The following is a 138234-nucleotide window of genomic DNA, read 5'->3' as shown; positions in this document are numbered from 1 at the left end:
ACAAGGGTTACAGGGCCTTGGTTTTTGTCACTGGGGGCATTCTCACTTCTAATGTCCCAGGCGGCCACAGAGATGGCCTTTGGTGTCAGAATCTTGGGAGACTGACCTGGCAACAGCATGCAAGGCCACAACCAAAGCCTCAGACTTCCTCTTTAGCTTCTCTTCCTCACTCTCCTCTTGGTCTCAACTGTAAAAGACCCACTGGCAGCTCGTTAGAGCCATTCTAGGGTCCCCTCGGGGCCAGCAGCCAACTTTTGCAGTTTTTTCTGAATATCTGGAGCTGACTGGGTCTTTAAGAATGATCTCAGCCTCGGGAGAACCAGGAGAGATAGCTGTGTATTTAATGAGAGCCTCTCACAATCTAAGAAAATTGTTGGATTTTCTTCCTGAGTTTGGGTTGACAGTTAATTTAATCAACAGACCCAGAAATCCTTCACCAGAGGCTTTGAAAGCCACCTCCTTAACAATTGCCCATGAAAACCTTGAGACAGACAAGATTAACCATTTTTTTTTAACCAACAGACCCAGATATCCTTTAAAAGCACAAACCTATATCCGGTAATCAATGTTTAGCACTTCATCCTATTTGGAAAAGACCTAGATGTAATCCCATTTATCATCCAAGCAAAACTTTCTTAACAATTACCCATGAAAACCTTGAGACAGACAAGATTAACCGCCATTTTAATGCGAGCTTTTTTGACCTTCAGCAAACCTGGATAGAATAATTTCTGGTGCTAAACCTCATCAGCTCTGACAGATGAGTAGACGCCATGTTTTTTTCCACCAAAGTGGAAATGTGCAGTCCATGTCAGGCCAGAGAAGACAGGGAATTTCTTTGAAATAAACAGAGTTTTGGCAACTGCTTGGGAATATTCCTTAAAGTCTCCATCCTGAGGTAGACTAACCACAGTTGGCTCTAATTACAGCCATTAACCTGGGAAATGAATGAGGGGGGAAACCCCCAGGGACTGCTCAATCCCTCTATGATGCAGGCTTGGAAGGGATGGCAATACCAATTTCCAAGGGGATCGTTAGGCTCCTAATTGGGGTCTTGAGAGGATCCCCAATTGGGGTCTTGAGGAGGTACAGCTGGGGCTCCAGTTGGAAACTGAAGCCACCCATGGGCTCACACATCTCTTCTTTTTTTTTTTTTTTTAAGATTTTATTTATTCATTTGACAGAGAGAGACACAGCGAGAGAGGGAACGCAAGCAGGGGGAGTGGGAGAGGGAGAAGCAGGCTTCCCGCCGAGCAGGGAGCCCGATGCGGGGCTCGATCCCAGGACCCCGGGACCATGACCTGAGCCGAAGGCAGACGCTTAACGACTGAGCCACCCAGGCGCCCGGGCTCACACATCTCTTGATCCCCGTATCTTTCAGTGGTGGCCAGAATCCCACATTTTTCTGCTTCAGAGAAGGTCTGATTTAACAGAAGCATTACATCCAAGTTTGGAAAACTTTGAGGTCCCCCTTCATCTCAGGTCTTGTAGAGGCACCTCCCCTTGGTCTCCGTTGGAGCACTACCTGTTCTTGCAGAGGGTAAAGCCCTTGAGCGCCAGCAGGGGTTCCAAGATAGGGTGGGACAGGTATGGGGACCTGATATTGTTATGGAACCTGTACTGGGTCTCCCGATGGAAGAACCAATCGGCACCCGGAGATCTTGGAGGATTGGAGGTTTATTTAATGCCGGTGGGCTCAGGGGAGAGTGGTCTTCAAAGGTCTGAGCCCCGAGCACAAACAAAGGGGGCAATTAAACACATCTACTTCCGCATACTTGGCACTTTTGGCGCGTGTGCGAAGCAGGGCAGGGAGAAGAACACGGAAGAGCCCCGGGGCAAGGACTGGGACTCTCTCGCTGGCTCAGTCAGCCATCTTAGGACACAGATTTTCCTTATCAATCTTAAGAAGGATGGAGCCAGGAGTGGAGATTCCCCTGCGGACTCCACTTGCCTATCAACTTTTGATGTGGATGTGATGTTTCTTTGTTCCTCCCTGTCCCCCACCCTGATGGGGGGGGAGGGTCCTGAAAGAGAGCACCCAGGAGGCTGGGATCGATCCTGCATTGCTGAGATCATAACAAAAGAAAATGAGCCACCTTTTTCCCAGTTAAAAACCAGGAAGGCAAAGTCCCTAGGTGGCCATGTCTCATCATCCAATTTGTATTGTAGCCATGCCCCAGAACAAAAGAAAATGGGTTGCCTTCGTCCAGTTAAAACCAGGAAGGCATCCAAGTAAACGATATTGAGCAATTTATGGGTCTGATACTCTTCCTATAGCCTACAATGCCAGGAAGGGACTCTAAAGGAGTAGGGTGTTGGTCAGGGAATTGCCCATCCACAAGAAGAGAGGAAAAGGCATCCCTTACCTCAATTTCTTAAAGTTGATCAGGGAGACTTGGGAAGAGAGGAAAAGGCATTCCCCACCTCAGTTCCTCCTCATCTTTTCCTGATGTGTGGCCCTAGCTACTCACATGACTGACAGCCAGAGCCCCTGTCCTCTCTGAGAGGGGCTGGGAAGGAGTTGCTCTTACCCAGGCTTGGCCTACCTCCAGAGATTGACCCCGGTTTCCCCACCCTTAAGACTTTCTTAGAAGTCAGTGGATACTCTAGACTTTTCTTAGTAGAACTATTCTGTCTGGCATAGCCACATGGAGGGACAAGATGGGGCACCCAGGGAGGAGAAATCCACCTGGCATAAGCCCTGATGGAACCGAAAAGTTGGGAGATCACTTAGATCTTGGTTCTTTTGCCCTGCTTGGCCATTCCTTCACATAAGTGGTGTAGCCAGTTCAAAGGGTGTCCCAGTAATGCCCAGAATCAGAGAAGTCAGAAAGAGAAGACTGTTCCTTACCGTAACAGGAAACTGTGAGTGAGGTCCCTCGGAGGCCACCCAAACGACTCACAAGAGAATGTCCAGGGGACCGTCCTGGGCTTTCCTACTCATTCTCCTAGGGGAGGAGTCAGACGAAAAAAAAGTAGTAGAGGGGTTCTCTCTGGATGCCCAGATGGGCAAGTAAGGAACCAGGTCCCTTCGAGAGCATTTTCGGGTGTCCAAAGGGTAGTCTTGGTCAGGCCCCTCAATTGCTGCTTGGTTTTCCCTAGGTCCCTCACATCCAGTGAGCTGCCCCAAAAGGAGTTCTGGGTCTTCACCAAACTGACACTCCCAACTTCTGTTGGGGGATCAGTCGGAAAGGAGCCCAGAGAGCCTGTCACCCAAGGCTTAAGAATGGCAGCCACGCTAATCACTCTTACATTGGTGAGAGGTGCCCATTGTTTCAACTAACGAAAGGGAGAGAGGGAGAGAGAGAGAGACTTGCTGCCCACTACTCATGGTTAGCTGTCCTTAAAGATGGTGGAGATTCCAGACAAGCCCCCATAAATGTTAACAGGATTTTTTTCTCCATTGTTGCCCGTGGTTCTTGGTCATGTCACTTTGAAGAATGAAGAGGTAGCCCAGACAGAGTGGTGGGCAGCAAAGCAAGGTTTACTGAGCGATAACAAGGTGATAGTACAAATTTCCTGAGGAGGGAGGGGACCCAAGAGGCTTGCCCTGCTGTTTGTTTTAAATAAATTTTAAGAAATGTAGATTACTTTTATTTTATTTATTCATTTGTTCATTTGTTTATTTATTTTGGAGAGGGACAGAGAAAGAGAGAGGCAGGGGGAGGGGCAGAGGGAAAGGGAGAGAGAGATCCATGCCCAGTGTAGAGCCTGATGACGCGGGGCTCCATCTCATGACCTGAGCTGAAATCAAGAGTCGGATGCCTAACTGACTGAGCCACCCAGACGCCCAAGAAATGTAGATGACTTTCATTTTTTAAAAGATTTTATTTATTTATTAGAGAGAGAGAGAGAAAGAAACAGCATGAGAGGGGAGAGGGTCAGAGGGAGAAGCAGGCTCCCCGCTGGGCCGGGAGCCCGATGCGGGACTCCATCCCAGGACTCTGGGATCATGACCTGAGCTGAAGGCAGTAGCTTAACCAACTGAGCCACCCGGTGCCCTGTAGATGACTTTTAAAAAGCATATTGCAATTTTGATTTTCTGAAGTTATGGAAGTCTAGTATCCCCTTAAAGAGGTTTACCAGAGTTAATTTTTATAGATGTTGCTTTTCCTACCATAATGAATAACTTCAATTAAAATCAGAAGTTCATCAGATTTCTAAGAGAAATAGTTTTTAAAAAGTTTAAATGAGGGGTGCCTGGGTGGCTCAGTCAGTTAAAGCAGCTGCCTCCAGCTCAGGTCATGATCTCAGGGTCCTAGGATCAAGCCCCATGTCAGGCTTTCTGCTCTCTGTGGGGAGTCTGCTTCTCCCTCTGCCTCTGCCTGCCACTCCCCTTGCTCGTGCTCTCTCTCTCTCTCTGTCAAATAAATAAATAAAATCTTTAAAAAAAAAGTTTAAATGACTAGGACACCTGGGTGGCTCAGTGGGTTAAGCGTTCAACTCTTGGTTTTGGTTCAGGTCATGATCTCATGGTTTGTGAGATGGAGCCCCAAGTTGGGCTCCACATGAGAATCTGCTTCAAGATTCTCTTTCTTTGCCCCCTCCCCATTTGCTGTCTCTCTCTCTCTCTCTCAAAATAAATAAATAAATAAATCTTTAAATAATAAAAATAAAAAAAATAAAATGTTTAAATGACTAATGAGGTGATATGAAGGGGATTCACCCCAAGTCGGGTTTGCACATCCTGCTAATTCTGCTCTTCCCCAGTCAGAATGTCTTAAATGCCTGGAAAAGTTATAGGATGAAGCAATAGGGCCAGCAAACCAGGTTGGCTCCTTGTCCCCAAACCCTCATTGCTATGAAGAAGTCTGATCAAATTCAAAATCCATTAATAGCCTAAGGAATCTCAACATTACAGTTATTAATGACAGAAGATGCAGAACTATTGGATTTAAAAGAGAATACCATGGAAGAAAACCATCTGAAGTGGTAGAATTATCCAAATTCTGATCAATGGCAAGAAAGGAAGATCCACCAAGAAAAAAAAAAAAAGCACTAGTCTTCTGTCATTGGCTACCAGTTACCTGTACGAATGAAATTTTGCATTGATGGAAATTGAAGGATTCTTGGATTCAAATGAACTATCATTAAAAACAAGAATTGGGCACAACCATTTCAAGCATAAAACCTGATGTGAAAAGGTTAGGTTATAAAGCAAACTCCACTCTCTCATTAAAATGTTTTAAAAGTTTATAGACAGAAAGGCACAAAATGAAAAAAAAAAAAAAAAAGATCTTCTCTGTCCATTTCTCTCCCCCAAAGTGAGTACTGTTAATAGTTCCTTATGATTTCTCAGTGGAGTTTTGAGTTAAGTGATGAGCACAGATTTGCATTTTAGGGAAGTTTGTCTGTCACTCCCCGGGAGGGTCAGATGTGTCAGTGTGCGAAGGGGATGAATCCATGGCTCACCCACCTCCGTCACCAACATTTACCATTGCTAATGTTTCTCACCCTGCAGGTCCCAGGTAAGCATCCCTGGTCCCAGGAAGCCCCCTCTACCATAGTCCCTCCAGACTAAGCTACATACTCTCAGAATGAAACCATGGCCCCTTGCACACTTTAGCATCATTGTCCCTCTTATTCAACACCTGCCTTTTCACCAGATTGTAAACTCCATTAGGGAAAAGAACATGGCTGTCTAGTTCTCCCCAGCACAAAGCTTGGTACCTTGCATAGAACAATCCCTCAATAAATATTTATTGAATGAACAGTTAATGATTGTTTTGGAAAACTCAGACAATGCAGAAAAGTCTAGAGAAGAAAACAGAAATCATCTGTGATCTCATTACTTACATATGTTGACAACATTTTGTATATATCCTTCCGGGTACCATTTCTATCCAGGTGTCCTTAGAAGGGCGCTGACGGCTGTGACAACAGAGTCAGGCAAAGACAGGAAAAACACTCAGAACCCCACTGGGGTCATTTCTATGTCTGTCAGTGTTGTGGTCCTCTCTTGTGGGAAGAATGAGAAGGGGAGTCAGAATTAACGCAAACAGTGACTGAATTAGAGGGACCAACCGGGTAGTAGACAGTATTCACACTTACAATAGAACTTAGGCTTTTCATGTCTATAAATTAAAAATGTTAGCTTTATAGAATTACTTAAGACCTTGTGAAGATCTTGTTTTTTATGGAAATAAAATTCTTAAATGTGTAAAGTACTTAAAACGAAAGAAATTTAATGGACAAGTCAAAACCATAATGACACTAAATTCTGCCTCTACAGATTTGCCTATTTGGGATATTTCATATGAATGAAATCATATAATATGTGGTCATTTGTGTCTGGTTTCCTTCACTTAGCATAATGCTTTCAAGGGTCAGCCACTCCATAGCATGTACCAGCGCTTCATTCCTTTTTATGCCCAAATAATATTCCATGGTATGATGGATCTACCAACCTGTTTATCCATTCATCAACCCTTGGTCATTTGAGTTGTTTCCACTGTGGGGCTATTGTGACTTGTGTTGCTATGAACGTCGGTGTACAAGTAGTTGTTTGAATACCTGTTTTCAATTCTTTGGTTTGCATATCTACACGAGGAATTATTGGGTCATATGGTAATTTTTGAGGGATGGCCAGACTGTTTTCCACAGAGGTGGCACCATTTTACATTCCCACCGGCAAGGCAATGTCTGAGGGCTCCAATTTCTCCACATCCTTGCCAATACTTGTTATTTTCCTTTTTTTTTTTGGTTAGAGTTATCCCAGTGGGTGTAAAGTGTCATCCCACTGTGGGTTTGTTTTTGTTTTTTAAGATTTTATTTATTTCTTTGACCGAGAGAGACACAGTGAGAGAGGAAACACAAGCAGGGGGAGTGGGAGAGGGAGAAGCAGGCTTTCTGCCGAGCAGGGAGCCCGATGTGAGGCTCGATCCCAGGACCCTGGGGTCATGACCTGAGCCGAAGGCAGACGCTTAACCAACTGAGCCACCCAGGCGCCCCGAGATTTTTTTTTTAAGATTTTATTTATTTTTGACAGAGAGAGAGCAGGGGAAGCAGGGGAAGCAGCAGGTGGAGGGAGAGGGAGCAGCAGGCTCTGCACTGAGCAGGGAGCCCGATGTGAGGCTCCGATCCCAGGATCCTGGGATCATGACCTGAGCTGAAGGCAGACGCTTAACGACTGAGCCACCCAGGCACCCCCCACTGTGGTTTTGATTGGCGTTTTGCTAATGACTAATCTGTTGAGCATCTGTTGCAAGCCTTTTGGTTACTTTTGATTCATTTGCAGAGTTCTGAAAAAGTTGATTTTTATATCTTTTCTAAGTGTTCACATTGTTTATGGGGGGCGGAGATTTGCGGAGGTCCTCACTCCACCAACACCCAGGGTGTGCAACCTGTCTCCACACTCGGGAGGATCCCACATTTGGTTTGATGCTCTGCTGTCACCATCTTAAGATCCTTAATCATTTTTTTTAAAGATTTTATTTATTTATTTGAGAGAGAGAGAATGAGAGAGAGAGAGAGAGCCCATGAGAGGGGGGAGGGTCAGAGGGAGAAGCAGACTCCCTGCCGAGCAGGGAGCCGGATGCAGGACTTGATCCTGGGACTCCAGGATCATGACCTGAGCTGAAGGCAGTCGCTTAACCAACTGAGCCACCCAGGCACCCAAGATCCTTAATCATTGTTGAACAAGGAGCCCTGCATTTTCATTTCGTGCTGGGTGCTTCAAATTATGTGGCTGATCCCATCCACATAACGCCAGGCCTTTTCCATGGAAGGTGTTATTCTGTGAGCAAGAGACAGAACAGGCAAGAGAAGGGACGCGGGGAGAAACTGAATGGGGTGCTGCCACGGTCCTGGCTGACTTCCCAATGGACGACACTCATCACATTACCATCATCATCCCGTTCTAGGGTCATTTCTACAAGAGACAGAGTCTAACAGCATCATCAGACAAGGACGAAATAAGCTTGAGATCTCATCAGCTCATAGATTCTCTAATTCTTATTGTTCCACAACCTGTCTCCACGCCGAGAAAAGTGTCTGGCAGCAGGAGCAGTGGGATGCTCCACGGCCCTCCCTCTGGTTCCGAGCACCGTGCTTTGCCTGCCCTAGAAGATTCAAAGTTGTTTGGAGTTACGGTGTCTGCATCCGGACTGGGGCTTTAGTCCGTGCTGTCCAATGTGGTTGCTATCAGCCACAGGTGGTTACTGAGATTGAAACCAAAACTAATTAAAATTAAGTAAAATTTAAAATTAATTTCCTCAGTTTCACTAGCCACAATTCAAGTGCTCAGTAACCATATGCGGATACTATAGGGGACAGCATAGATCTAGAACATTTCCACCATCGCGCTGCTCCAGATAATTCCTCTCCAGCTGTCTCTGAGTGTGTGACAGGTGTTGGGAGTCCAATGGCTGAAGAGGCCCTGAGCTTGAAGTCTCCTTCATTTGCAAACAGGCACCTTTCCTAATAGGTGCTGATTACTTAAAAAAAAAAAAAAAATTTATTTAGGGGCACCTGGGTGGCTCAGTCGGTTAAGTGTCTTCCTTCAGCTCAGGTCATGGCCCCAGGGTCCTGGGATTGAGCCCTGCATCGGGCTCCCCGCTCGGCAGGAAGTCTGCTTCTCCCTCTCCCACTCCCCCTGCTCGTGTTCCCTCTCTCGCTGTCTCTCTCTCTGTCAAATAAATACATAAAAGATTTTTTTAATTTAAAAAATTAAAAATAAGAAGATTTATTTATTTATTGGGGGGAGGGGCAGAGAAAAAGAATCTTCAAGCAGACTCCCTCCTGAGCACGGAGCCCATGGCGGGGTTCGATCTAATGACCCATGAGATCTAGATCTGAGCCAAAATCAAGAGTCAGACACGCTCAACCAACTGATCCACCCAGGCGCCCCAGGGTGCTGATTACTTTCTTTTTTTTTAATAATTTTTATTGTTATGTTAATCACCACACATCATTAGTTTTTGATGTAGTGTTCCATGATTCATTGTTTGTGCATAACACCCAGTGCTCCACGCAGAATGTGCCCTCTTTAATACCCATCACCAGGCTAACCCATCCCCCCACCCCTCTCCCCTCTAGAACCCTCAGTTTGTTTTTCAGAGTCCATCGTCTCTAATGGTTCATCTCCCCCTCCGATTTACTCCCCTTCATTCTTCCCCTCCTGCTATCTTCTTTTTTTATTTCTTAACATATATTGCATTATTTGTTTCAGAAGTACAGATCCGTGATTCATCAGTCTTGTAAGCTGATTACTTTCAATAGACAAGGTAATATATGAAGAATATGACTTTTCTGGGTCATTTCCTACTACTACTAAATAGAAATTTCCAGAGCACTTCTGTGCAAGAGAGGACGCCTAAAGAAAATACCCCCCAAAATATCTTAAATAATCCTACCATTGTTATTGGCTCCCAGGCCCTAGGGCCATTTCTTTTTTTAGCACTCACTCAAGGGCAACCCAAGGTCACTTGTCATATAATCCTCACTGGGTCTCCTGGTTCCTGAGCCAGGGCTTCGCTAGCATACCCTCCGCCTCTCATAGAGAAGCAGCTGGTCTCAGAAAGATTTAGTAAGGATTATAATATAGACCCACTGAGCAGAAATGGAGCAGCTGAGAAGCCCAAATCGAGAAAAGGGCAGCCAACCTCACAGTCCTGGCCCAGTGCGGGTTTCAAGCAAAGGGACCCTCGGGCATTAGCTGAGAATGACTGAACACCAACTTCAAGCCAATGTCCAGGGTGTGCAAACTGTCCCCACACTCAGGAGGGTCCCACATTTGGTTTAATGCTTTGCTGTCACCATCCTGAGATCCTTGATCATTTTTGAACAAGGAGCCCTGCATTTTCATTTCGTGGTGGGTGCTTCAAATTATGTAGCTGATCCCATCCACATAACGCCAGGCCTTTTCCATGGAAGGTGTTAATCTGTGAGCAAGAGACAGAACAGGCAAGAGAAGGGACACGGGGAGAAACTGAATGGGGCGCTGAGCAAGGAACGGGAGCAAGCATGGTGGGCAGGGAGTTGCAGAGCCGCTGGGGGGTGAGGGGGCTGGAGTTTAGGCATTAAAGGGGTAAATGCTTGCTTGCTGCAAAAATGTGACTCTTCAGAGAAAACTCTGAAGACATATGACAAGGGTTTCTGTGTCATAACCTTGCTTTACCATAATGTGGACAGTTTATTCTCTTCCCCAACTTTTGCCTAACTTCATGTAAAGGGGTAGAAACTAAGAATTGACAAGACTCCCTAACGTCCATTAGAAGCAAAATTTTCAATGTTTGAAAGTAAATTCAATCAGCAAACTTGCAATGATCATTTTTCGTTCAATATGCCAAACAAGATACTGTTACTTATCAGCAAGCCATTCAATATATTTTTGATGTTTAGGGGCACTCTGGGTGGCTCAGTCGGTTAAGCATCTGCCTTCAGCTCAGATCATGATCTCAGGGTCCTGGGATCACCTGCTTGACTCCCTGCTCAGTGGGGAGTCTGCTTCTCCCTCTGCCCCTCCCCCTGCTCATGCGTGCTCTCCTTCTCTCTCAAATAAATAAATAAAAATCTTAAATATATATATATATATAGAGAGAGAGAGAGAGAGATGTTTAAAAAAGCGACCAAGTGACATTAGAACATAAAGGGAGACTTAAATCTTACACACAGAAGTGGAAATAGCTAAATGTCATCTTTTATCTGAAAAGGGCTCAAAATTCTAGACTGTTTTTGGTCTGTTTAGGAAAGGAGATATAACTATTGAAATACATTAGTCAGAAGAAAAGAAGATAAAAAATCGTGAGAGAACAGATTGCCAGAGTTAGGGTGATAATTATAAAAAATAGGATGTCAGAGTAAGCTCATTGTAACCACGGGGACAAATTGAATATCTGCTGTTTAGCAAAATAGAATGATGTACAACAACTGCAGCTTTAATTCCACGTAAGTGGATCTGAAAATGCACTCCGGCTTTGTGGCCACCTGCTAGCCATCTGCATACATTCAGGGTATTTGCTTTGTTCAGTAATAAAAAAATCAGCTAATTCTAAAAAATAAAACAAAAAATGTGCATCCTTGATAGCTATGTCTTCCAGGCCAACCTGACACACCATCTCATTTTCCTGAAAATGTATGCTATTCCCAGGACAAGCCAGAAGAATATTTCGAATATTTGAATTTATTAAACTTGCTGGTCCGTTCAGGCTGAGAAAGCTAGAGTGTCTGAGCCAACAGCACCCCACTGACTGGATCTTAGGGTGAAGCACCTCAGATGGGGAACGGCACCCCACCTTGGCCACCATCCCCACCCACTCACCAGTCTTGAAGGAGACCAGCCGGGGAGAAGTAGCTCTTCTTTGAAGGGGGGCAGGGGAGAACATGGTGAAAACAGTCACCTCGGGTTGCCTGGGTGGCTCAGTGGGTTAAGCATCTGCCTTGGGCTCATGTCATGATCCCAGGGTCCTGGGATCGAGCCCCGCATCGGGCTCCTTGCTCAGCGGGGAGCCTGCTTCTCCCTCCGCCTACCACTCCCCCTGCTTGTGAGCTCTCTCTCTCTCTGACAAAAAAATAAAATCTTAAAAAAAAAAACAACAGTCCCCTCGAGTTGCCCTTCAAGTGAGCATTTGCTACAGAGAGAAGCAGAGTTCATCTTGCATGTTCACATGATCCTTGGAGGCCCAGGCCAGCTCCTACAACATCACCTGCAAGGAGAAGAGAAACAGTCCAAACTGGGGGTCCAGCTCAGTCTAGCCCTGGTTCTGAAAGGACAGTTAACATCGTGCCCGACAGAAGAATGTCTAGTGGGTGAGAGGGTCACCCACCCTGAAAGCCGGGCTGGGACAACCTGGGGCAGTTATCTGAGAAGAAGAGAACAGCTGATGTCATCCCCACCTTTTCATGTTCATACACAATACTCCCCAAATACCCAAGGCCCCTTTTCTTCTGAAATTGCTACAGCAGAGCATGCTTGATTCAATTAAAACGTGCAAGTGGGCTGACCATAAACCCAGGGCCACCTAGCCCATACACGACCCTTGAGTGAACTTGGAAAAGGTTCTCCCCTCCGGGCAGAGGCAGCTTCCTGAGCACCCAGCTTGGTGAGTGAAGGGTGCCCTTGCACGTGCTGGAAAGAGTCCCAACCCCCACCCCATCCTGGGGAGATACGGCTTCACAGCACAATGCACAGCTTGGCCAGCAAAACGCGGGCTCAGTTTCACCAGCCCATCCCCACGCATTTGGGAGCAAGGCACCCTTGCTCAGTAAACAGCCTGCACAGCTGCACTCACTGGCTCTGCTTGATCACTAAACATTAAGCTGCTCTACAATAGGAGGAAAGCAATTCACCTGGCCTGATTCTTATCATGTGCAATTTACTGACAATTCTGAAAACATCACAGCAATAACTACTTTTTTTTAAAGAGAAGGCCTGTTGATTCAAGAGAAACTCAGGAAATTTTCAGGTTATATAAAAGGAAGTGAAAAAACTTATATAAAACTCAGAAAGACATTTAGGTCTTTGCCCAACAGCAGAGGAATAGTCGGAAGTGAGTTCAGTTTTTGGCCACATGACCTTGGGCAAGTCATTTAGCCTCAGTCTCTGCATCTGGAAAATGGAAATAAAAATGTGTGCCTCCAAGCACCTGGTAGCTCAGTTGGTTAAGCATCCGACTCGATTTTGGCTCAGGTCATGATCTCAGGGTCGTGAGATCAAACCCTGTGTGGGGCTCTGCTTGAGATTCTCTCTCCCTCTCCCTCTGCCCCACCCCCTCCTCTCTAAATAAATAAATAAATAAATGAATAAATAAATAAATTATCTTTATTAAAAATAGTGTACCTCACAGGGATATTCTAAAGATTACAGAAAGTAATGTTCATTCAGCTAATACTAACACTCCTTATGTGCCAGGCACTGAAACACAACTATGAGTTTACAGACAGGGTCCCTACCATTTAGTATGGGGTCAAAAATAACATAAAATTTCCATTAGGATAAGAGTTATGAGAGGGTATGATGGGGCAGGAGGTGGGGGGGAAAATGACCTGGTCAGGTGGGTTGGGGATAGTTCCTAGTCTGTGATCTGAAAAAGAGTGGAGGCTACCAAGCAATGAGAGGGGTGAAGACAGACCCAATCAGAGGGGAAGGGCATGTGCAAGAGTCTTGTGGCGGGAAGAAGCTTGGTTCCATCAGGGAAGCAAGGCCACTGGGGCTAAAACACAGAAATCAGGGAGAACAGTAATATCAGAGGAGGCTGGAGAGAGGTAGCTAGGGCCAAACTGGGCAGAGTCTTGAGGCCGCGATAAGGATATGGCTCTTCATCCTGTGAGCAATGGGAAGTGAAGGTTGGATCCTACGCAAGATGGGGCAAGAGGGGAGAGGAGGCAAGTGTGACAGAACTGAATTGTTTTTTTGAAACAAATCACGCTGGCTATGGAGTAGAAAATGGATCGGAAGGGAGCCAGAGCGGTGTGGAAATCAACTGGTAGGTCATTGCAGTCATCCAGGTGAGACAGGGTGGCTCCTGGATTCAGATGGTGGTGATGGGGAGAGGAAAAGGGGTTTCACAGGGGAAGAAGAGGGAAACAGACTAGATAGGCAATGTGGTGGGAGGGGCTGAGAGCTTCATCCAGGCGACCCCCAGACTTGGGACATATGGTTCTAGATGGACATTGGTGTCATTCACTAGGACAGGCAATGCCAGAAGAGGACCACATTGTAGGGGGAGGTCCTAATTTAGTTTAGTGAATACTGAATTTAAGATGTTTCTTCTCCAGCAGAGGCCACAAGAAAGCAGTTGTGCCTGCACCTCTGACCTCAAAGGAAAAACCCACGACAATCCACTACAGGTAAAAATCCACGAATCATCTGTGTAGAGGGGGCACCTGAAGCCATAGTTGTGGATGCGGCCACCTAACACCACTTGGATCATTTGTAAACTTAAAAAAATTGTTTACCTGATTGTGTATTCTTGTTCTGTATCCAAGTCAACAAATAAATATTTAATTTTTGTTTTGTTTTATTTATTTATTTAAAGTAATCTCTACATCCAACGTGGGACTCACAATGCTGAGATCAAGAGCCGCATGCTCTTCTGACTGAGCCAGCCGGGTGCCTCCAACAGATAAATATTTTAAACTTTTTATGCTGTTCCTGAAGATTTTATGTCTCTGAAAGTATGGCAAGAAGTCATCTGGCCACAGAAGCCATGCGTTCAAGAGAAGCTTTCACTCAGAGAAATCTCTGGAAACCTGAATGTATTAGTTATACATAGATGTGTAACAAATTATTCCAAAATTTAGCAGCTCAGAACAACAAATGTCTTATCTCACAGTTTCTGCAGGTGAGGAATTCAGGAGCCACTGAGCCGGCTGCTCCTGGGTCCGGGTTCCACATGAGGTTGCAGTCAGGAGGTTGGCTGGGGCCACCATCACCTGAAGGCTGCACTGGGACTGAAGGAGCTGCTTCTATTCACAGGTGGCGGTAGGAAGCCTCAATCTTTGCCACAAAGACCTGTCCATAGAGCTGCTTGAGCGTCCCCACAACATGGCACCTGGCTTCCCCAGAGCAAGTGATCTGAGAGAGGTTGGAACCACAACTTTTTATGTGCTAATTTCAGCTGTCACACATGGGCTTTTCCACCACATTCTATTCACAAAAAAATGAGGCACTAAGTCCAGGCCATGCATGACAGGAGGGGAATTAGGCTTCACCTTTGGAAGGGAGGAGTATCAACGAATTTGTGGACATTTTTTTAAACCTCTTGTGGAAGTCACATAGTCTAGTTCTTTGACATGAAACAGCTCCTTCCTCTAGGCTTCTCCATGGCCTTCTCCATTCAGAGGGAGTGGCATTGGACCCACGTCTGCTGATTTCCCCAGCTTTTATACCCACCTGTTCCTAAGCCTAGAGCTTTCATTGCATCCTTCTGAGAACACAAAGGGTGAAGTTCAAGTTGAGAAGTAACACCGATGAGGACCTGGCTGTCTACACTGGTTCTCATGGCTTCCTTTATCTTCATCCTCCAGATTCTGGTCCTCAGCCTGCCCATCTGGGAACAATATGCCATCACATCCTCAGAGAGGACCAGGCTCTGGTGATGTAGTCCCCACTGAACTCATTTTTGAGAGACTAATTTATAAACACCTAGACTAGTTTTTTAAACCAGGATACTGATGTGCTTGTGGCTGCCCCCAGAATCCTCGGGCATGAGGAATGCAGGTCCATTCAGAGCTATACTGAACACTCTGGGCAGCTTGAAGGGGCGAGTTGCACACAAATACCCAAGGGCTCTTTCCTTGGGAAACAGGACAAAGGAGTAGAGGTGAAGGCCTTTGGAGAACCCATGGTGTCCGTGCCTGGCTTCCTCCAGCCACACTGAGGACCTCAACACACAAGCTCAGTCCTGCCTGGTTCTGGACCAATCTGGACCAAGGCAAGTAGAATATTTCTACCCCTTCAGGGTCTGGGACTCAGCTAGTTGTAGGAATCCTGGTATCTAAGATGCCAGCTTGGACAGTCTCTGGGTCCCAGGGCTGTATTAGTTAGAGTACACATCCAAAATAACAAGGGCTTTTATACTGGCTCCGAGCCCAGCATGGAGCCCAATGTGGGGCTTGAATTCATGACCCTGAGATTGGAGGCTTAACCGACTGAGCCACCCAGGTGCCCTAACGGTGGCTTTTAAAAAATCAATTTCTCTCTCCTGTCACAGGCCAGACATAAGCCATCCAGGCTGGGAGGAAGGTGTCTCCACAGCATCAGAGACCTAAGAGTATTCTTTTGCTAGCTCTGTCATCCTTTGGGCATTTCCTTTGTCCTCACAATCCAAGATTTCTGTCATCATGTCCCATTCCAGCCATTGGGAGGTGAGGGCCTGCTGCTTCTTTCCCTTAAGGACGCAACCCAGAGGGTACCCATTTCTCTGTGATTCACATCCTACTGGCCAGAACCTGGCAGATGGCCACACCTGGCTGCAAGGGAGGCTAGGGGATGTAGGCTTGATTCTGGGTAGCCACTGGCCCAGCTAAAAAGCTGGTGTGTCTTGGTATAAGAAAGGAAATACATGTATAGGGCAACCCAACCAGCAGTTTCCACCATCAGAATGTTGTCTACTCCTTGCCACGATCACAATAAGGATAATTTACGTTTATCAAGGGCATTCCAGGCACCAGGCACTGTGCAAGGGTCTGACCAGTATTATAGCCCAGTGTGTACTACAAGCCTGTTAGTATTCCTGCTTACACAGGAGTAAACCGAGATTCAGAAATATCAGCAACTCTTTCCAGTTCACTCAACAAGGCAGGTCAAAGCCTGCATTTAGACCACCCAGCTAATTCCACGTCGAAACCGTGATCTAGAGCAGCGCCGTCTGCTAGAAACAGAATGCAAGTCACATATGTAATTTTAAATATTCTAGTGGCCACATTTTTTAGAAGTTTCAAAAAATTAATTTATGGTATACATTATAATAAAAGATATTTTATTTAACCCAATTATTCCAAAAATTATCATTTCAACATGTAATCAATATAAAACATTATTAATGAGGGGCACCTGGGTGGCTCAGTTTGTTGAGTGTCTGCCTTTGGCTTGGGTCATGATCCCAGGGTCCTGGGATGGAGCCCTGCATCAGGCTCCCTGCTCAGTGGAGAGTCTGCTCCTCCCTCTGCCCCTCTCCCCTGCTCATGTGTGCCCTTGCTCTCTCTCTCTTTCAAATAAATAAATAAGATCTTTAAATAATAATAGGGCACCTGGGTGGCTCAGTTGGTTAAGTGACTGCCTTCGGCTCAGGTCATGATCCCGGAGTCCTGAGATCGAGTCCCACATCAGGCTCCCGGCTCAGTGGGGACCCTGCCTCTCCCTCTGACCCTCTCCCCTCTCATGCTGTTTCTCTCTCTCTCTCTCAAATAAATAAATAAATAAAATCTTTAAAAATAAATAATAATAATAATATTATTATTAATGAGATCATTTGTGTTCTTCTGTGGGTCTCTACCCAACACTCTAGTGCCTAGATGCTTCACATGTATCAACTCATTTCATTGTCACAGCTGACCTTGGGTCCAATAGTCCTTCTGCATGGTTTTCTTCCTTTTTTTTTTTTTAAAGATTATTTATTTGAGAGAGAGAGAAAGAGTGCGAGCAAGTTGGGGGAGAGGCTGAGGGAGAGAATCTCAAACAGACTCCCCGCTGAGCACGGAGCCCAACGCGGGGCTCGATCTCATCATCCTGAGATCACAACCTGAGCCGAAATCAAGAGTCAGACACTCAACAGACTGAGCCATCCAGGCACCCCCTGCAGGGTTTTATGCTCATTTGACAAACTAGCAAACTGAAGTGCAGAGGTCAGGTAACCTTCCCAAGGTCACAAAGGGCTCAAAGTCAACTTGAGTGGACAGAGTATAAATCTGCACCCAGTCTAGGTTGGGATCTCTACTGGCTGTGGGACCCTAAGCAAATCCCTGCAACCTCTCTCCTTGTTTCCTTTGTTCATTGAGTAAGCAGTGAGTTGAGAGCCTGCCATGTGTCAGGCACCAGGATCTAAAAACACACACGTCATCTCCCTATGGAGCCCACAGTAAAATGCGCTGGAGAGATACCGACTAACCCAAGACTGACAGAAATATATGTGAAATTAAAGTTGTAATGAGGGTCACAAAGGACAGATCCTGGAGGTCAGAGAAGACAGCCCCAAAATGAAACAGGAAAGAATTGGAGTTAGCTCTGTGAAGAGGGGACCAGTCCAGGTGGGGGCCCCAGTGGTGATGAAAAGCCGTGTGGCAAACCGACCCGGTGTGGCCACAGAAAGAACAAAAGGTGAGTAAAGGTGAGGATGGGAATGTCCGGTGAGCGTCTTGAGGAACCCACTGAAAGTGTTCTAAGCAGGAGGTGGGGCTGACAGGACCGTATTTGAGTTTCAAACAGATCACAGCTGCCCCACTGGGGTGGACAATGTGGGGAGTGGAGGCCGGTAGCAGTAATGCCACACAAGGTTGCTGTAAGGAGTGAGGATAAGACAGAAGAGGCCCCAGCGTGGTGCCCAGCCCCCTCGGTGCGCAGCAGACCCCAGCTGCTCTTCTTATGCTCTTATTATTGGGCGCTCCCAGGGTTTACTGTCTTTGTACACCCATCTCCCTTTCCACCACAGATCGAATCCAGTGCCTCAGACATTATGGTAACTCAATAAACAGTAGTTAATTGGTTCAAGGTTCATGGTTTTGTGTTTTTGTTTTTTAATTTTGCCTCCCCCCATCCAGAGAGCCCTAGTTTCACATAGCAACGGACGGGGAATCTGGGAAGGACAGTTTGAATAATGGTCCTGGACTGCGCCACTCTGCCGCCACCTGGTGGCAACATGACTACAGCGTAGAACAATGGTTCCGGGCGACATTAGTGTCAAAAATAAACGAAAAGACAACACTACTAACAGTACACTTAAAGATGGTAAATTTTACCTAATGTGTCTTTACCACGATAAAAAAAATAATTAAAGTGAGAGAAGCCTGGGTGGCTTAGCCGTTAAGCGTCTGCCTTTGGCTCAGGTCATGATCTCAGGGTCCTGGGATGGAGCCCCGCGTCAGGCTGCCTGCTCCATGGGAGGCCTGCTTCTCCCTCTCCCACTCCCCCTGCTTGTGTTCCTGCTCTCGCTGTGTCCCTCTCTGTCGAATACATAAATCTCAAAAAAAAAAAAAAATGGATGTGGGGTGGGCACCTGGGCTGGATTGAGATCTGCCTTTGCCATTTAGCTGAGAACTTTCCCTGGACTTCTCACCTCCCTCTCTGAGCTTCCGAATTCATGTTTGGGAAGAAATAGAAGCAACTATTCCATGAACTCAGGGATTGTGCTATCATTACAGACATAGCAAATGTAAAAGGGCTGTCCCAGAGCAAGGGTGCCGCCCACAGGATACAAGAGCTCGCTCAGAACACCGGCTGTTCTGGAACCTTCCTGGGGAGTAGCCCATCCCTGACCACATAGACCAGGAGGTGCCCTTCCCTGCACCATAGGCAGCCCAGGTTTTCACCCACAGATTTTAGCATGTTGCTGCTTGGGACATTGCTTATATTTTATTCCCTGACTATACAGTTCCTTTGAGATGACAAGCCACTCGAAAAAGTAGTGACAGGCACTCCCACCCTCCCCCACGCCCTTCAGGATAATAAGGTTTATTCACAGATTAACAGGAATTATATTAATTATATAGTACCTCAAATTGAAGATTGTGGACATTTATATTAGACTATATTGCTTATAACACACATAACCTTGTTTAAAATAAAAGTTTTATTGGGATAATTCACCCTATAAAATGGTACCATTCAGTGGTTTTTACTATTTTCACAATGGTATATATTCACACTGTTGGGCAACCATCACCACTATAAAATTTTAGAACATTTTCATCACCCCAAAAAGAAACCCTATACCCATTAACAGTCACTCCCCATTCTTCCCTCCCCCAACTCCTGGCAACCAGTAATCTATTCTCGGTCTCTATGGATTTGCCTCTCCTGGACATTTTATTTAAGTGGAATCATACACTATGTGGCCTTCTGTTTCTGTGTTCTTTCTTTCTTTCTTTTTCTAAAGATTTTATTTATTTATTTGTCAGAGAGAGAGAGAGAGGGAGAGAGCACAAGCAGGGGGAGCGGCAGGCAGAGGAGAAGCAGCCTCCTCACTGAGTGAGGAGCCCGATGCAGGACTCAATCCCAGGACCTTGGGATCATGACCAGAGCTAAAGGCAGACACTTAACTGACTGAGCCACCCAGGCATCCCTTTCTTTCTTCTTTGAGAGGGAGAGGACACGCGGGAGAATGCGGGGGTGGGGTCAGAGAAAGAATCCCAAGCAGAGAATCCGAAGAACCCTATGCAGGGCTTGGGCTCAATCTCACAACTCTGAGATCATGACCTGAGCCAAAATCAAGAGTCAGACACTCAACTGATTGAGCCACCCAAGCATCCCGTTCATCCTTTTTATTACAGCCTTCCTAGTGGGCATGAAGTGACAAGATTTGCATCTTCCTAAAGACTGATGAGGTTAAGCATATTTTCATGTGCTTATTGGCTATTTGTGTATCTTCTTTGGGGAAATGTTCATTCAAGTCCTTTGCCCTTCTACATTAGGTTATTTGTCTTTTTGTTGTTGAGTTGTGAGAGTTCTTTATAGTTCCAGATACTAGACCTTTAACAGATATATGATTTGCAAGTATTTTCTCCTATGGATTATCTTTTCACTTTCTTGATAGCACTCTTTGATGCACAAACATTTTTAATATGTGATCTTTTAAAGTGAATGTTTGATTTATTATAAAAGTGACATATTTTATTACATTCATGAGGTAAAAAGAGAAAATCGTTGTCTTGTGGTTGGGTACAATTAGGCTGCCATTCCTAATAAACTCTAAGTAAAACAGAACTGGAAGAAAACAACCAAACCCTGAGTATGCATTCTTAACAAAACCACTAGCTACCACCAAACCACATGAGGCCATGCCAAAGCCACTGCTCTTAGGAACAGCAAAAGGGCAAGATGCCCATTGTGATTCAACTGTGATTTTTTTTTAAGATTTTATTTTATTAACTGAGAGAGAGTGAAAGTAAAAGAGATCACAGAGGGAGAGGGAGAAGCAGACTCGCTGCTGAGCGGAGAGCCCGATGAGGGGCTCCATCCCAGGACCCTGAGATCACAACCTGAGCTGAAGGCAGATGCTTAACCAACTGAGCCACCCAGGTGCCCTCAACTGTGATTTCAAGGTTTGGATCAATGCACTGAGATAGGAAAATAGAAGTATTAGTATCAATATTTGAAAAGAAGGGGGGAAAGATACCTTTATTTGTCACAATATAATCTAGAAAATCTGAGGCTCTCCTAAAACATTAAAATTAATAAAAGGATTTGGCAAAAATGACTGGCTTCAAGAAATATGTACCAAAAAAATCAATAGCTGGGGCACCTGGGTGGCTCAGTCGGTTGAGTGTCTGACTCTTGGTTTCAGCTCAGGTCATGATCTCAGGGTCATGAGATCGAGCCCCACGTTGGGCTCCATGCTCAGCGGGGAGTCTGCTTGAGATTCTCTCTCTCCCTCTGCCCCTCCCCACCCTCAAATAAATAAAAAAACAAAACAAAACAAAACAACCCAATAGCTTTTCTTTGAACTGGCAATGACCAAATAGAAATCAGTGTGGGAAAAATATCCCATTCACAAGAACAACAAAAAATATTGTGTCACTAATTTGAACAAAAACAGGATCTATATGGAAAAAACTAGAAAGTTGTATTTAAGGACATAAACACAAGGCCTAGAAAAATGAAGAGATATCAAGATCCTTCTTGGAATGCTTTCTACCATTAAAATATCAATTCTTGGGGCACCTGGCTGGGTGGGTCAGTGGAGCATGTGGTTCTTGATCTTGGGGTTTTGAGTCCAAGCCCCACGTTAGGTGTGATTACTTAAAAATATAATCTTTTTATTAAAAAAAATCTATCAATTCTTACCAAGTAAATAAAAATTTTAAATACCTCCAATCAGAAAGGCCTGAGATTGGATGGAAAACATAAAATGATTCTAAAGTCTAAAATTGTTTCTTGGGGCGCCTGGGTGGCTCAGTCGTTAAGCGTCTGCCTTCGGCTCAGGTCATGATCCCAGGGTCCTGGGATCGAGCCCCACGTCGGGCTCCCTGCTCCGTGGGAAGCTCCGTGGGAAGCCCCACGTCGGGCTCCCTGCTTCTCCTTTTACCAGTCCTTCTGCTTATGTTCCCTCTCTCGCTATGTCAAATAAATAAATAAAATCTTTAAAAAAATAAATAAAATTGTTTCTTAAAAAATGTTTTAAAAATAGCAAAATGCTTCAACAGCTTTTAAAAGTAACTATAAAGTTACTTGGAGCAAAGACTGCTAAGTTCTCAGCCATCATTAACTCTCTCCTTTCTTACTAACAAAGTTTATATATTAATGAGGATAGCAGTGTGTCACCCCAATAATATTACAACATTACAATTTATAAACTTGCATTTCCTGGCCTCCCTTGAAGATGTGGCTTTCTGACTAAAATCTAAAAGTTGTTGGGAAGGGTTTACAGAATGACTCCTTCAGAGAGGAATAGATGAAGGTTTGAAAAAAGTCTTGCCCCCTTTTCCTCCTACTTGGAATATGAGTGTGATGGTTGGCACCCCAGAAGCCATCTTGGACTCTGAGCTGAACTTAAGTATGGATGCTAATACGAGGATAGTGCTACAAACAGAAAGATGGAAGGATCTAGTCCTTGATGAACATGAAGCCACCACATCAGCCCTGGGCTGCCTATTCCCTGTCAGATAAATAAACTTCTGTTTTGTCCAAGTCACTGTTATTTTAGGATTTGGCTCTATGTTCCTGATCCAAAACCTCTTTGACACTACTATAATCAAAAAAATTATTATCCTGACACAGAAAAGGCAACGAATAAATCAGTGGAACGTAAAAAAAAAAAAAAAAAATCCAGAAATAGATCCAAGTATTTATGGGGACTTAATACATGAAAAGATCACAGTTCAATTCACTTGGAGAAAAACGGTTCATTCACTAAGTTTACCTGACATACTATCTGTTTGTCTGGAGAAAACAAAGCTAAATCCTTCCTTACATCATAGATAACATTACTTCCAGGTGGAGTAGAGCTCTAAAGGTGAAGTGTAAAACAATTAAATTAATAAAAGAGAAGTTAGAAGAATATTTGCATAAATAAGCTTAGATTGGGGAGACTTTATTAAGCAAAGCGGGAAACCAAAAAGCCACAAAGGAAAAGACAAGACATAAAAATGGTAGGGGCACCTGGCTGGCTCAGTCGGTGGAGCACGTGACTCTTGATCTCAGGGTTGCAAGTTCGAGCCCCACAGTGGGTGTAGAAATTACTTAAAAACAAAATCTTAAAAAAAGATTGTAACACTTTGGTAGAGGAAACTACAAAGTTAAAATACAGATTGGAAAAAGTCTGGGTGCAACACACTTGCTGGACAGTGGTTATCATCTATGACGGGGTCTGCAACCATTTTCTGTAAATGACACATGGTAGATATTTGAGGTTTAAGGGTCATAAGGTCTCTGCCACAACCACTCAAGGCTGTCTTTGTAGCACAAACTCAGCCATAGACCATAAACAAATGAGCACAGCTGCATTCCAATAAAATGTTATGCATACTGAAATTTGGATTTCATATCATTTCCATACATCTCGAAATATTCTTCTTCTTTTGATTTTTTCCAACCATTTAAAAATGTAAAGAATATTCTTAATTTGAAGGCCTTACAGAAACAGGCAGCTGGCCAGTTTGGGCCTAAGGGCCATAGTTTGCGAACTCTGGTCTGTGATATACAAAGAGTTCCTGCTACTTGGTCGTAAAAGTCAAAGGACAAAGGATGTAGACATGCCAGGGGCAGAAGAGGAAACCCAAAAGGTCACTAAGCATTTGTAACAGGATGTGGAATGAGATTTTTCCTGTTACCTATGCACAAGATGCGACAAATAGTCCCACATTCTAGAGAGAGAGTATTGACACCCTCTTGAAAGCTTCCTATAGGGCGCCTGGGTGGCTTTGTCCTTAAGCGTCTGCCTTCGGCTCAGGTCATGATCCCAGGGTCCTGGGATCGAGTCCCGCATTGGGCTCCCTGCTGAGCAGGAAGCCTGCTTCTCCCTCTCTCACTCGCCCTGCTTGTGTTCTCTATGTCTCTCTCTGTGAAATAAATAAATAAAATCTTAAAAAAAAAAAAAAAAAGAAAGCTTCCTATAAAACACCAGAGACAGTCTTTTGATAATCGGCCCCATCACCCACCTCCAAATAGTAACAGGCAACTACTAATTCAGGAAAGGATTGACAGGGAGGAGAGTTGGTGTCAGACCTAGTCTATTTGACACCCAGAGCAGATGATTTAAATCCTCCTCTTCTCTACTACATTATTTTTAGCATTTATTTTTATCATGAAATGAAACTATACCCAACATAGAAGGCCTTACATATTTCAAAATAGTTCCAGACATTCGATAACTTCCTCTTTTGCTTTTTTTCTTTCTTAGGCTCTACTGAGTCATGTCTTTTCACGTAAAGACAGTGCCCTCTTCACACTAATCTAGCACTGCTGTAAAGGTATTTCGTAGATGTAATTATAGGCCCAAATCATTTGGCCTTAAGAGAGGGAAATGATCTGTGTGGACTTGACCTAATAACATGAGACTTTTAAAAACAGAGTTCCTCTGGCTGGTTGAAGAAACCCCTAGAAAGGAATCCATCTTGGCCAACACCTTGATTTCAGCCTCACGGAGCTGGGAACGGAGACATGAAGACATGCTATGCCCTGACATCTGACCTATAGAACCTTGGGCTAATAAGTGGATGTTGTTTTAAGCCACTAAATTTGTGATGAATCATTATGCAACAATAGAAAACGATTACACCCTTTATTGCTTGTACCCAGGAGGACCACTCCTACCCTCTGCCCTCTGTACCCACCAGTAAGAGACCTGAGGGGAGAATGAGGATTTTTTTCCTCTCCACCCAGCCCTTGAATAGGGAAACAGACTAAACTCTGCTCCACGCTGCCTGACCGAGGCTAAGACAGGGTGCTCTGACTCTGCCTGGCCCCTGGCCCTCATCTCATTCCCTGAGGTGTCCCCTAGAAGTCTTTGACCTCTCCTGCAGTCTTGAGGATCACTGCTTTGGTAAAACCCCATACTTTCCTTAGTCAGTCCCTACCTTCGGACGTTCCAACAGTCTCCATTTTTAATATTGTAAATATGGCTCCCACAAATATCTTCGTACATAAAACTTTGTCTGGATTTTGGCTGGTTTTCTTAGGATAAGAAATGCTGAGTCAAGAGCAAATGAACATCTTTAAGACTCCTCATATATACTGCCCAACTTTTCTAGAAAGATTTACCAGTATATCATCCCATTAGGGGAGCATGATGTCCAAGGTTATTGATCTAAGCTGAGCCAGAGATTGTGGCTCAAAGACTTAGGAGGTATTTCATGGGGAAGGCCACCTTTTCATTTTACTTCCACTCTCTTCCTCTTAGTGAACCATCTTCACTCCCAAGTTTCCAGTCGTCCACTGGGAACTTCTACAGGGAAATCCCAAATGCACCCAAACCTAACCTGCCCTCGCTTATCTTAAAAGAGTGGTTTCGTTAGGGAATCTGGTTGGTTATCATCAACGGTTATCGGCTTGTCCCAGACGCACGTCGACCGGGTCAGAGAAGGGACGACGTGCGAGGCGCACAGGAGCTTTGGGAGGTTTGCGGGTGTATACGTAACAGCGCCTGCGCACCAACGCACAGGACGAAAGGGTGACGAACATTCGCCACCGGAGCTTCGCCAGCAGGCGGTGCCCGAAATACAGGTAACCGCGCCGGGCACAGAGACGCGATTCAGGTGATGCGAGCTCCGGACGTCGCGCACCAGAGCCCAGCTTTCGCGCCTTACGAGGCACAACTGCGCAGCCGCCAAAAGGTAGCCGGACCGCCAGGCGCGGACGGCGGGCGCGCGAGCGGGCGTAGTAGCGTTTCTGCGCACGCGCCCTTGGACGCGCGGGGGCGCGCGGCGTCTGGGAACAAGAAGGAAGCCGCGGGGAAGGGGTGGGGTTGAACCCGGCTCGCGCATGCGCGCACCATGCAAACCATTTGGCGGGTTTTCCTGGTTGCTCTGTTCTGTTCCAGTCATTGAGATGATCCGCGGTAGTCTTGAGGAAGCCGGACGTTCTCCCCAGAAGAGCGAGATAACGAGATTTCCTCCTCTTCCTTCCGGCGTTTGGGGGCTCCTCCCACATCCAAAAGAAGTGTTTCTCCGTGACTGACGCCGGGGGCCTTCTGACCGCCGGAGGCCTTGGGCCATTTGGTCCTCTTCCGTCTCGGTCTCCGTGAGGGGGAAAGGATCCGAGGAACCTCGTCCTGCCCATCAGCCTCCACGCCGTGAATTCCTTGAACTCAGGTCCGAGCTCGGTGGGCCGGGCCCCCGGCCTCCCCCTGGGTCACCATGAGTGTGTCCGCCCAGCGCCTGCTGGAAGAGTTGCAGATCTTCGACGTAGATTGCGAGGAGGCTCTGACCGAGAAATGTGAGTCCCTCGCCCCCGCCCCGGACCCCAGCCGAGGTCCACGCTCCCGCTCCGTGTTCCCAGTCCCCTAGAACCCAAAAGGGAACGCTTCCAAGTTTCCCCTTCCCTAGAGCAGACCTCTTGGTGGTTGGGAGACGACGTTTTAAACCAAATTTCGAGATTTGGGTTGTAGGGACTTCGAAACGTTTGCAGTGTACTGCTTGGATCCCAACTCAAGAATGAGGATGCGAAGCCCGACTTTAAATCAACGCAGTTCCAGAAAGGTGGAATTGGGACGGGCCAGGTTCAGACTAGGCCCGGTGGCACGAGTTGAGAAATTCTTTAAGCCCCCACAACAGAACAAGAGATGTGGGGGTTTTGAAATGTAACTTTTTATCCCTGGCTCCTCCCTTTCCAGCCTACACTTTAAACTTGGGCCGATCCATCATTTCTCATCAAAACTGTTGGTGGTCTGTGCAGATATGAACCCTTGAGGTGGATTCCCAGAATTGAACTTTAGCTTGTCAGCTGTTTGCAGAGGGAGAAACAGACAAGGAGACTGCTAGTCTGTGGACCCCCGTCTCCTCTCCTCAAGTCCGGTGCTCCCTCTTACTGGTCAGGCTCTGGGGCAGGAGGTGTTTGAAGCAGTGTCTTGGGAGACACAGAGTTCTCAGTTTTAGAATCAGGATGAATGTGCAGCTGCCTTAACTGTTCATCAACACTTGGAACTTCTTTTTTAATGTCTAAAACCAGAATGCAAACATAATTCACTTACCATGAGTTACCAAAATACTCCCAAGTTCTTCCACCCGGTGCATTTTTTTCCAAAATGGTAGTCCTTCCATCCCACAGAACTAGTTTGGCAGGGGTGTTGGACTTCTAGGCTTTTTTTTTTTTTTAAGATTTTATTTATTTATTTGAGAGAGAGAGAATGAGAGATAGCACGAGAGGGAAGAGGGTCAGAGGGAGAAGCAGACTCCCCGCCGAGCAGGGAGCCCGACGCGGGACTCTATCCCGGGACTCCAGGATCATGACCTGAGCCGAAGGCAGTCGCTTAACCAACGGAGCCACCCAGGCGCCCTGGACTTCTAGGCTTTTAATTCATAATCACTAACCTGAGTGGGACTTTAACTTTGCCACCTTCTCCTTTAACGTCCTTCTGTCCCCCTCAAAGCTGATGAACTTCTTGTCTCACCAAGAAAGTAGAAACAATTAGAAAACTTCCACCATTACTTCCTCGTACCTACCTCTCCTGCCCTCCCATTACAATGAATAAATTCTCCCTATTCCTAGCAAAATCCAAACCCTCCACTTGAGTCCTAAATCCCATTCCTTCTCGAACCTTCTTAAGAACATCACTCCAGTAATTCTAGCCTCTTACATATTTTCTATTTTTCTCACTATAAGAGTTTTTCTCCTAATAGCATAGAAGTGTGGTTCTTGCTCCACTTTTAAAATACTTTATTGAACCCAGTCCCCGGTTCCAGTTCTCTCCTCCCCAATTACAGCAAACCTCTTCAAAAGAGTTGTCTATATTTGTTGTCTTCAAATTTTTCCTCCTTCAGCCCATGTCAGTAAGCTTTTTCAGCCCCAGTGCTTCACTGAAATTGCTTCTCTCAAGGTCACCGGTGACCTTAAGCTAGCTAAACTCGTGGTGAATTTTCAGTCATCCGGAATTAGCATTTGACACCACTTGTCATGTCTTCTTTGAAACGCGTTTTTCTCCTAGCTTCTCAGACACCACGCCTAATTGTTCTTATCTTACTTGTCACCACTTCTCAGGCTCATCCTGAGTCCCAATACACACGCTTCCTTAGGGACTCTCACCTGGTCTCTCGGCTTTTCATCCCATGTGTTGCTGATGATTCCCAGGTGTATATTTTAGCCTGGACTACTTGCTAAACCACAAACTCATCTGTCCAACTGCTAGTTGGATTTGTAATTGGCACCTCAAACTCTGTATGTCTAACCAACTGAGCCACCCAGGCGCTCAAACTCTATGTCTAAAAACTAAGCTCCCGTATGTCCTCCCGCTCCTCAGTACTTCCTCCTGCTGTCTTCCCCACCCTTCTAGGTGCTTAGGCTGAAAACAGCATCATCCTTGACTCCTTTTTTTCTTCACCATCAGCAAATCCCACTGGCTTTACCCTCAGGATGCTTCCTATCTGAAGTCCAAGCACTTCTTCCCACCTCCACTGCCACCACCTAGATCCAAGCCACCATCATCTCTCACCTGCACTTTGCCGTGGTTCTCTTAATTGGTCCCCCTGATTCTGCCCATGCCCCCTTCGTTCTAAACTTAACACAGCATCCAGAGTGATCCTGTTCAGTGGAAGCTGGATCATGTTACTGTTCTGTCAGGTGCCCCCCTCTAGTGATTTTCTTTTCTTTTTTTTTTTTTAAGATTTTATTTATTTATTTATTTGACAGAGAGAGAGAGAGAGACAGCGAGAGAGGGAACACGAGCAGGGGGAGTGGGAGAGGGAGAAGCAGGCTTCTCACCGAGCAGGGAGCCCGACGTGGGGCTCAATCCCAGGACCCTGGGATCATGACCTGAGCCAAAGGCAGATGCTTAACGACTGAGCCACCCAGCTGCCCTCCTCTAGTGATTTTCTAAGTTGCTCAGAGTACTAACCAGGGTAATTATAGTGGCCAACAGTCTGCACTCCCTTTACCCTTGAACTCCTCTTCTGCCTCCTTCCTCACTATGTTCTAGCCATAGTAGCTTTGCTGATCTTGTTTCTGCCTCAGGATCTTTGCTTGAAAGCTCTTTCCCTAAAAACTGCAGGGCGCCTGGGTGGCTCAGTTGGTTAAGCGACTGCCTTCGGCTCAGGTCATGATCCCAGGGTCCTGGGATCCAGCCCCGCATCGGGCTCCCTGCTCAGTGGGAAGCCTGCTTCTCCCTCTCCCACATCCCCTGCTTGTGTTCCCTCTCTCACTATGTCTCTCTCTGTCAAATACATAAGTAAATAATCTTTAAAAAAAAAAAAAGATTTTATTTATTTGAGAGGGAGAGAGAGAGCAGGGGGAGGGAGGGGCGCCTGGGTGGCTCAGTTGGTTAACCGTCTGCCTTAGCCTCGGGTCATGATCCGAGAGCCCTGGGTTGAGCCCACATTGGGCTACCTGCTCGGCAAGGAGTCTGCTTCTCCCTCTGACTCTCCCCCCTCTCATGCTCTCTCTCTCTCAAATAAATAAAATCTTTAAAAAAAAAAGAGCAGGGGGAGGGAGAAGTAGACTTCCTGCAGAGCAAGGACCCTGACCTGGGGCTCAGTCTCAAGATGCTGGGATCATGACCTGAGCTGAAGGCAGATGCTTACCGGACTGAGCCACCCAGGCGCCCCCAGCTTTATTTTTCGACACAGCACATTTAACCATCTAACGTACCACAGATTTTACTTCCTTGTTGTCTGTCTCCTGTAGTAAGTTTCATGGAGACAAGGATTCTTCTCTGTGTTGTTCACTGCTATATTCTCATGCCTGGAACTGTGCCTGGGACTAGTGGGTGCTGAAAAAATATTGACTGAAGAAATCGAAGATTGTTTTCACCTTTCACTGGGAAAGCTGCAAGAAATGAACTGTGTTCTTACCTGTCCACTTTTCCTTCCTGCAGTGGCAGAGCTCTGCATTCTGTATGGACAGAACGAGGAGGGAATGGTAGCTGAGCTTATAGCCTTCTGCACCAGAACAGGGAAAGTTTGCCTCACCTCAGAGACCCTGAACTCTTTTGAGCATGAGGTAAGAACAAAATGTAAGGAAACTAATAATGAAATTCCCCATTTCTGCTCTTGAGGGGAGGCGTTGTGATGTATTGTGAGAAGAGTATGGGCTTTAGAAACAGATCTGGACTCTTGGTCCCAGTGTGCACTTGGGCAGGCTACATAATGTCTGTCCCTGAGCCTCCGTTTCCTCTTATGTTAGTGGTTCTAATAACCCATATTTTTTTTTATGGTTATTGTAAGAATTAAATGAGAGTGGATCTAAATCACCTAAAACTGTGTATGTCGAGTGGTAGGGCTTCAACAAATCATTGGTGGGGGTGTTAGATATAAGTGGTTGCAGACAGTCACAGGATAACTCTTCGTTTTTAGCCTGTCATGCATCATCTTAACTTAATTCTTACTTGGAGGAATTTTATGTATTAGATTATATTTTGAATGCCTGTTATTACCTCATGGCTGTGGAAAACACCTCCTCTGTTACTTGACTATGGAATAATATCTTCATTATCTTTTATTCCTCAGTGTCTGAGCAAAAAATTGTCCAGAGTGCCCAGGGATGGTGGGCACGTGGGAGCTAGAGACATTGTTTCCATCCAAGAGCTGTATCCTTTCCTGCTGTGGGTCTTTATATAAAGCCAGGGGCTATATTTGGTAATTTGTGTAATTTAAAAACAAATAATAAGAGTACCTACTATTCAGGGGTGCCTGGGTGGCTCAGTCATTAAGCGTCTGCCTTCAGCTCAGGTCATGATCCCAGGGTCCTGGGATCGAGCCCTGCATTGGGCTCCCTGCTCAGCGGGAAGCCTGCTTCTCCCTCTCCGCCTGCTTGTGTTCCCTCTCTCACGTTCTCTCTCTCTGTCAAACAAATAAAATAAAATCTTAAAAAAAAACTTTAAAAAAAAGTAGCTACTATTCAGGTTTCTTATTTAATCAACCCTTGCCTTAGATTTTGGGTAGAAGTCTTTTTCTTGAGCACTGTTTTTAGAATTGAAGTGGAGGAAGAAGAAGAGAGCCTCTTGAACTCTTACACCACACCCTCTAAGGTGAGTATATGTTTGGAGATTGCTTTCTATGAATAGCATTTTTTTTTTAATTCTAAAAACATTATTGCAACATTTGAAGTTCTGAGGGAGAGCAGTAGCACCCATATAGTTCCTACTATGTTTCCACTTACACATCTTCCTTTCCCATCACAGGCATAGCTGTGTTTATGTAATGGCAGTCCTTGTAACCATACACCTATCCTGCTTTTTTCAATTAGCATAAACATCATAAAAAGTTCGTAAATATGGTTTCTCCATAATTACTCTTCATAAAAGTTGCAAAGTGTTGTATAGGTGGAGGTACTATAATGGAATGATCCAGTTCCAGTGTTGGATCCCAGCATGAGGGGTAGGATAGGGTAGTGGAATAGTATTGCCCTCAAAGCCTGAGTCAACAGACCTAGGTGACCTTAGGTGAGTTGTTTCATCCCTCTGAACTGCAGTTTCCTTATCTCTGAAGTCCCGATGCTACTGGTCATTTACTGAGCAGCGGCTATGGGCCAGGCACTGTGCCCTGTACTAGCTGGGTGAGCAGTGGTGAAAGAAACAGGCATGGCTGGGCTCTGCCCTCAAGAAGCTCAAATTTGTAGAAATTCATAAACATGGAGTAAGCCTTAATTTTTCAAAGTCAAGTTACATTGTGAGAAAGAAGGTAAGTAGTTTAGGTGTGCCTGTGGAGAGCGGGAGAGCTAAAAACACGCACTGTGAAGTTGCTGACACAAGACAGGTGCACCTAATGTATTATGTGGACATACTGCAGTTTTTCTTGGCTTAAAATTGAAGAGACGTAAAATCAACGTTTGATTTTCCCCCTAGAGGTGCTCCTGTCCTAGAGCCCATATCTTACAAAAAAGTGCTTCCATTTTGGGGTTTGCTCAGGCCAGGGACCTCGGAGACCTCCCTGAGTCTTCCTTCTCTCTTACACTCCACATCCAACTCATCCACCAGTCCTGTCAGCCCTCCTTCTGGAATCCCAGCCCTCTCACCTTGTCCACTCACCACCAGGTCCCCAGCACCGTCATCTCCTGAATGAGCGGGACAGCTTCCTGTCCTGGCTTCTTTCTGCTTTGTCCACCTCTGAGCAATTCATATAGCAGCCACAGTGCGCCGTGCTCCTTTCAAATGCAAGTCAGGCCAGGTTTTTCTGCTCACAGCCCTCCACTTGCTCTCCCAGCTTCCCTGATAACATTCAGAAGGTGTGTGAGGGTCTGTCTGAGTTTGCCCTGCTCCCTTGTCCACTTCCCACTCCTCCTCTGCTGGTCTTGCTCTTCAGACACACCAGACATGCGTCCACCTCCTCTGTCCCCTGTCTGAGGGAACAAACCTGCCTACAAGAGCAAACCCCTCCTCTTTCCCTCCTTTTCTTCTCTTGCTTTACTTCTCCCTGTGGAACTTACTACCATGAGACAGGTTATATATTTCCTTGTTTGCTTCAGTCTGCCTCCTTATGTTAGAACAGAAGCTCCTTGAGGGCAGAGACGTTGCTGTGTTCGCCGCTGTTTTCCCAGAGCCTGACAGATTAATCATTGTTGAAGGGCAGACCTTCTGAATAAGAACGGTTGCTTGGCTCCCTAAGCAGCATCAACCAGGATTGTGGAACCTAGTGGGGCTGCCTCATGTTGATCTGATTGACAACCTCACAGGTCCAGAATTTGTGATTTGTCTGTATATCCAGAGTCGATCATGTTCTTGGGGACTGACTTGTGGTAATCCAGCTCTCAGTAGACTGACGCATAGGTCAGATGCAAATTTACTTGATTTCCTATGGAAGTATATGCCCCTCCCATGACGGAAATACCATCCTGAGGACTCCCATTCCTGCCACGAAGGTATTTAGGAGGCCCAGTTATGAATCACAGTTGGTGACCAGGGAATCAGAGTTAAGTGAGTCAGACTAAAATGAGCAAACAAGATGAAATACATGTCTGAAGCTCAGAGGAGATGCCACATGGGTCTGGCCTGGAGAAATGAAAAATACTTAGAACAGTACCTATCACATGGAAGCCGCTGGATCATCGTTAGGCCATACATCAGTGGCCTCCCGACAAAGTAGTCATGGGGCCGAACGTTGGCCTTTCCCTCACAAACAGTGACACAGCGAGGTTGCCAGGCCCTTGTGGGGTGTCCGAGGCAGGTGTACCTGTGTCATAGAGCCGAGTGTTCTGGTGGCCTTGCCTGATCATTATTAAATATTTGCCTGGTACAGTTGACAGCTACTCCCTTGCCTCCACACTCGTCATAAATCCCCTGGTGATAATTTGGCTTTCCACGTGTCCTGCCTGACATGGAGGGGATGTGTTAGCCTGCTGATTTGAAGTTCCCATGCCTCTAATGTTATATTTCTAGTACATTAATAAACTGGTAACCTGACCTATAATTTGGGTTTCTGTGTGGTATGAGAATGTGCTTACCCCAGGATATGAGAATATGGTATCCTCAGTCACTCTGTTTCTCACTGCAAATGAACAGGCATGCAGCATTAATAGCAAATCTCATGAGCATGGTGGGAGTGAGTGCATCCCTGAGAAGTATAACGAGTTGGCCTGTTGACACCATCGGGTTGTGCTGTGAGGGCTGAGGACAAGGGCCATGAAACTGCCCTGCCTCCCAATGTGCCATCCTCTTGCCATGTCCTGGGAGATGGACTGTCTTTGTCTGGAAATACTCCCACACAACCTTGGCCCTAGAGTTCGACAGCCCCTGTGGATTACAAGAGTCGTTTGAGAAAATATACCAAAACCGTAAAATCTTATCCATCCTTTGGCCCAGTATTTATCCCTAGTCAGAATCTCTCCTAAGGAAATAATCCAAATTATGGGAGAAGCTGTCTGCGTAAAGATGGGCATCTCAGCGTAATTTATAATCACCCAAAATTACAAGCATCCCGTACATCAAGCGGTAGAGAAGTAGTTATGTCAACTATTATGTATCAATTTATTCACAGCTACTAAAAAGGACAAAGGTTGTGAGGATGTGGGAAAACGTTCATAGTTAATATAGCGTGAAAAAAATCAGTATATGTAATATTCAAATAAAGGTTTACATTTAAACTAAGATTGTAAATATTAGAATTTATATATTTTTTGAGTTGGAAAAGTATGAAAATACCAGAAAGGAGTATTTAAAAATGGTTATTGTATAAGAGCAGTAGCATCAGGTTCTTTTTAAAACCTAGTTTCCGTCCCGGCTACTTGATGGTCTTTCTTGCATCTGTTCTCTTGTGTTTGTCCCCAGTTGTCACCAGCAGGCAACTGTGGTGGCATAACTTCGGTGCGCCGCCAGGAGGAGCCCGAGGGCAGGGAATCCTCTGCAGACCGGCTGGCCTCCTGATTGCGGTCCCGGCAAAGATCTTATCTCCGCCAGAGTCAGCTATCCTAGACTCTGGGGAGCAATAGATCTCTGAGCTGTGGGTCTCATCCTCCATCCTGGGCATACCTTTGGATTCTTGCTGATGAGCAAAAGCCAGAGAACAGAAGTGACCATCAGTGAGGCATTTGCTAAATAGACTAAGAGTTCAACCATGTTATCTGCCTGGAGTCATTCCTTTCTCTAATTTTGAAAACGTGCAGGGGACTTTGCCAAAATGAGTAGTAATGTGGTCCCATCCCTTCTCAGGAAAATGTGTCTGCGCAGGTCAAAACTCCCAGCTGTTCTAAAGCAAAGGGGTGGGGAAAGAAAGTGACCACGTGAACAGTTTGATAGGACAGATTGCCTGCTTGGCAGTCATTTCTGGGAAATGTCACTACTTTTTCATAATTGCCTTCAAAATCGGGACAAGATACCAATGGATTGGTGATAGCTGCTCAAGATTTCTATATGGGATTGTGCTTGGAGACGGGGCCTTAAGAAGGGAACCAGCCCAACCCTACATTGTGCCCTTCACTTGGGCACCGTGCTTTTCTTCCTAAGGGGCTCTACCCTCAGGTAGCAACGTGGGTCTACAGTGACTGGGATCTTGTTTTCTGTTTTGTTCCTAGGGTTCTCAGAAGCGAGCTATCACCACCCCAGAAACCCCCCTAACAAAAAGGACTGTGTCTACTTGGAGCCCCCATCAACTCCTCTCGCCATCAAGTTTCTCTCCAAGGTACAGATCAGAATGAATCCAGCTGCCGGACAGCTGGCCTGCCCTCCCCTTTCTGTGGTTGTCAGGGGGCTGACCCTCCAGAGTGACAGACTCAATACTGGTGGGTGTGTACCTCTGTGGTGCCTGACTTGAGAGCCTATTGCTCTCTGCCCTCCCTGCCTTCTCTTCCTGTGTGGAAAATTACCGTGTCTTCCAGTAGTTAAGGAAACTCACTTTCCACCCACTTTTCTGGGGCTCATTTCCTAGATCAGGAGCAGATATCTTCTCGGGAAAACAACTTGTCTGTTCAGAAGTCTACGAGTCTCAGGAGTCTTGCCAATAGAGACAAATAGGTTTCCACCTGCCTCTGTTAGTTTTGGTGTTGTTGGGTTTCTTCTTCTCCTTTTTCTTCTTTTTCTTCTCTTCATCTGTAGTATCTTTTTTTTTTTTTTTTTAGGATTTTACTTACATATTTGTCAGAGAGAGAGAGCACAAGCAGGGGGAGTGGCAGGCAGAGGAAGAAGCAGACTCCCCGCTGAGCAGGGAGCCTGACGCGGGGCTCGATCCCAGGACCCTGGGATCATGACCTGAGCCGAAGGCAGACGCTTAACAGCTGAGCCACCCAGGCGTCCCCAGTATGTATTTTTTAAAAAGAATAGCACGTATCTGTGTTCATCCTGTTGTATAACCTGCTTATTATTCCTCTCTCAGGTTACAACTAGTTTCTCAGAGTTTGCGTGTCGCTGTGAATCTACACAGACTTAATTGGCATTTTTATCCCTGCTGCCACCTCTGCACGTAAATCCACAAAGATCACATGTGATTTTTTTGAAATCCATAAATGACATGTCTCCTGTTAGAGAATTCCGTTGGCAAAGGCCCTGCCGAGTAGAAGAAAGTCTTGGTGCTGCCAGGTCAGGATGAGGCTAAGGACCCGTCACATTAACCATTTAGGGAAATAGGAACTGCCTGTACTGTGGATCCCTTGTAGACAGAGGAGAGCTTAAGATTGTCCAGCTCTGTCGCTTGAGAAAGGAGGTGACAGCAGTCACTCCAGGTGAGCGACCACAGGACTGGGAAGGACAGTTCCTCTAGTGTAGTCCACTGCTGCTTTCGGGAGTTCTCAAACTGGTTTGGGAGGCAAGCTTTCCAGACGTACAAAGGCATCTTTGAAACTTGATAGGTAGAGACGGTTCTCATCAGCTGAGCCAGCACTATGACAGCAGCTACACTCTCTAAATAAGCAGTCCCCCGAAGCATCACTGCACTAAAGGGCCAGCCGTAACCGCTGTCCCACAGAGCTATGGGGGGAGGAGCTCAGAGAAGCCGGCGGTACGCTGCCTCGGCATTTTTTAATGCACGCTGATAAAGCTGACATCAGAAACTGGTTTTGTAATTTATGAAAGTAACTTCTAAATTATTCAGGTAGAGGCAGCGCGGAGATCGAGATCGTTAATTGAGCTCATTTTCCATAGCCTCTGTGGGAAGAAGTTGCAGTATTACCCACATAAAACTGGTTCCTGCAAAGCTTCGGTGCCTAAAGCGCAGACTGTTTGAAAGCGACCTCTCTGCAAGCTGTGTTCCCATCCAGAGGATTAGAGGCCCGCACTGCCTTCCGAGGAGCTCGGCGATGTTCACGCTCTTGTTTACCAGGCAGCATGTGGAAATATGAGAACTTGTCAGTTGAGCCTCGGAGAATAGGAATGTTTGTTCACCAGCTGACTGAATTCATTACATCTCCACCTCCACACATACAGGGGAGAGCTGATGAATTCCTTTTAACTTCATTTTATTGTGGTATCTACCTTGAACTATGTTGTGAGGTACTGTAGAGGCACGGCAGTTTTGGGCTTATCCACAGCCAGGCTCTAGTGGTATTCTAATAAATGCTAAAAAAAAAAAAATCATTAAGAGGGACACCTGATTGGCTCAGTCGGTTAAGCATCTGCCGTTGCCTCAGGTCATGATCTCAGGGACCTAGGATCGAGCCCCGCATCAGGCTCCCTGCTCAGTGGAGAGTCTGCCTCTGCCCCTGCCCTTCCCCCGCTTGCGCGCGCTCTCTCTCTCTCTCTGTCTCACAAATAAATAAAAAATCTTTTAAAAAATTATAAGAAAGAAAAGAAAGTGGTACTTTAAACTCACTTCTTAATCCAGAGTTTGGTTTGGTTTTGCTTTGTTTAGTTGTAAGCTAGGAGAAAACCTTTTTAAAATATGTCTGTGTCTGGGGCGCCTGGGTGGCTCAGTTGGTTAAGTGACTGCCTTCGGCTCAGGTCATGATCCTGGAGTCCCAGGATCGAGTCCAGCATCAGGCTCCCTGCTTGGCGGGGAGTCTGCTTCTCCCTCTGACCTTCCCCCCCATCATGTACTCTCTCTCTCTCATTCTCTCTCTCAAATAAATAAATAAAATTAAAAAAAAATATGTCTTTGTCTCTAAACTTACCCTCATTCCTGAAATTCCTTAAAGGTCCGGGTATGTCCAACCCCATTAAGCTGATTAGATATAAAATGTGAGGCCAGCTTGACGTTTCTCCAGTCCCCATCTCCAAGGTAACCTCATTTGATTCGTCTCTCTCTTTAGATAGGAACACAGTAATGTGCATCTGTTTTGCTTCCAATCAGTGCTACTCCCTCTCAGAAATACAACTCGAGAAATAACCGAGGAGAAGTGGTTACCTCCTTCGGCTCAACACAAGGAGTGTCTTGGTCTGGAAGAGGAGGAGCCAGTAACATCAGCCTAAAGGTTTTGGGGGGTCCAGAGTCACTCACCGGGAGCTACAAGTCAATGTTTCAGAAGCTTCCAGATATTCGAGACGGTAATTGTTTTTCTCTTTGCGATTCTGGAAAATATAAAACCACCTAGAAGGGTGTGGAGTAGGTAACAAAGCTTCAGCTAGGCTGGTAGAACAAGTTCCGAGGTAGCCTTTGAATATAGAAGTTGGTAGATGTCCTCTGGGTACCCCTAGCAGTGGAAGGACATGAGGTGACACTCTCAGCAATTCTCCCATGTCACTTCGCTTCCCTAAAGAAAAAGCACATAACCATTTCCCAGTGACAGCCGTTTGAACTGTGTAGAGGAAGCCAGTGAAAGTCAGATATTTATGGTTTCTTCCTTATAAAGAATGGAAGACTCTCCACGTTGCACTTGACTCCCCCACAATGATGGCCAGAATGAAAGGAAGGCTGGGTTGTGGACATCCGTGCTGACTCTTGGGGATTATGCCACATGATCTGTGGCCAAATTTCAGCCACCAAGTATTGGGAGATTGGCTAAGGCTTTAGAAAGAGGTCCTGGGCACCCTGCTCCTTCTGTAAAATGACTGACTTCAATATTTTACGATGCGCTGTATCTTCTCTTGACAAGTGAAATGTCCTAAACACAGTACTTTTTCCCCTCTGGGCTTTCAGTTCTGACCTGTAAGATAGAGGAACTTGGCAGTGAACTCAAGGAACATTACAAGATTGAGGCTTTTACTCCTGTTCTGGTCCCAGCTCAAGTAAGAATTGTTCTAATAGTCCTTCCTAATTAATATTGTATTTTTAAACTGATGGTAAAAAGGCATCCTTGCTTCCTTTTTTACTTCTTGTCTACATTCTAGTTAGAACATCTGTCTTGGTCGGATTTGATAACATGGATCCTTCTGAAGAAAGACTGAGAAGTGCTCTCTGGTTTTGTGACCAGAGATGGTCATTTTCTTTGCACTTGGATTAGGGTCTTGCACATAAGCAAAGACTGAGGCCTTTTCCTTTTCAGTGGTGAGGCAGGTAGCCCCCTGGAGATTTCCCACAAATAGAAGTGTTCAGTGATCAGGATATGAGGACAACAGCAAGGACAAGATTTCCAGGAATGGTGACCCGTAGTCTCTCCCCTAGTTGGTCTCTGTCCTTATGGGTCAACTGTTGCCAGTAGTATCTTTAATTGTAGTTTAATCTGGCATATGTTCAAGTGCTTTCTCTCTGAAACATTTTTTAATCTAAGGGGAAATGTGTTCTAGAAGATTCCTTAAGGCACCTCTGTCATTGTTTGCATTCAGAGAAGATTGACCAGTTGGGGAAGAATGCAAAACCATGTCATATAAGGAAGTTTGGGAGGAATTGGGAGGAAGTAGTAGAGGGGAGGCAGGGATGCACGGTCTTGTGGGGAAAGATTAGACTTCCTCAGACTGCCCCCTGTAATGGGAACAGGACAGAGGAAGCCACAGGGAGAGAAATTTCAGCTCAATTTAAAGAAGAACTTTCTGTTAAGAGACAATATGGTGTGTGGTTAAGAATCTGGCTCTGGAGCCAAACTTCAAACCCAGGCTCGACCCACTCTTTGACCTTAACTAAATTACGTAACCTGTTACTGATTTTTCTCTTTTGTAAAGTGGGTCCAATAATAGTATCCACTTCACCATCATTGTGAGGATTAAACAAGTTAATCCACGTAAGCCTTTAGAACAATGCCTGGTATTCAGTAAGCTCGATAGATGTGAGCTATTAATGGTTGAAGCTATGCAGAGATGCAGTGGGCTGCCTTGGGGTACAGGGACCAAGTTTGCCTTCACTAGAGATGCCCAAGCTTAGATGACCACTTAGAGGGGCTCAAGCATTGGGTGGGTGGGCAGACCAGATGCCCTGAGAGTCACTGATGATACTTATTAATATGATGCCCCTGCCAAAAAAATCTTTCCTGCTTGGGATTTGCTTTGCTGTTCATCCTGTTGACCCCAGATTTTGAGCTCCTGTCCCCAAGACTGTCATTCGTATGTTACACCTTCGGTAGGAGCCTGTTACTCTGCTGGGCCAGATTGGCTGTGACACCAACGGGAAGCTGAACAGCAAGTCAGTGATTCTTGAAGGAGACCGGGAACATTCCTCGGGGGCTCAGATTCCAGTGAATTTATCTGAGCTCAAAGAATATTCTCTGTTTCCCGGACAGGTGAGACAGGTTGCATGCGTGCTGTTGGCTCTATAGCGTGTGTGGTGGGCGGCGGTAGGATGAGCGTTTCGTCGCTGGCTGCCTCCTACTTTCACGAGGTGTGGTGGGAGCACCGGCTCTAGAGCAGACAGCGGTGTGGGGGTTCCAGCTTTCCCTGAATGCTCTGACCTCAGCTCTGGGACCTGCTGCCCGGTTCAGCCTCCGGCTCCACCCCAGCAGGGTGTGTCACTCTGGCCAGGTCCCTTATCGTCTCGAAGTCAGCGTGTCTTCATCTCTGAAATGGGAATAATAATTCTTATGTCATAGGATTGTTACAAAAAATTAGGTCATCCGTATAGAGCAGTTATTATTACTAACACAACCCCCTTAATTTGTTTTCTAGAAAATACCGCCAAGTTTGTAATTATAAAATGAGATAGATGGACTTAGTACTTAATAGATTTTTTTTTTTTTTAAGTAAAGTACCCCCGACGTGGGGCTCAAACTCATGACCCCAAGATCAAGAATTGCATGTTCTCCCCACTGACCTGGCCAGGCGTCCCAGTACTTCTTTTTAACTATATCAAAATAGTTTTATTGCCGATCCCTTGTTCATCTCCCGTTCTGCTTCTTGTCCTTCAGGTTGTAGTTATGGAAGGAATCAACACAACTGGTAGAAGATTTATTGCCACCAAAGTCTACGAGGTACGATGGCAGTTGCCCTATCTTCCCTCCTGCTTTGCTGCAGACACAGTATGTGCCGTTCTGTCTGTCTGGAAACTCAGGAGAACCTATTTATTTGCTTCTCAATTCTCTACAGAATGGGAAGCTGCCTCTGGGCCCCCTTGCAAACCATTTCTGTAAAGGGCCGTACAGTAAATATTTGAGGCTTTACAGGCCATACGGTCTCTGTCACAATGACTCGGCCATTGTGGCTCAGAAGTGCCGTAGACAGCCTGCAAACCAATGAGTGTGGCTGGATTCGTGAAAGCAGGCAGAGTAGCCGGATCAGGCCTACAGGCCCTAGTTTACCTACGTCTGCTCTAGGCAGTAGTCCTCCACAGATTTGTGAGTAACGTGAGCAAAAGTAGCAGATTCCCTGCTCTCAGGTCCTTGCCCAGGATACTGGTACCTCAGGCACCTGTGTTCTCCCACCTTTTGCTGGGTGTTACGAGTTTAGCCATGACCTCCCATTACCAGGGTTTCTTTGCTGCTCTTGTGCCATATAGGTACCATCAGTTCTGTGCGCTTTTAGCTCCAGGGAGCAAGGCTGAGGCTGCTTTCTTCCTTTTGCCTCTCAGCCCTCCCCCACCACCCTCCCTCCCCACTTGCCGAAGCTTTGGTTCCCCACTCTCATTCAGGGCCCATCCCCACCTTTGTTTTAACCAAGAACTCAGTTTAGTTTTTCTCCTGTTTTTAAGGGCGTGCCACTTCCATTTTATCAGCCCACCAAAGAGGATGGAGGTAAGTTTGGGTTCAAGCATTGTTTTGCTCACAGTGAGGATGGTAGATGAGGGTCGTCCAGGTTCCTCAGGCCGCAAGAAAGCTGCCAAAGCCACCTGGGAGCTTCCCAGTGGAGGCAAGGGAGGACAGCGGATGGGTGGCTTCACAGGACCTTGGTGGTAGGCCAGGGTCTGAGCCCACTGAGAGTGACCACCTGGGTTCTGGCTACACGAGGCATGCCATCTGTATCCGGAAGTTACTTTATAAAAGGCAAAATAGGGGCGCCTGGGTGGCTCAGTTGTTAAGCGTCTGCCTTCAGCTCAGGTTATGATCCCAGGGTCCTGGGATCGAACCCCACATCGGGCTCCCTGTTCAGCGGGAAGCCTGCTTCTCCCTCTCCTACTCCCGCTGCTTCTGTTCCCTCTCTCGCTGGGTCTCTCTCTGTCAAGTAAATAAATAAAATCTTTAAAAAAAAATTAATAAATAAAAGGCAAAATAGGAATAGTTTCTTTCAATGCACTGTGGTGTCCTGGATGGGGATCCTAGAAGAGAAAAGGGACATTAGTGGAAAAGCTGGTGAACCCCAAATAGTTAGGAGTTAACAATAATAAGCCAGCATTAATTCCTTTGTTTTGTTTTTTGAAGATTGATTGACTGATTTTAGATAGAGAGCGTGCGCACGGGGTCGGGTCGGGGCAGGAGGCACGCCCTAACAGCTTGATCTCACGACCCTGGGATCATGACCTGAGCTGAAGTCAAGAGTCAGGCACTTGACCGACCGAACCACCCAGGTGCCCCTGGATTCATTTTGACAGGTGCACCCTAGTCAGGCAGGGCGCCGGCGTTTGGAGACGCTGGGGGAAGGGTATATATGCAAGAACTTGGTATTATCTTTGCAACTTTCCGACGTTCCTAAAGTTATTCCAAAATAAAAAGTTTATTAAAAAGTGAGACAAATTTCTGGGGCGCGTGGGTGGCTCAGTCGGTTAAGCGTCTGCCTCATCTTGAGTCATGATCTTAGGGTCCCCGTTCAGCGAGAGTCTGCTCCTCCCTCTCCCTCTGGCACTGCCCCTCTCCACTGCGCTCACGCCCTCGCTCTGTCAAATAAATAAAATCTTTCTTTAAAAAGTTAGACAAGGGCCCCTGGGGGGCTCAGTCGCGTCTGCCTTCGGCTCAGGTCATGGTCCCAGGGTCCTGGGGTCGAGTCCCGCATCGGGCTCCCGGCTCCCTGGAGAGCTGCTTCTCCCTCTCCCGCTCCCCCTGCTTGTGTTTCCCTCTCTCACTGTGTCTCTCCCTGTCAAATAAATAAATAAAATCTTAAAAAAAAAAAAAAAGAAAAGACAAATTTCTAAGGAACCTAGAGTTATCTGGTAACTAACCTAGGTGGGAAAGGACAAAAAGAAATTTTAACAGACTGCTTCAAAATAATTCAAAGCATTTTTGAAAGCAAAGCAGAAGACCGTTGAGGACTCGCAGTGAGATGGCCAACTCTAGGGTATTGTCGGCACCCCATGCACAGTAACAGTGTGTGATGAGGTCCTTCTTGGCAGAGACCTAGAATCAGGAATGAAATTTAGGAGTTTATGACATTGCACATTGCATTAGAAGGTCCGTGTTGCTGGCAACAAGAGGAGCATGGTGGTATTAGATCCGCTCCAGGTGGTGGGATGAAATTGACGCGGCTGAGATGCCCAGAGCCTGAGCTGTGTGCCAGGGAAGCCTGCAGAAGCAGTGGAATAAGTTATTAACATTTTTGACCTAGGTACTGAGCTAGAGACTAAGGGAGACACAGAATGAGAAGTGGGCCTTCCTCTCCTGGCACTTGCTTTCCTCCAGGGTTTACATCTCCTGTAGGCTCCTCAGAACCAGATTTAACTTTGTCCCCTGCCCTAGCACTGCATGAAACAGACTCTTCTCCCTGAACTCTTGATCTTGCTTCATGGTGTTACTGCTCTGGTGGACAAGTAACGGCCTCATCCCTGGGACGGGGGCGTAGGTTATTTTATATGGCAGCAGGAACTTCGCAGCTGTCCTTCAGTTAAGAATCCTGACATGAGGGATTATCCTGGATTGTCCAGGTGGGCCCAGTGTAATCACAGGGGTCTTTATAAGGGGGAGGGCAGAAGGATCCACATCAAAGATAGAAATGGTAGGCTGCTGGCTGGGAAGATGGAGGAGGGGTCATGAGCCAAGAAATGCAGGTGGCTTCTAAAAGCTGGAAAAGTCAAGGAAACCTCTCTCCTTGAGCCTCCAGAAGGAATGCAGCCCTGCCAAAACCTTGATTTTAGGACTTCTGAATTCCAGAACCATAATCATAAATACGTGTTTGTTTTCAGTCACTAAGGTTGAGATAATTTTTCATAGTAGCCATAGAAAACTAATACAACTACGTGATAAGTCAGAGATCTTTGGGTTTTGTTGGCGTAAGCTACAGAAACTGGTTCAGACTAACTTAAGAAAAAGAGAATTTGTTAGGGGAAATCCAGCTAGCTCACAGCAAGGATAGGGAGCTAGAAATGCAGACTCAGAAGCAGATAAGGACCTCACAACTCTAGGTGTCCAGCTAGCAGGAATTCCCCAACTATCTCATCCAGTTACCTCTGGCTGGAATACATCAGCTCCACCCTTTTTTCTGTTCTTAAATGATTCACCTCGAGATTCCATTACCAGGGAGGAGAGTGTGGACGGCTCAAACTGGTCACACGCCTGCCTCTTAGCTAGGGGACGACAGTGCACCTGATTTATAACCCCCCAGACTGCCTTGTGGAGGAGAGGGCTGGCTCTCCCAAAGGAAAGCCAATTCTTTGAGAAAAAAGGCAGTGCAGACAGTTGGCCAAACATCACACCTCCCTACCCCTCACACAGGAATCCCAGGCCAAGCCTCACACCCAGCCCATCTTTGTGGACTCCTCACCAGACCACGTTCTCCAGTCACACTGGAACACAGATGTTCCCTCAAACCACACACTCTCCAGGACCCTGTCTTGCCCTTGCTCCTGGGAAATTCTACTTACAAGCATAAGCAAAGTGAAACAAACCAGTCACAGAAAGATAAATAGTGTATGATTCCACTTATGTGGGATACTTAGAGTAGCCAGAATCCTAGAGACAGACAATAGAATGGTGGTGGCCAGGGCCTGGGGGAGGGGGAGCTCATGTTTAATGGGGACGAGTTTCGGTTTGACAGGAGGAAAAGAGTTCTGGGAATGGATGGCGGTGATGATTGCACAGCATTCTGTATTTATTTAATGCCACTGAAATGTGTGCTTAAAAATGGTTACGATGGTAAATTTTGTGTTTGTGTTTCATCACAATAAAAATAACTAGGGGAAAGGCATGAGCAAATCTCACCTTGATCAGGTCTTTCCTGATTGCTGCATTCTCCCATTGCTCAGTGTGCTGCTAGCAAACAGCCTGTCACTCCCTAGTTATTCGCATACTTCCCTGTCTCTAGCAGCTGATGGAGTATTCTTTGAGGATGGGGATGAGATCTTGGATTCCCAGCATTGTACACTTAGGGAGACTCTTAATTAATTGAATCCTGTGGCATTTTTCCCTAATTGCCCTTTCTCCCACCATCCCATTATCTTTTAATCAACACTTTGTGATCCTTTCTGTCTTAGATTTTGAGCAACACGTGGTCCTGGTGGCCTGTGGGCCATACACCACATCCGACAGCATCACCTACGACCCTCTGCTCGATCTGATTGCCACCATCAACCGTGATCAGCCTGATGTCTGCATCCTGGTAGGAAGCCCTCCTGGGGCAGCTTCACTGGGGGAGGCACCAATGGGAAAACTGGGGAGGGGACCTTAGAAAAAGATCCAGGAGCGCCTGGGGGGCTCAGTCAGTTAAGTGTCTGACTCGGTTTCAGCTCAGGTCACAATTTCACGGTCATGGGATCAAGTCCCGAGTCAGGCTCCACACTGAGCATGGAGTCTGCTTCAGGTTCTCTCTCCCTCGCTCTCTGCTCCTCTCTTTCTCTTTCTCTCCCTCTCCCTCTCCCTCTCTCTCAAATAAAGTTTTTTTAAAAAAGCTCAGTGTTGTAGGAGGCAGTACACCTGGTTAGGGGGCCTTGGCGGCCTCCCTCCATCCAGGATCACAGCCTTTGCCTGTGATATTGGCTGGGTACTCCCACCCCGTCTGCCACCTGGAGGGACAGATGAGCCCTGGGCAGAGAACCGCCAGGAGAGGGTGTGTGAAGGCACTCACGGACCCGAGTGGTTCTGATACCTTTGTTTCTCTTATTTGCAGTTTGGACCTTTCCTGGACGCTAAGCACGAACAGGTGGAGGTAAGTGACGGGGACCAAGAAGGAAAAGTGCCCGATACCTGCATCGAGTTGAGCCCTCGCTCCTGTTTCCATATTTTGGACTTTATGCTGCATTTGTAACAAACCTAAATTAATCCCTGTGGCTAATCAGAAAAACACTGTAGCAGGGTATTTTTGTAAATATTTGAAGGCTTCATGTCATCAGAATACAAGGCCATTTGGAAGCTGGGGGAGGGAAGTGCACATCCGTGAATCTGGTGTCCCCCATGAGGCTCGGTGCTAAGGCACGAGCCCCCTCACACAGGCGCAGGTGTCTGTGGCTCCGGGACCCATGTCTTACTGTCCTTTGATGCAGAAAACACGAAAGGCCCTTCTCAGGACATCTCTGTGGTCGAGAGTCAGTGCCTCCCACCCTCTATCTCAGGATATTGTGCCTTCCATAGAAAGGATTGCAGAATGCTCTTGCTTTTAGTCTTTCAGCTTACATTCTAGAGGATGAATTCCTCCGCCATCCCCTTTCCTGTCCCCAAACAGAGTCTGCTCCTTGAGGACAGAGACCATGAACAGGTGTCTTTCATCGTACTCTGTCCTCCCGCTCCTCGCCCAACAGGTGGCCCCCGGGGTCGTTCAGCACGCTAGGCCAGTGAATAAAGGCCAGCGTCTGCTCTCTGAATCGGTCTCCTTCCTTCTCTTGCAGAACTGCCTGCTCACAAGTCCGTTTGAAGATATTTTCAAGCAGTGCCTGCGGACAATTATTGAAGGAACGCACAGGTCAGAATTCAGACTGTTGGACAGAACCTCGCGCTAGCCGGTCTCTCCGGGGCAGGAAGGAATGGCAGCTCGTGTCCCTTGATCCTTGTGAACTCCAGAGATCAGATCCTCCTCTTGACTCCCAAGTGCACTGACGCCGGGTTAAGAGGCGTCTCTGAAATACAGAGACAAACACGCTTGACAGGAAAAGGCTGCGAAGACTTTCGCTCTTCCCTTGCTTGCCTTTACTTCCTTCCTTTTCTCATTCCCTTTTGTATAAACTCCTGTTCCCTGGGAATCTTCCCAGCTGATTCTGAGAAGTGTTTGATGAGTTCCCCAGTGAAATCCCTGGGGGCCCCAAACATCTCGATGCTTGAGTGATTGTTTTGGGGTGAGCCCAGGTCCTTCCCCAGAGTCAGAGCTGCCCCACGTTTCACGGGACACTGCAGATGGACGGCCGAGCAGGCCGTGGTAGAAACTTGGGGGTGCAGAGAGGAGATCTTGGATCCTTGCCATAGACCAAGGGGCAGGAACTGTGAGGAGAGATGTGCAATTCTAATTTGAGAGAAAAGGCACTATTCCAGGAAGAGTCTCGAACTACAAGTAGGAAGTTATTCAGGAAGCTAACATCCTCACTTCCTGCCTCTCTTCCTCCAGGGCCGGGGTTTGAAAGGAATTGGTATAGGTGATGGATCTCCTCCTCTAGGGATTTGCTTGCCTGCGGCTGAGCTCATAGAAAATAAACATTCCTGAGGCTAAGCTTTTCAAAACAAGTCTATAACAAAGGTGGTTCTTAAAATCTTCCGCCCATTCGCTGTGAGAACTGATCCCAGAGTCGATTAGTCGTAATACTACCTTTTTGTATCAGCAGCAGGGCCGGTCTGGCAGGCCTCGGGGACTGGGGAGAAGCACCCCCTAACTTACCTGGGAGTCAGGGGACTCAGCCTGCGCCTGGATCTGCCCCTTCCCCACTCCCCCCACCCAAATGAAGTTAATCCAAGTGCCTCTTGCCTCCCACGCTGTCGTTTGTCGTGACGCAGGCCAGACCTGGGGAGCACCTAGTGCCCTCAGAGATACTCCTCCCCACCCCAAGTGCCAGGAGCAGGGCTGGTGTCCGTGTTGGGTTGGGCCCCCTGGGGATGGCAGGGACCTCAAAGCTATGCCCCAGCAGGCGGGGTGCTCTCAGTGCGACATTGGGTTCTGTTTTTGGTTCCTCGCCCCATGTGGTGGTGACAGCAGTGGGACAAACAAAGAACAAACTGGGCATTGTTACTGTGCCCAGCGCTGCCAGGCACTTTCTTCTGCAGCCAGTGTGCGCCTCAGGGCAGGAGGAGCCGCCCTGCCCTCCCCAAAACAGTATATAAGCGGTCCGTGCTGGGGGGGAGGGGTTATTTTTATTCCTGAGAGATCAGACGTGCAGAGCACAAAGCTGATTTATCAGTAAAAGCCAGAACTCGAGGAAGTGCCCTGTCCACAGAGCAGCAGAGCCGCAGAGGGAGCGGCTGTGGGGACCCTCCCACCGTGATGCACGAGGTTGTGCAATGCTCAGCATAGTTGGAATTTTCTTTCAGATCCCTCCCCCTACAGCCACTTCATAGCCATGAGCAGGAGGGCTGTTTCCTCCTTAACCATTGCCCTTCCAGCACCTTCGCTGAAACAGCGGCTCCACCCCTTTAACCGTGGCCAGCGGCACCTCCGCCCTTTGTGTCCATCACAGACTGAGCCTGTGGGGTCTGGAGCACGGCTAATCCCGGGTGGGTCAGCCTTGGCTTTGGGTACCGATCATGTACTTCTCGGTGTCACAGGGACTGTAACTAATGTGCAAAGTGGTCTCAAGATCCTGGTTTTCTGTTGCACAAGTCTCAGTTCACACTCTGAGCAGGTATGACAGAGAAGTGACAGATGTGACAACAGTCACCAGTACCTTTATCCCATGGGAAAGGCAGCTTCGGAGCTGTCCCTGCGTCTGGGAAGACCATAGTTTTCAAGCAAGAGAGGGAGCTGACAGCGAGCGCTGGTGGGGGGTTTTAAACATACCCTCAAAGGGACACTGCGCCTGTGTGGTTTGTAATAGGCCCCTCTGCCGAGCACAGCTGAGGGAACCAAGGAAACGGGATTTTTTTTTTTCCTTTCCTCTTGTGTGTGGCTGAGGATAAACAGTTGGGTCCTTGAGTTAAAGGTTTTTCTTCACTTACATGTACCGTAGAGATTCCCCTTCTGCCTCCATCAAAGGAAATCTGTTTTTCCTGTTGCTGTTAAAATAGTCCTGTCACTCTTGCAAGACAGTCTGCTGAGAAAAACTTGGGGCATCGCTTCCCTATGCGAGAGGGAAGGGCCTCAGAGAGAGGCCAGGTGCACTCTTCCCCATCCCTCGGAAGGTTTGTCTGTCTGTTGTTCTAAGTTGGACCCAGTGTTCCGGTAGGAGGCTGAGGTTTGACCCTCTACGCGAGAAGGCAGTGTGAGGGTGCGGTCATGGCTGGTCTCTCCCTGGGCAAGAGCCCCCCGTCAGGGAGACCAATGCCTGTACGCCCCATCTGTGTGCATAGTGTGAAGTCAGAACTTTGGTTTCGTATCTGGCTGCACGTCTCTGGTTCTTTGGTCAGAACCTTGTCTTTCTAGATTTTTCTATTTCCCAATTTCTGCTCCCCCTTTCCTACCAAACAGTCCCATCCTCTCCCCGGTGGAACACCCCATGGAGCCAGGCAGGACAAAGCACATCCCGGGTGACCTGAGCCTCATTGAGGTAGATGTGTGGAAGTGAGAACAAGGTGTCTTTTGCTCTCAGTGTCCCATGGGAAACAGCGCCTCTCCTTATAGAATTCAGTTCGGAAATTCCTCCCTGGGTGGAGGCTCTTGTCTCAAGCCCTGACATTTTCAGTCTGTCGTCCAGCTGTTCTAACTCGACTGCGCTCATTTTTCTCCCTCTTCTGATGGTTTTTGGATGAAGTAGCTCTGGCTCCCACCTCGTCTTTGTCCCATCCGTGAGGGACGTGCACCGCGAGCCCGTGTACCCACAGCCACCTTTCAACTACTCCGATCTGCCTCGAGATGACAGAAAGGTACCACATCCCCGCTCTGGCCCCTGAGTGGAGGGTGGAGAATCCTTCTGGGTGCATGGATAGGGCCTGAATCTTAAGCATCTTTCTTTAACAGACGTATTTATGATTTACTGTCCATTGGTTTGGCCCCCCTTTCGGTGGTCTTTCCTCCCCTGGGAGCCCCCCCCCCCCCACTTTCATGGGAAAGAAGGTTCTAGCTTTGGTGCACAAATGCTTGTCTCACCCCTTCTTGTTTTAGCGAGTGCAGTTCGTGTCTGAGCCCTGCAGCCTCTCCGTAAATGGAGTGATCTTTGGCCTGACGTCCACAGATCTGCTGTTCCACATGGGAGCCGAGGAGATCAGTAGGTGGGAAGCAGTTCTGGTCCAGCAAGCAGGACGCTGGCTCTCTGGACCCTGGGCCTTTCTTCCACCAAGAAAATCAAGGGGCTGCTTGGCAGAGCCTTGACTGGGAAGTCCTTAGAGCAGCCCTTTGTGCCAGACCCTTTGGCCATTCGAGTTTCTCTGTTCCCACCCGGAGCAACGGGATGCATCTGTTTCTGCTAGCGCTTGTCTGTACAGCGTTGGAGACCCTGAAGAACCATGGCCGTGTGTCTTTGCGCTTTGTTTCTAATCCTAGAAGTTCATCTCCTTTTCTTCACCTCCCACACTCGCGACCTAAACAGGAGTGGGTGTCCCTGCTCCTAGAGGATGAACTGCCGAGCTACTCAGCAGGGCGTCGGTCTGCAGAGAATCAGACCTAGCCTGCCTGCTGCTGCAGGTCCGGCAGTTCCCCCATCGCCAAGAGGAGTGTGAAGCAATGCGCGTGTTAGGGGAGATGGGTGTGTGCTTGTTGGCTGAGGTCTGAGGGGCAAGGGTCACCCTGACAACACACTCACTGCATGCTGCTGCACTCCTTGCACATTCTTTTTTTTTTTTTTTTTAAGATTTTATTTATTTGACAGAGAGATAGCACAAGTAGGCAGAGTGGCAGGCAGAGGGAGAGGGAGAAGCAGGCTCACCGATGAGCAGGGAGCCTGACGTGGGGCCCGATCCCAGGACCCTGGGATCATGACCTGAGCCAAAGGCAGCCGCCCAACCAACAGAGCCACCCAGGTGCCCACTCCTTGCACATTCTTGCACACTGCAGTTTTAGCCAACAGCCTGCTGTGGTCTTGATCACCTGGGATGCCCGCTCTTTCCCGTCGCAACCCGGTGGCCTGCTCCCCTTCTCAGGTGGGAACAGACCGAGCTCTTTGTCGGGGGGTCTTTTGACTTCCCCAGAGGTACCCTCTCATCACTGTGTGTGCTCGCCGGTTTATCGAATCCTCAGGTTCTCCCCAAAGAGACAACAGAAGCTGAGAAACCAGGCTCTGCATTCCATTTCTTGCTTCTCTTGCTTTCCCAGTGCTTCCGGAACTTCAGACAGACTCAGTCGAATCCTCAAGCACATCCTGACCCAGAGGAGGTGAGCTCACTCGTGGGAATATCTGACCAGGACGAGTGTTCTTTGGGGTCTGGTGCTCTGACAGGTTTGATTGCGAGCACCTTCCTTGGGGCACTACCAGGGAACTACCCCCTGTGATGACGAGCCTGCCTTCTGTCCCCCAAACACAGGGAGGAACAGGAGAGACAGTCTGTGAAAGCTCGGAGACCATGTGGGAAGAGGGGACCCCGGCTCAGTCACTGCTTACTGTTTCTCTCCGTCTCTCTAGCTACTACCCGCTCTACCCTCCCCAGGAAGACATGGCCATTGACTATGAGAATTTCTACACCTATGCGCAGCTACCTGTCACCCCGGATGTCTTCATTATCCCATCAGAGCTGAAATACTTTGTGAAGGTAGGTTTGAAGTCTGCTTTTTCCCAGAAATGCCAGGACCCATCTGACTTTCCCTTCTAGACCACTGATCCTCATTCCTCATGTGGGGACAGTGGCCTCATTTCTTTGGGAGAGGTGGTAAAGGACTAGAAAACGAATATTAGTAAAACATTTAAGTAAAAGCCATCCCCCTGCTCCCCTGGGAGTCCCAGGGGCGGGTAGGAAGGCCCTCAAACAGTGGTTGTCACGTAGGGGCCATGTCAGGGTGACCTGGGAACATTTCGCACATGCACTTGCCTGCCCCCCTCCACCAAATTCAGATGTGATCTCCATGGGGGCTCAGCCTTGAGAACTTGGAAGAAGCTCTTGGTCATTCTCATCTCTGCCACCCGAGGCCCTGCCCACCTGGGGTGGGTCCCTCACGGGGGATCCACCCAACCCGTAGCCCTCTTGCCAAATCAGAGCCAGTTCAATCTCAAAAGGTAAAACTGTGTTCCTGTGTTGGAAAACAATAACCAGGTCAGGTTTGTCTCCCAAGTTGGGGAACGGATTGTTACCCTCCTTCATTCCGCTTCAGAGGCTTAAAAGGAATTCAGGGTTTTCCGATAATAAGTTAACAGATTAGACTTGAGATGTGTTCAGTTGCCTTCCTTTCCATTTTATCAACCCCTCTCTGGGGTCTGACTCTTAGATGATTCCAGCTTTCTCACATCGGCCCCTTTCCTCTCCCCAGGATGTCCTCGGCTGTGTCTGTGTGAATCCCGGGCGCCTCACCAAAGGGCAGGTGGGGGGCACCTTTGGCCGACTCTTCCTCAGGAGGCAGCAGGCCGCGGGCGGGGAGGGGAGGCGGAGTCCGTGCACTGCCGTCCAGGTGGTCCGGATCTGAGGCCTGGGTGCTTTGTTGCCCCCCGTCATGCGGCGCTCACAGACGTCTGAGAGCCCGGGAGTGGCCCTCTGACAGGAGCCCAGCCGTTGAGAGGTAGAGGGGAGGCTGCGGGGCGCAGGCCCAGCGGGCGAGGCCTCATGCAGCTGGACCCTGACCCTGAGTCGATCTGCTCTGGAAGAAAGCTGTTGTCGTGGACACGCGAGGAGTCCAGGGCGAACTGGCTGTGGATGCAGCATGCTCGGAAAAGGCAAGAAGACTTTGTGATTTTTCTACATGAATCAGACACAGGAACAACTTTTGGAGAAATAAAAGTAAATTCTGAGGGTGACTTCTGAGTTTAATTCCTCTTCCGCTCTTTCTTTTTCCTGGTAGTGAACAAAGAACATTGCCTCCTTGACCTGTGCCCAGTGAAGGCAGAGCATCTGTCACTGGGTTTCCATCCAGCCGCAAGCCTGGTCCTCCCCAGGCCCCCGTGGCCTCGGTGCTGAGGAGGTGTGTTGGGCGGGGGCCATGGAGCCGGGCTGCAGAGCGAGCAGCTGGCTGCGCGCCTGGCCCTCCCCGCACAGCACTCGCCTGTGTGCTGTGGTCCCAGCCTGACCTCTCCATCTGGAGGGGGCGGCCGCACGGAACCCTGCCAAAGCTGGATTCCCCAGGGCCAACCCTGCCAAGCTGCACAGCATGCGGGGCTCGCCCACAGCCCAGAGCACTTGGCCAGGCGGGGCCCTCTAGGGTCCCCAAACGTCCCGTGTGTCCCGGCATTTGGGGAGAGGCCGTCACTGGCCAACCATGGACCGGGTTTTTGCCCAAAGCTGGCAGGCTGTCCTGCGTCCTGTGCCAAAGCCAAGCCCGAAGGGCCCGACTCAGCGGCGGGTGTGATGCCTTTGGCCTGAGTCAGAGATAAATAGGTGACGGAGCAGTGTCCAGCCTTTGCCTCCCACCTCAGACAGTGGAATCCACGGCAGATCCAACCGGGTTTGGGAGAAACTGGTCTCCCTTTGAAAACAAGCAGCTGCGGTTTTGTCTCGTTCATTTTATAGGCGCCTCCTCTGAACACAAGAACCAGAGACAAGCCCCAGCTTGGGGAGCTGATTTTCTTCCCTCTGAAGATCCCCCCGCATGGGAAGCACCCAGTGACTTCGTCTCCGGATGTGCCATTTTGGGAGCCCGGGCCCCTCTCCCAAACCTCAGACAGCTGTGGTCCCCCGGTTCAAGAAGAACCTTTGTATTTCCACCAACCCCAATGTCCGCTAAAACCCTGCCCTCCACCCCACAACCCTTGCCTTGGAAAACCCTTGCCTGGGACTATTAACCAGCGGGCCCTGGGCCGCGATAAACCAGGCTCCGGGCCCTTATCGTGTGAGCCCATGCGTGGTTCCTCCATGCATGGCAATTACACCCGTGTTGCTGAAGAAGCTTTGTGGGGAATCGCCATGTCATGGTCCCCCCTTGGCAAGGTACAAAGGCCCCTCTCCCCTTACGACAGACTCAGCAAGATCCAGAGTCCCCGTGGGATGGGGCAGTTGGTGGGGGGGGGAGGACGGTTCTGCATCCTGGGGGGAGGCGTGTGCAGGGCGGAGGGAGGCAGTGGTGAGAAAGCTGGAGCTCAGCATGAATGGGAGCCCGAGCCTGTTGCCTGGAGACGAGTCGTGTGACTGTTGGAAGTGATCCTGGAGGGCTCTGAGCAGGCATTTAAAACTCAAACGGAAAGCAGGCTGCGGACCCCAGATTGCAGACAGCTCTGGCAGGCGAGCGCCTCTCTGCCCCAAGACGGTTCCCTTTTGCTCGTATCAGGAAGCCGGTGCCCGGCATCTGCCAACTGGCTGCTCCTAGACCCCTTTTCAGCTGGGCCACTAATTTCCTGAATGGCTGTCCCTCTGTGCTCATGGAGGGCTCTTGCACCTGCCCGTGCTGGGGCATCGGCCTCGAGTAAGGCTTGAGGAGGGAGGGTGGAGGAAGCCGAGGAGCCGGAGCTGGGCCAGGACTCCTGAGACACTCCTGCTTCAGAACCCCCTTTTGTTCGGTGGCATCTCCCCTGGTCCTGGTTGTGCCTGTGCCCTTGAGACACAGATCTAAGGGTGGAGCCGATGGTTCTGAGCAAACAAAGTCCCTGTGCTCTTACCAAGTTCCACGTCTGGATGCCCCAGCCCTCATGCCCCGCCCAGGGTCGCCACCTCTTCCTCACTCGCTGGTGCTGGTGGAGCCTGCGGCTGCCCTCCCTTCACCCCTGCATGGCCACCCTTTAAGATTTGGGCTCTGTCCCCAGGAAGGTCAAGGGAGAGCTGCTGAGGGTGACCCCAGTGGGTTCTAAGAAGGAAGCCAGGGGACTGGGGCGGTGGGGGCAGCCAGAGGAGGGCTGGGGCAGGGCCATGACTCTGCTCCTTGGGGCCTCCATCCTGCTCTGTGTCTGCAGCAACTTTGGGCTTGGCGTTTCCTTTCCCTTGACCCGGGGTCACCCAGCCTGGCTCAGCCCATCTTGCAGCTTCCCCTGGTTCTGGGAGTAGCCTTCTGGGCTGATTTTTCACTTCTGTTTAGTACACGTTTCCTTTCCCCTGACCTCGGGGCTCCTGGCTGAGCCCTCCCGAGAAGGCGTCTTCCTCCACACTTGAGCCTGCTAACTAGCCATGAAGGGTCTCGACTGACTGGGGTGGGGATGGGGATAGATTTTTTTTTTTAACACTTTAAAAATTAGTGAGATACACGACCAGCATCAACTTTACCGTCTTAGTGTATACCATTCAGTGGTTTTTAGTACATTCACAATGTATAAACATAACTATCGGGCGCCTGGGTGGCTCAGTCGTTAAGCGTCTGCCTTCAGCTCAGGTCGTGATCCCGGGGTCCTGGGATCGAGCCCCGCATCGGGCTCCCTGCTCCGCGGGAAGCCTGCTTCTCCCTCTCCCACTCCCCCTGCTTGCGTTCCCTCTCTCACTGTGTCTCTCTCTGTCAAATAAATAAAAAGAAATCATAACTATCGAATTCCAGATTTTCCTCACTTCTAAAAGAAACCCCATCCCCATTAGCAGTCGCTCCCCACCCCACCCCCTGGAAAACACAGACCTACTTTCCACCTCAACAGACTTGTCTGTTCTGGACACATCACACAAATGGGATCATATAATATGTGGTCCTCTGCGTCCGGCTTCTTTCTCTGAGCATGATGTTTTCAAGGGCCATCCACGTTGTAGCAGGGGTCAGAATTTCATTTCCTTTCTCCCCTTGTTTGAGTACTATTCCCTTGTGCAAATAGACAGTGTTGTCTTTCTTCACTCATCAGGTGATGGACAGTGGAGCTGTTTCCACATTTTGGCTGTTATGAATGATGCTCCAGTGTTGGAACATCTGTCTTCAGTGCTCTCATTACATACCCCGGCATGGTGGGGAAGGGACTTGAGGGTTATGGGGGAAGGGAATGCAAGGAAAGAGGAAGACAAGAGGAAGAAAGAGAGGGGCAGAGGGGGAAAAAAGAAGTGATGGGCAGAGGCGCCTGGGTGTCTCAGTCATTAAGCGTCTGCCTTCATTCAGCTCAGGTCATGTTCCCAGGGTCCTGGGATCGAGCCCCACATCGGGCTCCCAGCTCCGTGGGAAGCCTGCTTCTCCCTCTCCCACTCCCCCTGCTTGTGTTCCCTCTCTCTCGCTGTGTCTCTCTCTGTCAAAAAAATAAATAAAATCTTAAAAAAAAAAAAAAGTGATGGGCCGGGAACAGAGCCCTGGAGCCAGACTGTGAAGTCAGGAATGCCTGGCAAAGGAGTTTGGACTTGATTCATCCCAGGGAACTTTTGGAGGCTTCTGAGTAGAGCAGGAGGACAGTAAGGAACTTGCATCTTAGGAAGGCCTGGCGGTGCCGCAAAGGGCAAAGTGAAGCTGGGAGAGGCTGGAGGCCAGAGACACTCTAAGAGCTATCAGAAGACAGAGCCACCTGGTACCCACTCTCTGTTCCCATGGAAACAGTACCCTGATTTCCCTGTGGGGAACCACCGCTCCTCCAAACTCCTCCCTGGCCTAAACCAAGCAGCACATTGCCCCTCCCTGGCCTCAGTGAATGGCCAGGGGTAAGCAAGACCAAGGATAGTCCAAACACCGTGACTCCAGGACTTCTGCAGGAGTGGTAGAAAAGACACGGCCGCGAGAGTGGAGCTGCTGCAGCCATCTTGCCACAATGAGGGGAAACCCATCCTGAATAGGGACTAAACCAGAGGACACATTGCCAGGAGTTAGAGAGGGAGATGTCAGCACCAGGCCACGTTGTCTGAGCTCTGATGAAGCTAGCCCCCACCCCTCAAAAGCTAAGCCACAAATACACCCCGTTCTTTCTTTCTTAAACTAGTTGGAATTAAATTTTCTGTCATTTGCAACCAAAACAATGAGGGCCTGATCCGGGACAGCAGGTTTGGGATGACTGCCGGGGACAGACAGAGAAAACACAGCTCAGGAAGGCAAGGGAGTTAACATTTCTGAGGACATGCTGTATGTACTTTGATATAGAGATCACATCTAACTCTCTCAACAAACCCTGCTGGCAGGTGCTAAGAGGTTGGAGATCACCGGCCTAAGTAAGTGATGGAACTGGGATTTTAACTCCAAACCCATTTTCTCTCCATCCTGCCACGCTGACCAACTTGGTACACGACAAGGACAGACTGAGAAGGAGTTGCAGGTAGCAGCCCAGGTGCCTGGGAGCACAGGGGGTCGGGGGTCGGAGGAGAGGTGTTTGGGAGGTGCCTGGGACTACTGGGGGCAAGTTGGGACCAAAGGGGGCACCCAAATGGCTATTGGGCTGGAGCTGCACTCTGGTGAGGGGTGGGAACTGGACTGTGGACTGGTTGATCTGGGAGTGGAGTGGCCTGCGTAAAGCTCACCGCACTCAAAAGCTGGAGAACCGTGAGGTCCTGGGGGTCTGGCGGAGGAGGGGCGAGCTGGAGGTGAAGCTGACACTCCTGGCCTCCCAGTCTGGAGTCACCGAGGCAGGACTCAATCAGCTGCCCTCAGGCTTTTGGGCCCCTCTGTCACCCCTCTATCCCTGAGCAGCCAGGCCTATCTGCCCCCTCCGGGTCTGCCCGAAAAATGCCAAGGGCCCCAGGGGCCAGCCTGCCCTTGGACCCACCTGGGCCCATGGCCAGTTCCCGATTCCCCCACCCAACCCACCCTCCTCCTCACGTTCCGGGCTCCCCGCCCTCCTGGAGCCCGCCTGACAGCTGAGAGGCCTGCGGCGGCCTGGGCCAAGGGGCCCCTCGGAGGTCTCTGGGACAGCTGCTGCCCCACGACCCTGCTGACCCCTGGTCCCTGTGCGCTGCTCCCGGAGGGCCCAGCCGAGCCCCGTCTCCTCTGCCTGCTCCATCACTCCCCGATCTTCCCAGGGCCTGAAGCATCTGCTCAAGGGTTGAGTCAGCAGCCCCCCTCCACCCCGGAAGAGGGGGAAGGGGGAGATGCCGGGCTGGCAGAGGCGGCCCCTCAGGGCAGCGGCTCTCCTTGGAAGCAGGCAGCAGCACCCTCCTGGCTTCTCTGCTCCGGGAGCAGGAGGAGAGCTAGGCCAGGGTCTAGAAGGCACGGCCATTCCTGATTCCCACAGGTCCTTCCCGAGGCCCACGTTCCCCTTGAGGACTCCGTCCCCTTCAAATGCTCTGCCCCTTAGAACACGTCTAGTAGCAGTGGTTTGCTTCTGGGGATGGGTATGGAAGGGCTAGGGGGCAGGGGCAGGAGGACTCGGAGAATTAATTGTCATGTCCATGCTCATAGCGCATTTGAAATCTTTTGCCGTGTGCACGGATTACTTTCATTGAAAATATACACACAGTGATCTGGCCCCTCCACTCTGTTCTCCATGTCCCGTCCTGTGGTAACCCCCTCCCCAGGAATCCATCAGGATGCCTGCTTCCTGAGAGCAGGGAGCCTGTCCCATCCCAGTAGAGGACATCGCGGGCAGCAGGCCCACGGGAGATACCTGCAGAAGGAATGCCTTCCCTTCCACCTTCCCAGACAGGCGCCCAGAGAGGAGGAAGCAGGAGTGCCTCTGCCTTTGGTGTGCGGACCTGGAGCCCGAGCCCATCACTTCCCACGCTTGCTCCTGTTGGCAAACGCTGGCTGTGGGCCGACTCCGTGTCGGGATGGGACCGGGCTGCAGAGGGGAACCGAGCAGACAATGCCTGCTCCCCCCAGAGCCCCGCTCCAGTGCAGAAACCGCAAACAAGCAAACACCAGGCCCAGATGCAGGCAGATGCTGTGGAGAAAACCAAAGCCGGGCCGAGCGCAGAGGGGGCGCCAGGGCGGGGCCCGCAGAGAAGTCTTTGGCTCCTGGCTCTTACTTCCTAAACCCCGTCTCTGACACGCCCCCTTCCTGCCATCCCCAGCCTCATGTCCTTCATTCGCAGATCCATTCGTTTGCTTGTTCGTCAGCTATCTGCTATGCTGCACGCACTCTGGGGAGACGCTGGTGGCTACTGGGGCGTGGCGGGGGGGGGTTGGCGGCGGACGTGAATCAGTTGACAGCACAGAGGGGACAGTGGTCCGGAGTTTCTCCAAGGGATCACAAGGGGACTTGACATCAGCTGGGGGTGCGGAAGACTTCCCTGGGGGAAAGATGCCACAGCTGAGAGCTGCAGGATGCGCCCCAGGGAGGTGGCCAGGTGAGGTGAGGGGCGGAGCACGTGCAAGGGGGCTGCCCCTGCGGCCAAGGGAGAGGCGGCAGCCGGGGCCCTGCCCAGGGACTGTGGACCCAGAAGTGTGTAAGCAGGGGCATGTGGGGTGGAGAAAGGGCAGGAGGCACATCATCTTCACCCCCAGAATCCTCCATCTCCTTTGGGGCCACACCGTCCTCCCTTCCCTCCCCCACCCACTCCACCCTGAGTCATCACCCTGGATTGGGCTCCACGCCCCCCTTCTCCTCCCCCCTCCGTGGGCCCCGTGGCCGGTCTGTCACCAAATTCCAATCTTTCTACTTTATTATCCTCAACTCTGGCTTTTACGCCACAGCTCAGAGCCAAGTTCCGTCTCTTTCCTGAACCAACTGTCCCCAGAGTGGCCCCTGCCTCCGGTCAGGCCTCCCTCCAGGTGCCCCTTTCCGAAGCGACTTTCCTAAGTGAAACCGTGCAGCCAGTCCACGGAGAAGGAACGAGGAATGGCCCCGAAGCCAAGGAAAAGGCGGCTAAACTCACTTCGCATAAGAGAAACACACACTAAAGCTACACGGAGGCTCCTTTGGCTAGGTTTAGTTTTCCCTTGCAGGCTAGCAGAGATCAAAGAGCTCCAGAACCAGGCGCTTGGGGAGGCTGGGGAGGGAGGGGCCCCGCGGTCTGTGCCAGGGCCTGGTACCCAGCACATCCCCTGGAAGAACCAGCATACAGAGCTGACCAGTGACAACAGCGCGTGTCCTTGCACCGCCCCCCCCAAGCACGTAACAATTATTCCACAGCCTGTGCTCACGTGTGTGTGAATGGGCAGCTGTACAAGGTGACTCACGGAGCCCTGCTTCTCATAGGAAAGGGCTGGGAAAAACCGAAAGGATGGCCGGCTGAGAACGACTTAGGTATACCATGACACCCTGGAACGCTAGGCAGCAGCAAAAAAGGGAAACTGAGGACACTTTCTGTGTACTGATATGGGGTGGTCATACATGTAATGTTAACTGAAAGAAAAGCAAGGTGCAGAACAACAGGAAGGGCAGAGGCTCAATGAGACGCAGTTTCCCAGATGCCCCGGGGGTCACCTCCACTGCCTCTGACATTACGTAGAGCCTGTCCTCCCCCCAGGGCCTGCCGGACCTGGGGGGCCCTACTCACCTAGATATTGCCATTTGTGTAGAAAGGATGGGAGGGGCTTTGCTTGCACAGGCAAAGAGTATCTCCAGAAGTGTTTACAAGAAGCTGATAATGCTGGTTGTCTGCCCGGGGGACAGGGCTAAGAGGGAGACTTTTGCCTTGGGGGTGGGGCTAGTCACACTGGAGACTCTGGAAAACAGAGTGGTGGTCACCAGAGTAAGAGGGATGCATGCTGGACAAGAAAGACAGTGCTCACCCACTACCCTCTTGGACTTGCCCCCTCTCCTATGCCATGGTCCACTGGGTATCTCTTGTTTCCCCGATCACACCATGCATCTACTTGTATTCTCCCTGACTTTTGCCTTTGCCTCTGCCCGCTCCCTCTGGAACATCTTTCCCTTTCCCTGCCTGGCGAACTCCTATTCGTCCGTTAACACCCTGCTCAAATATCACCTCTTCCTTGAAGTTTTCTTAACACTCCCATCTGCTTCCTCACCTCTAGCAAAACAAATCCTTCTCATTTCTGTTCTTTTTAGTTCTTCTTTCGATCCTCATCACTGATTGAGCCTCATCCACACTGGCCTGGGATAGATAGAGGTGAGTCAGAGCCAGCCTCTACCCTGGAGGACCTCCTTTATGGCACAGAATGTGTTGTTTTAGCATCAGCTATTTGTTTCATTTGGGGTTATCTGTTCCCTGCAAGCCGGGGACCAGCCTTGGCCACCTGCGTCTTCGCTAGTCCAGCATAACCATAGGCAAGACGTAGAATCAAATATGAGTTTTCAAAATGAACAGTGACAGGGTGTCTTGAGGAGGTGGGAAGTGCTGAAGACTGCCCCTGCTGATTCTGTGTGCCCCAGGCCAAAGGACAGCCGTGCGGCTCGGATGCTCCCAGAGGCCTCTGGGGGAAGTGCCTGGGCTGGTCCCTCCTAGGACAGAGCTGTCACCACTCTGGAAACCCCCATGGTTCTAGGCCTGGGGCCAAAATCCAGACCCAAAGGGAAGTCCCCGCACAAGGCCCTGACACCCAACTCCCCAGGAGGGGTTCAAGACGGAGGCAGAAACTGGGGGGAGCTCCAAGGGGACTCTCACCTGGAATCCAGTCTCTGGCGGATCAGAGTTCTCTAAAGGAGGGTGAAGAGTGGGGAGGGCAGGGCTAGAGTTGGCAGGAGACCAGGGGAGGAAGGAAACAAGAAACAATCAAGGAAAAATCCAACCCAGACCTGGGGTTGGCTGAGGCCGTGGGGCCCTGCAGACTGAGCTCAGGCTGAGGTGGAGGAGGCTTCCTAGGGGCGGATGGAGCTCCTGCCTAGCTCCCTGCTGCCCTGTGGCCCTGGGCGGGAGGAGTGCTGAAGCCCCTTCCAGGTACTTTGTCTTTTCTCACTGGCCCCCTAGATCCCCCCAAGATTATCACTACCCTTCCCTTGTGACCCTCCGCTCCCAGACCTGCCCCCAGACCTGCCCCCAGACTACTGGTCACCGTTGCCCCACCTGCCTCCCAGGGCCCTAGCTTCCCAGGTAGGTGGGGCAGTGGAGCGCTGGCTCCAACCTGGGGGTCCTTCCCTGCCAGCCTCTCCATCTTCCCCACTTAACCTTGGAGGAGGGGGCTTCCGACTCTCTCCACGGGGGCTCAGGCTGCTGACGTAGATGATTTCCAGGAAGAAGGGGCTGGGAAGGGAAGGAAGGGCTGAGTCAGTCACTGTGTGGTGATTACAGGGCCCTGTGGGGGAGGGGGGAGCAGCCATTGGGTGGGAGAAACCAGCTAGACCCATCTCCGGGCCAAGGAGAGCTCCCAGAGGAAGAGAAGGAAGTTGAAGAGCCCATTCCAGGCATTTCTCCATCAGTAGCCTTCCTTGCCTCTAACCCCTCCCAAACGCCCTTCAGGGTCCTGCCCCTTCAGCCACCAGCGTGTCCAGCAGTCCTTCCAGTGAGAACAGTCCAGGCCTTGGCTGAGAAGTATTAGAGCCTGGACACGGGGTGCAGGCGGGGCAGGGGGAGGACATTTGACCTGATTGTCTGTTGAGTCAGAAAAGCAGGACACCCTGGCTCTCCCCTGGCCCAGGATCCCAGCCTCCCCGCCCACACTCAGGCCCTTACACACAGCCTGAGAAGTTGCGTAAAAAAAGCCAATTTTAGCAAATGAAATCCCATTTCATAAATGCACATTAATTGCAGGGCTTCCACAGCTGCCGGGTATGTACGCAAAGATCCTGCCTATTCAGCAAAACCTCAAGGAGAGGAGCTGTCAGCAGGTCCTGAGGGATTCCTCCAGCCCCAGCCAAGTGACATAACCTCATCTGTGCATGAAGAGGATGAACCGTTCACCTGAGTGAGCGGTTCTGTGCCAAGCACGGAACCCACCACGAGGCCCCAATCATGCCTTGGATGTAGGCTTTGCGCGGGCGGGCCCTGAGCTCTGGCTGATGGCAGGGGTATACTGAGCAGCATGGGGAGCCAGCACTTAGCTGGAACCTTGTCACATCCAGGTGGACTTAAAACAGTCTTCCCCAGAGCACAGATGGTGGTCCCGATGACTCTGGGCCCCGGTTGGGAGTCCTGGCCTGGCAGCCAGGCTGGAGAGATGGCTCCCTAGTCGCTGAGGGAGGGGAGCAGGGGCTAGGGCCAGGCTGAGGGGGCCAAATCCACTGTTCTCTACCCATCCCCCAATGTTCCCCAGTAGCCCCCCCAACCTCTCTGGAACTGGTTCCCAGTGTCATGTGGCCTCCGATGTCTTTGCCTGTCCAAACTTCCATCCCTGCAACTTTCTATTTTGTCACCAGCTCTGAATGGAGCTCTTGACCCTTCCCAACCTCCTTCCCCCAAAGGAGGACTCTCAGCAGATGGGCAGAGGGTAGGGGGCAGTGCCTCAGCCACATTCCTGCAGGCTCAGGAGTTCTCATCAGTGGAGTCATTCCAGGTCAGGTGGTGAGGCCAGCCTGCTGTCCCTCAAATCGACTGTTCCAATGTTTGCATGAAAGTGGCCCCTGGGGGGGCTGTGTTCCCATCCACAAAGCACACACAGGTTTCTTATCTTGTTTGGGACTCATGTAACTCTCCTTTTACAGGCAAAGAGGCTCAGAAAGTGACTGTCCTTTGCCTGTGGCCACAGAGGAAGTGGGCAGCAGAGCCAGCACGGCACCTGGGTCCATGGCTCAAAGGCAGTGCTGAAGGCTTGGCACAGAGCTGGGGTCCCCTCCCAGGGCTGTGCTGTGGGAGGGAGGGCAGGGCAAGGAGGCCAGTGGCTGGGTGAGAAGCCTGAGGCAGGAGGAAGGCCCAAAGACCACAGGTCTTGCCCTTTGAGGCCGAGCAGATCACCATCAGGGCCCTGAGCTTCAGTTTTCTGGCTTTCCTAGGACGCTGAATTCCCAGCGACAAGAACAGCAGCAGGTGCCTGCTAGATGCTTCAGTCTCTGTTGAATCACTGAACGGAGGGAGGGCAGGTTCCTTCCGCCTATGTCCCGCGCCCTGTGCAGGGCCTGCCCTTCAATAAATGTTTCTAGTACCGAATGAATGAATGAATGAATGAATGAATGAATGAATGAATGAATGAAACAAAGTTAGAAGGAGTCTAAGTATGGGTTCCACCCCCGCCCCGGAAGCCACCTAAACCGATGGCAAACGGGCGTGTCCAGGCCACTCTCCCTGCACACCCTCCCGCGCCCTCTTTGCTAGGGGGCGGTAAACTCCTTGAAGCTCTCGCAAGTTTGTTAATATTTTAACTCGGGTGCCTCCAAGGCCTCATTCATTCCCTTAGTGGCCGCCGAAGTTACACTCGTGCCGGCGCCTCCCCAGACCCAGCCCTCCAGGGAGGGAACGGGTCCAAGGACGCTCGGTGAATTCTGAAGAACTACAATTCGGTCTTCCGGCTGCCGCCCCCTTGGCCCTTCGAACACTGAGAGTTCTGGTTCCGACAGGCACAGCCGGAGTCCTCAGAGTCCAGCCCGGGCACCCGAAACCGGCCGGCCTGCAGCCGCCCGAGCCTACGCTGGACCCCACGCCCGCGCGGCTGCTGGACCTGGGCGCCGCGCCACGTAAGGGGGAGCACAGGCGAGGCCCTGAGTGGGGCGGGGACGTGGGCGGGGCCTGATTGGGGGCTGCCCGGGCATTGGCTCCGCGGGCCAGGGGCGGGGCCTCAGGGGCCACGGACCTCACTGTGAGTTCACAGCCGGGATCGCGTCCCAGAGCCGCGCGGTCCAGCTCCCGAGCTTTCGCAGCCCGCGGGTCCGCCGCCTGCGCGCCTCAAGGTGAGTTCGGGCCGGGACTCTGCAGCCAGTCCGCGACTCCCGGGGGCCCCCTGAGAGGCCCATCCCCGTGGCGCCCCGGCCCGGCTTGCGTCCTGGCCCCCGTGCCACCCCCGCGCAGTTCCTTTCCCGGGAGCCTCGGGCTCCACGGTGTTAACCGCCCGCGCCTCGGTCCAGGCGGCCACGCCCGCGCCCCCTCCGCCTGCGAGGCGCAGCGCATCCCGAACCCGAACTCGTGGTCCCGCCCTTCACCCTGAGCCCTCGCCTCCGCCCCACACCCGGGACGCGGGAGCGCCCTCCAGCCGCCCAGCGTCCACGCCCGAGCTGGGGGTCGTATTTTTAGTCGATGGTGAGGTGTCCTCCTATCTTTAGCCGCGGCCTCGAGTGTCCTGAAACGGATCCAGGCTGGGCGCTCGGACAGAGGGCGGGGAGGGGTCGGCGCCGGAACCCGAGCTGGGGCGGAGGAACCGGACCCGCGGGAGCCAGGGGTGGGGGACTGCTCGTCCGAGCTCTGGCCCTGCGCCGAGCGGACACTCGGACATCGCCCAGGCCGGAAAGCACGGGGGAGGATCCTCCCAGAGCTTGGAGACCCTGGCAAGATCCCCGATCGTCCCTTTTCCCCCCTACTGTCTGGTTGTGAGACCAGAGCACCCCAAGAGAAGAAGATCAGACGATCCGCATCTGATACGCGAACGTGCCACTCCTTGGGGGGCCCCTGCCTGGACAGAGCCCGAAGCGCGCCCCAGACTTCGATGCGCGCTGGGACTCCTCCGAGATGCGGGGCGACAGAGCGCGCGCGCGCGCCACCTAGCGGTCATCGAGCCGAGCGCCGCCCCGCACAGGGACCCCGGGAGACTCCCCGCCGCCACCGGTGAGCGGGACTCTGCGCAGGCTGCCTCCAGGGCAGGCGGGAGAAGACGGTCTGTTGGAGGATGGAGGCTTTCGTTTTTGGTCTTGTTCGGAGCAGTGTCCCCGGATAACCAAAATGCTTGAGGAAGCCCCTACAGCTATTTGCTGAGTGAATGACGGGGCTGACAGGGACCCCCCCTAACCCTGTCTGTCGTACGTCTCTCATTTGCACTGTGGCAGTAGGGTCTTCCAGGAGCCCTCTGGTGACGGCTTTGTCAGCCAATTTTATAGATGGGGAAGGTAAGGGCCAGAAAGGAGAAGTGTCTTGCCCAAGTTCACAGAGTGAGTCCCAGATGGAGATGGATTCAAGGTCCGGCTCCTGATTTCAAGGTCAAGGGGTGGCTCTTTGAACACCGTTGGTGGGGAGTGGCCTAGTACTCCTAGCGACAGAAGGGGCTGTGCCTCCCGGAAGTCATTCTCTCTGAAGGAGGCCCAGGGCTCCTGTCCAGGGCAAGCTCCCATCTGCTCCTCCCACTTCTGGGGGAAGCCACCCCTCCGGCCCCCCATAGCCTTGTCCCCATGGAGAGCTCATTCTTATATCTCTGGATCCTTGCAAGTTGGGGGAGAGGGGCAGCCAACTGGACTTAAACGGAGGAGGCCTGGGGACCGAGTGGCCCCAGCCTAGCTGGGAGCCTGTTTCTTTCCTGCTCCCCAGTTTTCAGAGGTTGGGTGGCCCACTGCATCAGAGCCACAGGAACCTGGCTGGGTACTAGGGCCCACTTTTCCTCTTCCCAGCCGGGCGACCTCAGCAACATTAAGGTCTCTGAGGTTCAGCTTCTGCCTCTGTAAAAGGCGGTGGTGACGCCCACCGTGCTGTGCCTGGGAGCTTTAAAATGGGAACCGTGCAAGGGCAGCTGGAGCCTGGGGTCTCACGCTTGCCAAATCTGAATGCTTGGGGCTTGATGAGTGCAATTCCCAGCTCTCCCCCGGGTGGCTGACGCTGGCCCGACCCTTCCCCCCAGCCCCAGTTCTCCCCACATCTGGAACTGGGTGGGTACATCTGGCTCAGAGTGAGACAGCTGTCAGGGACGCCCAATTTGTTGTGGAAACACTCAGGCTGTCTTGGCGCCCTGTGTGATGGGGCGGGGGATGACAAATCCCACCAGTCTGCCCCACTCTTCATGAGTGGAAAGGAAGGAAAGCTGCCCCAGGACTGCTCGCCTACCAAGGAGTCAGGTAGGGTGTGTGTTGGCATGCCCCCAGGTCTGGCATGGTGGTGACGGGGAAAGGTCTGTTCCGTGAGTGAGGGATGGGATCCCAGGACCTCGCAGCACCCACTGCCTCCCCCACCCTGCGCACAGCTCCTTCCAAGCTTAGCTGGAATCCCGCCACTGGAGAGTCATTCCTTTGTTTCCTGTTAAACTGCAGGTGCTCAGGGAGGGGCAAGATGTCCGGTCTCTGTGGCTATGTGTGACTGACCTGGGGTGTCCGGTCCTGGGGTGGGGTTTCCTGAGTGAGGGCCTGGGCTGGGAGTTGGGACTCTGCCTCTCCTGCATCCCCCTTCCTTCTTCCTGCTCCCTCCTGCCAGCCCCTCATTCTCTCCTCACCCTGCCCAGGATGGAGAATGGGGGCTAGGACCCGCCAGGGCTCCCAGCTGTGGCTGGCTCCACCCCTCCTGGCCAATTTCCTACCTGCTCGGCCCCTGGCGGCCTGAGGAGGGGGCAGTGGGGGAGGGGTGCTCATCTGGTTACCCTCTGGATGACCTTGGACATATTTCTTTTCTTTGCCTTTTGTGCTCAGGTTCTACATCTGGGCTCTCTCGTAGCCACGTATGAGGCTCGTCCCCCACCGTGGGAACGCCAAGGAGGGCCTGCAACGCTTCCTTTTTCTGTTAAACCAGTATGACACCCTGCCAGAGTGCACTTATTTTTTTCCACATTAAAAATAGCTTTGTTTTTTTTCTGATTACATAAATAATATGTGCACCTAAGTAACACATGCTTATTATTAAGATTTTGAGCTTATAAAAGTATGAAGAAAAAAGGCAAAGTCATCTGAATCTGCTACCTTGAGAGAACCATCACCAACATTTTGGCAACCATCCTTTTCACAGTTACATATATCATTGTATAGTAACAGTACCAAATATTATAGGTAATTTTTATCGAGGACACCTTTCCTCCCATGTCACTGACCCCACACCCCTTCCCTGCCCCCCACCTCAGTCTACATAGCTCATATGACAACCCAGTGCTGGCCTTCCAGATTCTTCTCTCTTTTTATGTAAGATATAATCCTATGCAGACCTGTGTCTGTAGGTATGCATACATGCATGCATATACGGGGAAGGGGCAGAGGGGGAGGGGAGTTGGTCACTGCTGTCAGAAATGGAATTTTTTTTTAAGATTTTATTTATTTTAGAGAGAGAGCGCTCGAGTGGGGCAGAGGGAGAGGGAGAGAATCTCAAACAGACCCACCGCTGAGCGTGGAGCTCAACGCAGTGCTCGATCTCACGACCCTGAGATAGTGACCTGAGCCAAACCAAGAGTCAGACGCTTAACCGACTGAGCCACCCAGGTGCCCCAGAAATGGAATCTTCCAGACTATGCTTTTGCATTTTCTTCTCTCCCTCGGCAATGCCTTGTGCAAATCCCTCCAAAATGTGTTCTGACTGCGATGTTTAAATGAGGATGAGAGGAGGGTGGGTGCAATGATTAAATGAGATGTGTTTGCAAGGAACTCAGCAAAATGCCAGGCACAGAGCAGAGCCCCCCAAGATATTTGTACCCTCCACTCCATCTAACACTCAGGTGCTGGGTGGGGTGGAGGGACAGCAACTACGTCAGACTCGGTCCGGCAGCTAGAAACTGCTAACCCGGAGGAAAAAGGGGGAACTCCGATGTGACCCCACTTCCAGGTGGAACGAGATTGGGCCGATCAGAAGGTGTCTACATTTTTCCCTGTTGGCTGAACACCTGCCGCGTGTCCAGGCCTGGCACAGACAGGTGGGCGAGACAGAGGTTACGAGATCTCTCTCCTTGGTCAACTAGGGGATAGAGACGAGTCTGTGAGACCCTCCCCCCGCCCCGGCCAACAAACTTGACACTTGTTATGTCTTGGGGCACAGTTGATGTGCAGTAGGGGCTGAGTACCCAGACAACGGCGAAGAGCAGAGCCGGAGACCCAGGGCAGGAGACCAGAGCCAGGACTTGGGATATGACTCTGGGCCTGTCACCCAGGTTCCCGGGCCTCAGCTTCCCCACTGGTCAGGAGAGAGGGGCTCGGCGCTAGTGATCCAGGCTCCAAGGGGCAGTGAGTCTGTAAGCGAACAGGCGCTTCTTCCAACGTGGCTTTCCATGGGACAGTGGCCCCACCTGGGCTCCCGGGGCCGACGCAGGGCCCCCAGGAATGACGCGGATGCCTCCGTGTCCTTCTGTCCCTGACTTAGACCTTTGGTGTTGCAGCTCCTCAGTCCCCGGGAGACACTCACGAGGACAAGACTGGAGAGCGTTGCTACCTGCGAGACCTCCACCTTGCGGCTGCTAATTTTCCAGAGCGTTTTCGACTCTTTCGGGAGAAAGTACTTTCCGTTGTCTCAGCCCTCTGACTTCATTGATCATTACTCTTTCTTTTTCTCATCCCTCGGGCCAACTTTGGTCACACCCCACCCGGCAGTCTTCGCCCTTCGGCGAGGTCTTGGTGTCTCTGGCCAGGGCGGTGAGAGGAGGCAGCAGGAGGCCGCGGTCCCCACGGCTGCACCGCCCCCAGCGCCGGCAGCCAGGCCTGGGTGCTGAGGTCACGATGTCCACCAAGGTGCCCATCTACCTGAAGCGCGGCAGCCGCAAGGGCAAGAAGGAGAAGCTACGGGACCTGCTGTCGTCGGACATGATCAGCCCGCCGCTGGGGGACTTCCGACACACCATCCATATCGGCAGCGGCGGGGGCAGCGACATGTTCGGTGACATCTCCTTCCTGCAGGGCAAGTTTCACCTCCTGCCAGGGACGGCGGTCGAGGGACCTGAGGAGGATGGCGCCTTCGACCTCCCCTTCCAGTTCACCCGCACCGCCACGCTGTGCGGGCGGGAGCTCCCCGAAGGGCCGTCTCCTCTGCTCAAGAATGCCATCTCCCTCCCTGTCATCGGTGGGCCCCAGGCCCTCACCCTGCCCACAGCCCAGGCCCCACCCAAACCCCCTCGCCTGCACCTGGAGACCCCACAGCCTTCCCCACAGCCTTCCCCGCAAGAGGCAGGGAGTGTGGACATCTGGAGAATTCCAGAGGCTGGCTCTGCCCACAACGGGCTGACCCCCGAGTCAGGGGCTGAGGAGCCCTTCCTGTCCCATGCCAGCTCCCTGCTCTCCCTGCACGTGGACCTGGGGCCTTCCATCCTGGATGACGTCCTCCAGATCATGGACCAGGACCTGGGCCACATGCAGATCCCCACGTAGGACCAAGGCTGGCCAGGCCGGGTGCTCAGGATCGAGCGAATGCTGGGAGGCAGAGGAGCGATGCAGCCCTGGTCTAGAAGTCGGGATTCCCAAGGTCCCACTGTGTGGTCGCTGGCCAGTGATTTCTTTCTTTGAGCCTTTGTTTCCCTCCTTCCCAGCACCTCCCTAGGGGCAGAGTGTGCCTCATTGCTTTCCCCTAAAACGCACTAAGGACACCTGCAGAAGTCAGCCCAAAGGGCCCTGAGCATCTTGGGCCACCTGGACCCCCACCACCAACCGCTCCTCCTTCCCTCACATCCCTTGGATGAAGGCTTTGCCAAGATGGACTCCTCTCTCCACCTGCCTTCTGCCTCATCCTTGTGGGATGCCCTGATTGGGGGGGGGGGTGGGGGGGGTGGAGGCACAGCACAGCCAGCCAGACCTTTGGCTCTGTGTCCTGGACTGAGAACATGGCATCGATGACCGAATGTCCCTCAGCCCATCCCCCTCACATGACCAGGCGATTCTGGTCGCAATAAAACTTGCTGCTGCTGGTGGTTGTGCTCCCTGCACCCTTGACCTAGGTCCCCTCCGGCAGACAGACCGGTCTCTGCAAACTGGGCTGACCTGGGGGCGGGGGGGACCCCACTCCCAGAAGGTTTCGTGCCTTTGAAAGCTTCTATCTGGGAGTAGGAACCAACCAAATGCCAACTGGAGAGAGATATTGCAAGATTGCTTCTGGCGTTTACAAGAGGTGGCTGAGCACTGGTGTAAGCCAGGCGCCATGCCCAGGCTGCGGGGGTCTATTGGGGGAGACCCAAGAATGAAAGAATAACCCCTAGTGCAAGGGACCAGCAGCTTCTCCAGCTTCAGAGGACTAAGGGAGCACGCAGGAGGGAGGGCCCGGCCTGGGGCCGGGAGGGATCCGACGGTGCTCGTCAGCGCTATTTAATGAGCATCTACAGGGCACTCCAGCGCGTTCCAGGTGCTGGGGATATCAGACAGATGCAATCCCTGCTCTCCTGTAGCTTCGATTCTAGTGGGAAAAGGATATTGAATTTGTAAGCAAGTAAGAGGATTTCCTACCATGTTGAACGACTATGAAGAAAACAAGATCGAGAATGCCTGGGGCGGAGGTGCCGCTGGTGTCAGGGCCCATTAAGATGGTCAGATGTGATTCTGAGCCAAACCTGAAGGCTAAGGTATGCTGGTGCATAAGCAAAGGCACGGAGGCACCAGAGTGAATGACAGAGGAGCCACCAAGTGGTGAGAAGAGCATAGATCTCTGGGTCTGACATAGTCTGTGTGAGACTCAGTTTCTCCATCTCTAAAATGGGTTGACTACCTACCTTGCAGGGTTGTGGGAAAAATTAGGGACAAGGTTTATGAACTGCCACATGGAAGGTACTCAAAAGTGGCTATGGACACAAAGGAACCCAGCTCGGGAGAGGCAGGACTGTGAAAACAGGTTGGAGTCAGCTGGGAACAGCTTTGCTTACAAGGCTGAGCAGAGGCAACGGGGAGCTGCAGAGGGTTTTAAGCAGGAGAGACACGTGGTCAGATCCAGGTTTGAGGAGGGTCACCACCCGGGCCAATGGACGATGGACCGAGGTCGGAGAGGAAGAAGCCATTGCAGGATGAGGAGGCCTGGGCGGGGCGGCGACGTGGGGACAGAGGAGGGGAGAGTGCTAAGGTGGGGCTTGTGTCTGGTGCAGACCACGCGGGAGGCTGAGGACAAGTTCAAGCCTCGGTTGTCCCCTTCTTCCATTCTCCGCTGGTTCTTCTGCATCATTCTGACCCTGCGGATCCCAGACCCCCACCCCGCCCCCAGCCTCTCCTGCCTCCGTTCCCTGTGTCAGATTCCAGAGTGGGGGCTGAATTTGACCCCGAGGCATTTTGCTTGGCCACAGGGCTACGTGTGTGTGTTAAAATATATACAATATGAAATTGACCATTTTAACCATGTTTAAGTGTATGATTTAGTGGCATTAAATACATTCATGTTACTCTGCAACCATCACCACCATCCATTACAGAACTTTCTTCATCTTCCCAAAGTGAAACTCCATACCCATGAAACACTAACTCCCCACTCTCCCTTCCCCCAGCCCCTGGCAGCCACCATCTACTTCCTGTCTCTACGAACATGACTACTCTGGGGACCCGATGTAAGTGGAGTCACACACTATTTGTCCTTCGGTGATTGGCTTATTTCGTTTAGCCTGACGTCTTCGGGGTTCATCCATGTGTTGAAATTTCCTTCTTTTAAAGGCTGAATAATATGTCATTGTCTGCAATCCCACATTTTGTGTATCCATGCATCCATCAGTGGACACCTGGTTGCCTCTACCTCTGGGCCATTGTGAATAATGCTGCTGTGAACATGGGTGCACAAATACCTGAATCCTTGCTTTCCATTCTTCTGGGTATATATGCACAAGTGGAATTACTGGATCATACTATGTCATTCTATATTTAATTTCTTGAGGAACCACCGTCTTATTTTCCATAGAAGCTGCATCATGTTACATCCCCACTAAACTTTGTCTTTTTAGTCGGAAAATTTTGCCATCATTAGAGATTAGGGGTTTCACTATCAGTAGTGGGATTTTACCCAGGTCTGTGAGCCCCTGAAGCCTATACTCGACTGCAACCCTCTCCCCCAACACGGGTTCCACCCCAGACCCTGGTAAAGTGTGAAGGCAAAGGGCGAGGAGCGGAAGAGCCCAGCTCCTTGCCTGCAGGCTCCCTCTCTGTGCTTGAAAAGCTTGTACCTTATGCCTTGGAAAGGCAAGACAAGAAAAAAAGCAAACCTTCCTTAGAGCTTTGCCCAGCTGGAAGGCCGCACCTCACCCTGGACCTGAGCTGAGGTCACAGAAGCCATGCCTGTCTTGGGTCCGTTGGAACTGCTCCCCACCCACCCTGCATCAGGCACCTGCCCAAGGGCCCTGGAAAACCACTCGGGGCTACTGTGTCAGGCTGGATAAAGGGAACTAGGCAGGGCACCTGAAGCGTCAGATTCACTAAACTGGGAATACTTGCTTGCACCAAAGTAGCCATGGGTGAAGAGAAGGATCTTTCCTCTTCAGCTTGTATAATGCTGCTCAGGCACCGTGCCCTCCAAACACCACCCACAAAAAGGAACTCCCCAAAATAGAAGAAGTTGTTGGGCAGCCAAAGAAATGACCAGTGTCCCCAACCATCCGCTGTTTGAGATGCCCAACATCCGTGCATTACTTCCTATAAACGTAAGATAATACAAGCCTCCCTAGTATAATGCATCTACTCCTCTTTCTGTCAAAAATATATTCACTCTTCTTCCAAAGGGAGACAACTCAAAATCTTGTTCATGATCACACCCACTTGCAAGGCCAGGATTCTCGGATGTTCATTCCTCCCTCCTGCAGTTTTTTTTTTTTACCAACCCATCTCAATGTTTTGCAAACTATGAACTATGCTGTAAAGTTAATTACCACCAATACACCCTATATGCAAGAGTGGAAAGAAGGAGAGAAGAATGGGAGAATTAAAATATGTAAGAATATACTTGACACAGCAAGAAGAGAAATATATGTAAAAGCGACAGACTTTTTCTACAAAATGTAGCTGGTATGGCTTCACTATCCAGTTCGTATTCCCCTTGCCTTCAAAGATTTTCTTTTACTTTTTTTTTTAAGGGTTTTATTTTTTTTAATGTAATCTCTACCCCCAGCGTGGGGATTGAACCCATGACCCCAGGATAAAGAGTCGCACACTGTACTGACTGGGCCAGCCAGGGGCCCCTTCCCTTTGCCTTCAGCCTGCATCTTGGTGGTTCAGGGTTCTTTACCAGGTCCAGATCATCCCAGACCTCCATTTTTAAAGAATCTGAGTCTTTAGTGGCTCTCCCTGTATAGAATTGACTTTTTCCCCAAAGGTTTTATTTTGAAACGTTTTAATCCTACCGAAATACTGAAAGACAAGTACAATGTACATCTATATACCTTCATCCAGATTTGCCCATTTTTACCATTTTGCCTCATTTGCTTTATCTCTTTGCCCATAAAAATTATTATCCTGACCTCTTGAAAATAAGTTGCAGACATTGTAACACTTCATCCCAAATACTCCAGCATGAAGTCTTTATTTAGCTCAATTCAGTCTTATTTGGCTTCTTCAATCTATGGATTCACATCTTTCAGGGGCGCCTGGGTGGCTCAGTTGGTTAAGCCTCTGACTTTTGGTCTCAGCTCGGGTCTTGATCTCAAGGATCGTGAGTTCAAGCTCTGCGCTGGGCTCCACACTGGGCATGGAGCTGATTTCATAAAAACATCTTTTTTTTAAATGTATGTTAGATCTCTCTATATAACTATGTTTCTGCTCTACTTCTGTATTTTCTGTTCTTTTGTCTTTCTATGCAGTATTAAGGACAATTTCTGCCTATCCAGCTTCTAGCTTCTATGTTCTCTCTTCAGCTATAGGTAATCTGCTTAAAGGATTCATTGTGTTCTTAATTTTGATTATCGTATTGTTCAGTTTGAGAAGTTCTATGTTGTTCTTTTAAAATTCTGTTGTGGCATTTCTTAATAAGTACTTGCCCCCTGCAGGGATTTTTTTTTTTCATTTCCTCTGTTTTTTTAGTTTGTTCAGTTGGTAAGATTGGAATTAAATACCTAACTAGGAGCTTGTCTCCCCTTAACTACCCGAAATTAATATTAGGGAGATCCCCTGAGTTTCATTTCTATTTCTCCCTGCCCCTACTGGGTACTAACAATCCTATTTTACAACAATAACCTTGACAATTACAATCACCCCAGGGTACCTGGGTGACTCAGTCAGTTAAGCGTCTGCCTTCAGCTCAGGTTATGATCTCAGGGACCTGGGCTCTAGTCCCACATCAGGCTCCTTGCTCAGGGGGAGTCAGCTTCTCCCTCTGCCCCTCCCCTGGCTTGTGCTCGCTCTCAAATAAATAAATAAAATCTTAAGGAAAAAAAAAATCAATCACCCCAGCCAGTAGTAAGTAGTACTCCCTTTTTACTTTTTCGCCAGGTGGCAAGTGGAACAAAAAAATGGCCCGTTGGTAATCTTAGCTCCAAATTTAGAGAAATCATTATTGTGCCCCCTGGTGGAAGCATTCCTCCCTTGGATCAGGCTGACCCCAGAGGAATAGGAAACGTTTTGCAAGAGTCATTCGTTGAGATTGCGAAAGGCTGCACCCCTCTTCCACTCCTTGGTTCCTTCCGGTAAGAGAAACACTATATACTGGTCACTGGTTCCGAGTATCCGTTGTTCAGTGATGCGGCATTTCTTAAAAGAATCCTAAAAGAACTGAAAGGCATTAATTCTGGGCCCATAAGCTACCTTTCCAATTATAGAACTAGCCTGTGTATTATTTCGAATAGTTTTCATTTTAAATTTCTTACTGAAATATATATACGCAGCGAAGTGCCCAAATTTTGTGTAGTTCAATAAATTTTTCTAAAGTGAACAAACCTATGTACCCACTACCCAGATGAAGAAAAAGAACATTACTAGCACCTCAGTAGCCACCTCATGCCCCCTCTTGTCACTATTCTCCAAAGATAACTACTCTCCAGAGTTTTAGCCCCAGAAATTAGTGTGTCTGTTGGTGTAACTTTATATAAATGGAATCATACAATATGTCGTCTTTTGAAACTGGCTTCTTGTATTCAGTATTACGTTTTTGAGATTCATTCATATTGCTGTAGAACAATAATTTGTTCTTTCCACTTTGTTTAATCCATTCTACTGCTATGGGTACTGGGGTTTTTTCCAGTTTGGAACTATTACAATGAATGCTGTGGTGTACATCCTTGCACATGCTTTTGGGTGTATATACCCACAAGTGGAGTTGCTGGATCACAGGAACTCTGTATGTTCAGCTTTAGTGCTAGCATACTGTCTTAGTCAGCTTGGGCTGCTATAACAAAATATCACAGACTGGGTGGCTTAAACAACAGACATTTATATCTCGCCATTCTGGAGGCTGGGATGTCCAGGATCAAGGTGCTAGCAGATTTGGTGGCTGGTAAGAGCCCACTTCCCAGCTTGTAGACATCTGCCTTCTTGCTGTGACATCACATGGCCTTTCCTCAGGGAGAGAGAGATCTGTCTTCTTCTTACAAGGGCACTAATCCCATCATGAGGGCCCCACCCTCATATGAGCCATCATCGAAACCTAATCACTTCCCAAATACCTCACCTCCAAATACCATCATATTGGGGGTTAGTGGTTCAACATATGAAGCGGGGGGGGGGGGGAAGCACAAACATTCAGGCCACAACACATATTGTACTTTTATTTTTATTTTCTATTTATTTGACAGAGAGAGAGAGCACGCACGTGCACAAGCAGGGGGAGTGGCAGGCAGAGGGAAGGGGAGAAGCAGGCTCCCCGCGGAGCAGGGAGTCCGATGTGGGGCTTGATCCTAGGACCCTGAGATCATGACCTAAGCCAAAGGCAGATATTTACCAACTGAGCCACCCAGGCGCCCACATATTGTACTTTTTTTGACTCCTGCTTTGGAGTCACCTCTGATACTCTTTGTCCCCACAATCATTTGGTTCCTAGGGGTAAAACAGTGCAGCAGTATTGTTTCTGGGTTTTTCTTCCAAGCTGCTGGTACCTATTCTGCAAGTTTAGTGCAGGGTAGGCAGTGACAAATAGCCCACAACTCCCATCTGCCACAGTGATGGTAAAAGATGTCCCCTGGTTCTGAAATATTAAAAGAGGGGAGGGGGGCAGGGAATATGTGCATCTTGGACTTGATGGAATAAGGTATATGGCAAAGACCAAAGACCACACCCTGAGGACTGTGGCATTTAAAAGTGGAACAAAGGACAGAATCAGCAAAAGAGGCTGAAGGAACTGCCAGTGTGTTCAGAGCACAGCCAGGAAAATGCTCATCTCAGAGACCCTGAAAAGAGCTTGAAAAAGGAGGGAATGTGGGGCACCTGGGTGGTTGGGTGGGTTGAACATTGGACTCTTGATTTTGGCTCACATCATGATCTCAGGGTCATGGGATCCAACCCCCTCCAACCCCCTCATTGGGCTCCACGCTCAGCTTGTCCCTCTCCCTCTGCTTCTCCCTCCTCCCCTGCGCATGCTCTCTCTCTCTCTCTCAAATAAATAAATTAAATCTTAAAAAAAAAGAAAAAGAAAAAGGAGGGAATGGTCAGAGTGTCATGGTGTCTTGGTTAGGACCTGTTTCAATGAACCAGTGGGAACAAAATTGCCATTAAACTGGGCAGAAAGGCCTGAAGGAAGGGCTCTTATTTTTTAAGAGGGTATTAAGCCATGTTTGTACATGAATTTGCATGATTCAACAGTGGGGGAGAAATGAGTGGTACAAAAGATTCACGGATAGTTGCAGGAGGGAAGTTCTTCAGAGCCTAAGTGGAGGGACAAAAGTAGGAAGCAAGGGAGGTGGATATCACTGAGGTTGGTGGCTGGGTTTGGTGGCAGGAAGGGGTGGTAACTTTTGCCAAGGCTCCAATATTCAGGCCAAAGAACTGCCCAGTTCAGGACGTTAATTTTCCTCTCCTTGAATGGGCACACCATTGAGGCCCCAGGTGGATCGTGCATCACTCCTGTCTTCTGCTACCCACCAACAGCTCCCTCCCCGCGCCCATGAGTGACGGCAAAGGGTTAAACCACAAGGTTAAAGGTCGGTGAGGTAGCAGAACCTATATGCTCCATCTAGCCCATCTCTGGGTGTCCAGTTTTCAACATCTTCATTTCATCAATCCTCTCATTTCTGCACCAGGCCAGCTCCTCCCTCTCTGGCCCCGCCCTCCCCGTGGAAGACACCGGGCTCCCGCAAGAGCCTCGGGGCGCGCGCCCGTTTCCGTCGCGCCTGCGCAACGGCCTCCCTTGGCTCCCTGGCCCGGGGGGCAGTCACGAAGCCTGTTCTCCGTGCCTCGCTCTCGGGCGCGCGCCTTCGGGCAGCGCCTGCGCAGAGGAACGAGGAAACCGGTTCCCCGGTGCGGTCCCAGCGCCTGCGCGCTGAGGGCTCCGGGCCTCCCGGCCTGAGGGAGAGGAGCAGGGAAGATGGCGGCTGTGGTAGAAAATGTAGTGAAGCTGTGAGTAGTCGTTTCTTTCTCTCCTAGGCCGGGAGGTCTTGTAATGGGCCTGGGAGTAGGGGACGGTGCGGGACGGGACGAGGCGGAGGGAAGGACGTACCCGAGAAGGCCTTGTTGCGACTCCTAGTAGGGAGGGTAACAGGAGACTCCAAGAAGACGTTGCGCTTCTTTGGAAACTTGTGGAGGCCCTGAGGGGGGCACACGGGAGCCCCTTGCGGGCAGCCTCCCTGCGGGGCTGTGCGGTCAGAGCGGTCCTTCGGGCTTACGGCGGCCTGAGTATGGCGCCCTCGTTGCGTATGAGAAACAGTCGGGGTGCGCTCCCAAGACCAGACGCCTCGGTCCGGAGGGGCCGGGCTGAGGGCGGACCCGGCACCGACCCGCGTCCCCGCGAAGCCCGACGCCGACCCCTCCCAAACCGCTGCCCGCGGCCGGTCCTGGAGCAACAGGCTCAGCAGCCCTTGTGCGGTTAAGCACCGCGGGTCTGTTTTGTTTTAACAGCCCCTCGACGTCGGGGTGGGGGGTGGGGGTCTTGAGTATCTGATTCGCAGGACCAGAAACATTATTGGGAGGAATTTGTTGAGCAGATACAGAAGGGAAAGAACTTCAGGGGAGAGGGCCTTTGCACCGGTCAGTCGAGCCACCAAAAAACGGGAACTGGACGGAAGCGGTCCAGGACGCCTCTGCAGCCTAGAGGGGCATCTAGGTCGGCATGCTGCGCGCTGTGCAGTCCCCTTGTGCTGGTCAGGTTTCGAGCAAAGTTAAAGTTAATGGTGGTTGGGAAAAATGGAGAGTGGTCTGTTGGCCGTGAGTTAAAGATGCTTTGGGACTTGATTCAGCCTAGCCTCCTCCCTGAAGAAGACTGAAGTGGGTTCAGGCCTGGTGGGCGAATAGAGCACGCTCTTCTTAGTGGGTAAATTGGGCTGTGGTGCAGAGGTAGGAAAATCGAGAGGTGACCGGTTGTCCAGGCAGGGCTTTTGGATTTTGACTGGATGACAAGATAAAGGTTTGGGAACTCTTCTGAGGGACTTACAGCTTCTCATCTCCGTTTGTGGTGGGCTGAGCCCCCACTCTTCCCAAGAGCCTTTTTAAAGAGTACATTGCTTTTGCCCACAGCCCCCCCTCCCCGCCTGGAGCCCTTTCTTTTGAGAATGCCTTCCCACTTCCATTAAGCTAAGTGCCTTCTTCTCCTCTTGTGGTTTGTGTGTTTTTTTTTTTTTTTAAACTTGCTTTCAGCTCCATCCTGCTGCCTCTTTCAGCTACCCCTCCTCCCAACACTATTATCTTTCTCTCTGATCTGCCCACTCCAGTTTCCCCCAGCTCTCTCTTCAGGCTGACATTTCCCTCAATTTAGAAATGTCGCTGTTGATCTACCATTTATATAGTTATCCTTCCTGACTCAGATGTTCTTTCTTTGTTTCCCTGCCTTTCTCTTTGTTGACTAGCCCCCCCCACACCCCAATCCCATTGTAAAGGGAGGTTTTACACAGGTTTCATGCTTCCCGGAAAAGAATCAGAGCTCCTACCTTGGAAATCTTACTGTCCTGGGGGAATGTCAGACTTCCCTAGGTTGAGAGTTAACAGGTAATGAGACTTTATGTTGGAAGACTTTCTTCGGGGAAATAGAGTTGCCAAACCTTTCATGTAGTGCTAGAAAAGAGGAGTTGCCCCTTTCAACAGAGCACGACTTATTCCTCTTAAAGGAACTACAGAGATTGCGAGGGTCACCAGTCACTGGTTCCTGAGTACTAGTAGTGAGAAACCAACTTTCTCCTCAGTTCTAGCTGCAGAGGGCTGTGGACCACAATTAATACATTTCCCTACAGAACTTGCCCTTTAAGAAGGGGCTTCCGTTCTTCCTGTAACGTTCTCACCCAGGAGAGAGATACTTTTCTGGAGCTTCTCTTGATCGTGGTGTGCCTGCTTTTTGAACGGCTGAGGTAATACATTGAGGTCAGGACTACTAGCTCATCTTTTCTGACTTGCATCTTGTTCTGGGAGAAGAATTTTCCTATTTATAAATTCTCTCTCATTCTCTCTTAGTCTCTCATTAGATCCTCTCTCCCGCTAACCTATGTGTTTCATTCCCAGTTCTCCTACGAGACAGTTTGCATCACCTTCTGAAATCCCACTTAACTCCCAAGTGCTGTGATAGAACGTCTCTCATTGTTCTCCCCAAAACCAATTCTAGCCTCCGTGCTCTGACTTTGCAGCCCTCAGCCCATCTCCCCCTTCCTTCCATTTGACTTACGGTGTCAGTATCCATTCCCATCAGCAGAAACAAAGGAGCTGCTGCACTCGGGCTTGTTTATCCAATTTTCCTCTGTGTGGTGAGGACATGGCTGCCTCCTAAAGGCCAGCCAATGTGAGCCTGTTCCCCTTTTTTCACTCTCCAACACAAGATTCATGCTTACCTCAAATTACAGTCATTACCACTCCTTGAATCAAGCTAGGCCATCTTGTGTTGTCATCGCCTTGTGTGTGGTGTGTCTTTTTCAGTTGCTTGGGAACATACTAAGCTATGCCTAAGTGGTCTATTGTGACTGCTCTGTGAAAGCCTCCCTCGATTCCAGAGCGTGGTTTGTCAGTGTAGCTTGAGTTACGGACATAAGCAACAGAGACTCACTGTCCAGCTTCTCATGCTAGGGGTCGTTAGAGCTTATCTAGTCCGGCTTCCTCAGTCTAGCAGAGGAACCTGAGCTCCACATGGGCTGACTAAATGTCCACATTCGTGTGGTGACTTGCAGCCGTGCAAGGTCTTTTTACTCCCAAGTCAAGTCAGGATGTCCCAGACACCTTCATGGGTACTGGGGATACTATGGGAAAGAAACCACCTCTGCTCTCAGTTTATTTAAGATTGACTGAATATGTAAATATGAATCACTTATAGTTCCAGTACTAATGTGCTTGTTCAACCCTGAGGATGAGAACAAGGTTGGTTCTATATACATGCTGCTTAGAACCAGGTAACTCCTGGCACTGCGTAGTTTTCCAGCTTTTTAAAGCACTTAAAGGTTTACTCTTGATTTAGATTTCAAACCGAGTCTTTTGAGTGAAAGAGGGTTCTTTCCTATATAATTTGATGGTGCGAGAGTGGAAAAGGGCCTCGGATGGGCCTGTGAGCAAGCAGGTTTTATATCAGTCTCATGGCACTCAGGAAAAAAGTAGGCTTCAAGGAAGTTCAGGTATTTTCAGATCGTTTCCATTGACTTTAAAATTAGCATATAGAATTAATTAGTTGGCTAAATACAAGTCTCCCCCCACTATCCAAAAGTAGAGTGTTCTTATGAAACTGTTCATAAGCCGACATGGCATAAAGCAAAGAAGCAATTGCCACTTCTTAAAAGCAAAAATCCTCTCTGGATCTCTTTTGGTTAGTGAAAACAGGTACTAACGTCGGTCTTTTATAAAAGCGAAGTGGCAGAAAGTACACCATCAGATAGTGGGAGAAACCTGTACCTAGTGCAGAATTCAAAAGATATAAAATGGCATATGGGAGAAATTCCCTCCCAGTCACCCAGTTTTTCTCTCTGGAGGCCGGGAGTTTCTCTTCCACTTCTTGTTACATAAATGGTAGCATCCTGTAACACTCATCTTGGAGATTGTTTGATATCAGCACATGAAGAGCTTCCTTCCTTTTTTATGGCTTAATAGAAATTCATTGTGTAGACGTGCCGCAGCTTGTTAAATATATTTTAGTAAGGGCCCCAGACCTTGTTGAACTCTTCCTCATTTGTGAAAAAAAGCTAACGTGTGCTTCTCAGAGTCATGAGGGTTAAGAGAAACAGCATCTTGACTAGCACAGGGCTGGACTCAAGAGAGGCACAGAATGAACATTAGTTTCTCCCTGTCTTTGTGGTAGGTTAGGCTTAAGTCTGAGTAGGCACATGAGAGATCATGTGTTCCTGATGGTAATTTATTTATAAAGTGCCTTTCCTCATAATGGCTTAGTGAAGGGGTGTGGTGTCCCATGAGGCAGAAATGGAGGCAAGTAGGGCAGAAGCCACAGTCTACCGGTCCCTTGAGCCTTCTAAAGAAGCAGATGGCAAGGAGAGGGGTAGCTCCGCCCTGCACTAACACACACACACCTGATCTTTGTCTCTCCTGCAGCCTTGGGGAGCAATACTACAAAGATGCCATGGAGCAGTGCCACAATTATAATGCCCGCCTCTGTGCTGAGCGCAGTGTGCGCCTTCCTTTCTTGGACTCACAGACTGGAGTAGCCCAGAGCAACTGTTATATCTGGATGGAAAAGCGACACCGGGGTCCAGGTGAGGGTTCAGACTCAGGAGCACAGGGAAGGAAGAAGCTTCCTCATTTTTTTTTTTTTTTTTTTTTTTTTGATAGAGACACAACGAGAGAGGGAACACAAGCAGGGGGAGTGGGAGAGGGAGAAGCAGGCTTCCCGCTGAGCAGGGAGCCCGACATGGGGCTCCATCCCAGGACCTCGGGATCATGACCCGAGCCAAAGGCAGACGCTTAATGACTGAGCCACCCAGGCGCCCCTGAAGCTTCCTCATCTTAAGTGATGAGCCAGCTGAGAGTTTTCCTTACTGCTTTCCACACACATGGATGAATATAGTCTTGCCTTGATTAGAAGCCCAGGGAGGATGAAGCAGACAGGTTCATACCAGCATTTTTGTTTTCTGCAGGACTGCCCTGCTGAGGCTGTTGTTGGGCTTTTGGGGAGATATGTGTTAGCCAAGGCTCCAAGCTTACATATGTTTTTCTTTTCCATGAACTGTCCCTCCTCCTACCCCCAGGCCCTCACTGTCCATATTCCTCCCTCACTGTAGAACTCAGTGGGCAGTGGGCAGAGGGGTGCTACTCCTCTAGATAAAGTATTTGGTATTATTGCCTAGGACTGGGTTAGGGTTTGACTTTTCTCTCTCTTTTTTCCACAGGATTGGCCTCTGGGCAGCTATACTCCTACCCTGCCCGGCGCTGGCGGAAAAAGCGGCGAGCCCACCCTCCTGAGGATCCAAGACTTTCTTTCCCGTCTATTAAACCAGGTAAAGCACACCCCTCCTTGATCAGGGGTATGGCCTGCTGCATGTAAGGCCTGTTAATCCCCTGTTAGGTACCAGGCCCAATGCTAGATCCTGAAGATGCTAAAATGAATGAGATGCCATTCCTTCCTTTAAAGAGCTCAGTCTAATAGAGGAGACAGGTAAACAGATAAGTTACGGTGCCAAGTAAACTGGGGTGTCTTGGTTCCTGGGCAGCCAGGGATCAAAAGACAGTGACTGGCCCATAGCTGGCCTAGCACTGTGTAGACCCAGAGCGGTCTGCTTTCAGCCCTTCTGAGCCTCGCCTCATCCTGACCTTGCCTGCAGACACAGACCAGACCCTGAAGAAAGAGGGGCTGATCTCTCAAGACGGCAGTAGTTTAGAGGCTCTATTGCGCACCGACCCCCTGGAGAAGCGAGGTGCCCCAGATCCCCGAGTGGATGATGACAGCCTGGGCGAGTTTCCTGTGACCAACAGTCGAGCACGGAAGGTATCAGATGAACACTGTGGCTAAGGGAGCTTTGATGGAAACCAGCCTCCTCTTTATCAGAGGCCACCCAGTAATCAGAATGGAAGCAGAAGCTTTGGGCCAGGAGGCAGGCCCCTGGGGTTCTGTTCGTGCTCATTCCCTAATTAGCACTGAGTACTCACTGGCTTTGCTCTTAGCATCCAGTTGTTCCTGTTCCTTTCCTTCTAAGTGCAGACTCTCCCTCATTCATCTTCTTTTGTCTTAGATGTTTTTTGGTGCCTGGGGTTACATGGGTGAAGCAGACCTGGTCCCTACCATAGAGGGAAGATAAAACTATACACAGAAATAATAAGAGCTAAAAAAATATGGCAGGCACTGGGCTAAGTACTTTTCCATCATTTTCTCTAAGTCTCTAAACCATACGAAGTAGGTACCGTGGCCCCTGTTTCACATATGGGGAAGCTGAAGCAGAGAAGTTAGAAAAATAAACTTCCCATAAGCCCACACAAGTAAGCAACAAAACTCTTTTTTTTTTTTTTTTTGAGAGAGAGAGAGAGAGAGAGGGCACAAGCAAGCAGGGGGAGTGGGAGAGGGAGAAGCAGACTCCCCGCAGAGCAGGGAGCCCGATGTGGGGCTCGATCCCAGGACTCCAGGATCATGACCTGAGCCAGAAGCAGGCACTTAACTAACTGAGCCACCCAGGTGTCACACAGAGCTCTCATTTAAATCCAAGAAGTGGCTAAGTTGGCACAGCACGCTACTCTTGATCTCGGGTTTGTGAGTTCAAGTCCCACACTGGGTGTGGAGATTACTAAAAAAAAAAAATAAATAGACTTTAAAGAGTAATCTACGAAATGAGTTGAAAGAAGGGAACCACTCGTAGTGTGTTCCTAGGGCAGCAGATGAGAGGCAGGAGAGGGCATGGCTACTTGGGGTACCAGGAAGACTTTGTGAAAACATGGCAGTTGAGTCGGCCCCTTGGAGATGGTGGGGAAGGCAGTCCAGGAGAGCAACGGAGAGAGGCACGAAGGAAGGAAAACCCAAAGCGTTGAAGGGAGAAGCAGTGGGATTCTAGGGCGTTGAAGGGCAGCAATGAGGAGTGAGGCCAGAGTGGAGGGGCCGTCTCACGGAGGAGGTTCTGGGTGGCTTGGCCAGGCCCATCGTGGGGGAGCTTTTGGGCGTACGTTGTATCTGCCCAGCGTAACCCTCCTGTCCACTCAGCGGATCCTAGAACCGGATGACTTCCTCGATGACCTGGATGACGAGGACTATGAAGAAGACACTCCCAAGCGTCGGGGCAAGGGGAAATCCAAGGTGAGGAGGCAAGGCGCTGCCTACTGGGGAGCCTCCAGAGCCCCCTGCGCTATTGCTTGTTGCCATTTTTCCTCTCGAGTGAAATTAGCAGCCACTTCCCGGAGAGTTTACTCCTCAGACCTAGACATCTTAATAAGGGCATCTTTTTGTTTTTTTGGCAGGGTAAAGGTGTGGGCAGTGCCCGTAAGAAGCTTGACGCTTCCATCCTGGAGGATCGGGACAAGCCCTATGCCTGTGACAGTGAGTGCCTCACAAGTGGGTGGGTAGTCCCTGCCTTGGACCCAGCCCCTGCTCAGGATCTGAGAGGAGGGAGGGTTGTGTTCTTGCTCAGAGTGGTAACAAAAGGCCTGAATGCTTTCTCCTGCCTGCTCACTGGTTCCCTCTGAGACCCTTGGGAGGCCCCAGCCTCTGCTACCCAAAGGGTGGGACCTGCATGCTCTGGGAGAGGTTTCTGCTGTCCCCTGGGGTGGGGTGCTGGGGCCAGGGGCACACACAGCAGGCAGAATCGGCCCCTTGATAGACCGCATCCAGGTCTGCTGGCCCCAGTCAAGCCAGGGCCCCCAGAGTCCAGCACCGAGTTTTTCAATGTCTGCTCTCCCCCTTTTCTCTGACTCGCCCCACTTCTGTCCCTCCACCCTGGGAGCACCATCGCCGCTGGTTTCTCTCTCGTTTGCTCCGCTTTCCTGCTGCTGCCGCTCCTGTCTCAAGTGTATCAAGGCCTTCTTCTCATGACTTTTCTTTCTGTCTTTCAGATAGTTTCAAACAAAAGCATACCTCGAAAGCGCCCCAGAGAGGTAGCTCTCTCAACTTTTCAGACTTTGGTTTTCCTATCCCTTTTCCCTCCTCCCTTGTTTCTCCCACCTTTCTCATTTCCTGTGATGCTAGTATAAAAATCTCTGGAATGGCATGGGGATAGGAGCAGTGGGCTTTCTGTTGTACTCCACTCCTCACAGTCCTGGAAGCTGCCTTTACCACCGCTTGTCTCCCACAGACTTGCTCCTAGGGCTGCTCGGCCCCGCTGCATGGGGTGGCTTCAAAAGCATTCGAAGGAACCCGCTACAGACAGATCCCTCTGCTTCCCCTTCCCCAGAACAGACGCTCGGTGGTCAGCTAATGTTTCTCACCATCCCGCCACCTCCTCCCATCCTTCCCCCATTCCTTCCTGCTGGCCGCCTTGCTCTTCTCAGTATCACTGCTTAAGAGTACAAGATGCCTCGTGGGGATCTGCATTCCTTGCTAGTTGGCGGGGGTTGGGCAGGGTACTGATGTGGGAGTGTCTTCAAATTGCCTTGGGGGCCAGAGACCCCAACAGACTTATTGATAGGTGATCCCCCAAGTGATCCACTCCCTACTCCTTTATCCTCATTGGGCAGAGATGAGCTCTGTGGTATACATGGAATAGCTTGAGCTTCCCACGTTTACTGAGAGGTAAAAAAGTTTGGAGTCTCTTCCTTACCTTTTTTTCCTTCCTGCCACATTAACAAGATTTTAGAAAGTCCCCTCCCTTCCTGACCTGGAGCTCCCCAGACTATTCCCAGGGCAAGTGGTAACCGGGCCAGGGTCCGGCCTCCCAACACAGCCCGTGTGGGAGAGCAGAGGTGGCCAGGGGCTGGGGTTTAACAGAGGCAAGAGCCACGGAGACTGGAGAGCCCCAGGGCCTGATGCTCCTCGCCGAGGGGAGGGCAGGTGGCCGGCACGGAAGGCCTGTTGCAGACAGAGCCGATGGGGGCAGGGGTGGTCGCCTCTGCCTCAGGCGGAGCCCCGTAGCTGGAGGGGGCGGCGGGGATGTGGCACCTTTCCTAACGCCTCGGGTCCTGACACCTCGGGCGCTCACACCTCCGGTCCTAACGCCTTTCTCTGTCATCTTCTTCCCACTCAGTTTGTGGAAAACGTTACAAGAACCGCCCGGGCCTCAGTTACCACTACGCCCACTCCCACTTGGCTGAGGAGGAGGGCGAGGACAAGGAGGACTCGCAGCCGCCCACCCCGGTTTCCCAGAGGTCGGAGGAGCAGAAATGTAAGCTGATGCGTCGGAGGCGGCGCGAGGGGGAGTCAGGCTGCTCAAGGCGCGCCATCCCCGCGGGGCCGCTGGGTGCCTGCAGGCCCCCGTGAGCCTCGTCGGAGCTTTCTTCCTCTCCATAGCCAAGAAGGGTCCCGACGGACTGGCCCTGCCCAACAATTACTGTGACTTCTGCCTGGGGGACTCCAAGATCAACAAGAAGACGGGGCAGCCCGAGGAGCTGGTGTCCTGCTCTGACTGTGGCCGCTCAGGTACCTCCAGCCTCAGGGCCCAGAGCCCCCCCCCAGTAGGAGTCCCCCGCCGCCTGTGTGACACCCCCTCCCCCGCCCACAGGGCACCCGTCTTGCCTGCAGTTCACCCCAGTGATGATGGCGGCCGTGAAGACCTACCGCTGGCAGTGCATCGAGTGCAAGTGCTGCAACATCTGCGGCACCTCCGAGAACGATGTGCGTGTCCCTGCGCCGCGCCCCCCCCCGCCCCCCCGCCGCCACCCCCGGCACGCAGCTGCCTCCCAGAGGGGAGCCAGACCCTCCCCAGCGCCCCTGGGGGCACTGGCCTGGCAGGTGTCTCCGGAGCACCAGCTCGGCGTCAGACGCCGTTTCGGGCACTCAGGGCGCCAGACCAGACGAGCGGGGGTCCCTCCCTTGGCGGACTGCCCTCCTGCGGGGAACAAGCAGCGAGCAAGGAAAGGCGCGCCAGGAGAAGGACAGCAGCGGTGTGGCAGGGTCGCCGGGTACCTGACGTAGATAGAGCTGGCTTCTCCGAGGAGGTGGTGCTTGGGGTCGAGATTCGGATGATGCGGAGGAGCCAGGCCAAGAGGGTTTGCGGGCACAGCCTGCCCGGGAGAGGAGCAACGAGGGCAGGGGCCTTCAGGCAGACAGGCCAGCCGGGGCCTCCCTGCAGCAGGAGCACAGCACAAGAAGGGGTTGGAAGGCAGGCGTCGCCAGGTCTGAGGGTTTAATTGGGAGTGACGTGCTCTGTCTTAACATTTTTAAAAGAGAAGTTTGCTCTGTGAAGAATAGAATGTAGGGGGCAAGGGTGGAGGCTGTGAGCCGTGTTTGGAAGCTGTTGGGGTTCAGGTGGAATGACAGTGACTCACTTGGTCCGGGTGGAGAAGTTCCTCCAGAAATTCCTGAGTCTGCTCTTGCCTGCCACCTGCCCCGCCCCTCTTGGAAAGAGTAGCAGTGTCTACAGAAGCTCCCATCCCTGCCCTCCCCCAGTGGGCTGCCTGAGGCCCACTGGTCGCTCACCTGCCCCTTCCTCTTCCATCTTGCCTTCTCTAGGACCAGCTGCTCTTCTGTGACGACTGTGACCGTGGCTACCATATGTACTGTCTCACCCCGTCCATGTCTGAGCCTCCTGAAGGTAGGTTGCCCTGGTCTCTTACGCAGAACAAGTATCATACTAGTAACTTGGAAAATCACTTGTACAGTAAGTTCTCTTAAGTGTTCTTCCAAATTAGGGCATAGACACTTTGCCTTCACTCAGAATGCTTTCCTAGCATTTCAGCTTGGAGGGTTTAACATTTGCACATTAGGTACATTTAGAAATGCAGAAGATCAACAGCCAAAGAGAAAACTGGTGCTGAGCAGAAAACAGTTACCAAGGAGTGGTTTGCTTTCCTCCAGCCAGTCCAGGAAACTCAGTTTGTAGTTTGTCTGATGTCAGGCTTTGGTATCAGCTCTTTGAATGTGACCGGTTTGAGTGTCCATTTCATCCCTCTTCCCTTGCCCAGTCTGGAAACGTATGGAACCTGGAACCTGAATGGGTCAGTCTGCCCCTCCAGTAGTGTGCTTAATAATGCTCCCAAGTTTGCAGAAGTTCTTCAGCCAAACCAGTGGTGGCACCAGAAAGTGGCTGTCTCTCTGCCCGTCCCCCTCCAGCCAGGTCTCTGTGCCCAAACCCCTTCTTTACGGAAATTCAGGAGCTTACTCAGGAGGATGTGAATGCCCAGTGGCTTTTCCTGTACACAAAGGATGTGGGCCAGCATTACAGACAAGAGAAAGTGTCTCACTGTGGGGTTAGGCTGACTTGTAATATAGGTCACACTGCTGTGTCGTCGTCGTCCCCCACCCGGGAAGGAGCCACGAGCAAAGTCTGAGAGTCCTTTGGAAGCTGCAGGCGAGCACACAGCTATTGTTATCTGTCATGCCCAGTTTATAAATCTACTCCGGGGAGAAGTAGTGTGTTCTGTTTTTTCTCTCTCTTTTTTTTTTAACCCTAAAATACCAATTTGCAGACAAAATTCTACGTGAACTGTAGAAGGGCCTTCCTATTGAAGTACTGTCAGAGGCTGAGGTAGTGAAGAGCTGCAGGCAGCTGAGGGAGAATCCTCTAGAAGCCATGTGATGGTCTAGGCTCTTAAGTCAAGGGGTCAGCAAACTACAGCTCATAAGCCAGATCCAACCGCAGCTAGTGTGTATAGCTCATAAGCTAAGAATGGTTTTTACATTTTTAAAGGAGATTTAAAAAAAGAACATGGGACCAAGACTGTATGTGGCTCACAAAGCCTGAAATATTTAACATTCTGGCTGGCTGTTTACAGAGAAGCCTGCCAGCCCCTGGGGTATTGACCTTTGGGTTAGAAAGGACCTTCTTACATTTTGAGAGTCCCGTGTCTCTGAAGAGCTTTTAAAAGGGGTGGATTCTTTCCCCCATACACGTCTACATACACAGATGTACAGTTACACTTAAAATTTTGAGGCATTGAGGGCTAATTTTGTTTCTTAAGGAAAAAAAAACACAGAAGAATGCAACCATAATAAATATTAATAAGCAAAGTATGAAACACTTATTTTTCTGGCAAGGGACATTTTCCCCAGTTATTCTAAAAATAGATCATAACATACTGGGATGTCAGAGTTTACCCCCTTTTCCTGTCACTGGTCCTCGGCCTCTTCTCAAATACCTAGTGATGGTGGAGAGCCCATCTCATCTTTCCTTGGTTTTCCCAGAAAGCTATCTTATGTGGAGTCAAAACTGGTTTCTCTAGAACCACTATTCATGATCTTCATTCTGACCTTTGGGGCCGTGAGAACAAAGTCTGGTTCTTCTATAATCACAAGTCTAAAGCTGAGATGCTTTAAAAAGTTCTATCTGCCCAGGCCCTCCTAGAGATTCTGATTTAAGAGGGTCTAGGAGTCTGTGCTTGGAAGTAGGCCTCCAGGTGATTCTTTCTTTCGTCACCACTGAGGATTATTTTTCATGACATTTGAAGCCCTAAAGGTTTCTTCTAGCTCAGGATAACCGTGAAACTTGGCTACTGCAGAACGTCTCCCAGCTTTCCTGTAGCTGATCCTGCTACGGGAAGCAAGGTGTGGGGAGTGGAAGGGCAGCACGGTAGGGTGGTGCGGGATCCGTCCTGACCCCTCTCTGCTTCTCTGCAGGAAGTTGGAGCTGCCACTTGTGTCTGGACCTGTTGAAGGAGAAAGCTTCCATCTACCAGAACCAGAACTCCTCTTGATGTGCCCCCCTCCCTCGCTCCCCCCATACATCTAGGGCTGTTTCTCTCTTCCTCTCTTGTTTTTCATACCCACCTTTCCCCTCCTCTTCTCTCATAAGTCCAGACAACCGCGGGTGGTCGTGCCGATCCGCCTTTGGCAGCACCAAGCAGAGGTGGCAGCTCTGACCGCCTCTGGCCTAGGCCCTCAGGGAGAACGGAGCAGCACACTGCCCCAAGGCATACCTGTGACCCAGCTTCTCACTGCTCTCCGTGAAGTGCATTCACTCTGCCTGCCTTGGGCCCCGGCCCTGGCGATCACAGGGTTCGAACAGTGTCCTCCGAGAAAGAGTGGGAGAGCAGCTCACTTTTCTCTTATTCTCTTAGCTCTGCCTCCACTCTGGTCCCCAGGGTTTTCCCTTCCCTTGGAGGCGAGCCAGACCAGGGCCTCTCTGCCAGGAGCAGCTGGGCGTGAGCAACTGAGCAAGCTGAGGCAGCGCTTGCAAGGAGCTTTCCAGGCCCTTTGTGCCGCTTAGCCTCGCTGCCTCCTTCCTCCAGAGCGGCTGTCCGCAGCCCTCTCTTCCTGCTACCCAGGATCCTTTGCCCGAGCCAGGATGCTCTTGGTCACTCTCCTTACTCTGCCCTGACCCACTTCACCCCACCCCACCCCAGGGGGAGTCGCAGCTTCACCTGATTCTTCCTTGTGCTCACCTGGCTCGCTCACAGGCGGTCTCTTAATGACCGAAGCATTCCCCGTCCTTGAAATTTCCTATCTTCTGCCTCCCCTCCTTATTCCCTTTGGTTTTGTGGGGAGAGGGGAAGAATCGGGGCCAGGCGAGCAGCTTGGGGGCCACAGGGAGACATTGGATAATGTGCCTGTTTTTTAACTCGATGAAAAAAGCCTACCTCCGAAATCCCCTTTTTGTTCTTCCTGGACCTGGACATTCAGCTCCTGCCCTTGACTGAATTGGGGGCCTCTGCCTCCTGCTCGGTGTATCCTGGCCCCTGGGTCACAGGGAAGCCACATAGACATCCCTTTCTTCCCTTGCACGCTCGCTAGCAGCTGGTAAGGTCTTCACACCCTGATTCCTCAGTTTTCTGTCTGGTGACACTGACATGAAGTAGTGGGGGGAGATAGTCCATACCAGGACCCCCTGGAGTGGCCTTCCCCTTGGCTGTGGGCAGGTCCTAATTCACTGTCGCTTTGGAGTTGAGGTGTCTTTCTTTCTTTAGTTCCTGTATTCTAAACATTAGTACAAATAAACGTTTTTACACAGAATTCCCTGCTGGGTCGTTTATCTCCTGACTGCCTTTCCTGATTGAGAAAGTCATTTCATTCTAAAACTGAAGGGCAGTGTTGTTTTTTGTTTTTTGTTTTTTTAAAGATTGTATTTATTTGAGAGAGAGCATGAGAGGGGGGAGGATCAGAGGGAGAAGCAGACCCCCCGCCGAGCAGGGAGCCCGATGTGGGACTCGATCCTGGGACTCCAGGATCATGACCTGAGCCGAAGGCAGTTGCTTAACCAACTGAGCCACCCAGGCGCCCCTAGGGCAGTGGTTTTTAAGTGTTTTGAAATACAACTTTTAATCCCAAATGAAAATTTTTGCTGAAGTCCAATATGTAAAGCAGATATAAAATTGAGAACTTTGTTCTGATTTCTTTTCCTGTTTTTAAGATTTTTTTATTTGAGAGAGCATGAGTGGGGGTTGGAGGAGAGGGAGGGGGAAAGAATCTCAAGCAGACTCCACACTTAGCGCAGAGCCGGACTCGGGGCTTGATCCTATGACCCTGAGATCATGACCTGAGCCAAAATCAAGAGTCTGAGCCTCAACCGACTGAGCCACCCAGGTGTCCCTATTCTAATTTCTTCATGTAAGTTCATGTTCTAACAATTCCTTGTTACAAAAGAGAAGTTGTTTTGATTAATACAAAACTTGAGTTAAAATCAACTTTAGTATCCTGTTTCTATATTTTGGTTGGTTTGAAGGTAATTCTGCTAGACTTGTATGTGCAAGTGGTGACAGTTTTCTAATGGTTGATCTTGGGATTTCAGAAGGTTAGTTATTATATAAATACAAAAGAATGACAGGAGAAAGTATCACGGTGGGACATGTGAAAGCTTTGTTCATGAGCATAGAGGCACCTCGACCTTGCTTGCCTGGCATTCCTTCCCTTACCTACCATGTGCATAAACTCCACCTGCACGGCCACCTTCCTCAGGGAATGTTTATGTGCACAAGAAATGACTCCTTTCTTTGGAGCCAACATTTTATTGTTGACAGCTTCCGTAATGGATCTTCTCTATCTCACTTGAAAGTGTGTTTTGTAGTTCTTAAACTTTGCAAGATTTCAATTATGAACCCCCTGAGGTATCCTTAGGGTTTTTTGAAACAGTCTGAAAACCACTGTTAGCCACTGAAAGACGGTGGCCTTGGCGATTGCATTCAATAAATAAGCAGGGTGCTCTGAGCTGGGTATTTTGTTAGTAACAGAGCATATCCCCTGTCCTCAGGCTTTTACGTGGAAGTAGGCCAGAAGCAGAGGGAGTAAAGCAAAGATCCTTGGTGGCTGAGTAGTCTAGGAGTCAGAAGAAAAAGAAATGTAAAAAAAGTAAAAGATGCTGGGGTGCCTGGGTGGCTCAGATGATTAAGTGTCTGCCTTTGGCCTAGGTCATGATCCCAGGGTCCTGGGATCGAGCCCCACGTCGGGCTCCTGGCTCAGCGGGAAGCCTGCTTCTCCCTCTCCCTCTGCCTCTCTCCCTGCCCATGTTCTCTCTCTCTCTCCCTCTGTGTCTCTTTGTCTCAAATGAATAAATAAAATCTTTAAAAAATAAAAGATGCCGTAGTAGGCATAAGTGAGAAGAACTTTGGAAAGGGTTTGCAGGAGTTGGGGTTTAGGACGGGACATAGAAGGATGGAAGAAGGACCAGCCATAGATTGGGTTGGGGAGGAAAGCCTGTGAGAAAGGCAGAGAGATGGTGACTCATCTGTGGCCCTGGGCTTCCCATCAGAGCTGGGAGTTGGGGAGGAAAAGCAGGCTGAAGTTCAGGAACGGGAGCACTCGACCGCAGGTTAAGATACCTACATTCAGGGGCGCCTGGGTGGTTCAGGTGTTAAGCGTCTGCCTTTGGCTCAGGTCACGATCCCAGCGTCCTGGGATCGAGCCCCACATCGGGCTCCCTGCTTCGCGGGAGGCCTGCTTCTCCCTCTCCCATTCCTCCTGCTTGTGTTCCCCTCTCTCGCTGTGTCTCTCTGTCAAATAAAATCTTTAAAAAAAAAAAAAAGGTGCCTACATTCAGTTGCTAAGAACAGGCAGGACTAAAGGTTACTAAGGAAGGGACTGGCATTAGATCTTGAGTTTAGAAACTTGAATTGTGGGGTGCCTGGGTGGCTCAGTTGGTTAAGCATCAGACTCTTAATTTCGGCTCAGGTCATGATCTCAGGGTTGTGAGATCCAGCCCCACATGGAGCCTGAAGTCGGCTCTGCACTGGCCATGGAGCCTGCTTAAGATTCTCTTTCTGTCGCTCCCTCAACCCTGTCTCTCTCTCCCTCTCTTAAAAAAAGGGGGGGGGGCGCCTGGGTGGCTCAGTCGATTGAGCAGCTGCCTTCGGCTCAGGCCGGGATCGAGCCCAGCATCGGGCTCCTTGCTCAGCGGAGGGCCTGCTTCTCCCTCTCCTTCTGCCTGCCTGCCACTCCCCCTGCTTGTGCTGTCTCTCACCATCTCTGTCTCTGTGTCAAATAAATAAGATCTTTAAAAAAAGAAAAAGAAACTTGAATCTTGCCACCAGTTACCAAAACTAATAAACATTAGTCCTTATTCGCCCTAAATCAGAGCGGGCCATGGGGCACCGGGCTGGCTCAGTCAGTAGAGCATGCAGCTCCTGATCTTGAGGTCGTGAGTTGGAGCTCCTCACTGAGCATGGAGCCTACTTAAAGCAAGCAAACAAAACAAAACAAAAAACCGGGCGCCAGGCAGGTAGTTGTCCCTTATCCCTAGCTGGACAGATCTACCTGAGGCCAGCGCTGTCCATGGTAACAGCTTTTGTGTGGCTTAAAGCTTTCATTCGTCCATGTTCCTCACAACCACTCCGTGAGCGGTATTAGCCCTGTTTGGTAGATGAAAAAGCTGCAACTGCTCAGGTCACGGCCAAGAAGGCCTTAAGAAGCCCGGGCTCTTCTCCGGCCCCCGCGCTGCCCCGAGGCTCCTCAGGCCCCAACTGCTGGCGGCGCCTCCGGGACTCCCCGCGGGGTCTTGGCTCCGCCTCACCGCCCGTCTCGCTGGAAGCACCGCCCCCAGGAGGGCGCCACCACTTCTGCGACGTCCAATGAGACTTAGCTGGGGGCGGGACGGGACGTCATTGAGGGCCAATCTGATGGGGCCTGGGCGGGGCTGCGGCGGGTGGGAGCCGAGCGGCCGCACCGCGGTCTTCCCAGCCGGGAGAGAGCCCGGCGCGGGCGGCGCGCACGGGCCCCTGCTGTGCGCGCGCCCGCCGCCCGCCACCCGCCGCCTGCGGAGCCCCTCGGCCCACTCCGCCCTCCGGGTCGTGGCGCCCGTCCCTCCTCTGCTCTCTCGTCGCCGCCCGGACAGGGGCTCCGAGCCGAGCCGGGGCAGGGGCGGGAGCCGCGGGACGAGCGCCTGAGGTGGGTGCGGAGCGGGAGGCCGGGAGGCGGGGAGGCCGGGCGGGCGGGCGCCTGGGTACAACCCCGCCGACGGACCCCGCGTCGAGGTGGGGAGAGGCCGGCCAGGTTGTGGAGCTCGGCTTCCGGCCTGCCTCGGTCCCAGGCGCTCGTGCCCGCGCTCTAGTACCCCTCCCAGGCTACCTCCCTCCCCTCTGGGGACACCCCGTCCCTCTCGCTGCCCGCGGCCTCCTCACCCCTCTTGCTGTTTGTCGCCTGTGCACCTGCCATCTCGGCCCCGTGCTCCCACTCCCTCTCCCTCGCCAGGCCGGACCCCCGCCCAGTCTTACCTCCTCAGGACCCAGCACCAAATTAGCCTCGCTCCTTCTGCCCCCATCTGTCCCTCTTTGTCGTCTGTATACTTGTCACCTCAACTCAGCTCATCCACTCGCCACCCCGCCCCCAACATCATTTAAATCCAGCCCAGGCCATCATCCCCCTCCCCCTCCCAGGGACTACCGCCCCCCCCCCCCCCGATTATCTCCTACACCTGCCCCACTCAGTCCCAGTCCCCTGTCCTCCCCCATCCATACTCCTTTGTTGTCTCTGCAGCTGTCCCCCTGGCTTTATTCCTCCTTCTCCCCCCAACCCCAGGCCAGACTCCTTCTCCCTCTGACCAGTGAGCCACCCCCTCCCCAGCTCTGCTGGGGCATTCCTCCTGGTCCGGGCCCAGCCCAGTGCTCCCTCCACCTAGCCATTCCCTTCCTTCCAGCCCAGCCCTCTGAACGCCACCCCAGTGCACCCTCTCACTCTCTCCCAGCTGGCCCAGTCTTCCCTGGTCTCTCCCACACACCAGCCTCTTTCCCTGTCCTCATACATCCTCGTTCCCTGCCTGTGATCCTTTCCCGTCCTCCCGGCCTCGGCCATCTGGACCCCCCCCCTCCCCCGCTCACTGTTTCCACAGGTGCCGTGGAGAAGCCATGGAGCTGAGCAGCAAGAAGAAACTTCACGCCCTGTCCCTGGCCGAGAAGATCCAGGTGCTGGAACTCCTGGATGAGTCCAAGATGTCCCAGTCGGAGGTGGCCCGGCGCTTCCAAGTCTCCCAGCCCCAGATCTCGCGCATCTGCAAGAATAAGGAGAAGCTGCTGGCGGACTGGTGCAGCGGCACCGCCAACCGGGAGCGCAAGCGCAAGCGGGAGTCCAAGTACAGCGGGATTGACGAGGCCCTGCTCTGCTGGTACCACATTGCCCGGGCCAAGGCCTGGGACGTCACGGGGCCCATGCTGCTCCACAAAGCCAAGGAACTGGCCGACATCATGGGCCAGGATTTTGTACCCAGCATCGGCTGGCTGGTCCGCTGGAAGCGCCGTAATAATGTAGGCTTCGGGGCCCGCCATGTACTGGCCGCCTCCTTCCCCCCTGAGCCACCTCCCCTGGGCCCCACGTCCCGGGCCCAGCCTCCTCTTTCTCTTGAAGACTTCTCCCCAGAGGACGTTTTCGGCTGTGCCGAAGTGCCTCTGCTGTACCGGGCCGTGCCCGGCAGGGGGGGTGCCTGTGATCGCGTGCGGGTGCTGCTGTGTGCCAACAGCAGAGGCACAGAGAAGCGGCGGGTGCTGGTCAGCGGGCTCCGGGCCGCGCCCAGGTGCTTCTTCGGAGTCAGCAGCGAGGCTCTGCCTGCCTCCTACCACCCTGACCTGGGCATCCCCTGGTCCGAGTGGCTGGCGCAGTTTGACCGGGACATGGGCCAGCAGGGCCGGCAGGTCACCCTGCTGCTGGCCGCCCGGGTGCTCGAGGAGCTGGCAAGCCTGCCCGGACTCTGCCACGTGAGGCTCCTGCCTCTGTCCGCTGCCGCCGCCGCCGCTGCCGGCAGCACGCCGGCCCTGCCCGGCTCCGTGGTCCGGGCCTTTAAGACCCATTACCGGCACCGTCTGCTGGGCAAGCTGGCCGCCGTCCAGAGCAAGAGGGCCGGCATCTCGCTGGCCGAGGCGGGGGCGGGCATCACGGTGCTGGATGCTCTGCACATGGCGGCGGCGGCCTGGGCCAAGGTGCCCCCCCAGCTCATCGTCAGCAGCTTTGTTCAGGAAGGGCTGGCTCCCTGCAAGATGCCCCTGTGCCCGGACGAAGCCTCCCAGATGCCGCCAGTCCCCAGCGGGCTGAGCCTCCAGGAGTTTGCCCGCTTTGTGGACCTGGAGGGCGAGGAGCCCACGTCTGGAGCGTGCAAAGAGGAGACGGGCTCTGAGGACGGGCAGGGGGCCCTAGAGGACGGCTTCCAGCCCCCGCCCACCAAAGCCGATGCCCTCCGGGCTCTGGGCACGCTGAGAAGGTGGCTGGAGTGCAACAGTACCTCCCCTGAGCTATTTGAAAAATTCTACGCCTGTGAAGAGGAGGTGGAGAGGCTCTGCTGCCTGTAAAGGGCCGCTTGCTGCTCCCCGCTCGCCACTCGCTCGCTCGCCAGCGCCTCTCCTCTCCTGTTTCCCATGGAAACGCCCTCTCCAGGGAGGCCGACTGGAGGCTGGCCTCTTTCCCGTGGAAATGGAGCTCTTGTGAAAGGTGTAGAAGGGAGACAAGCTAGGAGACCCAGGCTAAGCTCTGAGAGAAAGTTGTCCAAGCCTTGCGAAGAGGGGTCTAAAGATGGGGCGCGAGCTAGCGCGGAGTTTCCGAACCTCTAGGGAGGCTGGGACTTGGGAAGGTGGAATTGGGGCTTTACAGACAGGCCGATCCCTCGAACTCTGTGTTTGAAACAGTTCTGCTTCTGGAAATAAAGTTTTTAATCAGAAAAGAGGTCAGGGTGTTAATTTCCTGGGAGGAGGGCGAACACTTTCAACTCAGATTCTTTAAATTGGCTGCCGAGGCTTGCCGCAGCGCAGCTGTCTGGGCAGATGACCAGCAGGACTCCCCCTCTCCCAGAATTCCAGCAGCAAGGGCTCCCAGGGAATGGGGACTCCTTACCCACCGACAGTCAGATCCCGAGTACCGCCCTGGGACATTCTGCGGCTCTAGGACTCTGCTCTCAGGTCGCGGCTGCGCAGTGGTGTTAGGAAGGAGGGGGCCCAGGCTAGGGACAGTCCAGAGAAACCAAAAGGAGCCAGAACTTGGAAGAGTCATTTGTTCATCTGATCATTTCACAGCATCTCTTCCGCAAGCCTCCTGCGTGGTGAGGTGGCAAACATGGCATCCCCACTGGGCAGGACCTTGCAAACAGTGACAGCCCGGCGTGATTCAAGGCTCTCACCCAGGTGCGTGCAAAGTGCCGTGGCCCCGCAGAGCCTGGGGAGACTCCTGGCGGGGGTGCGCTTCCAGCTGCATCTCGAAGGACAGCGGGCAGAGAGGAAAGGACAGTCCAGGCGCAGGGGCCGACGGAGGGAAGGAGCACAGCGTGGTGGGGGAAGCAGGTGGTCCCTCCAGAGCGCACGGGGAGGCCTGGGGAGCAGGAGGGCTGTTTAGCTCTGAGGGTCTCAGTCAGGATGGGGAAGGTCATTCGTGGGGGTTCTAGAACGACCGAGACACGGAGGGTGAGAGCTCACATCACAAAGATGTGAGAGCTACCGGCAGAAAGAGGCCAAGTGGTCCAGGTGAGAGATGGGCAGCCTGAGCCAGATCGGAAGTAGGACTTGAAGAGGATGGATTTACCCGGAAAGGCCATGGGCCATGGACACAGACAGACCTGGGCTGGTGAGGAGTCCAGCTCAGGCCAAAATCCTCCTGTGGCCTAAAAGGCAATAGGCCATCACAAGCCAGTGTGGTGCGGCTTTCTGGAGGGCACTGCGGTCCAGGACTCGGCGCCTAGGGCAGCCACACGAGCAGGGGGAGGGGCAGAGGGCGAGGAGAGTCTTAAGCAGACCCCCTGCTGAGTGTGGAGCCTGACACGGGGCTCGATCCCAGGACTCTGGGATCATGACCTGAGCCCAAATCAAGAGTCGGCCACTTAACCGGCCGAGCCACCCAGGCGCCCTGACAACTCACTTTTAAACAGTGCTGAGGCTGCCTGCTAGTCTTTCATGTCCCAAATCCTATAGGCTTTCCTCACAGATCTTAGTTTTCCTACCTCTTTCAATTGTCCCTTTTCTGAAATCATCCCAGTTCTGACCTATCTCGTTAAATGTTAAAACCAAAATTATACGATCTCTGAAGACCTGACCAAAGCAACAAGGAGGGGACACACTAGCCCTCTGTTCTGGGTGCCCTATTCCCATTAGAGCAGCGCAGCCAGACAGCCATATTACTTCCTTCCTCCTAGAGCTTTTCTTTTCTTTTTTTTTTTTAAAAGATCTTATTTATTTATTTATTTGACAGAGAGCGACACGGCGAGAGAGGGAACGCAAGCAGGGGGAGTGGCAGAGGGAGAAGCAGGCTCCCCGCTGAGCAGGGAGCCCGACGCGGGGCTCGATCCCAGGACCCTGGGACCATGACCTGAGCCGAAGGCAGAAGTTTAACGACTGAGCCCCCAGGCGCCCCCAGAGCTTTTCTTTTAAAGCCACAAGGAACCCCTTCCTTTCGTGCACTGCTGTCCTGTATCATGCTTTGCCTGTTTGCAGGAGACTTTGTTGGCTCATTCAAGCAGTATTTACTGACCTTTCTGTTTGTGGGTCGGGCCCTGTTCCAGGACCCTGCAGCTCGTAGAGAACAAGACAGAAAGGATCCCTCCTCTCCAAGCCCTTTCTTTCTGGTAGAGGGAGATAAAGAAGAGACAAGTAAACCAATAAACATGGGTCATCTTAGATGGCAATCAGTGCCAAGACGAGAATAAAATAACGATGCCCTCGAGACAGGCCGGGAGGGGGCAGTTAGGTAGAAGGCCTTTGGGCTGAGTCGCGAATGGTAAGGAAGCACCTCTGGTTCCCAAGGAAGGGTTCTCTGTTGCTTTTTGTTTCTGCTGATGCTTTAACTCATGGTGGCTTTTTTCTTTGTGTGTCTCTTAATTTCCGGCTGTGGGAATAATTTTTTAAGATATTTCATTAGTTTATTTTTTATTTTTCATCTCTGGAACACCTGAAGATCTGATTTAGGCATCAAAAGATGTGTGATTACTCCTACCAGGCACGAGAGGGCGCTACTGCCGTGATAAATTAAATTTCTCCCGGAGAGATGTTCCAGACCTGAAGCGCCGTGAGTTAGGCACGTGGTTCCTGGTTCACAGAGGAGACTCTTATTCTTAACTTCCGTCCACCACGAGGGAGTGGTAGGGTTTCTTTGTAAATACCCTTTTTGGTGGGTGGGTGGACGTTTGCCGGTTTACGCTTTCACTAAAGGTGTATGCCTTTCCAGGATCTTGGTTTTTGAGTCTTGGGTTCATCTCCCGTGTGTGTGGTGGACTCAAAGTCTAGTCTTCAGCTCTGTGAAGTTCTTTAACCTCCCAGGTCTCAGCATTAGTGTGAGCCCTAGGGGCAGCTCCAATTCCAACACCCCAATTTGCACTTACTTCCTTGGGTTTTTGTTTTTGTTTTTTTTTTTCATCTGAGGAAATTTTTTTTTAATTTAATTTAATTTTATGATGTTATGTCACCATACAGTACATCATTAGTTTTTGATGCGGTGATCCACGATTCATTGTTGGCGTGTAACACCCAGTGCTCCACGCAGTACGTACCCTCCTTAATCCCCATCGCCGGGCTAACCCGTCCCTCCACCCCCCTCCCCTCTAGAACCCTCAGTTGGTTTCTCGGAGTCCATCGTCTCTCATGGTTGGTCTCCCCCTCCGATCCCCCCCCTTCATTTTTCCCTTCCTTCTCCTAGCGTCCTCCATACTGTTCCTTAGGTTCCCAGCAACAATGTCCGCAATAGCCAAACTGGAAGGAGCCGAGATGTACTTCCTTGTTTTGAAGGGGCGCTTGGGAAGTTCCCTTACTTCTTGAAAAGTTAGCAATGGTTTTAAGATCGCATTTGTAATAACAGATCTGGAATGTCGCTGCCTTGTAGTAGCAGGGCTCTAGGTAAAGCCTAGAGCACCAGCCTGCCAGAGGGGATGTCCGGAAGACCGGTTTTCCTTCTTTCATTTACTCATTCGTTCATTTGTTCAAAGCTCTTCATTGAGCAACTCTGTGTACCCGCTAGTGTTTTGATGATAAACAAAAACAGACAAGGTCTCTGCCTCACGGAGTTCATAGCTTAGAGGAAAGACAATTACCATAAAGGAATCACACACAGAAAAGCCTGTGATTCCAGATGAAGTGGGGATTACGTGAGAGCACAAGCTAGTGGTTCTCAAACTGCGGCCCACACCGGCAGCATCAGTAGGAACCTAGGAAAGCACAGATTCTTGGAGTTTCCTCAAACCTACTGCTTCAGAAACCCCAGCATGGGACCCAGTAATCTGTATTTGAACAAGCCTCCCAGGTGATTCTAAACCACTGGCATAAGCCAAAGGAACTTGACCTAGACAGAGGGGCTAAGGAGAGCTTCCCTAAGGAAGTGGTGATGACAGCAGAAGGATGAGTGGGAGGTGCACAGGCAGTGAGAACTGTACATGCAAATGGCCTGTGGTGAGAGGGAACATGGTTGTTTAAGGAACCAAGAGAAGAGGAATGTCCGAGGGCCATGAAGGTTGTAGAAGGAGCTTGCCCTGATTCCTCAGAGTAATGGAAAGCCATCAAGGGGGACAAGGAGAGTAGGAAAAAGTTGAGTTATTTGTCCAGAATCAGGACAGGACCAGGGCTGTGGCTTTAGGACTGAGAAAGAGGGAGTGAGTCTTAGAAAACTTTGGGAGCAGGGTTAGCAGGACCTGGGGACTCCTTTGATGTGGGAGGAGGGGAGCTTCTCTGAGACCTCTGGCCTGAGGACATTCCTGGGTCATAGAGCACTGACTTCAGCAGAAGCAGGCTGCGGGGGAACGCGAGGCACTTTTGGGAGGCTCAAGAGACAGCCAGCAGTGGTCAGGCTGGAAACACCAATGAAGTCACATTCGCAAAGTGCATCCCCCTGGCTCAGCTGTTTAGTGAGTCTGGAAGAAGTGATTTAAGCCAGAATCGTCCCACGGTGTGTCATTTCTCCCTATCCCGGCTCGCATGGAGTCCATATCAGTTAGCTTCCTGTAATTTCTCCTACTGTGATCACTGCTATAAAAATAAGTGTCACGTTTGACAGCACGAAAACCAGCGCGATGTTTTTCACATTTGGCCAAGTCACAGGCTCCCTATGGGCAAGGCTCAGACACCAGCCCCATTGTCAGCCTCAAAGCAGGTGCATTTGCTGTTTGGTTCTTAGGGATTCCTTCGATCTCAGTGAGCTCTCAAAAAGAATGATGACCTCTAACAACATGTTAATTTCCTGAGGAATTTAACATGAGTATTATGAGACCCTTCTGATATAAAAACACGTGGCTTTTTTTTTTTTAAGATTTTATTTATTTATTTGACAGAGAAAGACACAGCGAGAGAGGGAACACAAGCAGGGGGAGTGGGAGAGGGAGAAGCAGGCCTCCCACTGAGCAGGGAGCCCGATGCGGGGCTCGATCCCAGGACCCCGGGATCATGACCCGAGCCGAAGGCAGACGCTTAATGACTGAGCCACCCAGGCGCCCCAAAACACATGGTTTTTAAAAATATCCTTGGCTGGGGCGGCTACATTTGAACTTTGGTGGGAGACTGTCTCAGGCCCCAGGTAGAGCAGAGCAGCTGAGTAACTGTGCTCTGGAGCTGGAGGCTCAGATGTGTCCAGAATGTGTGGCATTCTGGCTGTGTGACCTTGGACAAGGTAAACCCTGTCTCTGAGCTGAGGCTGTGATAATAGCTGTAACGTTATAAACTGTGATAATATGGTGATGGCTTTTGTTGTTGTTGTTGTTGTTTTAAGATTTTATTTTTTTAAGTAATCTCTGCACCCAATGTGGGGCTCGAACTTACAACCTTGAGATCATCTCTCCCCGGAAGAGACCCGGGGGCCCCTCCTCCTGGCAGATGGAGACTGCGCAGTGCACAGGCCCCCGGTACCGGGGCGGGGGGCTGCCCGGCCGCTCCACCGAAGGAGCCGGCCAGGTGCCCCTGTTGTGATGGTTTTTAGAGGAACCCCCCAGTAAATGGCAAGAATTCCGGGCATTCGGGTCACCATGAGGTAGCCCCAGGTTGATCTCAGACCAGATCGGGACATTAGTGGGTACAAACTCAGCTCAGCTTTATTGCCAATTAAGTAAACCTTCTTAGCCAGCTTGAAATTGCCACTTAGCAATTGGGGTGGGTAAAGAAAACAAGGACCATCGGCGACGGTGGGCCGGGAGACACCCCCGGGGGGAGTGGCCCCCGGCTTCTAGAACCACTCCGAGAGACTCCGAGAGGGGCCGGGCAGGCAAAACCTCTCAGTGGAAAGATGGGAGGACAGGACCAAGGAAGCAGGTGTGGTGGCTGGAGTGGGGGAACAGATCAGAAGTCTGATCCCTGACCTCAAGGAGCTCCCTGTGTCACGGGGTTAGGTTGAGAAGTGAATCAACAACTGTGGCAAAGCACGGGGGGGGGGGGGGGGGGGGCTGTGATCAAGGACACATGTGGGGGATGTGGGAGGGAAGGGGGCGGGGTGGGGATTGGGGGGTGGTATGAAAACCCCGCAGCCAGTGGGGGACCAAGGGGACTCCCTTGCCTGCCAGGAACGACTCCAGGGGACAGTGCTCCGCCTGGGCCGAGGAGCAGGCTTAGCCAAGGGGTGATGGAGTCACCCTGGGGGTGCCGCCCTCTGCTGGGCAGGAGGAAATGAAGAACAGCCCAGCCTGTGCTCAGCCCAGCACGCAGGGCTGTGCTGCCCAAGCCCCCAGGGAGGAGAGCCCCCAGGAGGTGGGGGAGGTGGGGCTTCTTCCCACAGGCCGAGGGAGCCACTGAAGGATTCTGGACCAGCAGGAGACAGAAGGCTGCTCTCCAGTGGGGTCGTGCCGGGAGCAGTTTGGAAGGAGGCAAGGTGGGGGGCGGTGAGGACCGTTGCTGGAATCCAGGGGGTGGCTAGCACCCAGGAGTGCAGGCCCTGAGAGCGCTGAGGGGTGAAGTCACGGGTGGAGGCCAGAATGTCACCAGCACCAGGGGCCGTGAGTGTGTTTCACAGACTTGGGGAGCACAGGTGCCAAGACTGAGTGCTGCTGGGAGGCTGAAGCCAGCCCTGTGTTCCCGAGGCCAGGACCCCGGGCCTCCGGCCCCCCACATCTGCGTGCCCATAAGGAAGGGCCGGGCCTCTCGAATGGGAATGGCAAGCTGGTGCTTTCCCCTTGGCCTCCCATCTGGGCGGTCGGGCGGGGGTCTGGCGGGGGAGCTGCGGGCACCACCTGGCCACGCTCATCCCCACCAGCGCAGGAGGTACTCGTAGCTGAGGAAGGTGATAGCGTTGACAGGAAAGGCGCGGGCGCTGTTGATCATAAGCCCCCGGAAGAAGACCCCCAGTCCTTCCTGCCGGACACTGCTTGCCATGCAGTCCAGCAGCCCCCGGTACACCCTGTGCTTCAGCCCGGCCATCTGCATCCAGGACTTGATCACGTCCAAGGGGGTGGCCACGGCCCAGGAGACGATGCCTGTGAAGCCCCCTGCCACCAGCACTGTGGCTAAGCCCGGGGCACAGGAAGCCCAGGCGGGTGTCAGACCGAGGAGCAGAGAGCCCCCACCCCATCCCTAGGGTCCCTCCCCCAACCTCCAGGGCAAGGGCTAGCTCCCCTCCCCCACTGCTCTCTGTCCCCCCACCCGCTCACGCACCCCCAACTTACTGGGGTTCTGGCCGTCCGGCGTGGACTGGCGGCAGAGCCACTCACAGGTGACAAAACAGATGCCCAGCGTGGGGGTGTCCCTCAGCGTCAGGGCCCAGGCTCCCCGGAAGAGACCCCGGGGCCCCTCCTCCTGGCAGATGGAGACTGCGCAGTGCACAGGCCCCCCGGTACCGGGGCGGGGGGCTGCCCGGCCGCGCCCTCGGCTCCGTCTGGTTTTGTAGCCGAACTTTGATGAGGTCAAAAGGGGCCAAGCAGTAGACCTGTAGGGAAGGAAGCACGGAGAGCCTGGGTGGGGCTCCGGGCGAGAACGGCGGCCCACCCTAACAAGAGGAAGGTGGCGGGCAGAGAGGGCCGCATCTGCCCGCGGGGCCTCGCCACTCCCGCTGCCCGCAGGGCTGAGCACAGGCCAGACCGCTGCCCTTAGCATCGGCCCCTGACGGCCGGCGGCACTGCCCGTCTCTCTGGGCAACAGCACCGACCTTGCCTGGCCCGTGCAAGGAGCTCAGAAACAATCCCGCATTGTTTCTCCAAGAGTGGCGGTAGGTTCTAGCCCCCAGAAGCCAGGGGTGAGCAGGCACCTGCAGTGACGTCTGAAGGATTCAGTCTCTGCCCGTGAGACAGGTCTGACCCCTCCCCACAGTGAAGGAGGTCACCTCAGTCCTGTTGGGGACTCAACTTCAGAGTCTCGCTCCCCCCACTTCCTGCGAGACACCTCTCAGAGGCCCCTGAGGGGGTCAAGCGCTGGGCCAGCCTTTCCTGCCTCCCGCAAACCCCCAACTACTAGGATCCCAACAGAAGGTGGGCGATGGTGGGATCTGTGTCCCAGGACTCTTATCACCCGGCTGAGGTAGAAGGGACAAACAATTGGGGTAGTATTAGAACTGAGGGTGGTTCTGGGTGGGGGCGGAGGGAAGCTGGGGCCAGGGGCTAATGTGAGGGTCACGAGGCACTAAGGTCAAGGTCAGCTGTTAAAGTTCAGATGGGAATTGAGGTCAGGCTGAGGTTAGCGTGTTGCGAGGGGTTTCTGTGGATTTTGTTTCTTTTGCGGAAAGTACACGAGCCTAGTCCCTCAGCCCTGGAAGCTGGCTCTGGCGATGATGTTCCCAGGGCGGCGGGCCAACTTTGCTTGCTTCCTCCCCTGCTGGAAGGATGGTGCGCTGGGCTTCCTCCCTATAAGGCGGGATCCTGATGTCATCCTTCAGAGCCTGTGGGCAGTGCCAAGCTCAGGGCTTCTCCAGGGGACGTGACCCTGAGCCCAGGGCTCCCGACGGTGAGGAAATGGCTGAGCCAAAGATAGGGTGGCTAGCAGGGGCAGGTTAGGGCCCCTCGGCTCCCCATCCTGCCCGTGGGCGCTGTGGGGATGGCACACACTGCCAGTGTTTGACAGCGTCAGCCTTTCTGAGCCAAAAGCAACTTCTGTGCACCTCACAGGTGGTCATTCCCTGCCGTGGGCTGGCCAGAGTCACATCCTGCCTCTTCCTCCGCATCTCCACACTAAAACACAACTTCCGCTCCCAGACCTGTTAAGCCGAGTCCATGGGCTTGATGGCAAACCGGGTTCCTGTTGGTCGTTGAGCCCAGTCCCCACTTCTGCTATCTGTTCGGCTTTGCAATGAGCTGGAGGGGAGGGTGACTTAGGAGCTGGGCCTGGCTGGGCCGGCCACTAGCATGGAGTCTCAGTTTGCCTCCTCGTTTTGGTGGGGTGTAGGTCTCAGGGCTTGGGAAATATGCGAGCGTGTGCCCTGTACAAGAAGGGGCAGAAGAAAAGCCAGGACCTTTTGGGGGCCTCATGAATCATTAATTCACTGGAGTGAGCCACCTGATTCTGTCTTTTGTCCTTGCTCTCTGCCCCAGAAAGTGTGTTAGGGGCATCAGGGCAGGTGCCAAATAGAGGGTGACCTCAGGCACCTGGCTGGGGTGTGGGGTGAAGCCAGACACGGGCCCCTCTGCCTCTATGCTCATGCCCCTCAATCAGCTGGGGCTCCCCCTGGTGCCTGGAGGCCCCTCTTTCCTCCACCCCACCAATCAAAAGCCAGATACTTAAGTGCTGAGAACAAAGACCAAAACTAAATGATGGGAGCTATTTAATGATTAATACCCTGGGTCTCTCCCAGCGAGATCTGTGGACTGGGACCTGGTGAGGCTGCAGGCAAAGGAGCTGAGCAGGGCGTGGGCTGGAGAGATGCCAGGACCACTCCGGGACTGGAGGGGCTGGGCTCGGGGCTCTGGCAGGGCTATCGGTTTTCCAGGGCAGTAGGTTCCCCCCCGCCGACCCGGGACAGCACTGAGGCTGGCAGACCCCTCCAGAGGTCTGTGTGTGTGTGCTTGATAGCACCTGTGTACGCATGCCCCCGCACCTCCCCCTCACCTGCACGAACCCTCCAGTGCAGCCAGCTATGAAGACATGCGTGTAGCTGGGTGGCTGGGCCCGCCGCTCCTGGTGGGAGGTCGCTATGAGTGCCAGCAGCGTGTTGCTGTAGACCCCGAACAGGCAGGACGGAGTTGACCACAGCTATGCTCTCAATGGGGAAGCTCATTCCCTTGAAAAAGCCCAGAAGCTGTAGAAAGACATGGCGACCCTAGGGCAAAGGGGGCCTCCTCTTTGCCCTTCCCATCTCTGGCAGGGTCTCCTCTGGCTGGAAACCACTCCTGAGCCCTGCCAAAGGGAGGCTGAGGCAGGCTGAGGCTGGGGACAGCCTCAGGTCCCTCCTTGGGGCACTGAGCTACCACCCAGCCCCCAGGAGGCCCCGACTTTGGTCTCCTCTCTTCCAGGGGCAGAGAGCCCTGCCGGGGAGAAGAAAGCTGCTACTGACCACCCAGATGCCTCCCATGCCAAAGCCCCAAAGAAGCAAGACACCCACCGACTCATGGCGGTAAGTCTTAACCATACAATCGATGATGCCCCGGTATGTGGTCTGGGTCTGTAGCCGCACCTTGGTGAGGAGGACAGAGCAGGCAGCCCAGTAGGGACGGGCAGGGATGGCTCCAGCCCCGTTCCTCCCTCTGCCCAGCAGGATGCCAGCAGGGCAGGATTGATAGGAAAGATGCCCATCAGCCAGGCCCTGCTCTCAAGGCATCCTGACGTCTGGTTCAGGTGACATCCTTCATTCCTTGGGTGCCTCCCCTCGACTCACCTTTACGGTGTCAAAAGGGTGTCCCGGGACCAAGCCCAGAGCTCCTGTGTAATAAGAAGGTGCTATGAGGGGGCGCCTGGGTGGCTCAGTTGGTTAAGCGACTGCCTTCGGCTCAGGGCATGATCCTGGAGTCCCGGGATCGAGTCCCGCGTCGGGCTCCCTGCTCAGCGGGGAGTCTGCTTCTCCCTCTGACCCTCCCCCCTCTCGTGCTCTCTCGCTACCATTCTTTCTCTCTGTCTCAATAAATAAATAAAAATCTTTTTTAAAAAAGAAGAAGAAGAAGAAGAAGAAGAAGAAGATGCTATGAGTGAGGCCCCTTGCGCCTGGCTGAGGAGAGAGGGATTCGGGCAGGAGGAAATGAGGCCAGGCCTTCCCGCCAGCCTCCAAAGAAACTCGAGCCAGCCCCTCTGCATCCTCCTCCACACGGAGCGCTGGGCTAGGGAGGTGTGAGGACAAGGGGACCGTGGAGACGGCCTTGGCCGTGCCCAGAGGACACCCAGGCAGAAGGGAGGAGCCAGCCCCAGACGCGGTGTCCCCACAGAGTCCAGCACTGACCATCCTGCTTGCTTACCCAACTGTGGGACCGTGGGACAGGTTCTCCAGCGCTCCTGCCTGCCAGCCCGACTCCTTCCTTCCTTCCTTCCTTCCTTCCTTCCTTCCTTCCTTCCACGCACGACTGCTGTTGAGTATCGGGCCTTGATCCAGACCAGGCCCTGCCCTCCCAGCGCTTTACCCCCTCAGCCAGCGGTACGGAGCTGGGGGCCCTATGGGCAGTCTTGCTGGCACCCGGGGAGGGGAGCCCAGCCCCCAGGCCACCTCCCCACGTTCTGATCTTGCCCTCCATAGCAGTGCTGGCCCTGGAGGCTTGGGCGAGGTCACAGCCCCAGGAGGGGGTTGTCCCTCTCTTTCTTCTGAGAGAACTGTCAGCCAGAAGCTGGGCTGGGTTCACAACACAGCAGGTCTCAGCGCCAGGACATGCAGCCCATCGCCGGGTAGGGCAGAGGCCCAGAGGGGAATGCAGGACAGCTGCTGGGGTCAACAGTGAAATTGCTTTCTGAGCCCCACAGGGTGGGCCTAGAGAGTGGGGTTCATGGCAAAGGTGTGCAGGTGTGTCTGGGAGAGGGCTCACCTTGGCCCTGCAGGTGCGGACAGCGTGGCTTAGGGACCTGCACCTTCCGCCCCGCGCCCCTGAGGCAACTGCCGGGAGGCATGGGGATAGCTGGTCTGGCACTCCAGAGCCACCAGGGCTTTGGTCTCAGCTCCTTCTCTGTCCCCAGGCAGTGACCGACCGCTAGGGGGGATGTGACAGAAGGAAGAAAAACGTCTCACCGGAGATCCAGCCGGCCACAAACTCCTCCACGGGCATTGTCTGGCAGGGGCGGGAACCGGTGGCTCCGGAGAGGAGACGCTGGGGAGCGTCTGTCGGTCCCTGATCTCCCTCCCCCTCGCCCACCCGATAACCTTCCACTAATGTTTAACATGGCCTGGAGAATGAGCAGTGGCCCGGTGCCCAGACCTCGGCACCAGAAGAGGGGAGGGAGCCACCTTGGGTGGCCCTGACCCTGGAGGAAGTGTGTACGGAATGTGAAATCTTCGGGGCAGGGACGATGGCCCGGGTGGCCCCGCCCCCTGCCGGCCAACAATGGCCTTGCAGCCCTGCAGCGGGACCAGGCAGGGCAGCCAGGCCCCAGCCAGCAAGGCCATAACTAACCCTGCCTGCCCTGCCTGGCTGGCCCAAACTCCCTCCGTCCCCACAGCGCCACCCACTAGGCTGCCGCCCGCCTGCGACAAGCAGCCAGGCCGGCAAGAGATAGAGCATGGTCACCAGGGGGCAGGCCCTGTGCAGTCCCCGCACCCCAGGAACCCCCAGAGCCGGCAGGGTGGGAACCCAGAGAGGAGTGACTCCCGGTCCTGAAGCCCTGCCTTCTCCCAGGGTGGTGTGCAGCTCCCGCAGCTCCCTTGTGTGAGTCACAAACAGCCTCCCTCGCTCGGCCGTCTCTTCTCTGGGCCTCCCTGCCAGGGGACAAGCTGGGGATTTGCGTGTATAAAGGGTGGGGGTGTCTCAGCTCTGGGGTTATGAAAGCCCATTTCTCTTTGGACAATCACCCAAGCTGACAAAGCAGGGAGACCTGCATCCCTCTCTCTTCCTCTCTGCTTCCTTCGACCAACCTTCTCTGTGGCCAATACACAAAGCGTGTTAGAGCGTGAGTTATGATTCCACTCACCCGTCGGCTCCTTACGAGCGGAGTCTGGTTAAATGTGCTCACTCTTCCCTGTTGTTTTGAAAGTGATATTTTACATCATTTATAAATTCGTTGCATCTTTTTACAAATCAGATGACGGCTCACGCCCCCGTGTTTCTCACACCTGCCTGGTACTTTTATTTTTCCTGCTCCTGTTCTCTCTCTCCCTGCCTGAGAGGGGGCAGTGGACACTAGCAGAGGCAGGAGGGGCTTTGGTGTCGTCCAGACTGGGGTTCCAGTCTCAGCTCTGCCCCCACCAGCCCGGTGATCTGTGGCAAAGCACATGCTTCTGAGGTTCTTTTCTCCCATGTCCTTTGGGAGGCTCTGGAGGTCATCCAAGGGGGCTTCTGGGGCGGGGGGTGGGGGGGTTCATGTTCAGGATCATCTCCATTACACTTCAGTGATTCCTAGGCAGTCCCATGGACTTGGAGACAGGATGCGGATGGACGGGGATGCACACGGGGTGGGGGTGGGGGGGGGCAGAGCATCAGGACAGACCCGAGGATGAGGGCACAGGCAGGCCAAGTGCTGAGGCTGCTGCAAATGATGAGCGTCCGACATTAACAGAGTGTACGGGGGGAGGGGGGCTGCTGATGTAACCTGCTGTCTACATCCACGGCCACAGGATATTCTGTCAGGTTCTATTCTTAGGTATGCTGAGAAGTGGGGCCGGGGCGGGGTCCTCTTTCCGGGGCACAGAGATCCAGGGCGCAGGTGCCACCACCCATAGAAATCTGCGTGAAGGCTCCAAATGTGGGTGCCAACCTTTGGAGTTCCCCTTGCCCCCTCCCTCTGTCTCACACCTCACCACCTTCCCGTAAGGAAATTGTGTTAATATTGCCTTCGAAGCGTGTCCCAAATCCCACCCTTCCTCGCCTTCTCCACTGCTACCGCCCTGGCCCAAAGCCACTGTGGCCTCCACCTGGATTCCTGCCGGCCTCCCTGCCTCCGCCCCTGCCCCCGTCCAGTCTGTTCCCCAGGAGCCAAAGTGATGCAGTTGAAATTTAAGTCAGACCTTGTCTGTGCTCTGCTCCACACCCTGCAAGGGTCCCATCCTGCTCAGGGTGAAAACCGAAGTCCTTCCTAGGCTCTAGGAGCCCTCAAGGTGCAGCCCCCCAGTCCTTTGACCTCATCTCTGGGCACACCCTGGTCACTCTGTCCCACCCACCCTGGCCTCCTTCTCTTCTTCAAATGGGCTCCTGCCTCCAGGCCTTGTTGGCCTGGTCTAGCCTGGATTCAAACTTGTCACCTGCTGGGCATTCCTGGTGCCCCTTCCCTGGCTCTTCCTCTTCTTTGTTCCCTGGCACTCGTGACCTTCTGATGTACCAGTAATTAACTTGTTGTCTGTGCTGGGATCTCTGGCTGTTTGTTCACTGATGTGAGCCCGAACGCTCAGCACAGCACATAGCAGAGAATAGGCTCTCAATACATATTTGGTGCAAGGATGATTGAGTGGACAAGCGAGGGAGCAACATTAGGGGGCAGCCCTGCAGCCAGCGCTGGGTCTCCACTTCTCTCTCCCCATCTCCAAACGGCCCCAAAGAATGTGAAGTCCCAACAATATCCCTGCCTGCCTCTCCTGATCTCGTGGCAACTCTCTGTTCCCCGTCAGATACCCAAGGACCAATCCCACTCACCCTTCCGCTTTCCCACTGTGGCCAAAGTAGAACCCACTCACTGCTACTTTCTCACGGGCAGACGGGTTTTAGGAAGCAGGGCTCATCTCTGACTTCCTCCTCCTAGAGCCGCCCTGGGCTCCTTGGGCTGCCCCAGCGAACCTTCCTGAGCATGGCTTCTCACCGAGGGCTGGGCTGCAGTCTTCATTCTGCTGCTCACTCTCTCCCAAGGGATAGTGGGCAATCCCTTCTGTGGGCCTTGGGTCCTTTCCTGCTTACAAAAGCAGGAAATCAGCCCGGCTGATGGCTGAGTCTCAGGCCTCTTGGCTCTAAAGGCCTGATGCCTGCTGCCCTCACATCAGAATGAGTGCCACTCTCTTCTCTCGCCCCACCCCACCACCCCAGTTCAAGGCAGACCCACAACCCCTCCCTGGAGCCTTGTCAAAGGGCAGCGCCAGTCCGGGCTGGGCTCTCCTGCAAGTCCCACCAGGCCCATCTTCTGCCTGGCAGGGCAGAGCTCTGACCTTGCCCCCCTCTAGCTCACAACCTCCAAAACCTCCTTGCCACCTGCCAAACCCACCACACGCACACCCCCTGCCCCCGTGCCACCCCATCTTCCCAGCCTCGCCTGCTGTGCTCTGACTGCCCAGGGCTTCCCCAGGGTCCTCACCACAGTTCCCCCTACCGGAACACCTTCAGGAAACTGTTATTTCCACTCACAGAGACCCCGAGGATGACATGAGGAAACACAGGGAAGGGCCTGGCACACAGTAGGGCTCAGGAATTGAGGACCCTTTTCTTCCTGCTTGTAGTTTTTCATGGCTCTGAAGGCAATTCTGTCATCTTATGTAGTTTTAAGCATGCATTTCTCTGGGCAACTGGGTGGTGCAGTCGGTTAAGCATCCGACTCTTGGTTTGGGCTCAGGTCATGATCTCAGGGTCCTGGAAGCGAGCCCTGCATCAGGCTCCACGCTCAGCGTGAAGTCTGCTTGAGATTCTCTCTCTCCCTCCCCTTTTGCTCCTCCTACTCATGTTGTCTCTCCCTCTCAAATAAATAAATAAAATCTTTAAAAGAAATTACTTAAAAAATAAAATAACCATGCGTTTCTCCTGGCCTTCCCTCTTCCCCCTCTCTACCTCCACTCCCTGATTAAATCATAACTTAGCTTCCTGAGGGCAGGGCAGTGTCTCACCTGGGTCTCTGTCCCCTGCCCTAGGCCAGACCCCACACCCGGGAAGCACTGAACTGTGTTCCCACTTTGATCCAGCTGGTTAAGGGAGGCCACCAAGCCATTGTGTCCTGGTCTGAGGGTCTCAGAGCTTAGAACCTGGAAAGAGATGCTTGTTCGTTTGTTTGTTTGTTTGTTTGTTTTGAGACAGAGAGAGCACAAGCAGGGACAGTGGCAGGCTGAGGGAGAGGGGGAGAAGCAGACCCCTGCTGAGCAGGGAGCCTAATGTGGGGCTCGATTCCAGGACTTGGGGATCATGACCTGAGCCGAAGGCAGACGCTTAACCAACAGAGCCACCCAAACACCCCTAGAGGAGTTGCTTGTTATTGCACACTCTTCTCTCCAGCTCACATCTGAAATTCTTTGAGTCCTTAGTTCATGCAAGGAAGACATGTTGTAATGGGCTCAAGTGTGGGGTAGCGTGGATTCTGGAGGGCAGGTAAAGAGCTGTTTATAGGGCGCCTGGGTGGCTCAGTTGGTTAGGCAACTGCCTTCGGCTCAGGTCATGATCCTGGAGTTCCAGGGTCTAGTCCCGCATCGGGCTCCCTGCTCAGCGGGAAGTCTGCTTCTCCCTCTGACCCTACCCCCTCTCATGCTCTCTCTATCTCATCCTCCCTCTCAAATAAATAAATAAAACTTTGAAAAAAAAAGAGCTGTTTATATTGAGAATATTTGGACTGTGTTAGGAGATGGGGCTGCCTTCCCATGCCAGGGAATAAAGGCAGGGTGAGCCCATTCCTCCTCTTGCTCCCCACCCCCATCCCTGATCATCCAGCCCATTGTTGTAGCTAGAACAACTTCTGGTTCTTCTGGCTCAGGAAGGTGACCCATGGACCTGTTTTTCTCCCTGAGATCTACACCTCAGGCATACACATGCTGGTGTTGCCAGGACATGTTGGTGACGTGACCCTGGGATAGGTGGTTTCACACCTGTTTCTTTCCAGCCTGGGAATGGCTCAAGGTCTCCAGACTGTGTGTCTAAGATAGAGAGGGTTCATGTGACTGCGCCTTGAAAAATCAAGTATGCCTGGCTTGGGTTTCTAGCACATAATTTGAGAGTCGCTGGAGGTCATTGAGTTCAACCTCTTCATTTTACAGATAGGAAACTGGGGCCCCGAGGAGAAGGGGCTTGTCCGGGCTGAGTCCGGCCAAGGACCCAGTCTTCTGACCACGGCGAAGAGTCTGTCACCCCTCATGGCCCAGGCGCGCCTGCAGTATAGGCTGCTGCCTGAGTCACCTTTACCCAGCACCCAGAACGGTGTGGGTCCCTGACACGTCCCAGGAAGCATCTCCCTTCTACAGGTGAGGGGACCAGCCCCAAACCACACGCGAGTGAGCGCCCAGAGGTCGGCCACCATTCTCGACTTCCTCGAACCTTCGCGACACCTTGTTACAGGACAGTGGGCAGGCCCGTGGGCGGCCACCTGGTGGCCATGGGCGTGAGCGAACCCGCGAGGCCACAAGGCGGGGCGTCCCAGGCTTGCGCGGGCCCGCGGGAGGAGTGAGCGCGCGGGCGCCGGGCAGGGCGCGTGCGCCGCAGCCCCGGGCTCCCATTGGCTCCTGCGGATTGGGAGGCGGGGCCGTGCGCGTCGCGCTTCCTCCGCCCCAGCTTCCGCGTCGCGGACCCGGGAGCTGGAACCTGAGCGGTTGCCCGAGTCCTGGCCCACTTCGGGGCGGGAGCCGGAGCTGGGGCTCGCGGTCAGACCGGGGACCTGCGCTGAAGCCGCGGGCACTGACTCCCTGCGAGGTGAGAGCGCGGCGACGCCCTGCGCGGGCATCCCGGCCAGCCGAGCTTGGACCCCGCTCCTGACCATCGGCGCCCTGACCCCTCCCACCAGCCTCGACCTCGAGTTGGCTGAAGACCCACTAGTCTGCACACCGGTGCCTCCAACTAACACTGTCCACCTTCGCAGATCAGCCGGGACTCTGCCTTTCTTAAGTGAGAGCTTGAGGGGCTACCCAACCCTTACATCCCTGGACCCCACAGTAACCGTTCTTTCTCTTTCCCTCTGCAGATGGACGGGACAGAAGGCAATGCTGGGCAACCGGGCCCCGCTGAGCGGTCCCATCGAAGCAGCGTGTCCTCCGTGGGAACCCGAGGTGAGTCCCTGTCTCCATCACCTCACCCTGCACAGGCCGTTGGGGCCCCAGCCCTGGGGAAGTGGCCCTGGTTTGTCATCTCTTTCATTAGAGAGAATTTTATATACTCATTAACAAATAAGGTCTGTGGAGGTGTGGAGAAGTGATAGAAGAGCAGCTGGGCTCTGTCATTAGGCTGTTGGCCAGGGTGGGTACTGTTTCTCATTTGTAAAAGGAGCATGCCTTGCAGAGCTGTGAAATTCAAATGAAATCTCATGAATGAAAGGTGACACGTTTCCATTCTTTGATTTCTTTTTCACTAACAGCGGTTTGAAAGCAGGGATCATTATCTTCACTTTATAAGGAAGGAAATTGGGCCCTAGAGAGGTTAAGTCACTGGATACTGCCTGTTAAGTCACTGGCCCGCACTGCCTCAGTTGTCCCTACCTGAAAAGTGAGTCTGAATCACAGCCTCCTGGAGATGATTTTATGGTCTGTCAAGAAAGTAGCGGTTAGGGCGCCTGGGTGGCTCAGTTGGTTAAGTGACTGCCTTCGGCTCAGGTCATGATCCTGGAGTTGCAGGGTCTAGTCCCGCATCGGGCTCCCTGCTCAGCAGGGAGTCTGCTTCTCCCTCTGACCCTCCCCCGTCTCATGTGCTCTCCCTCTCTCTCATTTTCTCTCTCAAATAAATAAATAAAATCTTAAAAAAAAAAAAAAGAAAGCAGTTATAGCAGAACAGACTGGAAATCCAAAATGCACTTTCACTTGTGTCAATGATAAACTACACCTTTGCCTTTCATAGGCTTCACCCCCATTTGATCCACAGCCACGCTTTGAGAGAGGGGTGTTCGCCCTGCTTTACAGATGAGGCAGCTGACACACTTGCTGAGGTCAGCCTGCTGGCCAGGGCCCAGGCTGGGATTGGGACCCAAGTATATCGGCCTCCAATCTCGGTCTCCTCCACGGCACCTGCAGCTCCAGGGATGGGGATTTGAATCTGGCTGCTCTTCCAAGCGTCTCCCTTTGGCACCAAGCTCCAAATAAGAATGCCATGGGCTGTCACAAGTAAACACTCAACTTTTTAGGTTGTATTTCTCCTGGCCTGTTTAGACAGTCCTGAAAGGCCATGGTATTGAGTCCTGAGGCTTGAAGAATCCTATGGAAGCTAAGCCCTGGAAATTGCTTTACCCTGGGGCAGCTTGAGGAATCCTCTATTCCGGTCTTAGCCTGAGCCAGAGAGAGACAGCTACTTGCCTAAGGATAACTGGGTTGGCAGCTCTCCTGCCTCCCAGCCTGATATACTAACTCCTATAATCTCAGGATGGTTTGGGCCTATCTCTGCCTCCATCCCCACCTGTGGATTGTTCTCTGTCAAGGAAGAAGCCCAGCAGAGTCCTTGGTACTGCCAGGAGAGTGTGCGGGGGTGCAGTGGCCAGCCTAATTTGAACCTTTGCGAGTTAGAGTGGGGCTAGGCTGGTCCCTGGGCCAAAGTTGCTGGGTTTCTGGGTGGTTTGAGGATCTCGAGTAAGTCTTAACAGCACTTTTCACAGGGTCCTTTGGGGCTGCTGGGCCTCTGTCTCTGGAGTGTAGCCTTGATCACCTCAAGGGGTGTAGGGTGGGGGCTCCAGCCCCAGTGGGGGGTAGAGGGTTCCTATGCCTAGGTAGCAGGCCCAGCTGACCCCGCCCAGCCTCCGTTGCAGCAGCTGATGTGCTGGTGTACCTGGCGGATGACACAGTGGTGCCCCTGGCCGTGGAGAACCTGCCGTTGCTCAGTGCCCACGAGCTGCACCGGGCTGTCCGTGAGGTCCTGCAGCTCCCGGACATCGCCCTGGATGCCTTCGCACTCTGGCTTGTGTCCCCTCTGCTGGGTAAGGCTTGGCAGTGAGAAGCCCAGGCTGGAGGGTTGGAAGGGCAGTGACCAGGGGCGGGGGAGGGGGCCACTTCCGGAACCTCTGGCCACTGTGCATCAGGAGAAGGTGGGATTTGTGTTTGGCCGGGAGCTAGCCTCCACTTTTCAGCCCCAGAGCCCCGAGAGGCCTCCTGGCTCTTCTGCCCGCACCTTCTTTCTGCTGGTGGCAGAGGAAGGGTCAAGCCTGCCCCTCAGCCTCAGTGGTGCTGGAGCCTGGGGCATCGGGTGGAGCAGGACTGGGGGACAGGGAAGGAAGGGATCCACATTCACTGAGCCCGTGGTCTGTGCCACAACCTGAGCTGGCGTTTCTTGAGCGGAATTTCTTCTTACCCTAGTGGCCCAGCTCTGTGTTGCAGATGAAGAAGTTGAAGTTTGGAGTGGTGGGTTCAGTGAGTAGTAGGACTCAGAACAGAATGGAAGCAGGAACTGCATCCTGCTCCTTGGGGGCAGGGAGGAAGGTGGGGCCTGGCCCGGGAAGCAGCCACCCCTGAAGGTGAGGGCAGGACAGGCGGGAACCCGCCTTTTCTGCAACCCTGCTTGGCTTCTGGTCCAGGACCATCTGTGTCCTGCCCTTTCAGGCTGAGATCGCAGGGCGGGGATGGAGCAGGAGTGGGGGCAGAGGAGGTCCCTGGGGCCTCCAAATAGGGCCTCTAGCCTGCTGGCTCACACAGGAAGAGGGTCAAAGGCGAGGAGGCCCCAGGAGGTGCCAGGGCCAGGCATGTCTGCTGAGCTTATATACTCTCCTTTCTTGTAGAGAAACAGGGGCAAGAAGGGGGTGACTGGTCCCTCAGGGCCCCTAGCAGTTACCTCTTTCTTGAGGCCAGCGAGATTTGTGCCTCTACCCTAGAGGGGGGATCTCTGCCAGCCTAGTAGGAGAGGGAGTGCCCCTCCCATGTGTCTCCGTCCTGTCCATTCCCCGCCCCCATGGAAGCTTCCTGTACAGCTGCTGCTCTCGCCCACCCTCTTCCTGCTGACACGTCTCCTCCACCCATTCCCCACCCAGCTCAGCTGCCCCTTTATCACCCTCCGGGTATTGGTCGGAACTGTGGGCCCCTTGGTTTGTATCTTTGGGAAGCGGGGGGTGGCTGGTCCCGGTGCCGCCTCAGGCTCCCTGTCCCTGCAGCTGGGCCCCTTGTCTCCTCCTCCCGCTTCCTCCGCCCCCACTCCCTTCTCATCACATTCCTGCTCCCCCCTCGCAAAAACATGAATGGGCTGCCTGTGTGGCCGGCAGGGTCACCCTGGGCCACTGCCCTGTCAGGACGAGGGTGGCTAGAGGCCCCAGCATGAAGTCAGCGCCCACTTGGTTCCCAGGCTGGGTTTCAGGAAGCCTGAGAGGCCATTTCAGCTCTGACTCGGGTCCCTCGGAACCCTTGGCTGCCCCCGACCCAGAGTGGGTTAAGCAGTGACAGATGCCCCAGGGCTATCAGGCAGGGACGGGGCGCTGCCTGCTGGAGCCGCCTTGCAAGCTGGCTGTTTGGGGAGTGTTTGTCCTCAGTGCCCTTGTCACTCTGCGTGGAGCAGGCTCCAGGGGCCACCAGTCTCATTGGGTGAAAACCTCCAGGGGAAGGCCCCACCCGAAAGTGTGTGGGACCACAGGGTCAAGGTCCGGCTGTGATCATGGGAGTCCTCTGAGCTGCTGGGGCTCGGGGTCAGGACTGGGCTGTAGGCAGAAGGAAGGGCACCATTGTCCCGGGTCCACTCTCCTCCTCAGTGTCTCCAGGGGTCCCAGCTCGTCAGGTAGAGCCACCTCCAGCACCCCCTTGCTGGCCGGTGATCTAAACGCTGGGGACACAGTGGGAAGCAGGACTGAAAGTGTCCTGCCCTCAGGGACCTCGCTGTCTAAAGTGCAGTACAGGAGCTCGGATCCTGGTTTAGCCACTAACTCTTGGCGGCCTTGGGCAGGCACTGTCCCTCTTTGGGCTTCCGTTTTCCACCTGTTCCGTGGGTGGTCTCTGTGCCCTCCAGCTCTGGCATCCTAGGAGTGTCCAGGCAGAGAGCACACGGAGGCCCCGCTGAGTGGCCGGGTTGGTGGGGTTGCAAAGGGAGCCTCTCCTGGAGGGGAGAGGACACTATCGTTGGGGGTGCGTGGCCAGTCCCCCTCCTAGGGAGTGGTGAGGCAGGGGTGGCGACGGATGGGTGTGGTCAAGGATCTAGGTTGGAAATGAGGGCTGAGGAGCTGCTGGGAAATCTAAATCTGAGAAACGTCGGAGGAGAAGGGGTGTGAGGAAGCCAAATACAGGGGTGGATGGGAGAGGCTGCAGGCAGGAGGGAGGCCAGTTTGGGGGCTGTGGCTACTGTTTTGGTTAGCATCAGGGGCCAGATGGAAGCCCAAAGAACAGAGATGAGGACCTTTGACTTTAAGCTGACGGGATACGGCACCGGGCCCTCTGGTTGGGGGGTCAAGGAGGGAGATAGGGCTCAGAAGCGAGGTCAGAAGGCAGGGGAAGTCAGTCGATGGCATAGATGTTACCATTCCTTGCTCTTTTACCCCCAGCAGCCATACTCATTCATCACTGATGGCTTGGAAATGGCCTCTGACTTCTCAAAGGCCATGGTCACCGGCACATGAGGTGAAAGCACTTTCTCATTACTGGCCCAGGGTGTTGAGTCACGGGACCAGCTGGCTGCCCAGAGTCAAGGGGCCGGGCGTGAGTGGTGCACGTGGCCATTCTGCCCACCTCTGTGAGGGCTTCTGGTGGGCCAGGGGTACAGCAGTGGATGGGACAAAGCCACTCTTGCCAGAGTGACCTGAGGACTCACTGGCCAGTGGGACATCGACAGGGAGGTGACATCAGATGGTGGTAAATCCTGTAAAGGCAACCAAATGAGGGTGCAGTTGGCGAGGCAGACGATGATGGGGGCGCTGCCTCAGCGAAGGGTCTGGGGAAGGGGACACTAGAACCAAGCCCCAAGCCAGCCAGCCGTGTGAGGGTCTGGGGAGGGCGAGTGCCTGAGGCAGGAGGAACAGCAAGTGCAAAGGCCCTGAGGCACTGACAGGCTGGGAAGGTTCAAGCAATCGAAGGCGAAGGCCGGTATGGCAGGAGCAGAGTGGGAGAGGGAAACGAGAAGGAAATGAGGTGGGGGAGCTGGATGGCATGGAATGAAGGTCAGCCGGAGGTCAGGCCTGGTGAGGGGGAGGCCCAGGCTGGGTTAGGGGCAGGGGAGGGCAGCCCCTCGGGCCTCTGGGCCTCACTTACCGGCTTTGGGTTCTGCTTACTGAGGCCCTGTGAGGTTCGTCTGTACCACCATCCCTGGCATTTTCTGTCAGCCACAGCCTGCGCTCCAGCCCAGCCTCGGTGCCATAGTCAGAGGCCGGTGCTGCCTGGGGTCCGACCCTCTCTCGCTTGTGTGACTTTGGACAAGTAACTTAACCTCTCTGAGCCTCGTTTCTCCATATGCGTGATACTGTTATCACGGGGCAGATGCATGTAATCCACTGGAAGTGCTTCTGGAACCTTATACCTGCTCAGTTAATATTGGCCGTGACTAGGGCGCCCGGCGTGGTGGGGGGGGGCTCAGTCGGTTAGCGACCCACTCTTGGTGTCGGCTCAGGTCGTGACCTCAGGGTCGTGAGATCAAGCCCCGCATCGGGCTCCGCACTCAGCGGGGGATCTGCTTGAGATTCTCTCTCTCTGTCCCTCCCCCCCCCCCCCCCGCCCCCTGCATGTGCAGGCACGCACGCGCGCTCTCTCTGTCTCTCAAATAATAGATAAATAAATCTTAAAAAGAAAAAACTATCGGCCACGACTGCCATCCCTGTTGCCGTGTCAGCGGGTGGCAGTCGTGCTGCTCAGAGGCCACAGACACAGGCCGCTTGCCCTCTCGTCCTGCAGAGGTGCAGCTGAAGCCCAAGCACCAGCCCTACAAGCTGGGCCGCCAGTGGCCCGAACTGCTGCTGCGCTTCACGGACGCCCCCGCTGACCACGTGGCCATGGGTTAGTGCTACCGCCTGTGCGGCCCGGCGGGGGGAGGGCAGCCCCTCGGGCCCCTGGGCCTCAGTTACCAGCTTTTACAGGTTCCTTGAGGGGAAGCCGGGAGAGGGTGGCCGGGGGGGGGGGGGGGAGGGAGAGGGGGGGACAGCAAGCACGTCGAGATGAGCCAGGTGTCCCACTCTCTGGACAGCCCTCAGGTTCTGTCAGTCGTTGGGGGTGAGGGCCGGCCGGGCCGGGGGCCCGGGCAGTGACCCCAGCCTCTCTCCTCAGATGAGCCTTCCCTGCAGTTCCGAAGGAACGTGTTTTTCCCAAAGCGGCGGGAGCTCCAGGTGAGGCCGTGAGCCCCGGGTGGGACCACCCATCGCTGGTGCCCTGTGTCCCTAGACCCCTGGTCACCAGTGCGCCGACCCAGCTGAGCAGCCCTTCCCTACCACACCGGCCCACAGATCCACGATGAGGAGGTCCTGCGGCTGCTCTACGAGGAGGCCAAAGGCAACGTGCTGGCCGCTCGGTACCCGTGTGACGTGGAGGACTGTGAGGCCCTGGGTGCCCTGGTGTGCCGCGTGCAGCTCGGGCCCTACCAGCCGGGCCAGCCCACTGCCTGCACCCTGAGGTGAGGGCCAGTGTGACCCAGGGCAGGGGCCTGGGGTGGGGAGGGCTGCCCCGGAATCCTACTTCCAGGTGATCTTCCAAGATCGGGAGTCTGGAGGCCTTGGCCCTAGGGCTGGCCCTGATGCTGTGTGACCTTGGGCAAGTCACCCCACCTCTCTGAACCTCCTTGCCCTCGTCTGCACTGGGCTGAGGGGCCTGAGAATTGGGAGATTTGGGTGAAGTGACATCTGGGAGAGGAGCCCCAGGTGTGTGTGAGGGTGGAGCCCAGCCCCCGCCTGAGGTCAGGAGGGGCTTGAGCTTGTTCTTCTTGTTCTTCTGGGGTCACAGCCCGGGACTGACCACATACTGACCCCCCATCACCAGTGACAGCCCAGCTTTGTCCCAAACTCCAGGGACGAGGCCCCATTCCTCAGACACCCCAGCACCCTGGCTCTGTGCTGCCCACCCACCCCCCCCTCAAGAGGCCCGACTCCTCGCTGTGTCAGTTCAGTCTGCCCTGGAAGCAGACCAGGCCATCCTCACACCTCCATGAACCGTGATCCTGAGGTTCAGAGATAGCCCCGGTGGAGATGAACTTCAGCACAGCCGTCTCCTAGACCCCACGCCCCACCCCAGCACTGCAGGGGACACAGTGTGTCGGAGGAGACGATGCGCAGAGACAGGGCCCTGTGCCGGGTGACTAGCAGCCGGGGCCCCGCTCGGACCGCCCCGCTCAGTTGAGCCTCAGGGCTCCCCGGCTGGGCTGGTGGCCATAGGAGGCCCAGCCCTGGGGCGTGTCTGTTGCTGTTGCAGCTGATAACAATCGCAGCCCAAAGTGTTTAATGCTCCAGGGACTCTGTCAGCCCGAGCAACAGACAGTCCCCATTCTTCTGGCCCGGCCCCGTGTCCTCTGGGCCGGCTCACACTCAGGCAGGCCAGGTAGCCACAGCAGTTGCGTATTGGCAGGGAGAGGGCTCTCCCCTTAACGCACCAGAGTCCTCAGACTCACACCGACGTCCCCTTCCCCTGGCTGGAGCCTCAGGTCCACCCGAAGGGGACACCGTGGCCAGGGCGCTGGTAGGCGGGCCCTGAGCCCGTACAGCCCCCATGGATGGGAGTGGGGAAGCCTGGATTGCCAGATGACAAGTGACAGTTGTGGCTGGAAAAAGGCATGTGGGGGCACAAAGCCACGAAGGTGCCCACGGCAGCCCCGAGAAGGGTGACAGCCCCCTAGACACCCCGCCTCACACCGCCCCGCGGTTGGGCCTTGGGCCAGCACGGGTCCCGTCCCCGCCTCAGCCCTGCTGCTGGCCGGGCCGCCTTTGCCGGTGGCCTGGGGCGTTCGGGCAGCAGAAGCCCCTCCCCTCCGAGGTGAGAATGGCATCCTCAGTGACAGTTGGTGCCAGGCCCGTGCCGTCGCCCTTCCACGCGAGTAGCGGTTAGCGTCCTTGTTTTATCCGCGGGGACCTCTGAGCAGGTGCTCGCCGCTCCGAGACAGAGCCCCAGCTGCGCTCGGCCCGGGAGCAGCGCGGTACCCCGGCTGCCTGCTTCCCGGTTGCGTGATTGGAAACCTTTCCTTCTCGAACCCGTGCTGACGGATTGTGGGTCGGTGGTGGGTTTTGTTTTCGTTCTTGTTTGTGTTTCAATATATCCCTCTTTGGCAGAAAATATGTGGAGAGGTATAGGTCACTTGCTGCACCCTTTTCCCGTTGTCAGGAGTTCCACTAGCTCGGAAATCCAAACCTTCCCAAGTCAGTGACACGGGCGCCGCGCTGAAACCCTCTGGCCACGGGCTGGCCGGGAGCCGGGCCCGGCTGCGGCTCCCCTGTTGGTCTCCCGGCCTGCCTTTCAGGCCCCTCGCCCACCAGGCGTGCTGCTGGGCCCACGGTCCTGGTCCGGGGCCTCGCCTGCCCTTGCCCGGGAGCGTGCCACCCCCTGAAGCCCTCGGCCTCTCTGGCCTGGCCCCCAGCACCGGAGCCCCTCCTCATGCCGGGCACCCATCTTCCTTCCTCCGCAGGGAGAAGCTGGACTCCTTCCTCCCCGCCCACCTCTGCAAGCGGGGCCACGGGCTCTTTGCTGCCCTCCGGGGCCGAGGGGCCAAGGCGGGGACAGGCGAGCAGGGCCTGCTGAATGCCTACGGCCAAGTGAAGGAAGCGGTCGGCAGCGACAGTGAGCACGGGGCCTCCCTGAGCCCCCACTACCGCGCCTACCTCCTCAAGAGCCACGAGCTGCCCTTTTACGGGTGAGCAACTCCCTGGCTGGCGTCCTCATGGGCAGCCGCAGCCCTGGGGGCTCTGCTGTCCCCTTCCCCCGGCAGCCCAGCGGTCTGTCTTGGCCTTTGCCAGCACGGCCTGCCAGCGTGCACATCTCTGTGCCAGTCACGCTCTGTCCTCACGTGAGGTGTGTCTTCATGCCAGCACCTCGGGCCCCACGGGTACCAAGCCGGACGCCTGTCCTTCCCTCGCTCCCGTCACAGGCCAGGCCACCAGACGGGTCCTGTGCTTCCACCCGCCACGGTCACTGGGTCGGTGGACCTGCTGACCTTCCATTGAGCCAGTTCTCTCTCTCACGCTGTCCGCATCGGCTCGGTGGCTCCCGTGTACCTACCATGGCATTCTAGGCACTGCCAATACCTCGGGAGCAGAGGGGCCCGGCCCGTGCCTGGTGAGGCTGACATTCCGGTGGGAAGGGAGACAGCGGCAGAGGTAGGAACAAGAGTGCAGGCAGGGGCGGAAGCCGGGCGACAGTGGGGACAGCGTGACAGTACTCGGAAGGGGATATAACAGCTCAGGCCAGGCGGTGATAACGCCAGAGATGTTGAGGGTACAGTCGACAGAATTTGCGAGACGGATGTGCAGTGGAACAGATGAAGGAGAGGAGAAGGGACTCCGGGGGTCTGGTCCGAGCAACTGGAGGATGGCGTTGTCATCAGCTGAGATGGGCCCGGGCCATGGAGCGGGTTGGGGAAGGTTGGGGGTTTGGTTTTGGATGTGTTGATCTTGAGATGCTTGCTAGATACCCAGCTTGGCGATTCCGAGTGGACATTCGGGTTTCTGAGTCTAGAGTTGGGTCATGATTGGTGGGCATCAGCATTTGGGTGTTGAAACCTGGAGCCCCAAGACGTGGCCCAGGAGATGAGTGTGGACCCAGGCACAGGGAGGATGCGAGCCAGCGGGGCAGGCAGGTGCGTCTCCACAAGCCAGGCAAAGGGAAGTGTCCTGCAGGAGGGAGCGACCGGGCGTCCCCTGCTGCTCCTTCCAGGTCAAGTTCAACATCCCCTATGCGGCCCATAGCTGACCTTGGCTCCAGCATCACTGGGGGGGCAACGGGTGGAGGAGAGTGAGAAAAGACCGGAGACAGCGAGTGTGACCAACTCCTTTGGGTGTCAGTGCCATGAAATGGAGTCAAGAGATGCAGCATTTGGGGCCGGAGTGGGGGCGGAAGGTCTTTAATTTTTATGATGGGCGAAATGCGTGTGTGCAGACAGACGATCGGCGACAAAGTGGGGTAGGTGAGGGCAGGCAAGTGGCTTGCCCCGGGTCGCTTCAGGGACTCGGTGAAGTAGGAGTCCCAGCCGTTCGCTGACCTTGGGGAGGTCTTGCAGGAGCAGCGACAGGAGTGAGGCTGCTGGCAGGACTCGGAGGTAGCACATGCTTGCCCCCAGGCCCGCGCCGGTGCGAGGGTACAGGCAGTCACAGGGCGGGATTCGGCCAGGGCTCTGGCTGAGCCTGGTGCAGGGCGCGACGGGCCAGGCAGCCATAGGAGGGGGAAGGACGCGACGGGGCCGTGAGAGGGTGGCAGCTCAGTGAGATGGCGTATCAGGGCCACGACACCCTGTCCCGTCTCCTTCCCGGTGTCGAGCCCTAAGCCTCCCGGGGTGCTCTCTCATGGGCCCCCCACACAGGGGCAGCTGGACCCCACTGCTCCCAAAGGGTCATGGCCTGACAGGCGGTGGGCCGCGGGGCTCTCCCACCCTGACGTAGCCTGGCTGCCTCCCCCAGCCTCAGCCCGAGCGTCCTGGGGCTCCTGGCCGTCCCCCGAACCTAACTTGCTGTCCCACACCCAGGCTCATGCTCTTCTCTCCGTCTGCAGTGCCCACCCTTCTCTGTGCCCCTCAGTTCCTCCCCCTGCCTGTTCAAACCTTCCTGTCCTGCGTGACCAGCGCAGTTGCCACCACCTCCAGGAAGCCTCCCTCCCACTCCCCTCTCAGTTTTCGTTCACCCTTCAGTCGCCAGAAAAGCTTAAACTTCTCATGTGCCCGGGACAGGGCCTGACCAAGAGACTGTGGTGACGGGAGCCCAGACCCTGGAGCCCAGACCCTGGACCGTCTGTCCTTGGTGCCTGAGGTGACAGGCTAACAGCAGTTCCCCTCCCCAGGTGCGCCTTCTTCCATGGCGAGGTTGACAAGCCAGCCCAGGGCTTTTTGCACCGGGGCGGGCGGAAGCCAGTGGCTGTGGCCATCAGTCTGGAGGGCGTGCACGTCATTGACAGCAGGGAGAAGGTACTTCCAGCTCCTCCAGGGTGGGACCTGGGTGGGGGGTCAGGGGGCCTCACTGGAGAGGGAGTAGGGCCCTTACCCAGGCCTTCCTGGTTCTCCTGGGCCCGTGGTTGGCCTGGCGGCCGACTTGATGGCTCATCTGGCCTCCCTCCCTCCGATGTCCCTGGGGCTTCCAGTGTCATCCGGGAGCTTCCTTGAGGTCTGCTCTGGATCAGCTCCTCTGCCTAGCGGGCTGAAGCAGGAGGGTGGCTGGGGCAGAGGGAGGCTGCAGCTGGGATTAACCCTCTGAGTGGAGGGAGTCTGGCACGGCCTGGCCGCTCTGTTGGACCAATGGCTAGAGACTCGCTGTTGGTTTTCCAGAAAAGCCTCGCGACTAGAAGCCCTCCTTGGTTGCCGGAGTCCTGCTCCTCCCCACCCCCCACCCACCGCCCCATGTTTGGCGCAGGCTCTCTGTTGGTTCCCTGTGTCGAAGGTGGCATCCGCATCCCGCCCTGTGGGGTGATTGGCACTTGGGCAGGAGTCTCTCCTAAACCAGTGGCAAAGTGTTAGGTGACTGCTGCTTGTCGCCAGAGTGGGACCTCAGCCCAAACATGCTGGGCCCCGAGCCCAGCTCAGCCTCCTGCTGAGGTGCCACCCAGCTGATCTCCTGGAGAAGGGGGCCCCTCCCACCTGTCGCTCCCCCCCCCCGCCACGTGACTGCCCCAGCTGTTAGGGGCTCGGCCCGCCTGTGAGAAGTGCCGCGGGTTAGGAGTTGTCACCTCCCCAGAACACAGCCCCCTGTGAGGGTCTGATGAAAGCAGGGACGCCTCGGAGAGACTCACACGGGAATTTAGACTCAGCCTTAGAGGTAAATAGCCTGGCCAGGTGTCCCCTCCTGGTGGCACCTGAGCGGGACAGGGTAGACGAATGGACTCCACTCAGCCGAATCCAAGCTCTGCGTCTCCCTCTGGGCAGCACGTTCTGCTGGGCCTGCGCTTCCAGGAGCTGTCGTGGGACCACACCTCCCCCGAGGAGGAGGAGTCTGTCCTGTGGCTCGAGTTCGATGGGGACAATGAGGGCACACCGGTCAACAAGCTCCTCAAGATCTACTCCAAGCAGGTAGTGGGCGTGGCCAGCACCGGGGTAGGGGCGGGGCGGGGTAGCTGGGCGCAGGGCGCCCCAGACACTTGGAGGCTCCAGGCTGGCTGACGAGGACGTGAGAGGGCTGCTGAGGGCCTGGGGACCGGGGTGGGAGGGGAGCTAACACCAGCTGACCTGGAGCCACTCTTGTGAGTCAGAAGGCCTGATTTGGTGCCTCCCTGGGCCTCCCGGTGCTCTGTGACCAGCCCGCACTGGCTCTCCGTCCGAGGCCCCCTGGAGTTGGGTGTTCTCGGAGCAGGGCAGGCAGGGTAGGGCGAAGGCCCCAGAGCGCCTTTGTTTCATGCCCTTCACCCAGCGCCCACCCCCGGCCCTCCTGCTCCCGCCCTGGTCATGGCACAGGCCTCCCTCCCACACCTCGTCCTTCCCGCTCGGCACTGACACCGGTCAGGACTCCTGCCCCAAGCACACCTCTGCCCCGGCTGCCATCTGGAGCACCCTAGATCCCTTTTTTAAAGTAAATATTTTATTGAATTATACATAGAGACAAGCGCCCAAATCCTAAGTGTATAGCTCAACAGGTTTTCCCAAAATAAACCTCTGTAACACCTTTCGGGTTGCGAAATAGAACCAGGACCCCAGGAGACCCCTCAAGTCCCCTCCCAGGCCTTCCCTCCCCCCCCACCACCAAGGGACCCCCCATCCTGACTTGTTTCACCTTGAGTCGTTCTGCCTGGTTTTGAACCTTCTAGCAGCAGGGTGTTCTTTTCTGTCTGGTCTGTTCCGCTCTGTCCTTGCCGCGGGTAGTAGTGGCTCGATCTTTCGAGATGCTCGCTGGTCTTCCAGCATCCAGATCCGCCAGTCTTGACTTTATCGCATTCCATCACTGAGGGACGCTTGGGTTTCCGGTTTGGGACCGTTGCCAGAAACACTGCCCAGTCATGGTCACGCGTGTCCTTAGTGCCCGTGCTCAGGAGCGGAAGGGCCAGCTGTCCCCCGCAGTCATGCCGATGTGAGCCTGCCCCGCATCCGCTCCCCGGCCTGGCCCGTTTTAGCCGCTCTGGAAGGAGAGTCACGCGATCTCCTTATGTTTTTTTCCTTTATTTTTCAGTCCGTTGTATTGAGGTATGATTTACAGTCAGCACCCATTTTAGCAGTAAGTTCTGATGCATTAACGTGCCTGTGTAGCGAGTACAGTCAGGCGATGGAGCAGCTTATTTGCTAAGCTGCTATCTTCCCAGACCTGACACGTCTATTTACACCTTTTGTCCGTTTTTTATTGGAGTAACTTGCGTCGCCCCCCAAATCTCCACATGGCTTTTGTTGCCATCTCCCCCCTGCCTGATGACGTTGAGCAGCTTTTATGTATTTCCTTGCCATCGGGAGGTCCTGTCTGTTGAAGTCTTTGCCAGGTTTTCTTTGGGGTTGTCTTTTTTTTTTTTTTTAATTCATCATTTTGTATAATTCTTGTTGCTTTCAGAGTCATGCCCCACCAAGGCATCAAGTAGCCTCCCCTTAGCTCTCCCTAGAGTTTCGCTTTCTCCAGAGCATTCTATAAATACACTCAGCTTGGGGCGCCTGGGTGGCTCAGTCGTTAAGCGTCTGCCTTCGGCTTAGTTCATGGTCCCAGGGTCCTGGGATCGAGCCCCGCATCGGGCTCCCTGCTCCGCGGGAAGCCTGCTTCTCCCTCTCCCACTCCCCCTGCTTGTGTTCCCTCTCTCGCTGTGTCTCTCTCTGTCAAATAAATAAAATCTTTTTAAAAATAAATAAATAAAAAATAAAAAGATTTTAATTTATTTGAAAGAGCACGAGCGGTGGGGAGGGGCAGAAGGAGAGAGAAATAGAAAAGCAAACTCCCCCCAAAAAATAAAGAAAAAAAAAAAGATAGAAAGAAAAGCAGACTCCCTACTGAGCAGGAAACTCATCACGGGGCTCCATCCCAGGACCTGGAGATCATGACCTGAGCTGAAGGCAGATGCTTAACCCACTGAGCCACCCAGGCGCCCCTCTAATTCTTAATAAAATTTCAGAAACTAAACGTTTTATAATTTTAAATCTGTGATTCATTTCAAGTTCCTTTTCCACGTGAGGTGTGGTACAGAGATCAAGAGTCTTTTCCGTTTTGTTCCAGTGTTATTTGTTGAAAAGACTACCCTTTCTTCCTTGAATTGCCCTTGTGTCTCTTTTGCATTTCAGTTGGCCAAGTGTGTGTGGGTCTATTTCTGGGTTATCTGTTCTGTGCCCTTGATCTATGTGTTTGTCTTTCACTAATACTGCCGTATTGATTGCTGAAACTTTATAGTAAGTCTTGAAATCAGGTGGTATGATTTCCAGAACTTTGTTCTTTTCCAAAATTGTGTTTGGCTATTCCGGTTCCTTTGCATTTCCATGTGAATTTTAGGATAAGCTCGTTGATTTCTGCCCTTCTTTCCCCAAAAAAGCCTTCTGGGATTTAGATTAAGATTGCATTGAATCTGTAGATTGATTTGGAGAGAACTGACATCCTCAGTCTTCCAGGCCGTTATTTGTCTTTGATTTTTTTCACTAATATTTTCTAGTTGTCAGCATAGAGATACTGTATATCTTCTATTATATTTACTCCTAAGTATTTCTTTGCTTTGCTTTGCTTTCTTTCTCTTTTTCGTACTACTGTGGATGATACTTTTTATTTTTATTTATTTATTTTTTAGTGACCTAAAAGTTTATTCTTCTCTCAAATAACATTATGGGTAGGCAGTCCAGTCCAGATCTGTTATTGTGAACTCACAGTCCTTTACCTTGTTGCTCTGCCATACCTTTAAATTCACCTCATGGTCCAGGAGAGCTGCTTCAACTCCAGCCATCACATCTACATGCTAGACAACAGGAAGAAGAGAAAGGGAGGAACACCGTGACTTTTAATTTCAAGTTTCGGTTGCTCACTGTGGTTTGTAGAAATACAGCTGAGGGGCGCCTGGGTGGCTCAGTCGGTGAAGCGTCCGCCTTCAGCTCGGGTCGTGATCTCAGGGTTCTGGGATTGAGCCCCACATCGGGCTCCCTGCTCAGTGGGGAGCCTGCTTCTCCCTCTCCCTCTGCCTGCCGCTCCCCTTGCTTGTGCTCTCTCTCTTTCTCTCTGTCAAATAAATAAATAAAATCTTAAAAAAAAAAAAAAGAAATACAGCTGATTTTGTTATCTGCATACTCATATGCCCTGCCACTTTGTTAAACTCACTCACTGGTTGTGTTAGTTTTGTTGCAGATTCTTTGGGGTTTTCTCTGTAGACAGTCGTGTCGTCTGTGAATAGGGACAGTTGTATTCTGGCTTTCCAGTCTGTGGTGCCTCTCTCTGGCCTGACTGCACTCTCGGACCTCCAGGACAGTGTCGAGTAGGTGCGAGCCGACATCCCGACTTGCTCCTCACCTCGGGGCGGGGGGGGGGGTGCGGGTAGTATGTATGTTCAGTCTTGCTCGAAATAAGTATGGTTTTAGCTGCAGGTTTTTCAGAGACACAGTCATTGGGTCGAGGAAGTTCCCTTCTATTCCTGGTTTGCCAAGCTTTATCTTGAATGGATATTAATTTTGTCAAACATGGTGTAGTTTCAGTGGCAGGCTCCCTGAACCTCAGGGAGCGTCGCGCTATGATTGAGGCTTTGTCCCAAGGAACTTCGAGGGCTCCCTGTTGTGCTTACAGCCCAGGGCCCTCTGTCCCCATTGGCTGCCGTCCTTTTCTCCATCCGACTGACTGCACGTCTGCTTGGTGGAGTCTCTCAGTGACAAAAGGAGGCAGGTGTGGAGAATGGATGCTGGCTTTTGCTCCTGGGCCCCCTCCCCAGGATGGGTTGTGTTGCTGCAGGGCAGCCCTGGGCTGCACCGGGTGGGGGCAGGCACCAGGCCACTCCTGTGTCACCGGGGGGCCATCCCCTTGGCCTCTGACCCGCTCCTCCTGTGGGTCCTCTTCTTGGAGGCACCAGCAGGCGTCGACCCGCCTCGGTCGCTGCCGTGTCCCACGGCCTGTCGCAGCACCTGGCGTGGGGTAGGCACTCCGTAACTAAGGGACGCCACCCGCCGACAGCTTCCTGTCTATGGATTCATCTGACCCCTGGCGTCCCCAGCATATGGTGTCCAGACCGTGCTCGCTGACACCCGGTCATTTCCCCTTTTCTGTCAACATGTGTTACGTGTCAAGTTTGTTGAGAAGGTAGCGCTTTTGAAGAATGGGCTCAGAGGGAGCCACCTACCCTCACCCCGTGTGGCCTGACCACCACCTTCCTCACAGGCCTGCAGGTTCTTCTCTCAGACAAGTCTCCTCCATTCCTGCAACCCGGAAAGCCCCGCCTGGGTCCTCTCCTCCCTTCCTCATCCTCCCGTAACAGCGGAGCTTCTTTCCCCCACCCCCCCACTCTGGCCTGACTGCTGCAGCCCACAGCACTCAGCCTTCCGGGCCTGGGCCTTCTGCCGAGAATGCTTTCTTACCCACCCCACCTCCCAGACCTGAGATGGGGACCCCTCCTTGTCCATCAGGACTGACCTCCGAAGTCACCCCAGATGGATGCCTCCCCTGTGCCCCGGCCCACAGAGCACCTGATTCCCGCCCCCTTCCTTTTCCTGTGTAAATGGTGTTTGTCATCTGCCTGCCCCAGCAGAAGGCAGGGGCCCGTCCATCTCATCCAGCTCACTCCACAGAGTATGGAAAAGCTCGGCCTCAGGGAGGCCTCAGCGTGGCCCCCTCTCCTCCCCAGGCCGAGCTGATGAGCAGCCTCATTGAGTACTGCATTGAGCTGAACCAGACATCAGAGCCCGCCGCCCCCCAGGAGAACGTGTCCGGCCCCACCGCCGCCACCGGCTCCCCGCCGCCCCCTGCTCAGCGCCCACCGCTGCGGAGGCAGGGCAGCGTGGTGTGCAGCCGCCTCCAGCATCTCTCCACCATCGACTACGTGGAGGAAGGTGAGCACGCTCACACGCACGCGCACATATGCACGCCACAGGGAGCCCCAGGGATGGGGGTGCTGAGCAATTCCGGAGACAGCGAGTTAGGGTCCAGCTGGCAGGGACCTAAGTGGGGAGAGGGCGTGAAGCCGGGTGAGGGTTGCATCTCGTGAGCTCTGGGACTGGGAATGGGGGCCTCTGGGGCCCTGGCGGGAACGGCCCTTTGCTGTCCCTGTCATTGCATGTCCACAGATGTGTTCCCTGCGGCCGTGTCCAGATGTGACACACTAGAAACTGCCGACGTCTGTTATTTCAGGTGTGGGCACAGAAACAGTGGGGCCACGTCCGGTGGAATCAGGGCAGCTTGTAAACGGGCAGTGCTCTGAATGCAGCGTGGTGTCTCAGACCGAGCCCTGGAGCAGACAGACGTTTATGAGAGAACTGGTGAAGTCTGGAAGTGTGTGGTTTGGTTAATCATGTGGCACCAGTGTTTTTTAGTTTTGGCAAACATACGATGGTAACAGAGGATGCCAGCCAGCATCATGAGAAGCTGGATGAAGGCATATAGGAACTCTTTGTATTATTATCTCTGCATCGTCTCGATAAATCTAGAATTATTTGAAAATAAGAAACTTTTAAATGCGGTAACTAAGACCTGCATTTATTTATTTATTTTTTTAAAGATTTTATTTATTTATTTAACAGAGAGAGACACAGCGAGAGAGGGAGCACAAGCAGGGGGAGTGGGAGAGGGAGAAGCCGGCTTCCCGAAGGGCGGGGAAACCCGATGCGGGGCTCGATCCCAGGACCCCGGGATCATGACCTGAGCCGAAGGCAGACGCTTAACAACTGAGCCACCCAGGCGCCCTCGGATACAGTATTATTAACTAAAGTCCTTCGTTTTAGCCTAATGTCCTTTCCAGTGGCAGGCTCCCATCCAGGACGCCACACTACATTTAGTTGTCAAAGTCTCCGTAGGCACCGCTGGGCTGCGAAGGTTTCTCAGATTTCCCTGGGTTCTGATGGCCGTGACAGTTTGGAGGAGGACCGCTCGGCGATACCGCGGGGTGCCACGTTACCGGAATTCGCCTGGTGCTGTCCTTGTGCTCAGGCAGGGGCTGTGCACTGGGGAGGGAGGTCCCGGAGGTAAAGTGCCGTTCTTATCACGTCATAAAGGTGCATTAGGACAGGGCGCCCGGGTGGCTCAGTTGGTCAAGCGACTGCCTTCGGCTCAGGTCATGGTCCTGGAGTCCTGGGATCGAGTCCCACGTCGGGATCCCTGCTCGGCGGGGAGTCTGCTTCGCCCTCTGACCCTCCCCCCTCTCATGTGCTCGCTCTCTCTCTCTCTCTCTCTCAAATAAATAAATAAAATCTTAAAAAAAAAAAAAAGGTGCAGGGCGCCTGGGTGGCTCAGTTGGTTAAGCATCTGCCTTCGGCTCAGGTCATGATCCCAGGGTCCTGGGATCGAGTCCCGCATCGGGCTCCCTGCTCAGCGGGGAGTCTGCTTCTCCCTCTGACCCTCTTCCCTCTCGTGCTCTCTGTCTCTCATTCCCTCTCTGTCAAATAAATAAATAAAATCTTTAAAAAAAAAAAAGGTGCATTAGGACAATTAGTGTTGACCTTGTCACCTGGCTTGAAATTCTGACTTGTAAGGATTCTTTTTGTCTTACTGAGGCTCACCCTCAGCCAGCCGTCCGTGTTGTAGGTGTTTTATTTCTTTGGTCTGTTCTCGAACTGGTTTGAGCAAAAGCCCCTGGGACAGCATAGCTGGCCCGACATCACATGCAAACCCAGATCCGCCTCTGATTCGGGAGGCTGGCCACACGGCTCGAGCTTCCGTGCGGGACTGAGGCTCAGACAGTTCATGGCTGCCACGAGGCGGACTCTGTGTGAAGCAGGCTCTGGAAGGAGGCAGCCTCTGGCTCCACTGGGGGCCTGGACCGTGGCACCTTGGGAAGCCCACCCTCAGTGTGTTCCTTTTTCCTTGATAGGTCAGCAGATCAAGCGGGTGAAGCCGAAGCGCACCACATCCTTCTTCAGCCGGCAGCTGTCCACGGTCCAGGGGAGCTACACCGTGGTGCAGCCCACCGACAGCCTGGAGCAGGGCTGAGGGCAGCGGCGCGGGGCAGGGGGAGGGCGCAGGGGGAGGCTCCCCCTGGCCCTGGCCCAGCATTCTTCTCCCAGACGGGTAGGACCAGGCTGCGGCTCTGGGGCTGGGCAGGAGGGCTACCTCGAGAGGGAAGAAGTGGCTTCTGCCTGTGATGGCGCACGGGCCACACACAGGCTGGTGGGGGACTCCCGCAGGGTCCTCCTTGCAGCCTGCCTGTCCTTCCCCTGGACTCAGCCCCACTGCTGTCTCAGGACCATCAGAGGGGGCTCTGGCCACCCCCTCCCAGCCAGGGACTTGGCCTTGTGCCCCTCTCAAGATGGACAGTGTCCCCTGCTCTGAAGTTCTCGGTGGCAGCGCTGGCAGCAGGGGACCGATGAATACGGTTTGGGACCCGTAGGTCCAGTGTGTGTCTTCGGTCTTTTCCCCGGACTTTGGTGACCACATCCCCGCCTGCCTTCGGCCGCATTCCACCAACGCTGCCAGTCTGGGCGTGGCCCTGTGGGGTGGGAAGGAGGCCTTCCTGGATTGCACCCCAGCAGGGACAGAGAGGGTGAAGCCCCCCACTCATACCCTCTCTGGCTGGATGGAACTGGAGGGAGCCAGGCGGGGCCTGGCTCAGGGAGCATTCTGTGCCCCTCACCCCGGCCTCGTGGTCAGGACACATTCTGACCGGAAGGAAAGTGCCTTTTTGCCAGCCTTTGGGGACAACACTGTGCCTGGAGGTGGCTGTCCTGGGGACCAGTGTGCCCACCAGACCCACACTCCACACTTGGAGAAGCTCCCAAACCACCCTGGTCTGCAGGTTTTCGCTTTGCTCTTTTTTCATCTGCTTCGGTTCCACGAAGCCTGGGAGCTCTGGGGTAACTTGAGGACGCCCCCACCAACCTCAGAGCTGCTGGCTCTCCCTCAAGATGGCGCTGTGGTGTCCATCCGCCCGACCCTGGGGGTGGCCCATGCGCGGGGGACGTCCCATGCCAGCTGGTCTCCTCTTTCCCGGGACATTATAGGGAGGCTGGATCTGGCGCTGGGTGGAGCCTTTCCCCCTGCTTCACCGTCACGGCCTCTCCCAGAGGAGCCAGCCTAGAGGAGGTAGAGGACGGCCTTCGCAGCCCCTCTGCGCCTCCGTGGTGGGTCCATGGCCCGCACGACGCTTCCTGAGACTTTCTGCAGGGAAGAGGCCAGACCGGCCCAGCGCTGGGCTCTGCCTTGTCCTCGCTTCCGCATGGAGCGCCTTGGCAGAGGAAATGCAAACTGGCCTCCAGGGTCAGAGCCCGCTCCCTCCTCTTCCTTTTGGTGACTTTGGAGCACTCCCGGGGTTCTGAGCTGGGCTTGCCTCCAGCAGTAGGGACTCTGTCGTTTGTTAAAATAAATTGGGGTCCCCAGGCTTTTGGAATGTTCCAGCCAGGGGCCATCTCGTCTCCCCTCCTGGAGTCACCGGACCGGAGCGGCCGCCCAGCCAGCCTGGCACCCAGCCGTCTGGTTCTCTCCTCCCACTCACTGTTTTGACCCAGGTGAATGTTTATCTGCTGGGCTGACGGGTTGGGATGGGGGGTGGGGGGGCTGGCGTGGACACACATCACTTGTTCTTACTCTTCAGTCTCTCCGCTGTTCTCTGAGCATCCCTTGTGTGCCATGGCCTTTTCTGCCCGCCCTTTGGACAAAGCAGTATTTTACCAAGTGACCTTTCAATATACTCATTCTTTTGTATCATGTGACTTCTTAATAATAAATTTTCAACAAACTTTGGGTGGTTTACGTTGTGAAATAACGAGAGTGTGTTAATTATACCCCGGGAGTGGATTACAGGCTGCCTGTTTGCTTTGTATCAAATACCCATCAAGGTACGCTGCTGACGGAATTCGATGGAGGGCCCAGGGTGACGTTTTCCAATCTCGGTGGTTAGTCAGGGACTCCCAGGGTAAGGAGGTCCAGGAGGGGTTTGGGGGTTCATGGTGGGAACCAAGCAGGGAGATCTGCAGGGAGGCAGGGGAACGAGCCGACAAGGGGCAGGCTGGAGCCTACACCATACCGCCGTGGCTTGTTAGACGCCCCGCACCCCCATTCCTCCGCACACCTAGGGGAGGGGGCCCCGGGCACAGTCTGGACTCCGGCACCTCAGCCAAGAGGCCAGAGAACCCAGGGGGTCTGGGTGATTCTCACCCACGCTGACGGCTCCTCATGCCCCGGGCCTGGCCAGGAGGCGGTTTGTTTGCCACAGATTGTGTTGTGGGTAGCCACGGGCTTCGGCCCTGTAGGGTAAGCACACCATTCGGGGTTTGGAGTTCACACTGTGAACGATTTGGGAGCTAGAAGGGAGCAAGCCATGTGTCTCTGTGGCCGTGAGGACGGGGACCAGGGCCTCTCCCCTAGTCATGCCTTCTGTGGGGTCCGCCATCTGGCAAGGTCAGCATGATGCCACAACTGGGAGCACTTACACGAGCCTCCCCTTCTTGACCTTTAAGATTGGACCGATGATAGTACCCATCTCGTAGGGTTGTTGGGGTGCTTGAGGGTCTGGCGGTGACGAGGCACTTGGTAGGTCTTAGCTACTTTCACCATCATCTGAAAGCCCTGTGTCTGGCAGCTGGCAGGGATGAAGGAACCCCCTGAGAGGCCAGAGCCTGCCGATGGCACGGACACCCCCACTCTGGTGGGTAAGGGTGTGCCAACAGCCTGGAGCCTGGCCGACCTGGAGCCCCTTCCTCTTCCCCAGGCCCCATCAGCCCTAAAAGATGGGCCCAGCCTTAATGGCTTAAAACCATACACATTCATTGCCTCACAGTTCTGTAGGTCAGAAGTCTGAAACGAGTCTCACTGCACAAAGGTCGAGGTGTTGGCAGGGCCTCCTTCCTTCTGGAGGCTCCCTTCCCTCTGCAGTTTCTAGAGGCCGCCGGCACTCCTTGGCTGGTGGCCCTTTCTCCGTCTTTGCCTCCAGCCAGTGCAGGTGAGGGATGTCCCCCCAGATCTCTCTCTCCTGCTCCCCTCTTTCAGGCCGGAGGCCTTTGTGAGTACCTTGAGCCAGTGTGGATAATCGCGGGCCGTCTCCCTGCTAAAGCCGGCTGACTGGCCCCTTCCATTCCTCTTTGGCACATACCCTAACATTCACAGGCTCTGGGGATCAGGACGCAGACATCTCGGAGGGACCTTGTTCTGCCCCCCATGCCACCCCTCCCGCCACAGCCCTGCTCCACTTTGTGCTCCAGGTCGGCCCCTTTGCCTCCCCTGCCCAGGCCCCGTCCCCCTCCCTGCCCTGGAAGCCAGGGGAGCTACCTGTCCTGTCCGTGGGCAGGCTCCAGCCGACTGGGGGCCCCCTTCTAGGACCACCAGCCAGTCTCCACCACCAGTTCTCCAGCTGGTGCATGGGCCTAAGTGCAGAACGTGTTCCCCCAGCCATACACATACACACCGCTTCAGTCAGCAGCGGGCTGTCCCTGTCGCAGAAGGGCCTTTGTGCTCTCTCTGTGGCCACCCAGCACGGCGACGGAGAGGACACGGCCCCCACCCGTCACTGTGTGTCATCCTCCACCCCCGACCCCGGCTGACCCTGACAAACCACCCCTTGTCATCTGCACAGGGGCCAGCAGATAGAGGGGGCAGACCTGGGGGCTGGGGCAGGCCTCCCAGTTGTCTGAGGCCTTGGAGCCTGTGATCCCAACCCCAGGCACCCTTGAGATGACCAAAGAAGGGTCAGGGGAGGGAACCCAACTGAGAACCAGCTCCCCGTGGGGAGTGTGCCCCTACATGGCAAGGTGGCTGCCCCAAGGTCCCCTGGCGGGCGTCTTCCTGGTCTGTGAGGCACTCTGCCCTCTCTTCTTCATGTGGGCAGCATGCGGGGGTGGGGTCCCACTGCCTCCCCCATGAGCACCCTGGGGTCGGGCCCGGAGGTGGCACCAGCCCAAATCCCTGCTCCAAGTGGGCGGTCAGCAACATCTGCCTGGACGGTGAGGGCAGCAACATAGACTCCAGGCCCTCGGCCACGTCCACCCCCCCACACACCAGATGCAGCCTGCCCAGCGGCTGTCACCTGGACTGAATGAAGGTCAAGCCTCCCCTTTGCAAGAGCTCCTCCCAAGGCTCTGGAATGGCCTATCAGTGTGTTCAGTGGTTTTGTAAAATATGCAAAAGGATTTAGAAGATTATTTTTCTGGAAAGAGAGCCCCTAGAACTACTTAAGCTTCAGTCCACACAAATCCTACCTTGGTCTCTGCCCACCAGACATACTGGCTCCCCTTGTTTTTTTTTTTTTTTTTTAAGATTTTATTTATTTATTTGAGAGAGAGAGAGAGAGAGAGAGAGAGAGAGCACATGAGAGGGGGGAGGGTCAGAGGGAGAAGCAGACTCCCTGCTGAGCAGGGAGCCCGATGCGGGACTCGATCCCGGGACTCCCGGATCATGACCTGAGCCGAAGGCAGTCGCTTAACCGACTGAGCCACCCAGGCGCCCTGGCTCCCCTTGTTTTTAGAACCTACCCTGCAGTCTCCCCACCTGGGGGCCTTTGTTCAGCACTCCTTAGCCCCCTCCCCACCTTGGCTTCCCAACACACCCCCAGCCACATTTCCTTCACCCTAGCTCCCCACACTGGACAGGCGTCCCTGACCTTGGGATCACACCTTTCTCCCCTGGAGGCCAAGACCCTATTCAATGTCTGATTCCTATTCCCAGCTGTGGAGCCTTAGGCAAATTTTCTCACCTTTCTGGGCCTCCATTGCCTCATCTCTAAAATGGGGATGGTAGCAATACCTACTACCGGTCCGGCTCCTGGGAGAGACAGGAGCCTGTGTAATGATTTCTTCCCACGCCCAAGGGCAGAGCACGGTGTTCTCTGCGGGAGAGGCGGTCAGCGAGATCAGGATCCCCCACCGTCGTGAGGCCGGAAGGCACTTCGGGGAGCCCCGGCTCCTTCATGTGTGAAGTGAGGATGATCAGCCCTGCCTTAGGAGGTCGTGGGTGACGCCGAGCAACAGCCCGTGTGGCTGCATCTCCGTGTGACTGTGTCAGGTTCGCTCATTCACTCGCCCCTGAAGACCACGTTCCAGAAGGCATTTTCATGCATATCTGTTCCACCTGCAGGAGGTTCCTGGGGCTCTCATAGCA

The 138234-nt window shown here is 52.8% G+C and overlaps 6 protein-coding genes across 12 annotated transcripts; 5 read left to right on the top strand and 1 right to left on the bottom strand.

Annotated features, from left to right (window-relative positions):
- Positions 1-25242: 25242 nt before the first annotated feature.
- Positions 25243-52263, top strand: POLA2 (DNA polymerase alpha 2, accessory subunit). Of its 2 annotated transcripts, none has more exons than XM_028118239.1 (19): positions 25243-25315; positions 25632-26026; positions 29616-29740; positions 30247-30326; positions 30710-30767; positions 34745-34851; positions 37450-37643; positions 38236-38324; positions 39593-39748; positions 40370-40432; positions 41149-41191; positions 44794-44918; positions 45426-45464; positions 46141-46214; positions 49144-49252; positions 49491-49597; positions 50637-50696; positions 50944-51070; positions 51783-52263. In XM_028118239.1, the coding sequence occupies exons 2-19, from the start codon at positions 25948-25950 to the stop codon at positions 51933-51935; spliced, it is 1788 nt and encodes a 595-aa protein (XP_027974040.1). In that variant the 5' UTR covers positions 25243-25315; positions 25632-25947; the 3' UTR covers positions 51936-52263. The 2 variants fall into 2 exon arrangements, with proteins under 2 accessions (XP_027974040.1, XP_027974039.1); XM_028118238.1 differs by having other exon boundaries at positions 25259-25425.
- An 11585-nt stretch (positions 52264-63848) lies between these two features.
- CDC42EP2 (CDC42 effector protein 2) lies at positions 63849-69610 on the top strand. 4 transcript variants are annotated; one of them, XM_028118370.2, is made up of 3 exons: positions 63859-63930; positions 64574-64798; positions 68241-69610. In XM_028118370.2, exon 3 carries the CDS (start codon positions 68578-68580, stop codon positions 69220-69222), a length of 645 nt encoding a protein of 214 aa, XP_027974171.1. In that variant the 5' UTR covers positions 63859-63930; positions 64574-64798; positions 68241-68577; the 3' UTR covers positions 69223-69610. The 4 variants fall into 4 exon arrangements, with proteins under 4 accessions (XP_027974170.1, XP_027974171.1, XP_027974172.1 ...); XM_028118371.2 differs by having other exon boundaries at positions 63882-63930; positions 64569-64798; XM_028118369.2 differs by lacking the exon at positions 64574-64798 and having other exon boundaries at positions 63849-63930.
- Positions 69611-77171: 7561 nt separating this feature from the next.
- Positions 77172-90811, top strand: DPF2 (double PHD fingers 2). Its single transcript, XM_028118091.2, has 11 exons — positions 77172-77283; positions 81391-81551; positions 82185-82292; positions 82617-82780; positions 83981-84073; positions 84235-84313; positions 85953-86090; positions 86216-86344; positions 86427-86539; positions 87377-87458; positions 89480-90811. Exons 1-11 carry the CDS (start codon positions 77252-77254, stop codon positions 89554-89556), a joined length of 1176 nt encoding a protein of 391 aa, XP_027973892.1. The 5' UTR covers positions 77172-77251; the 3' UTR covers positions 89557-90811.
- A 4313-nt stretch (positions 90812-95124) lies between these two features.
- Positions 95125-96805, top strand: TIGD3 (tigger transposable element derived 3). Its single transcript, XM_028118485.2, has one exon. The coding sequence runs from the start codon at positions 95131-95133 to the stop codon at positions 96559-96561; it is 1431 nt and encodes a 476-aa protein (XP_027974286.1). The 5' UTR covers positions 95125-95130; the 3' UTR covers positions 96562-96805.
- Positions 96806-103395: 6590 nt separating this feature from the next.
- On the bottom strand, positions 103396-108317 carry SLC25A45 (solute carrier family 25 member 45). The gene is given in 8 exon segments (XM_028118471.1): positions 103396-103658; positions 103803-103980; positions 103982-104077; positions 106186-106311; positions 106313-106375; positions 106679-106750; positions 106952-106995; positions 108281-108317. Coding segments are annotated over 8 exon segments (879 nt in total).
- A 5320-nt stretch (positions 108318-113637) lies between these two features.
- FRMD8 (FERM domain containing 8) lies at positions 113638-134882 on the top strand. 3 transcript variants are annotated; one of them, XM_028118470.2, is made up of 11 exons: positions 113638-113786; positions 114055-114139; positions 115822-115986; positions 119861-119962; positions 120230-120288; positions 120406-120572; positions 122568-122792; positions 124928-125051; positions 126003-126146; positions 130844-131048; positions 133022-134882. In XM_028118470.2, exons 2-11 carry the CDS (start codon positions 114055-114057, stop codon positions 133138-133140), a joined length of 1395 nt encoding a protein of 464 aa, XP_027974271.1. In that variant the 5' UTR covers positions 113638-113786; the 3' UTR covers positions 133141-134882. The 3 variants fall into 3 exon arrangements, with proteins under 3 accessions (XP_027974271.1, XP_027974270.1, XP_027974269.1); XM_028118469.2 differs by having other exon boundaries at positions 115819-115986; XM_028118468.2 differs by having other exon boundaries at positions 115807-115986.
- The last annotated feature ends 3352 nt before the right edge of the window (positions 134883-138234 follow it).

The sequence above is a fragment of the Eumetopias jubatus genome, unplaced genomic scaffold, assembly GCF_037043125.1.
Source record: "Eumetopias jubatus isolate StellerSeaLion01/CBP00866 unplaced genomic scaffold, mEumJub1_p1.0 scaffold_13, whole genome shotgun sequence".
NCBI classification, from domain to species: Eukaryota; Metazoa; Chordata; class Mammalia; order Carnivora; family Otariidae; genus Eumetopias; species Eumetopias jubatus.
The sequence above is the reverse complement of the archived record's forward strand: the minus strand, read 5'-3'. Positions and strand labels throughout refer to the sequence as shown.

Bases quoted from the DNA above. Each gene is read 5' to 3' on its own strand.
- POLA2 (XM_028118239.1), top strand. From the start codon at position 25,948: ATGAGTGTGTCCGCCCAGCGCCTGCTGGAAGAGTTGCAGATCTTCGAC. The intron at 37,644-38,235 runs GTAATTGTTTTT...CTGGGCTTTCAG, and splicing joins GCTTCCAGATATTCGAGACG to TTCTGACCTGTAAGATAGAG. The intron at 50,697-50,943 runs GTGAGCTCACTC...CCGTCTCTCTAG, and splicing joins CACATCCTGACCCAGAGGAG to CTACTACCCGCTCTACCCTC.
- CDC42EP2 (XM_028118369.2), top strand. From the start codon at position 68,578: ATGTCCACCAAGGTGCCCATCTACCTGAAGCGCGGCAGCCGCAAGGGC.
- TIGD3 (XM_028118485.2), top strand. From the start codon at position 95,131: ATGGAGCTGAGCAGCAAGAAGAAACTTCACGCCCTGTCCCTGGCCGAG.
- DPF2 (XM_028118091.2), top strand. From the start codon at position 77,252: ATGGCGGCTGTGGTAGAAAATGTAGTGAAGCT. The intron at 84,074-84,234 runs GTGAGGAGGCAA...TTTTTTTGGCAG, and splicing joins GGGGCAAGGGGAAATCCAAG to GGTAAAGGTGTGGGCAGTGC. The intron at 86,345-86,426 runs GTACCTCCAGCC...CCCCGCCCACAG, and splicing joins CTCTGACTGTGGCCGCTCAG to GGCACCCGTCTTGCCTGCAG.
- FRMD8 (XM_028118468.2), top strand. From the start codon at position 114,055: ATGGACGGGACAGAAGGCAATGCTGGGCAACCGGGCCCCGCTGAGCGG. The intron at 115,987-119,860 runs GTAAGGCTTGGC...CTCGTCCTGCAG, and splicing joins GCTTGTGTCCCCTCTGCTGG to AGGTGCAGCTGAAGCCCAAG. The intron at 122,793-124,927 runs GTGAGCAACTCC...TCCCCTCCCCAG, and splicing joins CACGAGCTGCCCTTTTACGG to GTGCGCCTTCTTCCATGGCG.